General features: G+C 48.9%; 2 protein-coding genes across 11 annotated transcripts; one reads left to right on the top strand and one right to left on the bottom strand.

Moving 5' to 3' along the window:
- Positions 1 to 31,044: 31,044 nt before the first annotated feature.
- Positions 31,045 to 76,072, top strand: BRD7 (bromodomain containing 7). Of its 2 annotated transcripts, none has more exons than XM_070770545.1 (17): positions 31,045 to 31,328; positions 31,771 to 31,979; positions 49,198 to 49,327; positions 49,642 to 49,699; positions 53,368 to 53,512; positions 57,359 to 57,469; positions 64,047 to 64,231; positions 65,243 to 65,366; positions 66,004 to 66,079; positions 68,829 to 68,936; positions 69,320 to 69,455; positions 71,053 to 71,164; positions 72,486 to 72,542; positions 74,478 to 74,589; positions 74,882 to 75,025; positions 75,385 to 75,528; positions 75,839 to 76,072. In XM_070770545.1, the coding sequence occupies exons 1-17, from the start codon at positions 31,280 to 31,282 to the stop codon at positions 75,892 to 75,894; spliced, it is 1,956 nt and encodes a 651-aa protein (XP_070626646.1). In that variant the 5' UTR covers positions 31,045 to 31,279; the 3' UTR covers positions 75,895 to 76,072. The 2 variants fall into 2 exon arrangements, with proteins under 2 accessions (XP_070626646.1, XP_070626645.1); XM_070770544.1 differs by having other exon boundaries at positions 74,475 to 74,589.
- Positions 76,073 to 77,341: 1,269 nt separating this feature from the next.
- ADCY7 (adenylate cyclase 7) lies at positions 77,342 to 141,784 on the bottom strand. Of its 9 annotated transcripts, none has more exons than XM_070770540.1 (27): positions 141,564 to 141,784; positions 120,112 to 120,186; positions 106,024 to 106,455; positions 103,772 to 103,981; positions 102,539 to 102,691; positions 101,666 to 101,815; positions 101,252 to 101,400; positions 99,777 to 99,888; positions 95,990 to 96,117; positions 94,459 to 94,617; positions 94,109 to 94,241; positions 90,815 to 91,006; positions 90,421 to 90,455; positions 89,867 to 89,950; positions 89,590 to 89,662; positions 88,203 to 88,300; positions 87,202 to 87,286; positions 86,704 to 86,829; positions 85,779 to 85,877; positions 84,646 to 84,839; positions 83,682 to 83,772; positions 83,188 to 83,343; positions 82,351 to 82,497; positions 81,462 to 81,566; positions 80,960 to 81,074; positions 80,049 to 80,173; positions 77,342 to 79,867 (listed from the first exon to the last, which is right to left on the bottom strand). In XM_070770540.1, exons 3-27 carry the CDS (start codon positions 106,249 to 106,251, stop codon positions 79,721 to 79,723), a joined length of 3,294 nt encoding a protein of 1,097 aa, XP_070626641.1. In that variant the 5' UTR covers positions 106,252 to 106,455; positions 120,112 to 120,186; positions 141,564 to 141,784; the 3' UTR covers positions 77,342 to 79,720. The 9 variants fall into 9 exon arrangements, with proteins under 9 accessions (XP_070626641.1, XP_019834857.2, XP_070626640.1 ...); XM_019979298.2 differs by lacking the exon at positions 141,564 to 141,784 and adding an exon at positions 140,573 to 140,711; XM_070770539.1 differs by lacking the exon at positions 141,564 to 141,784 and adding an exon at positions 140,041 to 140,145.
- Between the last annotated feature and the right edge of the window lie 859 nt (positions 141,785 to 142,643).

Raw genomic sequence — 142,643 nt, 5'->3', positions numbered from 1 at the left:
CCTCCAAGCCAGGCCCGAGAAAAGTCATCCTTCCACTGCCTGAGTTACTCCCCGGAAACCACAACCTCCCCAGAGGCCAGGGATACAGCGAGGAGTAATTCAGAGGCTGCCTCTGCTCGAAGAAAGTTTACCTCGCGCGAGAGCAACGTGATCAAATAACAGGTTATAATTCAGGAGATCGACATCACCACAGGGGTTCATGAGAAAACAGGCTTTTATAATCCAGGCCAGGGATCCAGAGGCACCCTCTCCAGGGAAGTGGCATTCAAGCTAAACCTCAAGGATGAGTCCAGGTCAGCCAGGGGCGGAGGGAGAAAGGGTTGGAGCAGACAGAAAGCTTATGATAAGCCAGCGGATGAAAGAAAGGGAGTTCAAGGAACTGAGGGCACTCCTGCCCTGGGCTTCTGGGTCTTAAAGGGAGGAGACAGTATGGGACCTGGAGGTTGGATGGGGACCAGTTCTCAGGATGGAGGTGGTCAGGGGGAGCTTCTTGGCTACACCAAGGAGTATCTGTGTTTCCTCTTCATAAAGATGGAGAGCCACAGTGGAGGCCTTTCAGTGGGGAGCAATGTGGCCAAGTTTGCTTCAGAAGAGTGGTTGTAAGGTCACAAGACTGGAGGGGAGAGGTGATGCTGGCAGGGGCCAGGCAGGTGTCAGGAGAGGTAGGGAGAAGTGGAGAGCTTTGGGAAGGATGTACAGAGTACCAACAAGACCCTGTGCCTAAGGAGAGAAGGTTGGCCCCAGTGTCCTCCTTCATTGCCCAAGAGGAGGCAGGTTGGACTTGGGCGATGTTATATTTTGAGTTTCAGTCCAGGTGGAGATGTCTGGTCAGATGCGCAGGTCTGGGGCTCAGGAGACAGGGGGCTAGGCGAGCAGATTTAAGAGGACGTGGCACCTGTAGACCCCAGCATCTCCGCCTGCCCTCCAACCTTTGACTGATGCCTCCTTGGATCCGAGGCCTTCCCAGGTGGCGCAGTGGTAAAGAATCCTCCTGCCAAGGCAGGAAACACAGGTTCAATCCCTGGGTTGGAAAGATCCCTTGGAGTAGGAAATGGCAACCCACTCCAGCATTCTTGCCTGGGAAATCCAATGAATAGAGGAGCCGGGGCGGGGAGGGGAGGTCAGGGGCAGGGGCTACAGTCCATGGGGTCACAAAGAGTCTGATGAGACTGAGTGACTGACCATGCATGCCTTGGATCTGGATTTTCACATTGACTCCTCCACCAGAAAAGTTGAAACCCTGGAGACCCCTTCACACTGTGCCAAGCCCTGGGTCGGGAGGGATCAGAAAGCACCATCAGACCCAGCTCCAGTCCCATCAGATGAGTCTCCTTCAGAAGCCAAAGGGATGACACATGGTGCCCCAGGATGGGTTCCCCTGAAGCAGACCCTGCGACAAGAACGTGAGCGCAAGCAGCTTATCAGGGAAGTGGTCCCAGGACACATCAGTAGGGACTCAGGGAAGTGAGGCAAGAGGAGAAGGCATCCAAGGACAGGCTACCAAGCAGATGACGGCAATGGATGAAAGGGGTTTCATCCCACCTGCACCCAAGGACCTGCCTGAGGGGTCTCCCACCCGAGGGGGATTCATCCACCACTTCCCAGCAGTCCCCCACTGAGGGCTGCTCCTGGGACACTTCAGGCCTGCTTCCATGGGGGCCAGTCACCCTCCCGCATGCAGAGAATGAACTCAGATTGTCACACAGTTCTTTGCAGTGAGAAGCCAGAGGTGGGAGCTATGACCCTCAAAGGCATCTGGGTAAGGCATCCACCAGCAAATCACCAAACTGAGTGAGTGAGTGAGTGAGTGAAAGTCGCTTAGTCGTGTACAACTCTTTGCAATCCCCATGGGCTGTAGCCCTCCAGCCTCCTCAGTCCATGGGAATTCCCAGGCAAGACTACTGGAGTGGTTGCCATTTCCTTCTCCAGGGGGTCTTCACAACCCAAGGATCGAACCTAGGTCTCCCACATTGCAGGCAGATTCTTTGCCACCTGAGCCACCAGGGAAGCAAAAGCTGAGTGAGTTCCCAATAAATGAATGGATTTTCACTATTGGAAAAAAAAAAAACAGAGGGCATTTTCTTCAGACTCCCCAACTGCAAGAAACATCAGACAGCAGGAGAAAAAGCAAGAAATTAACATATTAACAATATGACCCCATTCCCACCCCATCAAGGGCCAGACAGAAGCCAGAATACTGGAGTGGGTTGCCAGACAGAGAAGTGACACATCTGAAAATATGCCAGAAAACACCTCACACCCAGAGAACAAAGAAATGGCACCCTTTAAAATGTGAAGGATTTTTACTTCATTTCTTGCTTGAGGGAAGCAGGTGATGTTTCTTCCAACGAAGACGTGTCTGCTGGGGAAGAACGGGGTCTGGAAGCTGGAGGGGACCCTGGAGGCTGCGAGGTTTCACTGGTTTTTAAGATTTTTTTTTAATGTGGTTCATTTTAAAGTCTTTATTGAATTTATTACAATATTGATTCTGTTTTATGTTTTGGTTTTTTGGCCATGAAGCTCCCTGACCAGGGATCACACCCACACCTCCTGCACTGGGAGGTGAAGCCTTAACCACTGGGCCACCAGGGAAATCCCAGACGTTTCTCTCTTTGTTGACAATTCTCCAATGGTCCCCCAAGCAGACCTTACCAGTGCCACGCCTGCTAGCCCAACTCGCAACCTCTAGCCCCTGTGCCTCTTCCTCTGGCAACCAAAGCCTCGGCCAGAAGTGCAGCGGATTACCATCCCCTAAGGAACAGCCTGAACAAACAGTGGACGGGGAGCTGGTAGGTGGCCCCCCAGGCCCTCGCCCCAATGGGGTAACGCAGAAGCCTGTGCTTCTTGCACTTCCAGCAGTCCCCGTGGTCCCAAGCTCTAGAGGCATGCCCTGGCAGCTGGCTTCCAGCCACCTTCCTTTTCTGTCTCACGTACGGAGGTGTGCTGAAGCCCCTGAAAACCCATTCTCCCCATCTCTTCCCAGCCTCTCCCTCAGTTACATCATGCCAATAGCTTGAAATCAGCCATGGTGGAAACATTTACACCATGGAAATTGGCAGACACTAGAAATAAGGTGTTTTGTTGATTTTTTTTAAGCCAGTTTACCAGCACATCACTGCTCCCCTGTCAGTGTTTCTTGGCATTCAGTTCAGTTCAGTCACTCAGTTGTGTCCGACTCTTTGCGACCCTGTGAACCACAGCATGCCAGGCCTCTCTGTCCATCACCAACTCCCGGAGTTTACCCAAACTCATGTCCATTGAGTTGGTGATGCCATCTAACCATTTCATCCTCTGTTGTCCCCTTCTTCTCCTGCCCCCAATCTTTCCCAGTATCAGGGTGTTTTCAAATGAGTCAGCTCTTCGCATCAGGTGGCCAAAGTATTGGAGTATCAGCTTCAACATCAGTCCTTCCGATGAACACCCAGGACTGATTTCCTTTAGGATGGACTGGTTGGATCTCCTTGCAGTCCAAGGGACTCTCAAGAGTCTTCTCCAACACCACATTTCAAAAGCATCAATTCTTCTGAGCTCAGCTTTCTTTATAGTCCAACTCTCATATCCGTACCTTACCACTGGAAAAACCATAGCCTTGACTAGACGAACCTTTGTTGACAAAGTAACATCTCTGCTTTTTAATATGCTATCTAGGTTGATCATAACTTTCCTTCCAAAGAGTAAGTGTCTCTTAATTTCATGGCTGCAATTCCCAAATAAATTAACTTGTACTCAGACCCTCACTCAGGACCTGCTCCTAGTGAAACAAAAATGAAGACAGCTCCCCTGAGTCAGGGAGACCAAGGATGGTCATCTATGCCACACAGTGTTGTCAACAGAGGTTGCAGGCCCCTTTCCAGTCCTTACATTATGTTCCAGCCTCTTCTGCAGGCCTTCCTTCTCCCTCAACACCAGCACAGCCATATCTGTCCCCAGTTTGTTTCAACAGTACCAGTTCTTCTTCCCTCTCTACATCTAAACCCTTCAACCACTGGGGGACTTCCCTGGTCGTCCAGTGGGTAAGAGTCTGACTTCCAATGCAGGGTACAAGGATTCAGTCCCTGGCCCAGGGACTAAGATCCCACATGCCTGTGGGGCAACTAAGCCCATGTGCTGAAACTAGAGAGAAATTTGTTCCACAATGAAGATCTCACCTGCCACAACTAAGACCTGATGCAGACAAGTAAATAATAAAATTTTAAATAAAATTAAATAAACCTTTCACCATCGGACTTCCTAGTTTATCTCACTGAAGAAGCACGATGTACATTCCTACCTCTGGAGTCTAGGTAGAGTCCTGTGACTTGCTCTGGGCAATAAAATGAGGTGGAACTGATGGTCTATCCAATAGGATCCTAGGTCTTGTGAGAGCATCGCTGTTTCTCATCTTGTGACGCTGCTGTCACCCTGAGGAGGACATTCTGGGCAGCTCAGCTGGTCCCAGTGGAGGAGAAGAGAGAATGGGAACAAGAGGCAACCCAGCTAGCTGCCTCAGATCAGCCCAGCCTGGAGCAGAGCCTTCAAGCCAAACCACAGATGTGCGAGCAATACACACTTCCTGTTGCAGGCTACCAGGTTCCATGGCTGTTTGTTACGATAGGGAACCATCCCCACCCACTCTCATTCCAAGTGGTTCAGGGAGAGTGGACCCCATCTCCCAGCTCCAGAAAGAACGTGTACCAGTCTGTACCTTGGCATCCTGGCCTCAGTTGCTATTTCACAAATGGGCATGTGATCCAAGCCAGGCCAGTGAGGTCCAACCTTGGGGCATTTTCTGGAACTCCTGGAAAAGAGGTACTTGCTTCCCACTGGGACTGCATAGGTGGTGGGATGTCAACCAGTTGCTCTGGGAGCCATCTTGCCAGTACAAAGGAAGGGACTTTTGGAGAACGGAGCCATTGTGTGCTGGTGAATTAGCTCTCCTCCCACAGAGAAAAAGAATAAAGAAAGCAAGCCCTGGTTTGCGGTATTTGCCAATTTCCATGATAGAAATACTCCCACCATGGCCAATTTCATGCTACCAAAGACTTAGCAACACTGCCCAAAATTCCTGAATGTTTTACAGTTGGCTCCAACACACCCCTGGAATGGAACCTATACCATGAAAAACAGAGCCAAGAGATGGAAAGATAGGCAGTATCCTGGTGATATTATTTGAGTTGAGCTCTGGATAGAGCCATGCCTGAAATTCATTAGTACCCTTAGACTATACTCTCATGTGAGCCAACAACTTCCTTTTGTTTTTCAAGCCAGTCTGATCTGGGTTTCTTTTATTTGTAACTGAGAGGAAACTGACTAATACATACTCCCTCCTGCCCCATCATGCTTCCATACTTTGAGAAATAATAATAAATAATTTTAGAATAATAACAGTAACAAAGCAAGATTTAATTGAGCACCAATGATGTGCCAAGCACTTTACAGAAAACTTCTGCCAATAATATTCATATCAATACAGTGAGTCATTTATTTCCCATGACAACACTATGAGCTAAGTACAATTATTAGTCCCATTTGACAGATAAGAAAAGTGAGGCACAAAAGGTGAAGTCATCATCCAAGGGCCCCCAGTTACGTTGAAGAGCCAGGATTCAATCCTCAGGAATGTGGTCCCAGAACCTGTGACTCATTGCTGTACAATACTGTCCCAAGGGGAGCATGGTGGAGTGTGCGCCAGACACAGGAGAAGAGGTCTACCCCAGATGGTTACAACCGCTCATCTGCCCACATTCTCCTTCACTGAAGTAGCCCAGGGGCCTGGCAGGGGCCTGACTCTGCCCCAAGGGGGCAAGTGTGAGTTGACATCCCAGCCCTCGCCACCCTGACACCCCTCCCCCTCCAGCTAGCCTGCACCCCTCAGTCTCCAGGGGTCCTCCACCTCTGGCACCCAGCAACAGGTGCAGCAGGAAGATGAGGCACCAGATGTGCCTGGAGGCAGGAAGCTATGGAAACCCCACTGCCAAGAACAAAAACCAGAGTCCCACACCTGGACATATCACAGGAGAAGGATGGGAAGGAGACAGACAGACAGACAAAGTGGGAACCACACAGGGAGAGAGCAAAGGCAGACAATAAGAAAAAGAGGTTTGCCCTCCCCCTTGCCCACCTGTCAACACATCTAACTCTCTCCTCTCTGGGGCTGAGAACAAGATGGGGAAACAGGAAGATTTTTTTTTTAATGAAGTATACTTGATTTACAATGCTGTGCTACTTTCTTCTGTACAGCTAAGTGACTCAGTTATACATATATGCACTCTTTTTTAAATGTTTTTTTCCATTATGTCCCAGGAGATTGGGTATAGCTCCCTGGGCTATCCAGTAGGACCTTGTTGTTCTAAATATAATAGTTATAACCCCAAATTCCCACTCCCTCCCACTCTCTCCACCTCTCCCGCTTGACAACAATAAGTCTGTTCTAGCCAGGATATGGAAACAACGTAAATCCACCTAAAACAACCTAAATGCGTTGACAGATTAGTGGAGAAAGATGTGGTACGTATATACAATGGAATACTATTCAGCCATAAAAAGAGCAAAATAATGCCATTTGAAGGGGGGACCTTTTAACACCAGCAGGTAAATGTTGGGTGGCTACGTTTCTTTAGTTTCAATTCTCTTCAAGGCTCAGATGCACAGCAAGAGCCTCCAGACAAGTGAGTGAAGACATGCCCATATGGGGGGGTGTTCCTCACTTGACTGCATCCTGGGCAATGGATCCGATGCCCAGGGAGCCCCAGGAACCCCTCTCAGCCAAGGCTCCAGAGGCCACTGAGCCCTGCAAAGGGGCAAAGGAAGGCGTTAGAGGGCCAGTGTGAAGGGAACCTGCCACACACGATCCAACTCTCCCTTCAAGATCTGAACTCTCTTCTGACCCCACAAGTGGCCCAGTCTCTCAAAATAACCAAGTCCTCCTGTGGAGCATGAACTTGAGGTCTTGCTTGTCCCTAACCTGCCATGTGACCGTGGTTAAGCCCTTACCCTCCCAGGATCTCAATCTGCCACCTCTAGAGGGGCTCTGGTGCTCTGGGGGCCTGTGATTCTGCAGACCTTCACCAAACTTCAAAGCCAGTGATGCCCTCACAAGGACACTGCTCAGCATCCCCTGAATGTCCACCCTGCCCCTCCCCTGGAAGCCTCCTGTATGGTCCAGTTTTCAGCCTCCTCCCTGGCCACCTATCACACCTCAGCTGCCCCATTCCCTCAAGGTCTTGCCAAGGACCTGAACTGAAGGGAACTGAGAGAGGAGACAGAAGCTGAGACCAGCCCAGGGCACCACCCCTGCTGGAGAACAGGGCAGCATCGGACTGGCCCGGCCCTTTGGCCTTTGGGCATTTAAGACGGGCTTCCCAGGTGGTGCTAGTGGTAAAGAGCCCACCTGCCAATACAGGAGACCTAAGAGACTCGGGTTCGATCCCTGGATCTGGAAGATCCCCTCGAGGAGGGCACTTAAGACAGTGCAGCCCTTGGAAAGAGAGCTGAAGGCTCCTCCACCACTCTGAGCCCTCTAGAACAGGGCCGATTCCTGAAGGAGAGAGCGTGTGTGGGCGGAATCATAGGTCAGAAAACCCCTCCCCGGGTCCCTGAGAGACAGACCTCGAAACCATCAAGGAGGGCAAATGGGAAGGGAGGCTTCTCGTGGATGATGGGCGTTGGCAGCCAGCGAGGGTGTGCGAATGGACCTGTGTGCGATGGAGCCACGCATCACACAACCATGGCCTGGTGCCAGATGTCAGCCGCGGGCGCAGCCCCCAAGCCCCACTCCCCCAAACCAGAGGTGTCCCTTCCAGAGAAGAAAGAGGAGGGAGCTTCATCATTAATAGCGCTGGCGGCAAGGTAAGGGCACCCGCCCGCTCGGCGCACCCTCGCCCATAATTATGCCAGCCAGGCTTTCATCCCCACGCACACGCAGAAAGTTTATTGTTGTATTTCGGCCTTTTTTCAGTCTCCTCTGCCTTTTATGCAAGGGGAAGGGTGCTGAGGGGTCGAGGCATCCTCCCCCGGCTCCTCTCCCTGCTTCAGTCCTTTTAGAAAAACACCCAAAGCCATAATTTGTCTTAGAATTTCTTTTGAAACAGCTACAAGAAAGACTGACGACTGCTCTTTTCCCTCTGTTTCTGATTCCAGCCATCCCTTTATCTGGCTTTCATTAGAGCCTCGGCCGCGCCTCTTTTGTGGGAGAGACTGGAGGGAGCCGAGGCAGTTTCCCAGCCGCTGTGATGTTGCTAAAGATTAAAAAGGAGCTTTGAAGCTGCACCAGTTCTCTCTGCGCCCCCTCGGTACAGGACCTCAGAAAGACCCAAGCCATCTGGCAAACCTGACATAAAGACAAAATAAAGTGATTGAAACAGTCTCTTCAAAGCCACAATGGCAGATTTGTTGATTTGGGTGTTATCTTTCATGCGAGGCCCTCAGAAGTCACCAGAACACCTAGGTAATCTCGGGCAGGCCTGACTGCTGTGGATGGAGCCTTCCAGGCCGAGGCTCGGAGAGGGGCCACGCCAGGCGGGGCCGAGGGATGGATGGAGGGGCCCGCTGGAGGTGGAACCCGGGAAACTCCACAATCGAATCCAGAGCCGCCCCGGCAACGGTCTCCATTGAGGCCAGCTCAGTCCGACCCCTCCACCCCCACCACCGCCAACCCAGTGTCCCACCTCAGGAGGGGCACCCAACACTGGCCAGATGGAGTCAGGATGGGATGGGAGGCTGATGTGAGGCTGTCCTGAGTGGGAGGGGAGTGGCACAGAGATGAAAGACCGCTGCCCTAATTGCAACCGACAGCCCGTTAGTAACGCCCTGGCAGCTTCCATATCAGAACCTGCTTCTCACGGCTCCCGGCTGGATGAAGCCTGGGCGGATGGCTGGCTGCCAGGGCCCTGGGGAGAGTCTCCGTTGGCGGACAGCACCTGGGACAAGCGAAGATCCTGGAGGAACAGAACCGCAGGCAACGCTGACCTGGTCCTGCATGAACGCCCTGGCTGACACCTGGGGATCTGAGCCTGGCCCTCTCTGAACCTCAGCCAGCCCTTCCACAGAAAGGCTGTCCCGACCCTCATGGGCAGAGTTTCTCTTATCCTTTTTGGGTAGCAGTACCCAGAGCCCAAAGCCTCGGGCTTTCCACTGGCCCAAATGGGGAGCCTGGAGAAGCCGGCACCAGAGCCAGCAATACAAACTTAACAGACACCCTCTTAGTTCCGGGCCAGGAATTTGGAAGATATCATCCCTCATACCCATCCATTACCAATGCAACCTCAGATAAATCATTCCCTTCTCAGTACCTCAGTGGTTCTCGTGACAAAACCTGAGAGTCGGAGTTCACCAGAGATGTTCAGGTGCTGGGAAGAACTGGGTCCCAGGAACATTCCTTACAGGGCCAAGGTGGGGTCAAGAGAAAGCTGAGCAGGCAGTCCTCTAAATCCCTGCTTCTCTGCTTTTATCTGATAAATACATCAGGCTTCAGGTAAAATCTCCAGGCTTGTTCTAAGGCTCTGCGGATAAAAACACACATATAAGTTAAAAACTGCAGATCTAGAGGGTCCTGGCTCCTTCCTTCTGATCTCCCTGAAACTGTGATTCTAACTGGATCCTAATGAGCTCAACTAAGAGCTGAACTTCATTCTACCCAGTTTTAGCAAAATGACGAATTTCACAGTGTGACCACTTATCAACAGCCAAAGAATCTACTGAAGACCTACTCCGCACTATCACCCAGAAAAATGTAACACCTGCCTGTCCCCAGAAGATGTATCTAAGGTCCGCCTTCAGAAGACGTGATAAACTGCTGCCTGTTTTCTAAACCATGGAGAGAGGGCCACTGGTCTCAGGTCTGGGGGACAACTCACCATCCCCATCTTTCTGCCTCCTCCCTCTGCCCAGTTGGAGGTCTTGGGTCCCAGCTTCTCCTCCACTGCCCTGCCCTTTTCAGAGGGCCCAAGAGGGAATTTCTCATCAAAACTGGCCCCCAATCACCCTTCCTTCCTCCTAGAAGCCCAGCTGGCCCTAGCGCCAGGGTGGGAGGCTCACAGCAGAGACTTCCTGGCATCTCAGCTGTGATGCACCAGCATGAGATTAGATTGTCTGTCCTCTTGAACAAAGGGAGGAAGTCCAGCTCCTGGAAAGGCAGGGCGACAGAAGAGCACAGGTGGGAGGGGGTGGCTGCTCAAAAGCCCCAGACGAGAGTCTTTTAAGTAGACAAAATGTCTCTCCTTTTCTAAACATGCCTCCCTATCTTCTTTGCTGATGAACTCCTACTCATCCTTCAAAACCCATATCCAACATCACTCATTCTTTGAAGCCTTTCTCTCCCTCAGTTCACATGCCACATCATACATACCTATCTTAGGTAGTTCTGAAATTAAATGACAGTAATTTTTCCAAGAAAAGGGTCCATTACTGAAAATCAAAGGATCTCTGTTCAAATCTCAACCCAGCTGTGAGACTTCAGACAGGTCTCTGAGCCCCTCAATTTCTCATTTGTAAAATGGAGAAGGTAAAACATCCTCTAGGGTGGTTTTGAGTATTAAAAAAGGTAATATACATTAAAGAGCCTGAAATAGTGTCCAGTGCATAGAGGCACTCAAGAAAAGTGAGCTTCATTTCACCCCTAGGAGAGGGTGAGCATCTCAAAGGCAGAAACCAGGTCTTCATTCATTCATTCATGTATTGTCATCATCACTGAGCTCTTGTTTGTTAAAGAACAAGCCCTGAGCCAAAAGCTAGGTTCTCCAGCAGGTCACGAGACAGACACTGGCCAGGTGTCATCAGTCTCACGGTCTTCCTGACCCATGTTTCTCCAGCACCCACTTCGGCTGTCACTGTCCCACCCTTCCAAGATGGTTGACTAAGGCCAGGCCTGCAGAGTCCAGAATGGAAGTTGCCTGTCCCCCAGGATTGTCTGTAGACATCTCTCCTACACTAGGTGTCTTTGCAAGACAGAGCCTTGTCTGAACACTTTGGGAAGAGAGAAAGGAAGAAATACCATCACCCCACCCCCCCCCCCCCCCCCCCCCCCCCCCGCCGTCTCGAGGAGCTCCTGTTCCACTGGGAGAGACACTTGCTTCTTCCTGGGGAGTTTTCAGCCTGATGGAAGAGACAAGTACAGAGTACTCAACTTTTAAATCTCTCAGTCTGATGAAAGAGTCACATTCTCCTGATTTGGGGAACTCCTCGTCTGAAAGAAGATGGCAGGTTCTCATTTTCCTGATGGCACAGGTACGTTTCTCCCTGACTGTAGAGCTCCCAAGTCTGATAGAGGGGACACAGGGCTCCTGATCTCAGCCCAGTCTATCCCTGATGGGGATGAGATTGTTCCTGTCACAGGAGGGCACCTCCTCTGGTGGGAGAGGCAGTCTGTGCTCACAGATAGCTTGCGAGTCAGATAAAACAACAGGCATGGAAAAAAGAGATCAATCTAGAGTCCCTTTGAAAGGCTAGCTGTGCAGTGTCTGTTTGTCTGTAGCCTCAGAAGTGATATTCCTGGCTCTGCAGATACATCATCCTAATCCATGGGGCTGGACACAAATGACACAGACTCATCCGCCTCTCAAGCATCCAGCCAAGCCCCCTCACCAGAGGCTCCCAGCCAGAGCTGGCCTGAGGCCACCGTCGCTGGCATCGTATGCCAGTCTTGCCAGGGGAGCCTTTCTCACGATCAGGGACATCTGGGCTGGCCCAGCTCCCAGAGGCCACAGACATGAAAAGCGAGGGGCTCGGCGGAAACACCATCTGCACATCATAAAGCCTCTTGGTGGTTCCCAGAGGCTGCCTCCAGCTGCAGCTGTGCTGCCCGGAAAAGCAGAGGAAGGTACCAAGTGGCCAGGAGGGGGCGGGGGGCGGGGGGTGAAGGATGGCCGAGAGGGGAGCGTTGGGCTGGAGTTCTTCCACCCAGCACCGAGCACACTTTGCAAATGAACGTCACCTGTTTGTCTCCCTGTCACTGCCCAAGACCACAGGTTGTGCTTATCCCCGAAGGTGACCTGGTGACATGAGCAGTGTTCGGTAGTGGTCCTGCAATCAGATTCTAGAGTTGTACAGCCTGGGTTCAAATCAAAGATCCACTCTCTAGGGGAGTGAATGGACTTTGCTGAGCCTGTTTTCATGCCTGTACGTTAAAGATAAAAATCATCACACCCGTCATCGTGGGGTTGCTATAAGAATTGATAGAAGTAATCAGTTAATAGAAGTAATCAGGTAAATAGATATAATTGATAGAAGAGCTGTACACTTAATATTTGGACAAAATTTCATTATAAAAGACGTAATATGTGTCCCGTGCCTGATTTAAAGAGCTACTCAGTCACTATTCGCTTTTATCGTTGTCTTTTCTCGCAGATACTGTCCTGAGGCTCGGTGAGCAGACACCTAAATGGGGCGGAGCTTTGGGGGATAGTTCATTGAACCACCTTCCCCAAGGCCCCGCCTCCATCACCACAGCCACAGCTGATTGGACAAGAGGCGGGACCTGGCCCAGGGGAAGCCATCTATTGGCAGTTGAGCGGAGCCTGTCAGATTCTTCCCGGAGAATTTGAACAGGGAGGGGTCAGTCTGTTAGGTCGTGTAAGTCAATGATTCTCTGAAGAACAGAGGAAGGAGGCAGAGAGAAAAAAAAAAGAGACAGATAATTGAGAAAAGCAGAGGTGAGAGAAACAAAAGTTTCCTCAGAAAGATATTGGGAGTGAGAGCCCCTGGTGTGGGCTTCCCACGTGATTTCCGAGTAGACAAGGCTGTTGGGAATCTCCTGACTTTGGAGCCTCTGAGATGAATCCTGCAAAGAAGCACAAACGTACATACACACATGTGCACATACCACACGTGCACTCCTTTCTGCTTTTTCTTTGCAGTCCCCTCCCACATCTGAACAACTTCCAAAATGGTAAATCCCAAAGGAGACTAAGTTTGTTGAGTGGGTGCAAAAGCTGAGAGACAGAGATGAATCGTTCTGGACAACAGAATTTTTGGAGAGGGCAGAGAGAAGAGGTGGCTGACTGTCGGAGAGAAAATACAGGTGCACAGATCTCATGGGGAATTTCACAAAGTGTCTGCACTGTGGTGTGAGATCTTAATAGCAAAACTTCATTAAAATCACCTCATTTACCATCTCAGTTCTGCTCGCTTCCATGTCAGCTCCATTCTTATAGGTTCTGCCCTCCACGGCTGGCAAGACAGTGGCTGCAACAGCTCCTAGAGCCACAGCAGCCCTTAATCACAGCCAACAGGTGTCTTGGTTTGGGCTCCCCCAGAAACAGACCCTGAGACAAGGATTTGAATATGAGTGGTTTATTGGGAAGCGATCACAGGAAACAGTGGTAGGAGAATGGGGAAGTGAGCCAGGGAAGGAAAAGAAGCCAATAAAGGGTGTGTTACTGAGCCAGTTATCTCCACAGACGGCCAGAGCCTAATCTCACTGGGGAGCTGTGAGAAACAGGGTAGAGTATGCACCCAGAAGGACATTGCAGCATTTATCAACCAGCCCCTATCAGCCATTGGTTGAGGGCTGCTCCAGGGCTGGGCCTAGGACTCCTTACATTTTGCACATGAGGCATGCTACTCTTCTCATCCCAGCCCCAGCCGCTCCCTGGTGACACTGATTCTATTACTCAGGCCTACAGCACAATGGACTCAGGCAGAGTTCCACGAACTGGCAGTTGGAAGTTCAGCCAGTGTTCATGGAAATGACAGATGCCAAGGGGCTCTGGTAGGGGCACAGATAGTAGCTACCCCAGCAAAAGTCTCACTGTTATCGCAAAGGTTCTGACTGGGTCATATGTTAACCTCTGAACCAATCACTGAGGCCAGACAGCTGCTCTATGCTAATTACCTTAGGCACAGGAACAGGGAGATGAGAGGGTAGGAGGCGTGAGAAGGTGGTGAGAAGGTGTTCCTTCTGTATTTCATTGAAATGGGTGAGGGTGGACCACAGCAGATCTCAGAAAATAAGGTGAATGGATGCTAGGTGGCCAGAGAAACAAAAAATGCACGGGACCATTCCTCAAGACTAAATTGGAAGGTAAGAAGGTTGTGTTTGGCTTCTCAAAAGTGATTCTGACCGAGCCTCTGAGCTGGTCACTTGCCCTTATCAAAGGATAAGACATTAATTGAGGAAGACTTCCCTGGTGGTCCAGAGGTTAACATTCCACCTTGCAGGGGACACAGGTTCGATCCCTGGTCAGGGAACTAAGATTCTACATGCCACAGAGCAACTAAGCCCGGTGCCATGACTGGAGGGTCTGTGTGCTGCAACAAAAGATCCCACGTGCTGCAACTAAGACCAGACACAACCAAATAAATAAGAGAAATGTTTAAAAAGCATTAATTGAATACTGATTTGTGCCAGACACTCTGCCAGATTCTGAGGGTGCACACATGAAAAGGTGTTACTCGCGGTCTCTGAGAGCTTCTGGGTAAGGGTAGCAGTCGGGGGTGAGGGGTGGGAAGTTACAGTGACCACTGTTTCAACTACCATCTCTTCATATCTGTGCATGACATGCCCCTGATTGCAGCACACACAGTTTTTATGACCCATTAAGCAAAACTTAAAACCACCAGTTATATTATGTTATACCATGGGTTGTAATTTCTTCCAATTTCAGAAATAGGAAATGTTAAGAAAAAAAAAAGTTCATCTTAGCACTGATGGATTTCAGTAATATTTTTTATAGTTCTTAAAGGGTTTTTCACAGGCATTATCCCATCAGATGCATACTATTAATACAAATCTATCAGGGGTAATATCACTACTATTTCCATCCCATGAAACCATCAGAAAGGTCAAGTGACTTGCCCAAGGTCCTTAAGCCACTAAGTGGTGAAAATAAGACTCTGTCTAGTGGCAGAGCCAGGATATCATCAAGCCTGCCTGGCAAACTTCTTTGACTCCTGGCTCTTCTTTTTATCAAATGTGGAGTGCTCCCACCTCTGGTTCCTTCCTGGTCAAAACTGACAGGAAGCCCAACCAGCAGCACATCACCCACCCACATACCCACACTTGAGATATTTCCATTTCCAGAACCCTTACGCCTTAGAATACCTTCAATTAGAAGTGCTTGGTAACGGTTTATTTGATAATTTCCTCACACATATGCCTAAATGGTCTCAGGTTGAAAACCAGGGTTGGCTTCATGAGCAAGTGGTCCCAGGACAGATGGTCATTCTGCAGGATTGCCACCAGAGGGCAGCTCTGCCTGGCAACAATGGTAAACAGGAGGTTAACCTTAGAGGGCTGCACATGTCTCCCATCCCCGTCTGAGAACAGCAAATAATACTTACTGCCAACCCTTACTAAGCCCAGTTTTGTCCTAAGCACTTTCCATGCATCAACACACTGAATTATCACCTATGAGGTTGCTACATTTATTACCCCATCCTACAGATGAGAAAACTGAGGTTTTGCAGAAGTTAAGTAATGGGGTCAAGGTCATACAACTAGAAAGTGGTAAGCCATGTATCTGTTCTATGAAACCTCAAGCCTCCTGATGTCAGCGGCTGTGTCTTATTCTTGTCTGAGGCCCCCACAGACTCCAACACAATCACTATTTGCTGAATGAAAATCTGTTGAAGTGAGAGTCTTGGGGCTCAGGGGCTGTCACTGCATTCCCCACCCCCCCACCACTAGTCCCTGCCCCTGGAGGAGATCTCTAGGCTCAGTTCAGGCAATACCTCATCTAGGTATGCTGCTTCTTCGATGGCGATTCTTAGCGCTTGTCCAGGCTCTGTTGTGCCAGAATCTCAGGGACCACAAATCACCAGCATAAGAGAGAGTTTTAGATTTGTCAGTGGCTTGGCAGCTCTGAAGTCTCATCCCATAGGTTGCAATCTCTGCCACTTGAACGAGTGGCTGGCTATGCAGTTGAGGGGGCAGGGTTGGAGAGCACATGTAATGTGAATTCATTCAGCAACCATCACTGGGTGTCCACTGTGAACGAATACCAGGTAACTACCTTGAGGGAGATGGAGGCAAGGGTGACACAACCTCCTCACCCCTAATCCCCTCTTGGAAGAAGAAATCAATGACAGCAAGAAGAAAGAACACAGAAGGAAGTCCTGCTCACCTGAAGAAAGAGCCCCAACCCTCCAATCATTGGGGCAACGAAAATGTATTATGCACATGCTAAGTGCCAGCTGCAGGGGACATAGCAGTAAACAAAACCCCTCTTGGCCTCATGAAGCTCTCAGTCTAATGGGGAGACGTAATACATAAATATGTCATTGCAAACGTGATGTATTTAAAGGAAACAGGAAATGCACAGAGTGCTACGAAAGAAACTAAAAGGGACTCGTGTCAGCGGGGTTTAGGGGGTTACCTTTCTGAGAAAGATAAAAAAGAACTGACTGCATGAAAAATGTGGGAACAGCTTTCCAGAATAAGGGAAAAGCAAGTATGAAGGTCATGTATATAGAAGAATGTGACATGTTCAAGACTAAACTTAGGGATATTGGGTGGGAGGTAGGAGGGAGCTTCAAGACGTAGGGGACATACATATATATACCTATGGCTGATTCATGTTGATGTATGGCAGAAAGCAGCACAGTATTGTAAAGCAATTATCCTTCAATTACAAATAAATACATTGTTTTAAAAAGAAAAAAACATTAGGGATATTATGTCTGGAGTGTAATGAGTCAAAATGGATTGTGGCAGAAGACTGGGTCAGAGAGGAGGGCCCAGGGAAAACACTTAGGTTTTATTTTTTTTTTCCTATTATTTTTGGGCTGCACTGAGCAGCATGTGAAACCTTAGTTCCCTGACCAGGGATCAAACTCATGCCCTCTGCAATAGAAGTGCAGAGTCTTAACCTTGGAGCACCAGGGAGTTCCCCACAAAGCTTAGGTTTTATCTGAGTGTGAAGGAAGGCCACCAAAGGGTTGTGAACAGAGGGGAGGTGCAGCCTAAGCTAATCCGTGTTGATCAGGTCACTCCGGCTGTCATGGGGAGAATGGATGGAGAGTGAGGCAGAGTCGAAGCTGGGAAACATGGCAGCTCTCATAAGTTAATGTCAAGGACATATAGATGAGTGGGCTGTTTCCTCCTAATAGGGGATCTGGGGGAAGGCTTTGAGGAGGGGATTTTATCCCAAGTGAAAGCTGAAGAGGCAAGAACAAAGGAAAAGGCTGCATTCCAAGTTTTTTCCTCCTGAGTAAAGGGAAAACTTGTTTTTCCTTTTTCTGCCTCAGAAACGAAAAAGAGATGGGTATTCATCAATCTGTACTTTCCAAATCACCTACACGGAGGTTTAAACAATTATAACAAACCATCAGGGTTCCAAGTGAGAATAACATGTCAAATGACAATGTCAAATTTGGCACAAACAGATCTGGCTGAGCCTCACAAATTTTATCCTGGGGCTGACAGTGTCAGCAATTCCGAGTCTGATCCCCAGCTGCCTCTGAAAGACAAGATCACAGGAGAGAAAGGGGCAGAGAAAGCCTCCCTGGTTGCATTTCCCTGAGCAAACAGGCACGTTTGCCTCTGGGGTGAGCAGGGCAGTGTCGACAAAACCAATCAGAACATGATTAGCCAGAAAGAGTCTGTCAGCTCTTCACTGGTGACCAGTCTCATGAGGGCCAAGAGTTCACATTTTGTGAAACCTGTTGGTTTCACTAAACATCTTATGTTTCGGTTCAACTAGGTATTGCCTGCCAGCCGAGTCTGCACAGCAGCGTGCCTCCAGACCTCATCCCTCTCAGGACAGGCACCAGCCCTCCCTGACGTCCATGTCCGCCTCTCACTGGGCCCTCACAATGGCAGTCCCCTCAAGGCAGGTGCAGAAGCTGAGTTTAGAGACTATTTCATTTTTGCTTCTAATGAATGGCTTTGCCTATCCAGCACCCATTCTCTAATCCTGTGATAACAGCATCCTAATTTTTCTTGGGGACCTCAACTTAGGCCACGTGGATTAGGTGGTACAGGCCTCCCATCCAAATCCTAGGGGTGAACTTATGATCTAGATTTGACCACCACCATCAGGGCCACCTCCTGCCCCTTCATAGTGATTGGTTCAGAGTAGGCACGTGATGTAAATCTGTTCAATCAGAAAAACCCATGACTTTTTGCTGGACCCCTGGAGAAAGGAGCACTCTCTTTTCTCTGAATTGGGATCTATGAAGATGTCAGCCTGGAGCTGCTGGATGGAGGTCATTAGAGTCTGTCTGAGAACATGACCAGAGCAGAGGAAACAGCCCAAAGACAGAGAAAGCCTCTTACCTTGTGACATCATTTGAGCTTCTGAATGGAGCCATGCTTAAAGCTTAACCTTATTAGGGGTGGGTTTCTGACACCAATAAAGAGCATTCTGACTCTCAGGTGAAGGTTAAGGAATACAAGGATAAGGACTAGACCCTCTGATTTCTAGCCCAGGGGTTCTCACCCTGTATGATTTTCCAAGTAACTTTATCCAACCACATATCCAAACCTAACTAATCTGTATGGCTTTACAATTTACTAAAGATGGATATTTTTAAAACAAAAACATCTGATCACAGCATTGTTTAATCTAACTGGATCACAGAGCCATGGAAGGGCCCCTGGAGATCATATCATTGAGTGGTTTTCAAAGATTTTTTAGCAACTTCTTATTTCAAATGAAATATTAAGCAGGGCTCCTGTGTACAGGAAATAAAGCAGTATCTTGTTACTGCAAGTGTATTTTATCTTTTAAGTTAAAAGTGTTAACATTTAACATTTACTTTTTAATAATCAGTGACCTAAATTTCAATGTGTTTGTTTCTAAGATATAAAAATTGGTTAAATAGGAAATCAATGGAGAAAAATCAATGAAACAAAAAGCTCATTCTTTGAAAAGATCAATAAAACCAATAAGCCTCTAGTCAGGCTAGTAAAAAGAGAAAAAACACAAATTACTAATATCAGAAATGAAAGCGGGGCATCATTACAGCTCCTACAGACATTAAAAGGATAATAAAGGGATACTATGAACAACTCTATGCCCACAAACTTGAAAGTCTAGATAAAATGCACCAATTCCTTAAAAGACACAATTTTGCCAAACTCACAAAAGAAGAAATAGACCATCTGAATAGGTCCATATCTATTAAAGACATTGAATCAATCATTAAAACCTTCCAAAAGAGAAAACATCAGGCCCAAATAGGTTCACTGGCCAAATCTACCAGACATTTAAAGGAAGAAATTACACAAAATCTCTGTAACCTCTTTTAGAGGATAGAACAGAGGGACGACCCCCTAACTCATTCTATAAGGCCAGCATTATTCTAATAACTAACACCAGTCAAAGACATTGCCAGAAAAGAAAACTACACACCAATCTCTCTCATGAACATAGATATAAAAATCCCAATAAAATATTAGTAAATATAATCCAATAATAAATAAAAAAATTATACTCTACAACCAAGCGGGATTTATCCCAGGGACACAAGACTGATTCAATCTTCAAAAAGTACTTAACATAGGGGACTTCCTGGTGGGCCAATGGTTAAGACTTTGCCTTCCAATGCAAGGGGTGTGGGTTTGATCTCTGGTCAGTGAGCTAAGATCCCACATGCCTCTTAGCCAAAAAAAAAACAAAAACAAAACATAGAACAGAAGCAATACTGTAACAAAGTCAATAAAGACTTCAAAAATGGTCCACATAAAAAAATTTTTTTAAATCACTTAACATAATCCATCAAATCAACAGGCTAAAGAAGAAAAATAACATGATCACATCAACAGACAGAAAAAAAAGCATTTGACAAAATCCAACACCCATTCATGATTTTTAAAATCTCAGTAGGGATTCCCCAGTGGTCCAGCGGTTAAGGGGCTTCCCCTGTGGCTCAGTTGGTAAAGAGTCTAACTGCAGTGCTGGCGACCTGGGTTTGATCCCTGGGTTGGGAAGATCCCCTGGAGAAGGAAAAGGCTACCCACTCCAGTATTCTGGCCTGGAGAATTCCATGGACTGTATTGTCCATGGGGTCACAGAGTCGGACATGACTGAGCGACTTTCACTTTCACTTTCCAGTGGTTAAGAATCTACCTGTCAATGCAGGGGACATGGGTTTGATTCCTGGTTGGAGAAGATCCCACGTGCCACAGAGCAACTAAGCCTGTGCACCATAACTACTGAGCTCACAGGCCGCAACTACTCAAGCCTGCTCGCCTAGAGCCCGTGCTCTGCAGCAAGAGAAGCCACCATAATGAGGAGCCTGCGCACTGCAGCTAGAGAGCAGCCCCCACTTGCCACAGCTAGAGAAAGCCCACGCACAGCAATGAAGACTCAGTGCAGCCGAAAAATAATAATAAATCAGTAAATTCAAAAATAAATATGTAAAAATTTTAAACTCTCAGTAAACTAGGAACAAAGGGGAACTTCCTCATCTTGATAAAAACTATCTACCAAAAAATCTACCAAAAAAATCTATGCTAATAGCATACCTAATGGTGAGACACTCGGAGCTTTCCCTCTAAGAACAGGTACAAAGCAAGATGTCTCGTCTCAACACTCCTTTTCAACATTGTATTGGAAGTTATAACCAATGCAATAAGACAAGACAAGAAAATACAGATTTGGAAGAAAGAAACTGTCTTTATTTACAGATTACATGATCATCTGGGTAGAAAATCTGAAAGGACTGAAAAAAAAGCTGGAACTAATAAATGATCATAGCAAGGTTGCAGGAAGCAAGGTCAATATACAAAAGTCAATCCTTTTCCTATACACTAGTAATGAACAAGTAGAATCTGAAATTAAAAACACAAGACCATTTATATTAGCATTTCCCCCAAATGAACTACTTACACATAAATCTAAAAATATATGTACAATATCTATACAAGGAAAACTAAAAAACTCTGATGAAAGGAATCAAAAAAGAACTAAATAAATGGAAATATATTTCATATTCACAGATAGGAAGATTCACTATTGTCAAGATGTCAGTTGTTCCCAAAATTGATGTATAGATTCAATGCAATTCCAATCAAAATTGCAACAAATTATTTTATGGATATTGACAAGCTGATTCTAGAGCTTATATGAAGAGGCAAAAAACCCAAAGTAGTCAACACAATGCTAAAGAAGAACAAAATTGGAAGACTGAACAACTCAACTTCAAGACTTACCATAAAGCTACAGTAATCAAGACAGTGGGCTTCCCAGTGGCTCAGCAGTAAAGAATCCACCTGCAATGCAGGAGACACAAGATGATCCCCTGGAGGAGGGCATGGCAACCCCCTGCAGCATTCTTGCCAGGAAAATCCCATGGACAGAGAAGACTAGCAGGCTACAGTCCATAGGGTCACAAATAGTCAGACAGGACTGAAGCCACTGAACATGCATGCATGCAGTCAAATCAGTGTGATGTTGATGAAAGTACAGACAAATAGATCAATGGAACTGATAACACAGAAATAGATCCACATAGGTATAATCACTGACAGGAGGAAAGGCAGTAAAACGGAGAAAATGGTCCTTGGACTTCCCTGGCGGTCCAGTGGTTAAGATGCTGTGCTTCCTATGCAGGCAGAACCAATCCCTGGTCAGGGAACTAAGATCCCACAGGCCACACAGCACGCCCCCTCCCCCCAAAAAAAGCCCTAGAACAATTGAACAATCACATGTTTGTTCTGTGAAAAAAAGGAATCAGGACACAGACTTTACACCCTTTGCAAAAATTGATTTTGTGTTTTCTATTTGATCAAGGGTTCTGGGTTTGTCATGGCAGAAGTGTTAGTCACTGAGTCGTGGGCCATTCAGTCTCATTGTTTGAAACCCCATGGACTGTAGCTGACCAGGCTCCTCTGTCCATGAATTCTCCAGGCAGGAATACTGGAAAGGGTTGCTGTTCCCTTCTCCAGGGGATCTTCCCAACCCAGGGCTCAAAACCATGTCTCCCACATTGTAGGCGGATTCTTTACCATCTGAGCCATGAGGGAAGCCCTGTCATGGCAGAATCTGAGTCCAAATGACTTTGGGGTTGTCAGCAATGAGCACCATGGCTTGGACTCATGGCACTCGAGCAGCTCTGGAGCCACGAGGACAGAGGCAGCCCAGGCTCTCTGCAGGGACAGATGCCACCTGCCACCTCTCCTTTGTTCACTCAGAGGCGGGTGCCTGGGGCAACTCCCTGTGACCGTGAACAACTCTGGGAGTTGCACTGTCAACAGCCTGCCACAGCGAATCACTTCAGGCCACTGCATCCCCAAAGATCTGCCCACCGACCCCGCCTCGGCCCCCTCTGGGCCTCTCCCAGCAGCATGAACAAGCTGATGCCAGGTAAGCCTGTCCCTGCTGCCAAACGGGAGCATCTGCTGCAGCTCCTGGGGCTCTGGACTTGGGAAATGCCACCTCCCTCCCCTTCCTACAGGGACAGAGTACAGGGCACGCTCAGAGCATCCAGGAGAGCGGGCCCTTTCCCACCCCTGACACTGTGCAAGAAGCTTTTTCACACCTCACTTACCCTGACCCTCCTGCCCACCACACAGACAGCACAGGCCTGTTTCTACCCATTCCTCAGAGGAGAAAACTGAGGTTGAGACAAATGAAGAGAAGTGTAGCCCAAGGACTACTGGTTGTGGGAGTTCCTCGCCCTACCTCACTGCTGCATGAGGGGGGCTTTGGGAAGCACACTAGGGCAGAGGTGGGGGTCATGGGAGCCCCCGATGTTCAGGGCTTTCAGTGTAACTTGGACCAGGGGGTCGGCTCGCAGGAAGCCCTTTTCATCTGTCAGCTGTAAGGGAATTCCTATAAAGGGTCAGCATTGGCTCTCCCAGAACTGCCCCAACCAGGGGAGGCCACACTACCCCAGGGTGTCAGCTGTCCTACCTCAGGTATCCAGGATGTCAGCTGTGTCCCTCTCCACAGGAGTGCCAAGCCTGGAAGGCCCCGCTGTGGTGGGAGCCTGGCGCACCTCAGGGTGATGAGTCTGCTCAGGGCCTGGCCTGCCCCGGCCTCCCCACCGCAGAGAGGCCACGGCCTGAGAGAGCGGGCAGAGGCCGGTTCCTGGGAATGCCACACCCCCCAGTGGCCAGCCTTCCCCGGTGCTCTCTCCTCCTCCTCCGAGACTCTCCCAGAGGGGGCCACCCGTTACCTCCAGTCCTAAACCAAAGGAGACCCTCAAGGGAGGAGCGGGGAAGAGAATCATCATCAAAAACATTCCTTCATCCCAAACACTATTGCTTCAGGGCCCGCGCTTAGCCCGCCCCGCACTGTGTGAGGTGCGGGGGACAGAGTGCAAGGCAGACAGGCCCAGGCCCTACCCTCAAGGAGCTGGGAGTCCCGTGAGGAGAGCGAGGGAATGTGCACACACGTGGGTAACAGATACATGACTGCACAGAGAGAAGCCTAGCCAGGTGCGGCCGAGAAGTCAGAGGTGCCACTGTGGGTCTCCTTCCAGAAGCTTCTCTGAGGCAGTCACGCTGGAAACCAGGCCGACATAAGGGCAGGAGCCAGGTCAGGAGCTGAGGGGAGAGTGTGCTAGGCACAGGGAAGGGCAGAGGCTATGGTCCTAGGCAGAAGGAAGCCAGGCATGTCAGAACCAGGGAGGAGGCTGGTGTGGCAGGACCATGGCAATGTTGGGCGGGGAGCGGGGGTTAGGGAATGGAGCTGGAAAGAGAGCAAGGCCAGGTCAGACCCTGAAAGCCAAGGTAAGGGTGTGGCTCTGACTCTGAGGGAGGTGGAGAGACATGAGACAGTTTTGAGCAGGGGAGTGACATTATCTGAATCTCATTTTTAAAGGATCATCAATTCAGTTCACTTCAGTTCAATTGCTCAGTCATGTCCAACTCTTGTGACCCCATGGACTGCAGCACACTAGGCTTCCCTGTCCATCACCAGTTCCCGGACCTTATTCAAACTTATGTCCATTGAGTCGGTGATATCATCCAACCATCTCATCCTCTGTCGTCCCCTTCTCCTTCTGCCTTCAATCTTTCCCAGCATCAGGGTCTTTTCCAATGAGTCAGTTCTTTGCATTAGGTGGCCAAAGTATTGGTGTTTCAGCTTCAGCATCAGTCCTTCTGATGAACATTCAGGATTGATTTCCTTTAGGATGGACTGGTTTGATCTCCTTGCTGTCCAAGGGACTCTCAAAAGTCTTCTCCAACACCCAGTTCAAAAATATCAATTCTTCGGCACTCAGCTTTCTTTATGGTCCAACTCTCACATCCATACACGACTACTGGAAAAACCATAGCTTTGACTAGATGGACCTTTGTTGGCAAAGTAATGTCTCTGCTTTTTAATATGCTAAGTTGGTCATAACTTTTCTTCCAAGGAGCAAGCGTCTTTAAATTTCATGGCTGCAGTCACCATCTTCAGTGATTTTGGAGCCCCCCAAAATAAAGTCTGTCACTGTTTTCATTGTTTCCCCATCTATTTGCCATGAAATAATGGGACTGGATGCCATGATCTTAGTTTTCTGGGATATTTTATACTCAGTCATAAAAAGGAACAAAATTGTGACATTTACAGAAACCAAGAGGCTGTCATACAGAGTGAAGTGAGTCAGAAAAACAAATATCACATATAAACATATATATATATATATATATATGAAAATGGTATAAAATGGTTTAGATGATCTTATTTGCAACTAAGAAATAAAGACACAGATGTATAGGAAAAAACATATGGACACCAAGATGGGAAAGGGAAGATGGGATGAATTGGGAGATTGGGATTTACATATATGCACCATTGATACTATGTATAAAATAGATAACTATAGCTACTGTATAGCTCAGGAAACTCTACTCAATGCTCTGTGGTGAACTAAACAGGAAGGAAAGCCAAAAGAGAGGGGCCATAAATAAACATATAGCTCATTCACTTTGCTGTACAACAGAAACTAACACAATATTGTAAAGCAGCTGGACTCCAACAAAAATTAATAAATAAATAAAGGATCATAGAACATTTTAAAGTTAATACTAGCAGCTGACATGTATTGAGCACTTACTCTATTCCAGGTCTTATTCTTGGTGTTTTTTCACCCCGACTCCCACCCAATAGCTATGGGACATAGGTGCCTCCTGTCTGGTTCTGATGCTGCTCCTGTAAGACACACACACTATATCCTCATCTGGGTGTTGCAGGGAAGACACTGAGGAAGGATATGGATGGGTGATGGGTGCACAGCCCATGCTCAACAAGTGTCACAGCCATTATTCATGCCCAAAGCATCAAGGGCTGTGTGTTCTCAGGATCTGGTGAAGTGTATCAGGCAGATCCACCGTGGAAAGAGAAGCCACCCATCCTGCCTCCATGATGGAGCTGCAGCAAACCAGGCTGCAAGCGAGGTGACAGAGGCCCACAGATGTAGTAAGGTACTGTGTGGGACTAAGCAAGGTACAGAGACAGCCTTGTCCTCTCCCAAGATCGTCCACCTCCTCTGCCACCAAGAAGGATGCACGAGAGAGAAGCTCCCTGTCCTTATAAGGGACAACTGGCGACTGCCAAGAGGCCTCCCCTTAGGTCAGAACCACGATGCTACACAAATCCCGACATTCGGCCAAGAGAGAGCTGGGCCATTAAGCTGAGCAGTCATTTTTTACTGGTCCAGTTCCCCTGGCTCCATAAACAGTAAAACTATTTCCTTTCTTTAACTTACCTTCTGGGGCTTCCCTGGAGCTCCAGTGGTTAGGAATCCAGCTGTCAGTACAGGGGACACAGGTTCGATCCCTGGTCTGGGAGGATCTCGCATGCTGCTGGACAACCAACTAGAGCTGGAAGTCGAGAGCCTGCAAGCTGCAACTACTGGAGCCCATGAGCCTAGAGCCTGTGCTCTGTAACAAGAGTAGCCCCCCAGTGAGGACCACAGCTCGAGTGCAGCCCCCACTCACGGCAACTAGAGAAAGCCCACACCCAGCAATGAAGACCCAGCATGGCCAAACAATAAATAAATCAATGACTTACTTTCTGACCCTCTTCAAGGCACAAACATCCATTTCTACACGTTTATGTGAGCACATAGATCCTCTTCTGGAATTTGCTTTTATCTAACGCTATTCCAAACAGGAAGGAAGGGACTTCGGAAATTATCTGACCCCCCTTTATGAAGAGCACTGTGACCTGATGGTTAGAATGTGGGGTTTGGAGGTAGGCAGACAAAGATTCAGATCCCAGGCAGGCAAGCTGTGTAATCATAGATAAACCACTTGACTTCTCCACGCCTCAGTTTCCTCACCTGTGGGACAGAGATAAGAGTGTTCCTCTTGGGACTTCCCTGACAGTCTAGTGGCTAAGGCTCCATGCTTCTAATGCTGGGGGTGCAGGTTCAATCCCTGGTCAGGGAACTAAGATTCCACACGTCCCATGGCACTGTCAAAAAATAAAAAATCAATATTTAAAAAAAAGACCTGTCTCAATAAAATTAAATAGAGTGCTCCTCTCACCTGGCTAGAAGAGGATAAAAGGGGATAGGCAGCGTAGGGAACATTCCAGCCAAGTCCTATTTCCAGGCAATTGCTCAATTTCTGTCATTTTGTTCCTTTTGATTGAGATATGTAGTAGGCTCAGAAAGTTTCCCTGTTTGGGATGATATTTGTATGAGCTTTTTATTGCTATACACCAAGCTGCCCTAAAATTTCGTGGTTCATGTAAACATACATTAATTACCTCACAGTTTCTGTGGGTCAGGAGTCTAAGCACAGCTTCCCTGGGTCTTCTGCCTTGGAGTCTCTCCAAGGCTGAGTCAGGGAGTGAGCCAGGGCTGAGGTCTCATCTGAATGTTCTGCTGAGGAAGGATTCACTCTGGAGCTCAGCGACTTGTTGGCAGGACCGATGCCTCATGGGCTGCAGGACTGATGGCCCCAGTGCTTGCTGGGTGTTGGCTGGAGGTTTCCCTTCATTCCTTGCATGTAGCCTCTTCAACTGTGCAGCTTGCTTCACCAAAGCATGCAAGCCAAGAAGACAACAGAGTTGGCTAATAAGATAAAAGACCCAATCTTCTGGGACTGAATCACAGAGGTGACATATTATCACTTTGCCCGCATTCTACAGTCAGAAGTCAGTCTCTGGGCCAGTCCACACTCACTTGGAGCATGTGACGACCAGGAGGCAGTCTTTAGCTCAGACAGACTGTAAAATGGTTTAGTTCAACTAGAATTTTCTGGTGACTTTTCTGTGCCAGGTACTGTCCTTGAGCTGGGAATAAAAAAGTAGATGAGCTGGGGTTTCTGTCTCCCAGGAATCTTTCTCTTCGAGGTATTTTCTGCTTTGAGTTCTTACCCATTTTTCCCTGCTGTGAAGACTTTTGGACCTAGGTAAGATCTCTGTTGAGGGAAGGAAGGAAATTACAAGCTCCCTAATGAAGATGAGGTAACCAGACCTATTTCCTCCATCAAAGGGTGCTCAGAGGGAAGACACATGAAGCAAGGGTGAGCTGGTTCTGAGGGGCATTTGCAGAGTAGTGGTCACTGTGTCGGGTTCTGTGGACAAAGGTGCTGTGCTCCCCTGGGCCAAACCCTGCCTAGTGGAGCACACTGGGTGATGGGGAGAAGGCAGGTAAGCTCACAGGTTCAGCCTGGAGGGAGCCCAGATCCACTCCACAGTGAAGGCCAGATCCATAGGTGGAGTTGGCATAGCAGTCCTCCTTAAAACAAAAAGAGTTACAGCTTTGAAAAGGTTGAAAGCTGCATCAAAGCTTTGCATCCAGTCCCATCACTTCATGGCAAATAAATGGGGAAACAGTGGAAACAGTGACAGACTTTATTTTCTTGGGCTCCAAAATCACTGCCAGTGGTGACTGCGGTCATGAAATTAAAGATGCTTGCTCCTTGGAAGAAAAGCTATAACAAATCTAGACAACATATTAGAAAGCAGAGACATTACTTTGCCGACAAAGGTCTGTCGAGTCAAAGCTACGGTTTTTCCAGTAGTTGTGTATGGATGTGATCATAAGAATTGATGCTTTTGAACTATGGTGCTGGAGAAGACTCTTGAGAGTCCCTTGGACTGCAAGGAGATCAAATCAGGCAATCCTAAAGGAAATCAGTCTGGAATATTCATTGGAAGGACTGATGCCAAAGCTGAAGCTCCAATACTTTGGCCACCTGATGCAAAGAACTGACTCATTTGAAAAGACCCTGATGCTGGGAAAGATTGAGGGCAGGAAGAGATGGGGACAACAGAGAATGAGATGGTTGGATGGCATCACCAACTCAATAGACATGAGTTCAAGCGGGCTCCAGGGATTGGTGATGGTCAGGGAAGCGTGCTGCAGTCCATAGGGTTGCAAAGAGTCGAATATGACTGAGTGACTGAGCTGAACTGAACTGAAGCTTTACTCTACACCAGGGGGCATTGGTGGCTTGATTTCAGAGCAGCAGAGGTTCCTTTCTTCAACACAACCCCTTTCCTCCACTCTGAACTCTGCCTCAGAGATGCCAGAGTGGATTGTTACAAGGAGGTAAAAGATACAAACCTTTATCCTTTGTAAAAAATCAGTTCCCCTCCTCTAAAGCAACTTCAGCTTCCCTGGCTAACCACTGGACTCTGTTGGGGACAGCCAGTCACAGACTCTAACTCCTCTTGGCCATAGGGATGCACTTGGCATCCAAGCTGGATCCATCTCCCAATCCTTTGCCTATAAAACATGTGAACCAAGCCAAGCCAATCAGAGACCTTCTCTGGAATTTTTTCCTGGATGATGCTGACAGGGAAGAGACCTTTTTCCCAATCGGTCAGGATACAGCTGCTGGAAACTATGTTTTCAGTCATGTAAGAAAAGAAAATGGAGCCCAACACAGAAGGATGAGACAAAGAAAGAGAGTATCAAATCCCTGGCTCCTGTCTTTCTTCGGGGAAGCTTTACTCCTCCCTTCCTGGACATGTGACCCACTAATCTTTTTATTCACCTGAAAAAATTCAAACTGGGTTTCTATCATTCTCTGACCACAGGACCCTAAATTACAAGTCTACCACTTAACCGTTGCAGTTCAAGTAAAAGCTACACATCTTCCTGGGAGAAGTGATCCAGAGGTCCAAACTCTTAAGTATAAATGACTGATGTCAGTTCCTTTCTTGTGAGTATAGGTTTATCTGGAGACACACAGTGCACTGTAAGCCTAAACGTAGAGACAGTCAAGACCACTTTCATCATATTCACGAGTAAAAAGAGCTTATGATTCAGATTCAGAAAACCTGGATTTGAAGCCTGGCCCTACCAGTAAGTGGCAACTTACTTCATTTCTCTGGGCATCCATTTCCTCATCTATAAAATGGGAATATATTTCTCCCTTTCTACCTTACAAGGTTATCATGTCAAAAAATATCAACATTATTTTGTCTCTCTTCAGCCATCATCCCTGGGTGTGGTCTCTTAAACACGTCTTAACATTCAGGTAAGTGCTAATGAGCAAAACTGTGAATAACTCCTCACCAGTAGGGTTCAGCATCTAAGGATAAAGTCAAGGAGAAGCAGGGCTTAAAGGAGGAAAGAGGAGTGGACCTCCATTAACAGAGCAGTAGTGTTAGTCTGGACCTCTGCTTCGTGGGGATCCAGATTATTTTCATCATTTTTTCAATCTGATTTCTAAATTTTATTTCTTTTCATTTCAAAAAATAATAAATATACAAGTGAGAAATTTTTCAAAAAAATAGAGAAGCATAAAACTAAACCAATCAACTCCACTCTCAGTCCTAGTCTCCTGAGATAACCACTGTTAACAGTTCTTGTGTATCTGTCACAGCCTTTTTATCCAGATCAGATCAGATCAGTCGCTTAGTCGTGTCCGACTCTTTGCGACCCCATGAATCACAGCACGCCAGGCCTCCCTGTCTATCACAAACTCCCGGAGTTCACTCAGACTCACGTCCATCGAGTCAGTGATGCCATCCAGCCATCTCATCTTCTGTTGTCCGCTTCTCCTCTTGCCCCCAATCCCTCCCAGTATCAGAGTCTTTTCCAATGAGTCAACTCTTTGCATGAGGTGGCCAAAGTACTGGAGTTTCAGCTTTAGCATCATTCCTTCCAAAGAAATCCCAGGGCTGATTTCCTTCAGAATGGACTGCTTGGATTTCCTTGCAGTCCATGGGACTCTCAAGAGTCTTCTCCAACACCACAGTTCAAAGGCATCAATTCTTCGGCGCTCAGCTTTCTTCACAGTCCAACTCTCACATCCATACATGACCACTGGAAAAACCATAGCCTTGACTAGACGGATCTTTGTTGGCAAAGTAATGTCTCTGCTTTTGAATATGCTATCTAGGTTGGTCATAACTTTCCTTCCAAGGAGTAAGCATCTTTTAATTTCATGGCTGCAGTCACCATCTACAGTGATTTTGGAGCCCAGAAAAATAAAGTCTAACACTGTTTCCACTGTTTCCCCATCTATTTCCCATGAAGTGATGGGACCGGATGCCATGATCTTTGTTTTCTGAATGTTGAGCTTTAAGCCAACTTTTTCACTCTCCACTTTCACTTTCATCAAGAGGCTTTTGAGTTCCTCTTCACTTTCTGCCATAAGGGTGGTGTCATCTGCATATCTGAGGTTATTGATATTTCTCCCGGCAATCTTGATTCCAGCTTGTGTTTCTTCCAGTCCAGCGTTTCTCATGATGTACTCTGCATAAAAGTTAAATAAGCAGGGTGACAATATACAGCCTTGACAGACTCCTTTTCCTATTTGGAACCAGTCTGTTGTTCCATGTCCAGTTCTAACTGTTGCTTCCTGACCTGCATACAGATTTCTCAAGAGGCAGATCAGGTGGTCTGGTATTCCCGTCTCCTTCAGAATTTTCCACAGTTTATTGTGATCCACACAGTCAAAGGCTCTGGCATAGTCAATAAAGCAGAAATAGATGCTTTTCTGGAATTCTCTTGCTTTTTCCATGATCCAGCGGATGTTGGCAATTTGATCTCTGGTTCTTCTGCCTTTTCTAAAACCAGCTTGAATATCAGGAAGGGAGGCAGACAGAAAAACGGAAATCTCAGAATGTGGACCCCGCCCTTGCCCCACCCACGAGCCGGACTCCGCCCCCCGAGACTCCGCCCCCCAGGCCTCAGGCTGCAGTGCCACCTCCAGCCGCGAGGGGCCGCCACTCCCAGCCGACCACTCTCTGCGCGCGCGGCAGGCCCTCTCTCCCGCTTCCGCGCCGGCCGCTCGCCAACCTGCCGCCGCTCTCCGGCTCCGGCTGGGTCTCGCGCGCTCGGGCGCGGCTGGGTGTATTCGTAAGGGGCCTCGCGCCGCTGGGCGCACGCCGTCCCCCTGCCTCGCGGCGCGGGGTCTCGCGGGCCCCGCTCCCGCCCTCCGCTCGCCTGGCCCGGACCGGAAGCGGCGCCGCACGGCCTGGGCCTGGCGCGGGGGGCGGGCACCGGGGCCCGATCGGACATGGGCAAGAAGCACAAGAAGCACAAGTCGGACAAACACCTCTACGAGGGTGAGGAGTGGGCCACGGTGGGGGGCGGCGAGCCCACGGCCGCTCGGTGGAGTTTTCGTGCCTTCGAGACAACTCTCAAGCTTCCGAGGCGGGCCGGGGGTCGCACCTCCCGCGGGCAGGCCTGGACCCGCGAAGGGGGCGCGGCCCGCCTGAGCCGCGCCAGATCACCCAGGCGGCGGCGGCGTTCGAACTCGGGACCTCCGGCCGGGGCGGGTCTCCGGTTGGGAGGTGTGAGGCGGGCCCGAGAGGCCCGGGAGCGTTCGGGGCGTCCACTTGGCGAGTGTCCGTCATTCAACAGGTGCGCCGAGGGGCGCCCACTGCGTGCCATTGGCCACCTCTGCCTGTGCGCCTCAGACTGACTCTCCCTACCCAGTTTTACTCTGCGTTTTGGATACTACCCGGCGAGGCTCTCCTTTAATCGAGACTCTTTCTTTCGTTTAAGAGTATGTAGAGAAGCCCCTGAAGCTGGTCCTCAAAGTGGGAGGGAACGAAGTTACCGAGCTCTCCACGGGCAGCTCTGGGCACGACTCCAGCCTCTTTGAAGACAAAAACGATCATGACAAACACAAAGAGAGAAAGCGGAAAAAGAGAAAGAAAGGAGAGAAGCAGATTCCAGGGGAAGAAAAGGGGAGAAAACGGAGACGTGTAAAGGTAAAAGGTCGTTGCGTTGCTTCAGCTTTTAAGATGGTACCACTTTTCTGAGCGTTGCCGCCTCCCCCTGCCAACCTCACTTTGTTTTTTCTTTGTATCAAATGAGACGCTGAAATGCCCATAAAATCGGGCTGACTTTGAGGAAGAGCAGGGCAGCATAGAAACATGAGTCATCTATGAGTTTCAACAACTCTTTAATTATGCTCTTAGTTGTACTCACACATCAGGTGAGTGAACAGCTAAGTCCTCATTTTCAGGAGCTGCTTCAAAGAGTCGTTTTTCCATCTAGGAAAGGTGAAAGTCGTGCTCTAGCAAAGCTCAGTGTTCGAGGTTTTGGGAAAACAGTCATTTCAAAAGTAAATGTGTTGTCACAGAGCACCAGATTTGAGCCCCCTGCGTCATACAGCAAATTCCCACTGGCTGTCCAGTTTTACATGTGATGTAAATGTTTCAGTGCTGCTGTCTTAATTCACCCCACCCTCTCCTTCCCCCTATGGGAGCTGGGAGGGAGGTTCAAGAGGGAAGGGATGTATGTATACCTGTGGCTGATTGGTGTTGATAAGGGGCAGAAACCAACAGAATATTGTAAAGCAATTAACCTCCAATTAAAAATAATTTTTTTAAAAAAAGTAAATGGGTCTATTGGGATTCAGATTTTGTTCTGAAATACTGTAATGCCAAATACATAATGAACGACTCTCATCTTTTAAGACAAAATCTGAGTCTTGAAGAGATAATTTGATCAGAAACCTTCAAGGGATATGACAGCAGTAACAAAAATAAGCATTTTCTTAACCATCTGCAGTTCCTAGAAAGGAAAAAAGAAAGCGGCTGCCATCTCTGTTTGTCATCTGGGTAAAATAGTAATAATAAACTTTCCTTCCAAGGATGATCACATATGTACCTGGAATTGTCCTAGACTACCTCTGCACTTCCCAGATTTAAACCTGTCACCAAGTGACTTATTGAATCATTTACTGGAACTTGAAGCTAAATTTCCATAGGCTCATTTTTATAATTTTTTTATATTTATATATACAACAGAAATGTTCTAGACCATGTAATTAAACACATTGGTAAGTCCCTAAATCTTAGTCTCTTTTTGGAATTTCCTATATGTCTTTCTGCCCCAGTGTTTACTGCCTTTGTCTAGACTGACACTTGGAGAAGGCAATGGCACCCCACTCCAGTACTCTTGCCTGGAAAATCCCATGGATAGAGAAGCCTGGTGGGCTTCCGTCTGTGGGGTCACACAGAGTCGGACACGACTGAAGTGACTTAGCAGCAGCAACAGACTATGACAATACATAGAACTGTCAAATGTTTTTTCCCTAAATTGTAAAAGCCACATACGCATATGATTTTTTTTAATTCAAATAATATAGAAGTGAACAAGAAGGATGAGAGAAAAAGTTTTCCTCACTCAGGTATCTCATTTAGTCTTTCTCTCCAGAAATAACCAGTTTTGTTGTGGGGGGATTGTTTTTTAATTATTTATTATTACAGGATAAAGTAATTTATGAGCATAGTTTTAAAAAGTCAAGAGTACTATTAATACATTTAAACATAAAAGCAGACTCCTGTTCCATCCTTCCCAAACTTTTTAGTTTTTTCTTTGGATATTTATCTCCATTTCTAAATGTTGGTTTATTTTGCTGTTTACTGATTTCATTTGTACATCTTTTATTGACATCATGTTACAGAAGATGAGAATTTAAATTCATGTCCTTATGTAGCTCCATGCCCCCACTTTCCCTTCCTGCATTCTCCCACTGTAGATACATCTCAGTTCTTAGTAAATTCAGTGTTCAGTGTTCATTTCTAATTATTGTTTATTGGAGACAAGTGTAATATACAAATACAGGTCTGCTATTGACCAGTTGGCTAATTGCTTTCATTTGGTTGTTATGTACTAATTCTTCAAACTCTTAACAGATTTGTAAAAGCCACCTAGCTTCTGTTTTTCATGTGGGCAAACACGTCCCCCCCTTTTTTTTCTTTTTGAAACATCCGTCTTGCATCCATCCATCTCTGTCACTACCTGCTCTAATCTGGATTAGTTGATTAGACCTCCTGGGACTCCTTTGCCTGCTTTTGAATCCCATATCTTTCTCTTGATTTACGCCTTCGTTGTGGTGGACTCTTAACTCTACACACCCCCTAAGAAAGCATTCATAGGAGGTAGATTTTTGTTAAGTTCTTACATGTTTGAAAAATCTTATTGTACTCTCATATACTCTCCTCATAGAGATTAATGGTTTGACTCAGCATGGAACTCCAAATTGGAAGTTATTTTCTGCCAGAATTTTGAAAGCATTGCTTGTTGTTTTCTTGCTTCCAGATTTGCTGCTGAGAAGTCTGTTTCCTTCTGATTCTTAGTCCTTTAAACATGGCTAGTATGTGCTCTCTGGAAACGTTTAGAATCTTTCCATTGTCTTCAGTGCTCTGTTACTTTCAGTTCCGAGATGTTTGCTTGAAGTGTTTCTATGATAATTTCCTTTCCTCCATTCTCTCTTTGCTCTTTCCAGAGCCCCTGCTATTAGATGTTGGACCCTCAACTGGTTCTCTAATTTTCTTGTGTTGTTTTTTTTTTTTTTTTCTCCTCTGCTTTTTTGTGTTCTTCTTTCAAAGAAAGTTCCTGAACTTTGTCCTCTGGCTCTGGTCTTGGATTTTATTTCAGATCTCGTATTTTGAGTTTCCGAGAACTTTTTCATATTCTGTAACCATCCTTGTTTTAATAGCATCCTGTTCTTTTTACATGTAGTATCTTTTTTTCTCTGAGATATAAATTGATGGGGTTTTTTTTAAAAATATTTTTCTTTTAAGTTTTCTTTTTCTCCTTGCATTGTCTCTATTTTCCCCTCAAGTTTCTTCAGTTTATTCCATCTTTTCTTTTAGCGTCAGAAGCATCATTTAATTATCTGTTAGGCCTTTGTAATAGATTTTTTATTTAAATATGAAGCACAGAAAGGCGGATTATATGCTTTGTGCCTAGACAAAGTTTGTCAGCTGAGAGACTTCACTGTGGGCATGACTAACGGACCTGATCACTTCCATCAGGAACCACCCAACTTTTACCCTTTCCCAGGTTTCTGGGGTTAGAACTTTTCTCACAGGTGTCTCCTTCCTTGCAGGCAGGAGGTATCTTGTTTTCTCTGCTCTGGAGACTCCTCCACTTGCCTTTCATTTCCCAAATGTGTTGACATCTTTTATCCTCTGTGGTCTTCTCTGCTCTTTCTTCCCACCATCATCTCATTTAACTGGAAGTTGAGGTAACTCCTTTTAACCACTCCTGGTTTTAGTTCTGGCAGTTACTACTGTTACGCCAGCTACTATACTTTTCATTTCTTGTTTTATCAACTATCTCATCTTTGTATTAAATACACTGAATTTGATTATATTGCTGTACCATATTTTATTTTATATAACTTTTAAATGTTACAGGTAATGCTGCAGTGAATCTCACCGTTCACATCTCTTTATATCCTTTTATAAGGATATCTTCAAGATAGGTTCCTGCAAGTCTCTTCCTCTGCCCTTTCTTGACTGTGGCTTTGAGTGTCATCAGCCACCTATGTATTTTTATTTCATTGCAAACTAAGATGCTTTTGCTTCCACCATTCATTTGGACATAATACCCTGCAGAGTAGGGCAGTAGGTTAATGATTTCCACTGTGAACTTGAAAGTCTCTCAGTCCTGTCCGACTCTTTGCAACCCCGTGGACTATACAGTCCGTGGATTCTCCAGGCCAGAATACTGGAGTGGGCAGCTTTTCCCTTCTCCAGGGGATCTTTCCAACCCAAGGATTGAACCCAGGTCTCCCGCACTGCAGGCGGATTCTTTACCAGCTGAGCCACAAGGGAAGCCCAAGAATATTGGAGTGGTAGCCTATCCCTTCTCCAGGGGATCTTCCTGACCCAGGAATGGAACCAGGGTCTCTTGCACTGCAGGCGGATGCTTTACCAACTGAGCTGTGAGGGAAGCACTGTGTAAAAGGTAAAGTGAAAACTCAAAGAAGTGAAGTGAATTTGCCCAGGTCCTGCTTTCCCAGGACTCAGGGAGAACCAGGAGACATTTCTGGGGTGTCACTGATTCTGTAGAGGCTTTTTGGGTTATCCCTTTTTTTCAAACTGGACTGGGGAAGGGGACGGGACACTTCAGAAGAACACCTCTCTCCAAGCTGTGCTCTGGATCTCCAGGGAGTTTTAGTAACAACAGCTACCCCTGGTCTTTTCTTGGGGAAGGTCAGCTTTGTGACCCCTGTGGGTCTGAAAGGGGCTAGAGTATATGTGGTTCTGAGGAACTGGTGGCTCTTCTGTCAGTTCCAGTAGCAGGAAGGAGGAAGGGCACAAGAAAAGAATAAAACATGCCCTTTTCTTTTCTTTTCTTTTTGAGGATAATTGTTTTATAATACTGTGTTCGTTTCTGCCATACATCAACAAGAATCAGCCACCTAGGTGCATGTGTGCTCAGTCGTTTCTGACTCTTTGTGAGCCCATGGACTGTAGCCTGCCAGACTCTTCTGTCCATGGGATTTCCCAGGCATGGATACTGGAGTGGGTTGCCATTTCCTTCTCCAGGGGATCTTCCCAACGCAGGGATCAAACCCACAGGTATACATACGTGCCCTCTCTTCTGAACCCCCTTCCATCTCCCTCGCCATTCCACCCCTCTAGGTTGTCACAGAGCACTGAATTGAGCTTCCTGTGTCACACAGCAAATTTCTACTTGCTCTCTGTTTTACCTGTGGTAATGTAGATGTTTCCTTACTATTCTCCAGTTCGCCCCACCCTCTCCTTCCCTCACTGTCCTCGAGTCTGCTCCGTATGTCTGCCTCTCCATTGCTGTCCTGCAGGTGGGTTCATCAGTGCCATCTTTCTAGATTGCATTTGCGTTCATTAATATATGAAATTTGTCTTTTTCTGACTTCCTTCACTCTGTATAATAGTCTCTAGGCTCATCCACCTCATTAGGACTGACTCAGATCCTTTTTTTTAATGGTTGAGTGATATTTCATTGTGTATATATATACACCACAATTTCTGTATTCATTCATCTGTTGATGGACATCTAAGCTGCTTCTATATCCTCGCTTTTGTAAAAAGTGCTGCAGTGAACATTGGGATACATGGGTCTCTTAATTATGATTTTCTCAGGGTGTATGCCCAGTAGTGGGATTGCTGAGTCACATGGTAGTTCCGTTCCTGGTTTTCTAAGGGAGTTTCCACACTGTTCTCCATAGTGGCTGTATCGATTTACATTCTCACCGACAGTGCAAGAAAGTTCCCTTTTCTCCATATCTTCTCTAGAATTTCTTGTTTGTAGATTTTTTAATGATGGCCAGTCTGACCAGTTCGTGGTGATACCTCACTGTAGTTTTTATTTGCATTTCTCTAAATATGCAAATGAGCGATGTTGAGCATCTTTTCATCTGTTCGTTGGCCATTTGTGTGTCTTCTTTGGAGAAATGTCTGTTTATATTGTCTCCCCATTTTTTGATTGGATTGTCTGTTTTTCTGATATTGAGCTGCATGAGCTGCTTATATATTTTGGAGGTTAATCCTTTGTCAGTTCCATTTGCTGTTATTTTTCTTCCATTCTGAGGGTTGTCTTTTAATCTTGTTTATTGTTTCCTTTGCTGTGCAAAAGCTTTTAACTTTAATTAAGTCCCACTTGTTTACTTGCGTTTTTATTTCCATTACTCTAGGAGGTAGGTCAAAGAGGATCTTGCTGTGATGTATGTCAAAGAATGTACTGCCCAGGTTTTCCTCTAAGAGCTTTATAGTTTCTGGCCATACATTTAAATCTTTAATCCATTTTGAATTTTTTTTGTGTGTGGTTAAAGTGTTAAAGAGAGGTCAAGTTTTCCCAGCACCACTTATTAAAAAGGCTGTCTTTTCTCTGCTGTATCTCCTTGCCTTCTTCCAAGATAAGTGCCCATAGGTGTGTAGTTTATCTCTGGGCTTTCCATCTTGTTCCATTGGTCTATATTTCTATTTTTGTGCCAGTACAATACTGTTTTAATGTATCTTTGTAGTATAATCTGAAGTCAGGAAAGTTGATTCCTCCAGCTCCATTCTTCTTTTTCAAGATTCCTTTGGCTATTCAGGGTCTTTTTGATTCCCATACAGATTGTGATTTTTTTTTGTTCTAGTTCTGTGAAAAATACCATTGGTAGTTTTATAGGGATTGCGTTGAATCTGTTGTTTACTTTGAGTAGTATAGTCATTTTCACCATATTGATTCTTCTAATCCAGTAACATGGTATATCTCTCCATATGTTTGTGTCTTCTTTGATTCCTTTCATCAGTGTCTTATACTTTTCTGCATACAGGTCTTTTGTCTCTTTAGGTAAATTTATCCCTAGATATTTTATTCTTTTTGTTGCAGTGGTGAATGGGCTTGTTTCCTTAATTTCTCTTTCTGGTTTTTCATTTTTAGTGTATGGGAATGCAAGGGATGTGCCTTTTCTTTTTTAAAGTGTTTTTCTAAAAGGCATTCATAACTTCTGCTTGTATTTCATCATTTAGCCACTCTATCTGGTAAATGAAGGTGCAGGAAGGTTGGGAAATGTGTTTTAGTTAGGGGCATTATATCTTAATAAAAATCAAGACTCTTTTACTTAGAAAAATACGAAGATAAAGTTTTAGGGAAGCACAGATGTTTACAACACAAAACCCTGTAATTTTTCAAAGATGTCTTAAAATTTAGTAATGTCCTTTTGAGTAGGAAGGCACTGATTATAGTAGATAAAATGCCCAACAGATGGGATCAATAGTTTTCTTCCTATAAAGCAATAGTCTTTAATACCACCCACTGCGTTTGATTACTAAGAACTACATATACACTTTACAAATGATAACTGGTACTTTAAAAAGCAACTGTTACATTCTAGATTGTGTGCTTAGTGCTTTATGTATGTTTTCTCACTTTACTCTTCACCATAATCCTATAAGTCTGGTATTATCATCTCTCTCTTTGTTAAAGTTGTGGTAAAATACACACAGTATAAAATTTACCATCTTCTTCATTTTTAAGTGTCTGGTAGTGTTAAGAATACGCACATTGTTGTACCACCAATTTCTGGAACTTTTTCATACCCATGAAACAACTCCCCATTTCCGCCTCCTCCTCGCCCCTGGTAACCACCATTCTGCTTTATATCTCTCTGAATTTCACTGCTCTACATACCTCATATAAGTGGAATACAGTATACAGTAACACAATATTTGTCTTCTTGTGACTGACTTCTTTCACTTAAGGTTTATTCATGTTGTGGCATGTGTTAAGAGTTTCCTTCCTTTTTGAGGCTGAATAGTAACAATGGCACCCCACTCCAGTACTCTTGCCTGGAAAATCCCATGGACTGCAGCCTACCAGGCTCCTCCGTCCATGGGGTCGCTAAGAGTCAGACACGACTGAGTGACTTCACTTTCGCTTTTCACTTTCATTCATTGGAGAAGGAAATGGCCACTCACTCCATTGTTCTTGCCTGGTGAATCCTAGGGATGGGGGAGCCTGGTGGGCTGCAGTCTATGGGGTCGCACAGAGTTGGACACGACTGAAGCAACTTAGCAGCAGCAGCAGCAGTATTGCATTGTGTGGATATATTACATTTTGTTTATCCATTCATCCATCAATGGATATTTGGTTTGTGTCTACCTTTTAGCTATTATATATAATGTTGTTATGAACATGGGTATACATGTATCTCTTTGAGATCCTGCACTCTGTTCTTTTGGATGTATATCCAGAAGGAGAATTGCTGGATCAAATCATTGCCTCTTTTAAATAGATGAGAAAACTGAGGCTCAGAGAAGTTAAGTAACTGCTCAAGGACACAGGGCTAGCACAAGAATTCAAAATGCTGCTCTTAAAAGAGCTCTTTAGTCTAAAAGAGTTGTTGAAATGGACCCCAACCCTCAATCCCTTTATAGTATATGGAAGCATAAATCAGTGCCCTGACAGAGGCAGAATTCTAGTTCTGAGAGTCCTAGATTCCTTGGCACTGAGGGGAATCACAGAAGACTGCTCAGAAAGTAGCATTTGAGCTTTTATTTAGAGATCAGAGTGTAGTCATGTTACACTACAGTCGATTTAGGGTCAGCTGTATATTCTGAGCTATTATGTAGTACAGTAGAAATATTCTTTTCATATCATACAATTAAGTATAAGGGATCGTATGTATAAAAAGCCATGAGTATTATACTTCATGGGCTTCTTCAGGTATTTTCAAAGATAATCTGACAACCCAGTTTTCATTTATATGCTGACTTGAGAAGCTGACCCCTGAACAGAATGTTGCATTACTGTGAAGGTAAGGAAGCTTACACACCCAGTAGAGAGTTAAGAACAGAAGCATGATAGTGGGCAAATGTGAGTGTGTCTATAAGGGACATAAGTAGTTCTTTTTTAAAGCACAGAATCCATGAAGAGAAGTATAGGATAAGATCCAAAAGATGGTTGAGATGTCAGAGTATGGAGTTTGAACTTGAATATGTAAGCAGTGGAGAGTCAAAAACTTACTGAGTGAAAGATAAAAAGTTGAGCCTTAGTAATGATAATCTGTTAACAATATCAGCAGATATTGAAGAGAATAGTGAGCGTAAGGAGACTTTTTCATTGAAATAGCTCAGGTGAGAAGTCTGTATTCTTTTATTGGAACTCAAACCTGTTCTTCAGAAAAGCATAATCTAACCCAAATTCTATCTTGACTGCTTTGCAAGTCAGCGTCAGGTGTAGATATTCAAAGAATTTAGGCTAGTCCTGTTATTAAGGATGTTATCAGAATAAAATGACAAGTGTTTTTCTTTAATTTTTTTAAAATTACGAGCATTAGCAAGGAGAGATAAGAAAGCCTTCCTCTGTAAACAATGCAAAGAAATAGAGGAAGACACTAGAATGAAAAAGACTAGAGATCTCTTTGAGGAAACTGTAGATACTAAGGGAACAATTCATGCAAAGATGGGCACAGTAAAGGTTAGGAACAGTATGGACCTAATAGAAACAGAAGATAGATACTAAGAAAAGGTAGCAAGAATACACAGAAGAACTATATAAAAAAGATGTTAATGACCCAGATAACCATGATGATGTGATCATTCACCTAGAGCCAGAAATCTTGGAGTGCAAAGTCAAGTGGGCCTTAGGAAGCATCACTACGAACAAAGCTAGTGGAGGTGATGGAATTCCAGCCGAACTATTTTCAAATCCTAAAAGATGATGCTGTTAAAGTGCTACACTTAATATGCCAACAAATTTGGAAAACTCTGCAGTGGCCACAGGACTGGGAAAGGTCAGTTTTCATTCCAATCCCAAAGAAGGGCAATGCCAAAGAATGTTCAAACTACCACACAGTTGCACTCATTTCACATGCTAGCAAAGTAGTGCTCAAAATTCTCCAAGCTAGTCTTCAACAGTACATGACCAAGAACTTCCAGATGTTCAAGCTGGATTTAGAAAAGGCAGAGGGACCAGAGATCAAATTGCCAACATCTGTTGGATCATAGAAAAAGCAAGATATTCTAGAAGAACATCTGCTTCATTGACTATGCTAAAGTCTTTGACTGTGTGGATCACAACAAACTGTGGAAAATTCTTCAAGAGATGGGAATACCGGATTACCTTACCTGCCTCCTGTGAAACCTGTATACACGTCAAGAAGCAACAATTAGAACCACACATGGAACAATGGACTGGTTCCAAATTGGGAAAGGAGTACATCGAGGTTGTGTATTGTTACCCTGCTTATTTAACTTATATTCGGAGCACATTATGTGAAATGCCAGACTGGATGAAACACAAGTTGGAATCAAGATTGCTGGGAGAAATACCAATAACCTCATATGTGAAGTTGATACCATCCTTATGGCAGAAAGCGAAGAACTAAAGAGCCTCTTGATGAAGGTGAAAGAGGAGAGTGAAAAAGTTGGCTTAAAACTCAACATTCAAAAAACTAAGATCATGGCATCCGTTCCCATCACTTCATGGCAAATAGATGGGGAAATAATGGAAACAGTGAGAGACTTTATTTTCTTGGGCTCCAAAATCACTGCGGATGGTGACTGAAGCCCTGAAATTAAAAGACACTTGCTCCTTGGAAGAAAAGCTGTGACAGCATATTAAAAAGCAGAGATTACTTTGCCGACAAAGGTCCATCTAGTCAAAAGCTATGTTTTTTCCAGTAGTCATGTATGGATGTGAGAATTGGACCGTAAAGAAGGCTGAGTGCAGAAGAATTGATGCTTTTGAACTGTGGTGTTGGAGAAGACTTGAGAGTCCCTTGGACTGCAGGGACATCAAAAAAGATCAAACAAGTCAATCCTAAAGGAAATCAATCCTGAATATTTATTGGAAGGACTGATGCTAAAGCTGAAGCTCCAGTATTTTGGCCACCTGATGTGTAGAGCCAACTCATTAGAAAAGACACTGATGCTGGGAAAGACTGAGGGCAGGAGGAGAAGAGGAGACAGGGGACAAGATGGTTAGATGGTATCACCAAGTCAATGGACATGAGCTTGAGCAAGCTTCAGGAGATGGTGAAGGACAGGGAAGCCTGGTGTGCTGTAGTCCATGGGGTCATGAAGAGTCAGAGCGACTGAACAACAAAAACAACAAGCATTCATAGGATATTATTCACAAGCTAGAGTTAAGTAAAACTTATTTTTTATTGATGTAACAGTTTATAACACCAGTTTCATGGGTCCAGATACATGTATACCCATGTTCATAGCAACATTATTTATAATAGCCAAAAGGTAGACACAAACCAAATATCCATTGATGGATGAAAGGATAAACAAAATGTGATATATCTGCACAATGCAATGCTGCTGCTATATTTTGTCTTTTGTGTACACTATAGCACCACCAAAATTTACTTCCCATCCATCAGAATAATTGATTCATTTTATCCCTTTCACCCTCCTCCACATTCCCCTCTGGTGACCATTGCTGTATGCTTTGTGTCTGTGTGTTTGGGTTTTTTGGTTTGGTTTGTTCATTTATTTTGTTTTCTTTTTTGTTTTTTATGTTCTACATATGGGTGAAATCATAACAGTATTTGGCTTTCTCCGTCAGACTTATTTCACTTTAGCATAATGCCCTCAAGATCTATGGATGTTGATGCATATAACAAGATTTCATCTTTCTTTTATGCCTGAGTAATATTTCATTTCAATGTGGTATTTTCTTTCCATTCATCCATTGATAAGCACTCAGTTTGTTTCCATATTTTGGCTATTATAAATAATGCTGCAGTGAACATAGGCTTATATACATCTTTTTGAATTAATGTAAGTAAAACTTAATGGAAATTTAAACTTATTCCTATACAGTAAATTTCCGTTCTGTTAAAGTCCTGTACTGGGTCCCAGGAGGCATACATATTCGTAAAAACTGACTTTTGAGTGTTTATGCTCAGCATTGTTCTGAGTTCTTTACTATTTAAATACTTCATAGCTTTATGGGGTAGGTACTGTTAGTATCTCATTTTGTTGCTGAATTAACTGTAAAGTAGCTTATTACTCAAGAGGAGAAATGAATGACGGTAATTGTTGAAGAAAGTGGAAATTCTGTCAAAACACAATTCATTGACTTCTTTTGTGTGAATCTGCCACACCCAGGATCTCAAGGCTTTTATAGCTTATTCCAGTCAGCAGAAAATCCTCCCCACTTTACCCCGCTTGGCTGTTCTCTCCTGAGGTGATCCTCTTAGTCACATAGGATCTACCAAGAGAAAAGGAGGACTCTTGACTTAGGACATAAGAGCAGTATTGGCCCTCTGATAGAAGGATTTTTTGTTTGTTTCTTCAGCAAATATCTGCCAAAAACCTGTTATGTATAATACTAGACTCAAATAATAAAGATAAAATACAGTTCCTACTCTATAGGACCTCAGAGTTAGGCTGGGGAATCAGACACAAAAAGATAAACTTCATGGCCTGGTAAATTCTAACAGAGGTGTGATTGAAGTGTTCTGGGAGTACAGAGGATGGTGTTCCTCGTTCTGCCTTGGGGACTAGGGAAAGCATCTAAGGGCTAAACTGTGGGACAGATGCTGTTTTCAGTGTAGGGCCGAAGATGAAGTATAGCTTCAAAGTGATTTTTTTCCGTTGAATTATAAGGTCAACTGTTAAAGCAAAGTTCTGAAATTGTTTTGCAGTTTGCACTGGAAGCAGTATTCGAATACAGGTTTCCCTGGTGGATCAGACAGTAAGGAATCTGTCTTCAATGCAGGAGGCCCAGGTTTGCTCCCTGGGTGGGGAAGATCCCCTGGAGAAGGGAATGGCTGCCTACTCCAGTCTTTCCTGGAGAATTCCATGGACAGAGGAGCCTGGTGGGCTGTAGTCCACGGGGTCAAAAAGAATCGGACACGACTGAGCGATTAACATCAATACCTATGTATGTTGTTGTTGTTGTGAAAGTCACTCAGTCATGTGTGACTCTTTGTGACCCCATGAACTGTTAACTCGCCAGGCTCCCCTGTCCATGGAATTCTCCAGGCAGTAATACTGGAGTGGGTTGCCATTCTCTTCTCCAGGGGATCTTCCTGACCCAGGGATTGAACCTGAGTCTCCTGCATTGCAGGCATATTGTTTATCATCTGAACCACCAAGAAAGCCCAGGTATCTATCTATACATCTTCTGAAAAGTAACCAATCTGAAGGATAATACCTAGAACTTCAGCTGGTGATTCTCATGCTTTCTTGTTCCTTCTTCATGCTATCTCTTAATGATTGATTAATTCTACAAATATTATGTATTCGGCATTATTGAGATTGGGGGTAGAGAGCTGAATAACACTTGAACCCCTCCCTCCTCACCAGGAACTCCAGTGAAACAGGCAAGCGTGTCTATCTGTAACATAGTATAATGAGCTAGTAGTAATAATATGAGCAAAGATTTACTTCATTCAATTAAAAAAAGTTTTACAAATTAATAAAATAATTTACCATTGAGTCATGGGTAAATAGGAATCCAGTTTGATATAAGTGCAGTGTGTTTGTAGTTACAGAAATAGCCGCTATTTCTCTATTCTGCCTCATACACACAGAATATTTACTCTCCCTGGAATTCTGTTTTCATCTCCACCCTGACTCCCACCCCCAACCTGGCTGAATTCTCTCCTTCAGGTCTCAGCTCAAATGCTACTTCCTCATAGAAGTCTTCCCACACTTCTCCAGTTCTAAATTAAACTCATCCAGCAGTTATTCTCTCCTTGAAATCTGTTTGCATTTTTTTTTTACCAAGTTGTTTAAAGTCTGCCTCATTTTACACTGTCAGCTTCCTAAGGGCAGGGCTGTGTTTGTTTATCCACCAGTGTGTGTCTGCAGAGTAAAATGCCATTTATTTATTGAATGCGTGAATAAATATTTACCATGTGCTAGGCACTGTGCTAAAAATTCACATATACTTATTAATCCTCAAAACAAGCTTCTAAGGTACATATTGTATATATTATTGTGTCTATTTTAAGAATGAGGAAATTAGGCCCCTGCTCTACCTTATGTAGTTACTCCATGACCTCATAGCTAATAAGTGTCAAAGCCAGAATTTGAACCCATTTTATAAACTGTAATTATAAACCCTCCTACCTGAAGTTAAATGGCTTTAGTATTTCTGTTAAGTTTTCTCTGTGTAATTAGCAAAATACTCTGTATTAACCAAAACTTCTGGTTTTACATATCTTACTCTCAGTAAGTGACGTTAACAATTGGATTCTGTAGTATTTTGGAATCATGAAAAAGAAAATTGGAAGGTAGGAATCATCAGAGTGTTAAGTGGAAAAAGAACTGTAGGGATCAAAGCCTCTTGTTTTATAGGTGAGACTGAGACTGAAACAGTAGAAGAACTTGTTCAAGTTTACATTCTAGTAAATTAGAAGCTAGATCTCCTAATTTCTAGTCTGGCAATAACATGTTACAATATCTCCTTTCACTTTAGGGTAGTTTCCAAGTGTATGTTATTTATATTCTTTTTCTCTTTTGGACTCTAGCCCGGAAGGCTATATTCTCTTGCCATACCAAATAGTAAAGTGCTTACTGTAGATCAGGCTAACTAGATGAAGTTACCAGATAGGGGCAGTTCAGAAACATAATACCTTCCTTTGGTACTTTTTCAGCTTTTCTGTTTCATGGTCATTTCACCATCTCATAAACTCTATAAGATAAATAAAAATCAACAGTTGAATCTCTATCTTGCAGCTGATAAAGAGGCCTAGTGAAAGTCAATGAGTGCCTAAGAAGGTCAGAGTGTGTTGAAGCTAGAGCAAGAACTTGAGCCTCTAGACCATGTGTCAGCAAACTAGAGCCAACACCACTTGATTTTGTACATAAAGTTTTATTAGAGCACAGCCACACCCATTATGTTGTCTGTGGCTGCTTTCTTGCTGTACTGGCAAAGGTTAATATTAATAGTTGTCACTGACATGGACCACAGAGCCTAAATTTTATGTTACCTGGCTGTTCACCAAAAAAGTTTGCCAATCCCTACTCTAGACTTTTTGCACTATGGCCTTAGTTCTTTCTACCTAGGAGAGTGCTTAATTGCCTTTCAAGCTGTCCTTTATCCACTGTTTACATTTAACAGGAAGAGATCTTGTCTCTGAGGTCTTTTTCCATTGAACAGATGTTCAAAACCTGCCAATCTACAAAAGATTAATGCCAGTTTTTCTGGAGAAAATATACAAAACTTCCCTGAGTCAAAAATTACTGCTCCAGAATATGTCATAGGGCCATAAAAAAAGACACCAGTCAACTTAATGGAAACTGACCTCAAGTCCCCAGTAAGTACAATTTATAACATTGTTCTCTGGCGCTTCAGCCAGATATTTTCTGTATTAGATGCTTTGGACTATAGAACGTGGAGCTCTGTATCACTGGTGCTCCAAGTGTGATCCCTGCATGGGCAACACCCACATAGCCTAGAAACTTGTTAGTAATGCAGATTCACAGACTCTCCACTAGACCTACTGGATCAGTAATTCTGGGGACAGGACCCAATCACTAGTGTTCTGACAAGACTTTCAAATGATTCTGATGCACGCTGATGCTTGAGAACCTTCATGAGACCTTCAGAATTTGCATTTCTAGTAATTTCCCAGATAATGCTGATGTTGCTAGTCTGGGAACCATACTTTGAGAACCACCACTCTGCATCCTAGAATAAGAGATTAGGACGTAGACCAAGAAAATAAGATCCTATTGAGAATCTTGATTCTCAGGAGTGTAAAATAGATGGTTTGGGGCAATTTTACTCTAAAATTTAATTTTTAAGATGCAAAAAACAGGATTTTTTTTTAAACTATTACCTGGATGCCAACCATTCAGCTTTAGCAAAACATAACATTTTGCTTTTTGCTTGGTTTTATGTTTTTTTAAAGATATCAGAGTACAGACACCAATGAAGCTTTTTGTGTATCCTCCCAGAATCCATTCCTCTTTCTCATTCTCTAAAGAGAACCATGAATTTGGTGTGTATCGTGTAAACTTGTTTTATATTTTTACTACTTCTGTGTATATTTGTAAAGTACACTTTGAATATTTTCAAAACTTACATAGCTGATCTTGTAACAATTCTCAACTTTTTCCTCTAGAAATTGTTTCTAAACATAATACATGCTGATACAGTGTAACTTTAGCCTATTAATTTTACCTGCTGTGTAAATATGCCATAATTTATTAATGTATTTCCTTTTAGTAGCATTTTCCTTTTAGTAAGTTGTTCCTAATTTTTTACTATTTCAGAGTGCTGAAGTAAATATTCTTGTGCATGTCTTCATATACAGTTGTGAAAGGAAGTTTCTCCAGGGTACCTGCCCAGGAGTAGAATAACTGAGAAGTAGGGTAAAAGGTTGTTGTGGGTTTTCCCTGGTGGGTCGTTGGTAAAAAAATCCACCTGCCAGTGCAGGAGACGCAGGTTCAGTCCCAGCTTTGGGAAGATCCCCTGGAGAAGGAAATGGCAACCCACTCCAGTATTATTGCCTAGGAAATCCCCATGGACAGAGGAGCCTGGTGGGCTGCAGGCCATGGGGTTACACAGAGTCGGATACAACTAAAGCGATTTAGCACACACAAATGCACTGCAAGGTATGAGAGCCCTATTTCTCCACATTTTTTTCAAAACTTGAAATTTTCTGACATTTTAATTTTTACCACTCATAGAAATGTGAAGTACCTTCCAGTTTTTAAATTCATAATTCCCAGAGTTCCAGGAGTCTTGAAGCTAGTTTTCATGTTTCTTAACATTTCTAGGTGTGTTTTCTGGGGCTTACCTGTAATTTCCTTTACCCATTTTCTGTTGGGTTATTTGCCTTTTTACATGAATTTGTAGACGCTCTTTATGTAATCTTTGCTAATATTTTGATTTATTTGTGTTTCTCAGTCAGTAGCTAGTCTTTTAGTTTTATAGATAAAATCTTTCCCTATTCTTAAGTCATAAAGATTCTTTTACTTTATGTCAAGTTTTAAAATTAAGTCTTTAATGTATCTACAATTTATTTTTGCATGGGGTATAAGGTAGAGCTCTAATCTCATCGAGATAACCAGTTGTCCTAGCACTGCCCGTTTGTAGTTGATTTGTCGCGCCGCTCCGATCTGTCAGGACTTGTCTGTGTGCACAGGTCTGTCTCTGGTCTCTGTTTCATAGATTTGTTTGTCCCTGTGTCAGACCTACATTGTCTTGTCACTTTATACAAACTGATAGCACACGTTTTATTGTGACCTTTTTCAAAACTGTTCTGATAATTCACTCTTCAAGATAAATTATGACTGGCTTGTCAAATTTCATGGAAAATCCTGTCTTACAATTTTGATAGGCTTTGCATTTTATTTATAGATTACTTTGGAGCGAACTGACTATCTTTCAGTTCATGAACATGGTATATCTCCTTTATTCAGGTCTTTCACAATGGCCTTTCAATAATGTTTCATAATTTTTCCTAAAAGGTAATTGGTCATCTTTTATTAGATTTACTCCTGGTGTGTTATTTTGCTTTTATGAATAGTATTATTTTTCTGATTATTTAATTCTAGCATATAGAAGCACTTTCCCCCATTTATGAACATGGTGTTCTCTTATTTCCCAGTAGATGGCAGTAAAATTTCATTATTAATAATCTTCAGTGGCATCTTATTTTTTTCCACTGAAATTAAATGATTTATTTTAAAGGAATAAATTCTGAAATATTTGTAAATTATCTCCTTTTGTTCCATTTAGGAGGATAAAAGAAAACGAGATCGTGACCATGTGGATATTGAGGCAGAAAAAGACCTACAGTGTCAGGCCCCTGTACGATTAGACTTGCCTCCTGAGAAGCCTCTCGCAAGCTCTTTAGCCAAACAAGAAGGTTGGAATAACTCTGAATTAACTGTCCTGAATGAGGAAGCTGAAATTATTTTAAGGATGTTAGCCAGGGAAAGTTAAAAGTTTAAAAGCTGTTAAATTAAAATTTGTTTACATTTTCTTATATTACTGCTTAAGAACTTTAAGTTAATTTCTGTTTCAAACTTCTTGTTCTCACTTCAGCATATTTGAAAAATAAATGGAATTTCTGTATGAGATAATTTAATGATGGATATGAGATAAGTCATGTATAGAAAATAAGCTAAACAATACTCTCTAGATCTTCTCTTTTAAAACGCTCTTTTTTCTTTGCTTTAGAAGTAGAACAGACACCTCTTCAAGAAGCTTTGAATCAACTGATGAGACAACTGCAGAGGTGAATTTTTTTTCTAGCATTTTTGTAACTTGGAAATTGAAATGGGAAATAGAGGATCCAAACCACTTCTTTTCATTATTATTTCAAGTCACATCTTGTGGCCTGTATCCAAACGTACTTGATTTTAAAGTGGATGATAAATATTTTGCCTGGCAATAGAAGTACTCCAAGAGGCTGACTTTTAGATGTTCTCATTTGGGTTGTTTTAACTGGCAGCTTGAAGAGTGTTACATAATCCTCTTAATGGCAGATTTTTCCTTAATCTAAAGTAACTTCTGATGTTACAGCTTTAAACCAGGATTAAACAATACAGGTATTTCCATTTGCTAATAGATCAAAACACTTTGTATATGTCTGTGCTGCTTATCACTGCTGTGAGTGTTCAGTAATTACCAAGTTTGGGAGAAGAAACAAAATACCATAAATAAGATTTGTACCCTCTCTTAAGTGCAGAAATTTGTTGTAAAAATTATAGTATCTTGATAAAACCAATGTGAAGTTCTTAAAAGAGAAAAAAATAACTTGATCCTTGTTAAAATATTTTGATACCTCAGTTCACTCAGAATTTAAAGTTTTAGCCCAAAGACATCTACATTATTAGCAGAGGATTCATGGATATAGGGCATCCATTCATATTGTGAGATTTCTTCTGACTGTGTTGGACTTATATGTCAACCCCAGAACTTATCATAAATATTTTTTAAAATAAAGCTATCTGTATTCAACACCTATTCAGTGAAAATCAGAAATCAGTGACCTCTCTTCCTTTTTGGTGTTAAAGAACAGTTGAGAAATTTACATCTCAAGTCTTTACACTTGAATAAGTCATTCATTGCTTGTCCCAAAGGAGTGAACAGGTTAAGTATTGAGCATTCCAACTCAATTAGAATTTTTGACTATAAAGTGTTCGGCTACCTTTTAATTTTGTTTCTTGCGATATAAGACCAGAATATAAGTTAATGGTGTCTCCGTAAGAGAAATCTACTTATCAGAGTCTCTCTCAGTCTGAGAATGTTCACATTGCTCAGAACATTATGGAAATTAGAACTTTAGAGCCATATTTTTTTTGAATAGCTGTAGTGATTCTTGATCCTTGAGGCTCAGCGCAAATACTGGAAAAGAATGTAATTGACCAGGTTTAGTAATAGCATCTTTGGTCAAACCAAGTCAGACTCTATATTAAAATGACTAATTTTAGGAAGTCTAGATAATTTGCTCTGAAGAGGTCCACCAGAGATGCTTTGTGGTGTTATTCAAGTAACTTCTATGGACAGTATGCATTTGGATCTGTAAGTTCCAAAGTGGAACTTTTTGCTTATTCTCAATATTTTTTACTCTTACAGCTAGGTGTCCTGCTGGGAAGAACCAAGACAGATACACACACACCTGAGTTCAGATTCTAACTCTGTATTTTATCAGATTTATGACCTAAAACAAATAATATGACCTCTGAGCCTCAGTATCCTCATCTCTTAAGTAAGAATACCAGCTCCTTGATGGCTTTTGTGAGCATTGCTACTGCTGCTGCTAAGTCACTTCAGTCGTGTCCGATTATGTGCAAACCCATAGACGGCAGCCCACCAGGCTCCCCCATCCCTGGGATTCTCCAGGCAAGAACACTGGAGTGGGTTGCCATTTCCTTCTCCAGTGCATGAAAGTAAAAAGTGAAAGTGCAGTTGTTCATTCGTGTCCGACTCAGCGACCCCATGGACTGCAGCCCACCAGGCTCCTCCGTCCATGGGATTTTCCAGGCAAGAGTACTGGAGTGGGGTGACATTGCCTTCTCCCTTTGTGAGCATTAGATATAAAAATACATCAATTCCCTACCACTGTGCCTGGCATGTGGTAAATTTATTTTTTAAATTGCTGCCATTATTATGGCTTTTTAAGCATTTTTAATGCTGTGGTTATTTGGAGTAAGAAAGCTTTGATATGCCAAATTTCCAGAGGAAAATAACAGTCTAATGAACTAATCATATAGAGCAGTGGTTTTCAACTCTGTCTGTCCTGTAAGTTTGTAAGTACCAAAATTCAAGCCTAGAAAAATCAGTGCCTGGACCACTCTTCCTCCCCCAAGAGATTCGCGTGTAGTGAGTCTAGGGTTAGCCTCCCACCGCACCAGAATTCTTTTTAAAGCTCCTCTCATGATTCTCATGCACAGCCAGAGTTAAGAACCTATGATAATACTCCATTGTGTATATGTACCACAGCTTTCTTATCCATTCATCTGCTGATGGGCATCTAGGTTGCTTCCATGTCCTGGCTATTATAAACAGTGCTGTGATGAACACTGGGGTACACGTGTCTCTTTCCCTTCTGGTTTCCTCAGTGTGTATGCCCAGCAGTGGGATTGCTGGATCATAAGGCAGTTCTATTTCCAGTTTTTTAAGGAATCTACACACTGTTCTCCATAGTGGCTGTACTAGTTTGCATTCCCACCAACAGTGTAAGAGAGTTCCCTTTTCTCCACACCCTCTGAATCAGTTCTAATGAGATGGATGAAACTGGAACCTATTATACAGAGTAAAGTAAGCCAGAAAGAAAAACACCAGTACAGTATACTAATGCATATATATGGAATTTAGAAAGATGGTAACAATAACCCTGTGTACGAGACAGCAAAAGAGACACTGCTGTATAGATCAGTCTTATGGACTCTGTGGGAGAGGGAGAGGGTAGGGAGATTTGGGAGAATGGCATTGAAACATGTATAGTATCATGTATGAGGCGAGTCGCCAGTCCAGGTTCGATGCACGGTACTGGATGCTTGGGGCTGGTGTACTGGGACGACCCAGAGGGAGGGTGTGGGGAGGGTGGAGGGAGGAGGGTTCAGGATGGGGAACACAGGTATACCTGTGGCGGATTCATTTCGACATTTGGCAAAACTAATACAATATTGTAAAGTTTAAAAAAAAAAAAAAAAAAGAACCTATGATAGAAAGCACTGGGTCTCAAGTTTGGAGGTATTATGATAACCTTTTTAATGTCCGTTTTTTGAGCAGTCCCCTACACACACGATAGAAGTTATACCCATTAATTTAAGAAAATGTATATGGTTGTCCTTTGGTATCCACAGGGGATTGATTCCAGGAGCCCCCGTGGGTACCAGAATCCAAGGATGCTCAAGTCCCTTACATAAAATGGCAGCAGTCCAGTGAACAGTCAGCTCTCATATCCACGTTTGGGAAGCTCACAGATACAGAGGGCCAGCTGTACTCATGAGTATGCAACAGCTCTGTGACCCACCAAGAGTCCAAGCCCAGCTAGAAACCAGTGTGGAAGACTGCAGATGTGTATTTTAGTTACTATTTCTGCTTTTTCTCTATGGTTAATAAAAAATACATAGTATTAATCTCCCAGAGTACAAGACATTTTTTAGTTAGTCTAGATTTCTTATTTTGTTTCATCTTTCCCTGTGTTGGAGATGTTGCAAATTAATTAAGCTGCATATTTTAAAAGATTCTGTCTTAAGGGTACAATTTATATGTAAAGCATCTGAACCTTATTAAATAGTTATTAGTCTTTAAAATCATTACTTCAGTTTTTAGTGAAAAACATATTAGCCTGCTACAAATTCTACATCTGAAGGATTTCCTCTGACTTAATACTCCTTGACCGGTAATTTTGTTTGTAGTAGAAATAAAATTGCTTTTTTCCTGTCTTCACAGAAAAGACCCAAGTGCTTTCTTTTCATTTCCTGTGACTGATTTTATTGCCCCCGGCTACTCCATGATCATTAAACACCCAATGGATTTTAGTACCATGAAAGAAAAGATCAAGAACAATGATTACCAGTCCATAGAAGAACTGAAGGTAACTTGTTATTTATGTTGTATTGGAGAATAGACTGAGCTATGCTACAGTATCTATTCAATTAAGAGCCAAACTTTTGGATCCTGGGTATGCGAAGTCTTTGTAGAAATCTGCATGTCTGGTATTCAGAATCATTCTCAAGTTTATTTTAATATCCAAAAATCTGTATTTTTTTTGTCTTAGAAAACATGTTTGAGCTTGGTGATAGAAAACCAGACAAAATAAGTCATCTGCTGTCTTTATTATTTTGTGGGTTTTGGTAAAATTTTGAAATTCATGTGTTCTATGAAATATTTTCTCATCCTTTAAAATGAAAATGTTTGATTTTAAATTTCAGATGAATACAGGTAAAATTGATAGTTTTTTAATTGAAGTATAGTTGATTTACAATGTTGTATTGGTTTCAGGTGTACCACAAAGTGATTTGGCTATATATTTTTTTCTTGATTATTTTCCATTATAGATTTTTACAAAATATTGAACAAAGTCAGTATTTTAATGGAATTTGATTTAGAGTAGTCTTTTTTTCTGTTTCTGGACATGTAAAATAGAGAATAAATTGGCTTGTCGAGAAATACCAAGCAGAAGTTTAATTGCATTTTCTAGTTTGATGAAAGTGAGTTGCTCCCTGAATTCACTTTGGCTATATTTTTTTTAGCATATTTTCTTCAACATTCAGCAATAAGAAATTTTAAACTTACAAGTAAAGAACCTACAAGCCATGAAGATGATACACATGCCTAGTGTTATAGTTGACGTTTTTCTGTCTTTAAATGGCAATGCACTCCAGTGTTCTTGCCTGGAGAATCCCAGGGACGGGGGAGCCTGGTGGGCTGCCGTCTGTGGGGTCACACAGAGTCGGACACGACTGAAGTGACTTAGCAGCAGCAGCAGATGCTGGTTTCAGAGTTAAGCTTTTCATTTTAATCATCCTAAGAAAAGGAGCCGTGTGTTTTCTGTTTTAATTTGCTCTGTACCAAACCACCACAAACTAAAGTGTTTAAACAGTGTGTCTACTCTACCTTTGTTTTTTTTTTCTGAATGAATATTGTAGTGTTTTCATCTGACCCACGGACTAGACCCTAATCATTTATAGAAGGAAAATAAGACAGTAAATGTTATCTTTACTTGGTCTCTTTTTTTTTTTTCATGCACGTTGATTAGCTGAATTTTATGAATAATACTAGCATTTAGTTCTGTCTTTACTATCAGTTTGACTGTATATTTCACTCTGAAAAACCTGAATTATATTCTCTTGTACTCAGAGAAACAGAAATGTTTCTCAACTTTTCATCTGGTGAAAATTAAGCTAAAACTGTTTATTTCAGCATGTTTCTGATCTTATTATTGCTTAATGGAAAATTTTTCAGTTTTTTTTCCTTTCTGTGAATAACTTTCCTTTGATCTTTCCCTTACGATGACAAGAGAGAGTAGAAGTATGCCCACTGAGTGTTTTTGAGCAGATGGTCAAGATTTATCATAATTAAAATGAACAAGTATTGTTAACTTTGGAGTTTTCTGTAGAGCTATATTTTTTTCTCAGGAAAATTCAGTAGCCCCATGTAAAGTTTAATTAGCTTATCCAGCTCATTAAACTGTTTGAGGTTGGTTGTTTTTTTTTTTTTTTTTAAATATTTGGAAGTATACAGAAAGGTCATTCAACTTTATGAAAGAACAATTGCCATTACACAAAAATCCAGTAAAGTCTGCTAAGTCACTTCAGTCGTGTCTGACTCTGTAGACGGCAGCCCACCAGGCTCCTCTGTCCCTGGGATTCTCCAGGCAAGAACACTGGAGTGGGTTGCCATTTCCTTCTCCAATGCATGAAAGAGAAAAGTGAAATCGAAGTCGCTCAGTCGTGTCTGACTCTTAGCGACCCCATGGACTGCAGCCCACCAGGCTCCTCCGCCCATGGATTTTCCAGGCAAGAGTACTGGAGTGGGGTGCCATTGCCTTCTCCAACCTAGCACATGACAGTTAAGATTCATGGAATAATAGGGCTTCCTGGAGCTTCAGTGGTAAAGAACCTGCCTGCCAGTGGAAGAGTGAAAGTGAAAGTCACTCAGTCGTGTCTGACTCTTTGCGACTCCATGGACTATACAGTCCATGCAGTTCTCCAGGCCAGACTACTGGAGTGGGTAGCCTTTCCCTTTTCCAGATGATCTTCCCAACCCAGGGATCAGATAGGAGATGCAGGTTCAATCCCTGACCCAGGAAGATCCCACATGGCATAGAGCATCTGAGCCTGTGCACCATAACTGTTGAGCCTGTGCTCTGTAAGGAGAAGCCACAACACTGGGAGGTCCACGTTTCACAACTAGAGGGTAGCCCATGCTCTCCGCACCTGGAGGAAAGCCCATGCAGCAACAAGGATCCAGCACAGCCAAAAATGTTACTAAAGAAATACGTAATTTTTAAAAGATTCATGAAGTAATGGGTCAGACCTGTAATCTGTAGAATGATCCAGTACTTTTTCCAGGTATAGGACCAGTGATCATTTAGTGTGGTAGTCATCTAGTTTGTCTCCCCTCATTTGCCTCTCCTTCCCCAAATATATATTTAATAATTTTAATGGAATGGAAGCTTTTCAGAATATCTATACCAAAGGTTCTGAACCTGGGGTCCTTTGGGTAGCCATGGATGAGCCTTTAGAGGGATCAAGAATTTTATAAAATTACATACAGGGAAATTTTGTGTTCACCTTTGTATTACATGTGTGCGCTTGAGGAGTGGATCCATAGCTTTCCTCAGATTCCTAGAGATGATGACCTAACAAAATCCTAACTGATTTAGAGACTTGGCCAAGAACTAAGGATCCACATATACTTCGTCTGCTTTAAATTTAATACCAAATTTATTGTGACACTTGACTCAGTCTTCTCATGTACTTTTAAATAATATTCAGTCTACCTGTTTTCATTACATTAAATGTTCTAAGCTGTCATCACTAGTTATTAAATAGCGGGGCTTAAATGTTTTAAATTCAGAGGAGATTGAGGGTCAGGTTCTTTTTTGTTGAGTTTTTATCATTTTTATTTAGTAAGGCCTTGGCATAATCACTCTCACATTTATACAATGTAAAAATTACTTAACCATGAAAATATGCAGTGGAATTGAGTTCCCTAGCACATGTGCATACTTTGAAATTTAAACCAAAAGTACAGTTTTGATAGTTTGCCTACTCTGGTTACATGTTGTAAGTCTTTGAAGTTGTATGGTTTATTTCAGGTTGGCATGACTTTGCAACATTCTGCAAATTATAATAGTATCCAAACACTTAAAAGAATATTAGTGTAAATGTTTTGCCATTTGCTCAGTTATTTTGACTCTGGTAGGAAATATTATTAAGATAATTTACAATTGTCCCAGTTTTCAGTCAAGATCCAAAATAAAATATTTAATTCATCAATGGATAATTAAGATGTTTGTTTTTAAACTAAGGATTTTTTTAATTAAATGAAATACTCAGTAATTATTAAATGTAAAATAGAAGTATTTTCTAATTTTCTTTGTGTGCAATAATATTATACTGAAGAAACCCATTTTAAAATTTTATCCCCGAATCTAAAGTTTATGCAGTTACTATAGAATGTTTAAGAATTTGTAAAGGAATGTAGTAGGATGTTTAAATTAATTTAGCAGTATTTGTTTTGTTAGTTTTAAAACTTAATAAATTGCTATTAATGTTGTTTAGTAAACAGAAAGATGGTGTTTTTTTACTGGTTTGTTTTTGTTTGTTTGATGGTTGTTGTTTTGAGTTTTTTGAGGACCTGCATAATTTTAGACCAGGACAGGAGGGTACTTTGTTTTGTCTTAATGCATTCCTCCCTAATATTTTCTCTGCAGGATAACTTCAAACTAATGTGTACTAACGCTATGATTTACAACAAACCAGAGACGATTTATTATAAAGCTGCGAAAAAGCTGTTGCACTCAGGGATGAAAATTCTTAGCCAGGTAAAGGAAATTCTTTGTCATAAATAATAATTATTATAAAATTTATATTCCTTTGATTTTGGTCATAGTGATACAGATCCAGTACAGTTCAGGTTTTATTTTATAGACAGGTTATATTAAAGTAGGAAATATTAAATGAAAAAAAACTTTAACATAGAGAAGAAAATTACAGCAGGAAGATTCTCATTGGAATTGATACAAATAAATATTGGCATTCACTTGTAATTATTTATTTGGAAGCTGTTGAGTTGGTATTCATCAGATAGACTTATATTGACTGTGAAACAGATATCATCTTGAATTCCAGGACAGGATAGATTACATGAGTTATGAAATCTTTTGGAAGGATAGTACCTTATTTCCCTTTGCAGGGGTGGAAGCTAATGTTCTGGTGAAGCACAGGATCTCCTTCAGGTAGAAAGAAAGGAAATAGACAAATGAGGAATCACTCCTCTAATTGTCTGAAAGCCACCTCCCCACAGGAGCAGATTCTCCCAAGAACAAGAAGCGATACATAGTAAGGTGTGTGAAGTGGGAGAAATGTATGTAGAGGACACATCATTATCATCATCAAGCTTCATGAGGAAGCTTACACAATAACTTATTCAAAACAAAGATGCCGTAGATAGTGGCAAAGAGTGACAGGAGTCTCATTGCAGAGCCGTGGCTGATGAAATTGAGTGATCACTTGCATCTACTGGAAGAGGAAGAGAACTCACCAGATGAATCACGTCTTGTGAGGTTTTTCTCACAGCTCTGAATAGATGGAAAATTAACTGAGACAAACCGTATCTTGGCAGGAAGTCAGAAGACTGGGTTCCAGTTTTACCTCTTTTCCACTAACGTGTGGACCTTGGGCCTCTGTGTTCTTATCTGTAGAGAAGAAGGTCTCCAAGATAATTGCTAGCATTAATATGCTGATTTTAGATAAGAGCCAGAGTAGGGAGTATACCAAGAAGAACAAGATAGAATGATTTTGCAAAAAAGAAAAAGAAATGGGTATGAGGAAGAGAAAGAAATCAGAATCAAGAGCTCAGGCTGAAATTGAGGGGAGTTGGAGGATAGTAGGAACAAGTCGTGCGCAGGTGCACGTGGTTTTCCAGTTTTTGTGGTGGTCATCTGTGTCACAATTGCAGTCATCTCACACGCTAGTAAAGTAATGCTCAAAATTCTCCAAGCCAGGCTTCAGCAATACGTGAACCATGAACTTCCAGATGTTCAAGCTGGTTTTAGAGAAGGCAGAGGAACCAGAGATCAAATTGCCAACATCTGCTGGATCATGGAAAAAGCAAGAGAGTTCCAGAAAAACATCTATTTCTGCTTTATTGACTATGCCAAAGCCTTTGACTGTGTGGATCACAATAAACTGTGGAAAATTGTGAAAGAGATGGGAATACCAGACCACCTGACCTGCCTCTTGAGAAATCTGTATGCAGGTCAGGAAGCAACAATTAGAACTGGACATGGAACAACAGACTGGTTCCAAATAGGAAAAGGAGTACGTCAAGGCTGTATATTGTCATCCTGTTTATTTAACTTATATGCAGAGTACATCATGAGAAACTCTGGACTGGAAGAAACACAAGCTGGAATCAAGATTGCTGGGAGAAATATCAATAACCTCAGATATGCCGATGACACCACCCTTATGGCAGAAAGTGAAGAGGAACTCAAAAGCCTCTTGATGAAAGTGAAAGTGGAGAGTGAAAAAGTTGGCTTAAAGCTCAGCATTCAGAAAACGAAGATCATGGCATCTGGTCCCATCACTTCATGGGAAATAGATGGGGAAACAGTGGCAGACTTCATTTTTCTGGGCTCCAAAATCACTGTAGATGGTGACTGCAGCCATGAAATTAAAAGACACTTCTTGGAAGGAAAGTTATGACCAACCTAGATAGCATATTCAAAAGCAGAGACATTACTTTGCCAACAAAGGTCCGTCTAGTCAAGGCTATGGTTTTTCCTGTGGTCATGTATGGATGTGAGAGTTGGACTGTGAAGAAGGCTGAGCACTGAAGAATTGATGCTTTTGAACTGTGGTGTTGGAGAAGACTCTTGAGAGTCCCATGGACTGCAAGGAGATCCAACCAGTCCATTCTGAAGGAGATGAGCCCTGGGATTTCTTTGGAAGGAATGATGCTAAAGCTGAAACTCCAGTACTTTGGCCACCTCATGCGAAGAGTTGACTCATTGGAAAAGACTCTGATGCTGGGAGGGATTGGGGGCAAGAGAAGGGGACGACAGAGGATGAGATGGCTGGATGGCATCACTGACTCGATGGACTTGAGTCCGAGTGAACTCCGGGAGTTGGTGATGAACCGGGAGGCCTGGCGTGCTGCGATTCGTGGGGTCGCAAAGAGTCGGACACAACTGAGCGACTGATCTGATCTGATCTGATCTGTGTCACAGTTTTATGCTTAAAGAATTGCCTTGAGGTGCAGATGTCTTGGTGTCTGTGTGCTTGGCTCTGAAAGTTTCTTGGATCCACTTAACTGAGGAAAGAAAAACATTTAGATTGATGATCATTCTTGCGCTCCTAATATTTAGACAACATCAATTTCCACTCTTTCCTAAAGACTTGGGAAGCTGTAATGTAAGCCAGTTACCCATCTTTGGCAAAATATGCAGAGGAAAGGGGAATATAAAGTGTTTATCCCATCCTTTGCAGAAATACTCAGAATCCAAGACCAAGCCATATTCAAATTATTTTAACCTGCAGATATTTATTTTTGTATTTGAAGTAAAGGTACACCCCAAAAATGCCATGTTTTCTCCAGAATCTGCACATTTAATTTTTAGAATAAGGTTTGATTTGCAAACATAATATATCCAGTAAATTTTTCAACTTTGATTTACCACTGTTTTCTCATCTTTAAATAATACAGTTAATACAAGATGCAAATGATTCCAGAAGCGCTTGCATTTTATTGAGGGTGGGGTGTCTGGAAGCACAAAAAAAAACCTCTGTCCACTTTCCCCTTTCTCTCTCTGTTGTCTTCCTTTCCTTCAGATCTCTTCCTGTTGAGGAGCCCTACCCATCCTGTGTTATAGCTTCCTGTTGACTATTCTCTCCACCCTAGATGGGAGAGATTCTTACAACAGTGATTTTTAAATGTTTAAATTTAGACCTTCTGAGTTACTCTTTTTAATAGCACATCTCCCAAGAGAGCCTAGCACACCCTTCCATGAATGGTGTCTTTTGAAAAATAACTGGTTTTTAATTCAGTGTAAAAGTTGTAGAGCAGTCATTCATCATTTTTTTCAGTTATACACAAATAGTGACTGTTAGTAGATGTGTTATTTTTATAAAGAGTGGACATATGAAGAATAACTGTTTTGACCTCCTGAATAAATACTAAATGCTGTATTATATTTATAGTGACCTTGGGTCAGACTAATCAGATTTCAAGTCCTGGCTGTGCTATTGAGACACTTGTGTGACCTTAGGCAGGCCATGTGACCTTTCTCAACCGTTTTACCATCATATAAAATGGCGTAACAGTAGTACTTACCTCACAGAATTACACCCTATGAGTGACAGCTCAGTAGGTACAGGTTCGATACCTGTACTGATAGGTTATAGGTACACTGTTAGCCCCTTCTCCAGGCGATTTTCCCAACCCAGGAATCAAACGTATAGGTATAACACAGTATAGGTGTAGGTAGAACACGTACAGGTTTAGGCTAACACAGTAGGTGTTAGCCATTAATAATAAATGGCAAAGAATCAACCCTTTAGTCATTTGTAAAATGGAGAATTGATAAACAGTATGCTGATGTGGAGACTTTTGGGTTACCGAAAAAGAAAGACATTGCTTTTAAAGTTCAGTTCAGTCCCTCAGTCATGTCCAACTCTTTGCGACCCCATGAACCACAGCACGCCAGGCCTCCCTGCCCATCACCAACTCCCAGAGTTCACCCAAACCCATGTCCATCGAGTCGGTGATGCCATCCAACCATCTCATCCTCTGTCGTCCCCTTCTTCTCCTGCCCCCAGTCCCTCCCAGCATCAGGGTCTCTTCAAATGAGTCAGCTCTTCGCATCAGGTGGCCAAAGTATTGGAGTTTCAGCTTCAGCATTCAGCTTTTAAAGTAAAATTAATTAAACTCAACTTTTTTCCATGACTTGTGTTGAAATTTAGAAAATTCCTTTAATTGAATTATTTTAATTTGATGCATTGTTTTTTCTAAGTTTGAAAATATTCCTAATGTAGGTTCTGCTTTATAAAATTCTAGAATGGAAGTTAAAAGGTTACTGAGAACTTTGTGATCCAAGCCCATTCATTTAACCAACACTTATTGAGTACCTTCTATATGCCAGCCTCTGTTTCAGGTACTAGAAGTAGATGAGTAAAAAATGACTTAAGTGACATACACAAGAGGAAACACAAATGGCCACTAAATGCATATAGAAATAATCAAACTAATATTTTTAAGTACATATTAAAATAAGACCTGTTTTTAAAAATCGGTTGTTTTTTTTTTTTTTGATCACACCCCTAAGTTCCAGGGATTGAACCTGAGCCACCTACGGTAGAAGTTCCAGGTCTTAACCACTAGACTGCCAGGAAAAGTCCAGTATTTTTTTTTTTTAATGGTACTAATCAGTTTGCCAGGGAGTCAGAGAAAATGTCAAACACTGGTGGAATGTTCAAACACTAAAAATTGTTAAAACTTTTCTGGGAAGCAGTTTAACAGTAAACATCAAAAGCCTGAAAAAATATTCATTCCCTTTGACCTAGTATTTTTACTCACGTGTTGGTCACTCAGTCATGGCCAACTCTTTGCGACCCCATGGACTGTAGCCCATCTGGCTTATCTGTCCGTAGGATTCTCCAGGCAAGAATAGTGGAGTGGGTTGCCATTCCCTTCTCCAGGGGATTTTCCCAACCCAGGGATTGAACCCTGGTCTCGTGCCTTGTAGCAGATTGTTTACCACTGAGCCACCAGGAAAGCTGTTTTACTCCTCTGATTTATTCTAAAGAGACAGGGATTCCTAGAGATTTTTATTTTTAATAGCAGAAACTTGAAAATAAGTTAAATGTTCAGTAGGGGGTCATTAATTAAACCATGGGACACACAGGGGATAAAATACTATACAGTTACTTAAAATATTTTAGAGAATATTTAATGAAACAGAGGGGAGATATAGTTTATTAACTGAAAGAAAATTTGCTTATTCAGTATAATTCTGATTTGCTAATATGTGTGATGCTTAGAAAAATACTACAATGTTAAATCTGTTAACACTTTTCCTCTCTAGATAATAAATTAACAAGGTTCTTATTTTCTCCTTTACCCATGTCTTTGTCTACAATAAAATTTATTACTTAAATAGTTTTGACATCATTTTAAAAATTATGGTGATTTAGTCACTAAGTTGTGACTGACTCTTGCAACCCCATGGACTGTAACCTGACAGGCTCCTCTGTCTATGGGATTCTGCAGGCAAGAATACTGGAGTGGGTTGCCATTTTCTTCTCCAGGGGATCTTCCCCACCCAGAAATCAAACCCAGGTCTCCTGCGCTGCAGGCAGCTTCTTTACTGACTGAGCTATGAGGGAAGTGCACTCTCTCTCTGCAGCAGCATTTGTATGTTATATATGTATTTATATATATATCATATATGTTTTAATATAATTAAAAACTATAGTGCAGTAAAATTAGCAGGGTCCATTTCCTGAGGCTGTCACAATCTGCACTGCTAACACAGCAGAGTATGATGAGAAAAGGCCCCATCATGAGATCCAAGAGGCCTGCTCTTAGTCAGTGGTTCTGAGACCTTAGTTGAGTCATTTAGCATTTCTGGGCTACATTGTTCTTATCTGAATGACCTCTGGTCCTTTCCAGTTCTAGTTTCTGTTACTCTGTAGAAGTCTTCCCTACTGTTGCTATGTAGGAGACTACACTCCATATTTTGTCCATTGACAACACAGAATTAAAAGGCAGAGTAGTTGCTAGGAACAAGTCTGCCTCTTTAACATTTGTCCAGAAACCACAGACCGTAAGGGATGCAATGGAAAATTCACATGTTTCACAGAATAGAAACAATACTTCTTTGGTTAGAACATTATGCGTTCTTAAAAAGAAACTCTGCTAGCAGCCTTTTCTCTTTGAGGCGTGTTTTCACACAGAAAAATGCCAGTCCTCAGTGACCATCCCAGGATGCCAAAATGTAAGAGATCTTCCCATATTCACATGCTCGTTTTAAATATCTAATAATTCATAAATCTCAGAAGATGAACTGTTTTATTAAATATGAAATTTTCACACACTATTCTACTAAACTTTATATTTACTACTGCTAAGAAGGTTTAGTCTTTATTCACACATTCTCTCCTGTGAACTTTTTGACGATGCAGTAAAGTTGCAGAGCATTCTCTTATGTTGGAAATTATCTGAATTAAGGAATAGACTTTATTGTCCTGGTTCCTAACTATTCTGCTTGGTAGGATTACATTTAATTGTTTTTCTTCCCTAATTAATGACAGGATAAGTGTAAACTCTTATGGGGGAAAATGCGTTACTTTACAAATGAATGGCAAATATACAATAAGAATACTGCTGAATATTTTTAGGAGAGAATTCAGAGCCTGAAGCAGAGCATAGACTTCATGGCAGACTTGCAGAAAAGTCGGAAGCAGAGAGACAGGACAGACACCTCACAGAGTGGGGAGGACAGCGGTTCCTGGCCAAGAGAGAGGGACGATGCTGGAGACGCTGAGGCACAGGGCTTCAAGAGCCCCAATAAGGAAAATAAAAAGTAAAGAATCTTTGGAATATTACGGTTAAGCTGTCTTTTCCACGCCAGTAAGGGGAGAAAATACAATTCAGGGGCCTGCCTTGGGTCCATGGTTGGTTGGGTTTTGTCAAAGTCCATTTTGATGATCTGACACCCCTTTTCTCATACAAAGCACAGTTTGTCATTGTCGAAACACAATTCAGAAAATAGTTCTGAATGTCTATTCTGTAGGGAAGTCGTTTTAAAACCAGTAAATAGTCTCGAGGGACTCATGCTGACAGTGAGTTTATATTAATGGAGCTATTTAAGAAAAAGTTGTATATTCATTACCTCATTCCACAAAGGAGTCGAGCCCGTACTTAAGCCTAAGCACAGTTAAAGCTGCCTTCTAAACAGATGGGCTGTCTCTGAGATGTGTGCATGTTTTCCACCCGGCGTCAGCTGGTAGGAGCAGTGTGAACCACGGTCCTTCCAGCCATCAGCTGATGTGGCCTGACTCAGTTGCGTAATGTGTCCATCCCGCTCAGCTGCTGCCTCCCTGCCCTGACTCCCAGCACCTCGCTGTCAGCTCTGGGAGAGGGGTTTAGTTAGCAGGTTGGGACTTCTGCTGTTACAGCACGACGTGAACTTGTGACAGGTTTTTCTTATATTTCTAAGATTTATACATTGTAATATATGTTTATTTTAAATTTTAAAAGTTGGACTTCAGTGTACCAAATTGTAAAACAAATTGTGCACCCCTCTGCTTTTAAAATATATTTGAGATATGGTTCATTTTTATGAATATACTAAGAAAAATGTGTAGGACAAATAATACTGAACACCGGGAGGGAGCTGACCGACTACTTGGCTTGCCTTAGTGTTTGTGTGTCATTGGGGCCCATTACCAGGTCATTAGGGAACAAAGTTTTAATTGGTGTCAGTAGCACACATTTCTCCACTTTGGTTGTATTCATATTTAGAATTACATTTTAATGTTTTCATCTTCTCCTCTTCTTTTTTTTTTTACTTAGTATTAATGTGTGTTTTCAGGAAAGACAAAGATGTGCTGGAAGATAAATTTAAAAGCAATAATTTAGAAAGAGAGCAGGAGCAGATTGACCGCATCGTTAAGGAATCTGGAGGAAAGCTGACCAGGAGGCTTGTTAATAGTCAGGTGATGGAGCTTTTCCTTTCTTTTCATTACCTACTGATTCGGGTTGTCTGAAACTTTTAGTTTTTAAGTTGCTTGTGTACTTTTAATCCATATCTGCCATAGAGCTCTTCAGGATAGCGCTCACAGAAGAAAAAGTAGTAATATACCTGTTTTTAAAGTACATAATTCATATTATCCTCTGTTACTGGCTAGAAGGGTTTGGGGTTTTTTTAAGGGACATTAATGTGTTCAAATGTTGGAAAATGAACCACATACTTCTAAGATGAAAAGAAAACATACATGGTCTTTTGAAGTCATGTTGTTTAGCACCTTGGTTCTAAAACCAAATGAATTAATCCATGGGTTTAGGTAAGTCACTTCCCTTTCCTGGTTTTCAGTATACTTTTTTAAAACAGTTTAAACAGAACTTGGTGGCCTTAAGCACCCACGCAGCTCTTTTAAAATTCTGAGATTTTCTAACCTTTATTTCTTTAACCCATCAGCACCTGTATACATATGTGAAAGTTGATATGAGTATGATGATAGCCACGTGTAATATTAGTTTGACTAAACTAAGGTGAGGTTTTCTGGTGAGCAACATACATATGTATCATATATAGAACAGTTCATGCCATTTGAATACTTTGGGTCTTTGCAGTGTGAATTTGAAAGGAGAAAACCAGATGGAACAACAACATTGGGACTTCTCCATCCTGTGGATCCTGTTGTAGGAGGTGGGTTCACAGAATTAGACCGCACATGGACTTGATGCTAATGTGGCAAAGAGCAGTCCCCTGGTGAACATTTTAGAGGAGCAAGTCTGAATGTTGATAAACCCAACTATCATCATCTATAAAGAATTTGTCTGGGTATCCTGTACTTCATACTAACAGCCAGCCTACTTTATTTCATCCCAAACTAAGTACTACAAAATCAAGTTTTCTTTAAAACATAAAGTGCCTAGGACGTCCCTGGCAGTCCAGTGGCTAAGCCTTTGCTTCTAATGCAGGGGGTGCGGGTCTATTCCCTGGGCGGGGAGCTAAGATCACACATGCCTTGCAGCCAGAAAACCAAAACGTAAAACAGAAGCAGTGTTGTACACATTCAATAAAGACTTTAAAAATGTGGTCCACCTGAAAAAAGACTTAAATATATCTAAATACCTGTACGATCATACCCACCATTAACAAACCCAAAATATTAGGCAGTCATTTCTAGCCCTGAGACACTGGCACTTCTTGAGATACCTCAAAAAGACTCGGGCAATATCTCAAAACCTTCAGACTATGGCATAATAAAATTTAACAGACTTTTTAGGGAATAAAATGAATATATATGCCATGTAGTAGTACCTTAATGGTAGTGAAATAATATATAGTAAATGACATGATATCTTTCACCATGGTTGATAGAAAGATTATAAAGGTTAGGAATCACTGTTCTAGAACATCAGTCATACTTTTATTTTTTCAAATGATATTTTAATGGAAATAGAGGGAATATTTTGAAATTTGAGGTAAGAATGGGAAATATGTATCATTTATCTTGAAGGGAATCATGTTGTGATAAGCATGAGAATGTTTATAAATAACGTCCTACTACCATTAGGAGGGAGATAATTGGGGATACAGAAATGAATAATGACAAGATTCCAGGAAATAGCTTCCAATATTTATTACTTACAATGAGGAAGGCACTGTCTTAGGAGCTGGAGGTGGAGCTAGGTGTAAAAGGGAACGAAACAGGAACAGACAAGTCCTTTCCCTTACATTCTGTGCAGTGGGGAAAGAATAACAAAAAGAATCAAGAGGTAGCCTGTCCACCATGAATCAGTACATCAGGGGAACAGAGCAGTAGAGTAGTAACAGTGTCTGGAGGTCAAAGACTGCTTCCTTAAGAGATGTTTAGGTTGATCCCAAAGTGGTGAGTAAGGGACTGGGGAATAACAAGTAAAAAAAAACCTTGAAACAGAGAAGAGCTTGATGCCAGCCTGTCGATGTTTCCTTTTAGCACTGCAGCGCACTCTTGAAATGCTGAAGCAGGAGAACATTAATAGGCTCCTTGACTTAGAAGGAAAGGAACTGGTGCTGTGATTTCAAAACAAAACTCTTACTTTTTTATTTATTTATTTATTTTGAAAAAAAAAAAAAAAATCCTGTGAGGCCCTGCAGCCATTCCAGGTTGATGCAGAGGTACAGTCCATAGACCGGGCCTTGCTGCTCAGCCGGAGGAGCCGCCCCCGCCGTGGCTGTGGCCCTGCGACACCGCTGCCCACACCCCACTGCTGCTGCCGCCACTACCTACAACTTGCTCTTTTCGCTCTGGCCCCATTTTTTACTTTTATGTGAACTTCTCATAGTAGAATTTTTTAGGGTCTTGGGTCATAGAAAATGCCACAGGATTGAGAACATTGCTCTTTCTGATTTATCAGTGATGAAAATTTGGTGATAAGAGATGCAGCTAAGTTGATTTAGGTGAAACCTTTCTAAAAGGCACAAAGGTCTGCCCCTTTCTTTGTACCTGGGGTTCTAGTCTCTGCTCTTGGTCTGGTTTTCGGGGTTTCCAGCTCCTGTAGACATTTTCAGATGCGGCCAACACTGACTTGATCCTCACACTCAACAGCTGCCTCCCCAGGAGGCCAGTTTACTGGTTTAAGGTGGAAGATACCCCTGTTCGCGTCTCAGCTTCATCCTCCTGGTTGGAGGTACTAGTACCAATAAGACACCAGATGCTTACCAAGGAAGGAAGATTTTGTTCAGAGGTTTGGAGTTTCTCACAAGTGCTTCTACTTTGTCACATTGATCACATGTGGAAGTAGACTCTATTCCAGGGTGGTCTTGTTACAGAAACCAGAGCTCTTCAGAAGAAAACAGTCTTTTCTGTTGGATTTTGTTAGAGACCACATTCTCTCCTGACACCGTCCTTCTCTGTTCTTATGCTTATGTCACAGATTTCCAACATCATTACAGGGGTTCATGCCTGGTTTACAGGCTTTTCGTCTTTAAAGGCTGTTCGTCTCTGCAGTACAAGTCTGCCTCTTGTAGAGATTAATTTATCCTGAATGTATTATGAATTCTTGTCTTTAATCAGGGATTTCCCCTTCTTTTACTTGACCTTTTCTCCTGATTTACTTCCATCATCTTAACACTGAAAGGTCCGACTTTTAAATGTTTTTTAAAGTGAAGTGCAACATGATTATAAAGAATACGAGGATACTGCAGAGTATGATGAAAAGGACCAGATTTGGATCCTGGCTACATTCCTGCCTTTCTCAGCTCAGATTTTTTTTGTTAAAAATGGGTAAAAAAAAAAAAAAAAAAAAAAAAATATATATATATATATATATATATATATATGGATATAGTAAGGGCTGCCCGGAGTCAGGTGGATGTCGTGAAGCAGTGTGTCCACAGGCACTCTGCAGAGCACCATGGGGTCACTGCCACATGAGCCATCTCCACCATGCTCACTCTTATGTTTTAGAACCAGGTTATTGTCCTGTGAGACTGGGGATGACAACTGGAAGACTTCAGTCTGGAGTGAATACTTTGCAGGGGTTCAAAGAAGATAAAAGGAACAAAGTAACTCCAGGTAAGGCTCCCATGTGGTAGTAAAGTTTTTTCTCTTCTCATTTTCAAGGAGTTGAGGAAAAGAAGCATAATTACCATTACTTTAACTCTATTTGTGGTATTTTTGCAACATTAATTAGATATTTTAAAGAAGAAACTGAAAAATCAGTATTAATATTCAGAATGAGTTTTCTTTCTTGTTTTTCCCCTCCCCATTGTGAGAAAAGATTCACTAGAGTTGTGACTTATAAGTATGTATTTTTGAGAAAATAATTTACCTTGGATTTGTTTGCCAGTCAGTGAAGTAGCAAAGTTAGAAGGGAATAATCTTTAATAATTAGAAAAATAGATTGACATACAAGTTAAAGAATAGTATTGTGTTTCTGCCTGTGTTTTCATCAACAGTGTTATACTTGAGTTACGGACCCTACAGTTCTTATGCACCACATTATGACTCCACGTTTGCAAATATCAGCAAGGACGATTCTGATTTAATCTATTCAACCTATGGGGAAGACCCTGATCTCCCCAGTGATTTCAGGTGAGTCATCAATTCATTGGTACTCTGAGAGCTGCATTGTCCTAAAACACTGATGCACATAAGGGATCTGTTGCTAGACCTACAGAGTTATTCAAATGGTAAGAAATGTGTTCAGTAATTTTTTAATTGACAATTAACAGACCCTTAGTTATCATCATTCTTTAATGGAAAGTAAATATTTTAAAGAAAGCATGTGTCTTCCTAATATTTTCTGGTGTTGGCATCTGCAGTATTTTTCAAAAATATGTTTTTGAAGCTGTTTGGTACTTCCGCTTACTAAAATTCAGGAGCTTGTCGCTTCAGAATGTTGGGGTGCCACCTGCTTCATTGTAACATGTGTGTGCATCAGTGAGCTGTTCCAGATTCGATCGCTGTGGGGGATCAAATCAGAGTCAGAGCCAGCGCACATTTTCCCCAAGATAGGAGGTAGGACCTGGTTTGATCCAAAGCCGACCCCCATCCAAGCCTGTTTGACCCATCAGGCCCCAGTAGACTGGCAGTTCCACTCCACCAGCCCTCATCACATGTTTCTGTGAGAAGCTAACTGTGTGCTCTTGTTTAGGATGCTGGGTACTTTGCATGGCATCAGCATAATGAGATACCGTCCTGATTTACTGGCATTCTGGCTTGGGTTGGGCTTAGCTTGCGTTATTCCTTCTTGGCAGTGGAATTTTGTAAACTTTCATTATGTGTAAGACTGTAACCCAGTAGATTAAGCAGTTTCCTGGTTCTCTGAAAAGAGGGAATTGTTCACGTTTGTATACATATGGTGGTAGTGGTGGCAGTGTTTTTACAAGTCAGTGACTGTGGTTTCAGATCAAGCCGTTTGTATCCTTTAGACCTCTTCTCACCAGCTTGAATAAATCCTTTCTCGACTATTCATTCATCCATGCATTCCACATAAAGGTATTGCTGGTGCCGTACTTTCCAGGCATCAGCCTAAGTAGGATTTCTTGACTCACTAAAATGGGGTGTGAGAGAACTAAGTCATGGAGAATTCCAGGGTTTTAGATGAAGCATAGAAGATGACATTGCTGTTACTAAGAGGGAAGATTTTAGATGGACTACTTCAGGAGGAAGATCCAGCAATTCAATTTTGGACATTATGAGGCTATTTGACCTCCAAATGGAGCTGCCAAAGAGTGTAGCCCAACCCGGAGGTGTAACTTTGAGAGTGTTTTAGTACATACAAGAGCCCTGAGGCAAATACGATCAGGAAGGGGGAGCCTGGTAGGCTGCCGTCTCACACAGAGTCGGACACGACTGAAGCAACTTAGCTTAGGGAAGGAGTGAAGAGAGAGAAGCAAAGAATTCCACTGACTGAGCCCTCATCCCCACCATCACCGAGATCTTATTTTTCTTTGAACTTTCCCCCAGAAGCATTTCCTTTTCATGGTGTTCTTGATATTGCTTAATTCTCTCATGATGATAAATCCATCACTGGTAAATATGTAAGTATAATTGTGTTCTGTCTTGATGGAAAGTTTCACATCGTGGGTGTAAGTTAAAGGCATCTAATTAAACAGTTGGCTGTAATAGGAAGAACACCAGTGGAGATCATTTATATGAAAGTGACTTTCCCAACACTCTTTTCCAGCATCCATGAGTTTTTGGCCACATGCCAAGATTATCCATATGTTATGGCAGATAGTTTACTGGATGTTTTAACAAAAGGAGGACATTCTAGAACCCTGCAGGAGTCAGAGACGGTAAGAATGCTGCTAAAGAACAGGGTGATTTATCATTGGTTCTCCAGTGTTAGTCATCAGTGTTATGAAACCATGGGATTAACCAGTGTGGCAGCTGAACTCCATTCCACTGAAAAGACAGCCCAGCCCGGGTGGAGTCCATGGGTGGAGGACAATGAACGGAAACAAGTAACTCGGCTACCAGGATCTGTGAGGGCCAGATGATTGTCTTTATCTCCTCATCTTGGAAATGTAGAAATCAAAACTTGGGGTTATAACCCAGAAGTCAGCTTGTGTTACGTACCCGAACAAAAAAAGGAAGTCTGGGCTCACCGGCTTGACACTGAGTTGACTAAAATGATAGGGAATGTCCTTTTCCTTATGTAGTAATAATACAGTGGTGGAGCCTCAAGTAAAAAAGTAAAAAGCTTCCTCATTGCTGTCTTTTGTTAACACTTGTAAATTAGCTCCAGTTCAGTTGGACATAGTTCATAATCCAGGGTAATTCAGAGACGTGACTCAAAGATGAGAACCAGAAAATGTTCGTTCAGTGGAGAGGAGAGCTAATCTCCAGAATGTCCGTGTCACCATGGTTAGAGGATCCCTGCATCTTCTGGGGGTTATGACTCTTCCTGGTGGCTCGGCCTGCAGCTGCTGTGCACTCTGCCTTCACTGTACCTGTGCCTGCTGGTCCTTGGGCGGCCTGTCAGCACAGCTGAGTCAGTGCCTGAAGTTCAGTGAGAACTGCTGTACGGTCTTGTATCTTAGCACAAAACTGCCTTCTTTACATCACCTAAAAAACATTCAGCTTTACATCAGTTCAGAAATATTTTTACTGTATACTTCCCATCAATTAATCTGAATTAATTAAAGGTCTTGAACTAAAATTGCTTTTTTTTTTTTTAATTGCTTATCTTTCATTTGGTTGATACAGCAGTATATTTCAAATTTAAAATGTCTCTGCCCTTTGATCCAGCAGTTCCTCTTCTCAGAATTTATACTAGAAAATAAGACAGAAGTTATATGTAAGGAATACAGTTTTTATAATTTTTTAAAATAGAAATCAGTTAAATAAATCACAGTATAACCTTTCAAGATAAAAGATCATCATTGATTTTTGCACATGATATATGTGTTTATATACGCATTATCTCTGAAGACTAGGGTTATGGGAAGTTTTCACCTTCTCTATAGCATTTGAATATTTTATACACATCTGCTGCTGTTTGAGAATATTGCCTCTTCATGTAGAATACACTAGGAGTTCTCCTGTCTTCTGTTTGTCAGAGATTTTAGCCACCTGATGTTTTCTTTAATAAAGTGTTTTTCTTTATCCTTATAGTCATCTCCTGAAGATGAAGGCCAGACTAGGATACTTGACACAGCAAAAGAAATGGAGGTAATTATATTTCGTTTCTTTACAAGAAATATTTAAATGGCAAATAAGATAAAAAGCCTAAATGATAAAGCTATTATTTTAAAAGCAAAATATTTATTATCTCCTGAAATCAAAGAACTGTTTTTGCCCGTGGAGAAGGTCGCAGCAGTGAGTGGGGTAGACAAGCATGTGAACGAGGGAGCTGCAGCCGGTTACTGTACAGTGTATGTGTCCATGTTGTGGGAACACAGGCTGGAGGAGCCAGCTGCTTTGGACGGTTGGTGAGGCCCTCACAGAGAGGCTTCCAGATGAACTGGAAAGTCTGGAAAGATGAACAAGGTTCTCCCAGCACAGGGCCAGGTGTATGAAGAGGGTAGAACTCCATGTGTAATGACATAATCTGAGCAGGCGGGGCTGAAGAGCACCCAGCAAGTGAGTGACCACAGGGTGCCAGGAGAGAGGAGCAGCAGATGACAAGTTGTATATGCAGTGCTAAGAAGTTGAGATTTTTCTCCTCAGAGACTGCTATGATTAGATGTGGAAGAGAAAGGGGTGCTGGAGGGAGCGGACCGGTGAAAAGCTATGGGACTTAAGCTAGTTGTTTTTTGCTTAGATAACAATGTAATGGAAGAGAATGAAGATGTACAATAAAGAAAAATACAGTAGAAGTAAAATTGATAGGGCCTGATGCACAAGGTAGATACTAGCATTGTTAGCTCACCTCAGATGTACAGGGAAAGGAGCAGCCTTCGTCAGGGAAAGAAAGGTCTGGTTTCAGGGCTGGTGAGTGTGGTTTGGGACATCACTGGAGGTGTGTTGATCTAGAGGTCATTAGTGTCACGGTAGAATTATTGTAGGTATTAAGTGAATGGGATTGTCCAGGCAGAACACAGAACACATAAGGAAAAGGCCAAAAACCCTCGGAAAGACCAATGGTTGAGGTAGGAGAAGCATGGCAGAGTCATGCAGGAAAGAGTCCCGCAGTGTCAGGTGCTGCATGAAGCCCTCTAGGACGTGTCATTTGTAACCTTAATCAGAGTAATTTCAGTAAAATGGTGGCGACAAGATAAAGACGCCATGAGTTACATGACTTAGATCACAGAGTTGTAAGCCTTTTACAGGAAAGAAAACTTGAAGATGGGAGATCAAGTAAAGATAGATGCAAATGTGGATGGTACTTAAAAAGTCATGTCATTTTCCAAGAAAGATGAGCCAGGCAAGGTCATGTACATGGTGAACAGGTAAGAATGAAGGAAAGCTGGAGAATGGGAAGGAAAGCTGGGTGAGAAGTGTTTTGAGTCAAGTTGTAAGGGCCCAGCTGAGGTGGCAGACCCGAGTATGTACTGATAGGGTTTTCTCCACCACACTTAGCCCACGTGTCTGAGCTCAGACTGCAATACCAGAGTGTAAATGGAACCATTAACTTTGGGTTACTCATTGTCACCGTTGATCATTTCCTAAAAACCAGTGTTGGGGTTATGGAAATTCTGAGTCTTGAGACTCCAGAAATAAAACTACCCATTTTAGGATTTTGTTTCTCCCATGCAGTAGTAACAGCTTGACTTTGAGGCCCGGAGGAGAACCCAGGAAGTATCTCACGTTCGAGTTCTACCATGAGGGAGTGCCAGTGTATGGACTAAAACATTGCCTGTGAACCTCAGAAACTGCAGCACCATCACAGTCACCAAAAGGGCAGTGACAAGGCTTTCATCATTAGAGTGGCGATGAAGCAAATAACAGAGTGTATAAAACACACCATTCCATTACCAAGAAGTGTGAGCTTAGGGACACTTGCGCCAGGATTTAGGAGTGGCATTTTAAAGGTTTTTATGGCATCAGAATTATAACTCTAAATAAGTGAAATAACTTGGCTTATAAACACAAGCTGTCTTACTAACTTCTCATTCTAGCACTGTCAGGGCTTAGCAAGCTCAGATAATTTTTTTTTTAAAGCAGGTTACAGAAGTTGAACTAACAGGATGTTTGGACTCCAATAATCAAGACAAGCTTACAGCACTGAAAGCAGTAACAAACTTCGGAGCTCCGGTTGAAGTTTTTGACTCTGAAGGTGAGTGTCTCCAGAGGATTTGAAGGAAACACTTCCTGACACAGGCAGGCAAGATGTAATGTCAAAGTAGCACAGGTTAGCATAGCCATTCATTGCAGGAACATGGTGACTGGCCAAGCTCAGTGAACATTAAAGCCTGTCTGTGGTGTTGATTTCATTTAGGGGGGATTACTCCTTTGAGGAGAGAGGACTAAGCAATAATGGCAAAACCCCAGAGCACAGTATTCAATTTATTGCACAGGATCAGATACAAGAGGTCCATGATGTCCTTAATAAGTTATTTTTCTTACAGAAGCTGAAGTGTTCCAGAGGAAACTTGATGAGACCACCAAACTGCTCAGAGAGCTCCAGGAAGCCCAGAATGAGCGTCTGAGCACCAGACCCCCTCCCAACATGATCTGTCTCTTGGGTCCGTCATACAGAGAAATGCATCTTGGTATGTGGTACCTCTTAGAATCTGAGCCACCAGGGCAGCCCAGGAATACTGCAGTGGGTAGTCTATCCCTTCTCCAGAGGATCTTCCGAACCCAGGAATGGAAGCGGGCTCTCCTGCATTGCAGGCAGGTTCTTTACCGTCTAAGCTACCAGGGAAGCCCCTGGTTGGAGAAGCAAGCTGCTTAAAGGGAGCATTTCTTGAGTAGTGATACCACTCTAAAGTAACACTGAAGGGAACACCATGGACAGTTCATTTTCTGTATTCATGTTTATTGGGCTTTTTTTTTTTTTTTCAGTTACCTAAAGGAAGCACATTTCAGTACCTTGAACTCTCTTTCTGTTGTTTTTTTTTTCCCCTAGCTGAACAAGTGACCAATAACCTTAAGGAACTTGCACAGCAAGTAACTCCAGGTGATGTTGTAAGCACATACGGAGTCCGAAAAGCGATGGGGATTTCCGTCCCCTCCCCGGTCATTGCAAACAACCTTGTGGATTTAACGGCAGGTGCGTGCCTGTGTCTCTGGGAGAGTGGAGGGCTAGGGGACACCAGTCCTCTGCCTCCAGCAACATCTGAAAGCTGTTGTCTCTGATGCTAACGTGTGAACTAGTCGAGTTTTCTTTCCATCTTGTCTAAGGAATAAAGACCTCACACATTTGTGGGGAAAAAAAACTATAGTGATACACCTGCCTAGTCTTTAACCTTGAACATAGTGAAGAAGGGCCGTCAACAGTTACTCTGTTTTACTGTCACATCCCCTGTTTAATTAAAAGGAAAAAAGGTGCTAAATAAAGCCTTTTTTTTTTTTTCTTTCAGATTTTGAAGAACCTAGAAAGACTGATGTTACTGAGTGTGAACCTGATGGGATTTGAATCTATCTGGTATTTGATTATATATTATGTATATATTTTTTTCATTACTTGGAAATGCTTTTCAGAAGATATTAAATATTTGTAAATTGTGTTTTTAATTAAAAACTTTGGAACAGTTAATTTTAATGTTCCAGAGATTGAACTTCTATTAGGTAATAAAGCTGAACCTGGACCATGAGCTGTATTGTACATATCAGCTGAGTTACCCCTTCACCCTTCCCTGGGGCTGAATCGGAGGAGGAAGTGATAGAGAAAAGCTTGGAGAATAAAACAGCCTTTTTGCTGACCATCCATTAAAAAGTTGCCCAAATCATTGAAATCCCTCATTTTCCCATATTTGCCTTTCTTCTCCTTAAGGAAATTATAACCAAATGGTTCCTGACTTCCAGATTTCACTTCGAGGATTTATTCAAAAAGTGGCCTTGTGAGGAAGGAATGATGTGGACCTATTGGAACGCCGAGCAGAGAGTGGATGGGTGGGCCTGGGCAGAGTTCCTGCGGAGGAGGGATCGTGCTCCTGCGGAGGAGGGATAGTGCTGCTTCCTTAGGTTTCACGGGCAGGACCACGACTGAGAGCTCTTCTTTAAAATTACCATCCAGTGAGATTCCCGTTGTTACACCATGAAAACAAATGCAACTTTAGAATTTACTAGCGTGTCCCCCACATACGTGTTGAGGACGATGTCCTTATGTGGGAGGACCAGGGCTTCCCACCACAAAAGCAAAACAAAAACCATGTCAGGAGTTTCATAGCACTAACTTGTCTGGTGTTCCTTTTTGGTTTATTTTTGCCATTTGTAGAGGGGTTTTCCCAGTATAATAAAAGGACAAGCCAAATAGGAATCAAACTCAATTGTCCGTGAATATGTAAGGAAATCACCAAGCTTAAGGAAAGTTGATGTTGCTATTTACTGTTTTTCAACAGGTCACCTATGACTCTGCCATGCCCCCTTAACTGAGACTTATCTACTTTATCTGAAAGGCAACGGTTAAGTTCCTGAGCAGTTTAACTATTTAAGTAGGAAATGATACGTGGTCCTTTTCTATGACCAGGCACTAGAGGTAACCTAGTTCAGGGAACAAATCAAGTTTCAGACCCTACTCAGACTGTACGGAGCCCTTGTGTAAAACACCCAGGCTGGAAGCTGTTTTATTATTTTCTTGACTTTGAAAACTAACATTTAACAAGTAGGGTGAAGGAAAATTGAATCTCTCAAGAGAGTTAAGATGACCTAATCTTTCAAAAACATACTTGAAAGCATATGCCAGAGGAATTAAAGAATCCATTCAAATATGTATTTATCAATATTTATCAAGTCTTTTTAGAGTTTGTCTCTCGAATATAATTCAGGCAGCAACCAACTCTTAAAACTTTCAATCTATTTAGCTAAATAGTTCCCAAAGACCAAGAAAAGATTTAAATTCAAAACACTCCAGGACAGTCAGGTTTTCCAGATTGCTGATTTAATCTATGAAAAGCTAAACAAAAGAGAAACACTGGTACTTTATAAAAATGAAATATAACATTTTGAAACAAATGTTACAGATCTATAAATATTCAGTATATAGAATAACCCCTAGTCGTTTCATGTACTGTCTCAAAGCATACCTCTATACATGTACACAATGTATACAGTGGTTAATGATCTTTTCTGTTAGGAGATTTTCTTAAGGAAACCAGAAAACTTCACTAGCATCAGTGAGGCCACCTTCGTAGAGATATGAAGCCTGTCCCTGACCCATAGAGAAGGTCAGTGTTAGGAAAAATACTTGTCTTGTCATAAAGCAAAATGACACCTGTGAACAAATGACTTGGTAATTGGAAAATGAATTTATAAAAAGTAAGTGATTTTTATGGTCAGTTATAATACACTATGATCTGAATGTCAGAAATTCAAAACTTAATATTATTCTCATCTGAGCACAGTGAAAGAAAAATACATACATGGTAACCAATTACTTTTTAAACTCCCAATTGGGATTTCTCTGCTGGAGGCAAACAGTAATTTGTATGTTGCAAGAGTAGAAGCACGTCCACCTCAGAGAGGCCCAGCACACCGATGTGTCTACACTGGACCAGTGGCAACCTTCGTGATCTCCGGGGAAAGCCCAGTCACTCCTGATTTCAAGGCTATAGATTCCAGTGTAGTACTTAGATGAAGAATTGGTGTGTGAGAAAGGCAATTTAAGTAAGGTTTATCTCCCTTAGCAGCGTTTTCACCATGAAATCCCTTTAGGACAGCAAGCTCTCCTGATTCATTCCTCTTGTTCCAGTCTCACGGGGTGCCTCAGAGCTGCCACCAGCCCACCCAACCCCCAGCACCCAGCACCGGCCAGCAGCAGGTGCGGCTCCCGTCCCCTCCCTGCCTTGGCTGGGGTGCCGGCTCACTCCACCGCCCCCGTCCCAGGCAAACTCGGCTGCTCAGTCACCTGTCTGCAAGCCCGTGTCATCTTTTGAAGCCTCATGAATGCAAGACTTTCCGTATAATTTCAGGGGAGTTCATGGATGTCTTCTGGCTAGAATGCCTGCTATACAGTGAAGTTCAGCTGTATTAGAAACCCTGGAGATACTCTGGTTATAATGCAGTGAAGGCAGTTCAGAAAAGGGAATGGGCAGTTTGGTCTTGCCTCATGTTAAAACACAGATTGACTTCTTTGGATTCTTTTGGAGCTGAGGTGCTATAAGACACCACACCTCACAAACCTGGCTTTTTCACTTGCCTGGATTCAGTCAGCTCAGAACATCCAAGCGCTTGTTTGTGAGAGGCCTGGCTTCCCAGATCCGGGAACCTCTGCACATGCCAATGCTGAGTAGGTCCTCCTCAGAGCTAGCTGTGATGACTGAAGGGGAGAACTGCAGCCCGTCAGGTTCTCTCAGACGCCACCCCTTTCCAGTATAAAGCTAAAACAGACTGCAAGGTTGCAGGGGGCGCTCGGGAATGCATGAGGAGTCAAGGAAGGGCTGAGAGCTTACACCTTATTTTCTAAGGCTTTTCACTTATTAAACTTAATTCTGGCTTAAAAGTTGTCTGATTTAAGCCAAGGCTCTGCCACTCACTGCCTTGCTGTGGCGAGCCACGCTCCTTGGAGCTCCATCCCACGGCTGAGCTGACCCCGTGAGCTCACGTGGGGCAGTGGTCCCACTTGCGTGTCCGTGGTCACCAAGGAAGAGGCTACACCGGAGGGAAGAGAATTTATCTAGCGTCTCAGAAGCCATTTAGAGGGTGACACCTCAATAATGTATCCATGTTTAAACAGACACATGCCAAAGAGGAAAAGAAGTAAGTGTCCACTGTGGGGCTTTCTCCCTATTGTTTGAACCCATGTGTAGATGTAAAACAATCTTTCAACTCCATTTACCAGAATACCTATATGAGAAGTGTGCGCTCTTACAGCTGGTGTGCTGGGGGGAAAGGAATCCCACCCATCCTGGACGAGAAAAGACACGCTCCGCACGTGGAGCTCACAGGCCGTGGGCGGCAGGGTGGGGGGTCTCCAGGTCACGCCCCAAGGCCTCCTCCACAGCACCTGGGGGATGAGTGCACGGCCCACAGATGAGCTGTTCCCTGCTGGGCTGGAGGCTGCCCTGCAGACTCGGACAGCACAGAGGTTCTGGCTGCCTGTGTGGAAGGCCGGGTGATCGCCCCAAGCTGACAGGTCCCCTAGTGCAAGTCCAAGGAGGCCACGCACGCACAGCCACCTGCTCAGGTGGGGATGACCAATCCCTTGGACTGCCTTTGTGCCTGGTGTGGGGCTGGGCCTTCCGCCTGGCTTGCTTCAGAGAAGGAAATGGGTCTCCAGCATGTCTGGCACCTACCGAAAGCCCTCAGTTCAGCCCCAGGCCTTGGAACTTGGCGGTGTCCGTACAGACAAAGTAAGTCCTCAGTTCACCTTTGCCTTTGACGTCAATCAGCCCGCGGCACTCACAGGAATACCCTAGTCCCTGGAGGATGGTACATGTCTCTTCAGTAACCTGAAAAGGAAAGAAGCCTAAGTCCTCAGAGGAGGAAGACCTGCTGTGGGAGGGACAAAGAGAAATTGGCCGACAGGGTCTGGTTTCCCTCCAGAATTTGGTGGCTAGAATCCCCTGGCAGACCGAAAGCCCAGGCTCCCTCACCTCCACTGGGCACAGGTTTCCCCAGGTGAGCTTTTACCTGGATTTTTCCAAGTTCTCCAGTGCTCTCCATTCGACTGGCAACATTGACCGTGTTTCCCCAGATGTCGTACTGAGGTTTTCGTGCCCCAATCACTCCAGCAATCACAGGCCCATGGTTTATGCCTAAAGATATTTGCAGTTGGCAGATCATAGAGACAGAGCCTCCAGCTATAGGGCTACAGAATCCACCCAGCTACCACAGAAAGCATTGGCAAAACCACTAAAATGAAGGTAGGGACGGTGCTTCCTGCATCTGGGACAGGAGATGGCACTTGAGATGCGAGGGGAGGGCTCCCCGGCAGTTCCTTTTCAGACTTGACGATGTGGAGCCTGAGTCCAGTGTTAACACTTCCTGTATCTGCTGTGTGTGTGTTACTCACTCAGTCGCATCTGACTCTTTGTGACCCCATGGACTGTAGCCCGCCAGGCTCCTCTGTCCATGGGATTCTCCAGGCAAGAACACTAGAGTGGGTTGCCATTTCCTTCTCTAAGGGATCTTCCCGACCCAGGGATCAAACCCAGGTCTCCTGCATTGCAGGCGGATGCTTTACTGTATCTGTATCTGCTAATCACCTCTTAAACAGTAAATGGGCTTTAGCACTGACTGTATTAGCTATCAGGGACCACTTAGGTTAATAATTTTGCTTTGTTTTCAGGATATTTAAGGTCACCTGTTCACAACTGTGGATTCCCCGTGGCAATATATATTCCTGGTTACTTAAAGCCTTCAAAGAAAAGTAGTACACAAGGAAAGAATAATTGCCCAGTCATTGGGTTGTAAAATCAGAGAGGGATTTCTAAAGTTTTTCTAAACAGATGGCAACATACACCCAACTGAGTGGGGTTGCCAGGAGGCAGGGCTGCACAGTCCCACCCTGAGCCCCGGCGCAGTCCCTCCCAGGGCCTCACCGACTCGGAGGCGAAAGGAGTTGAAGGAGTGCCGATTGATGCCGTCCAGCTTGCTCATCAGGGCGGTGCTGAACTCTACCATGATGCCGATGTGGGCGTGCTGCCGCTCCAGGTCCTGCGGGACAGAGCGCTGTACGCGGGGCCGTGGGCAGCGTTGCCCTGTCTTCCTGCCTCCAGAGCACCCTGACCCGAAGAGCACTGTGTGCCAGCCTGGGTGTGAAAGCCACGGGGGGCCGCTGCCAGGCAGAGCGGTACCAACCGAGCCTCCTCCACAGGGCGTCCAGGACCCGAGCACCCACTTAGACTCCCCTCCTGGCGAGGGGCCCCCTGTCCCGACCCCTCCACCAGATCCTCTGTCGGGCTGAGCCATGAGCTCCTCTGCCCCTCCCTCAAAGGAGGGAGTGTGGAGAGGCGCCCCTTCAAGCACAGTGTCGGGCTGGGACTGTGCTCACTTCCCCGTCCTTTGGGGCTGCGGCGTGAGACCAGAAGAGTGGCTGAGTACCTGGTTCTCAGGCCCCGAGGGGACGCTGAGCCCCGCAGCGGCCATGTACGTGCTGCCGATGGTCTTGATCTTCTCCACACCACTGAACTTAGGCTTTAACAGCAGCTGCAGGACAAAGGGAAGCAGGGCCGTACGAGAGGGCTGCAGCCTGGGCTGGTCCCCGGTCCTGAGAAGGGGTAGGGTCCTCTCCCACCACCACTTCTAAACGCAAACATTTCTCCCGCTGGGCCTTTGCCCTCTGAGTTCACACCTCCGTACAGGTGGGGACAGCCTCTGGGTTCTCTCCCTGCTCCTTTGTTCCCTGACGTTCCTGATCTTTTTCATTCTCATCTGGTCTCATTCCTGTGTGCTTAGTTGCTCAGTCGTGTCCGACTCCCTGCAACCCCACAGACTGTAGCCCGCCAGGCTCCTCTGTCCCTGGGGATTCTCCAGGCAAGAATAATGGAGTGGGCTGCCATGCCCACCAGGGGATCTTCCCAACACAGGGATCAAACCCAGGTCTCCAGCACTGCAGGCAGATTCTTTACTGTCTGAGCCACCAGGGAAGCCCAGTCTAATTCCTACTAAGATGCAAACACCCCACTACTCAACAGAGTCTACACAGGCATGCGGATTATTTGCAGCTAAGACTTAAGCCCAAACTGAGTGACTAACTCTGCAACAGACTGCCAGCACAGGCTAAGCAAGAAATCCAACAACTCTACAACCTAGATCTAAGCAAGCTGCCAATCACAGAGAAGATAACACATTACATGCTGAAGAGACAGAAAAGGCAAATGTGTGTGTACCTTTCATAATTTGTGTCATGTGTGTTCCCCCCAAGGGAGCCGCAGTGCACGTGTTTAACCTGGGCCCGCCCCGCCCTCTCCAGGCTGCGTGGAAACCCTACCTCGTCAAAGTCGGCGATGATCTCGTTGAGCAGGCGCAGGCACTCCAGCCCTTCCTTGTTGACGTCGCACTCTGTGTAGAAGACTTTAAAGTCCGGCACCGACGCAAACATGACACACACGCAGTCGTAGGACTGATGGTACCAGTCCTGGATTGGGGGAGGGGGAGACACAGGACCCATGGCCGCCCGGCCTCCTGGGAGCAGGGCAGCGGGCAGCCTGCGGCGCCGATCCCTCCTCATGCTCCAGGAGCAGCTGTTGGCGGGGGCGGGAGGGGCTGAGCAGGTTCTCCACCTGACTGCCATGAGACTCAACTGGGGACCATTACAAAACAGGAGGCTCTAAATCAGTTTGTTGAGGAGGGTGGGACTCGGGTTGGTTTGGGGCTCCTTTAGGTCCCCTGTGTCTGCACAGCTGGGCTTGAGAACCCCCGGGTATAAATGCTAACAGTCAGGAGGCCTGGGTTCTCTGCTCGCTGGGCCTGAGTTTCCATAGACAGGAAACTCTGCTGCACAGAACTGGTAGAAATGCAAGTTTTCATCAGCAGATGGTCCGGATTACAAATACCTGGACGTGTGCTCCTTGCAACGATTCTGCCAGCCAAGTACTATCAGCCCCACTTAATATATGTGAAAACCAAGGCTCAGGGCAGTGAGACCTGAACGCAGGTCTCTTGACTCCGAAGCTTGTTTTCTTACAGCTAATGCCACACAGTCTCCTGGGAGCATCGGTGAGGCCAGTGCCACAGGGACCAAGTACAGAAAGCACCCTCCCTCCAGGAACCACACCCGTGCCTCGGGGCTCCCTGCCCAGAGTGACTAGTCCCTTCTTGTCCCCACCTCATTTAACTTGTCACCGATGAAGTGGGCGGCCACGTGCGCGGGCAGGACATTCTCTAGAAGAAGGCGGTTCACATTCTCCATTGTTTCAAACTCCTCGTGTTCCTTCTTGAACTTCTTCTTCCACAGACAGTCCAGGCGGCAATAATAGTCAATCTGTGGACAGGGGGATATCTGAGTCCTGGCCGCAGTGAGCGAGGGCAGAGCACACTCGTAACCCCAGGGGCCACGGAGCCTCCGTGTGCCTCTGGCTGACATTGCCAACTCAAGAGCCACCCTGAGGTGGCCTTGAAACCCCCGTCAGCCGAGACTTGCAATCCTCAAGTGACCCACACGATTAAATGTCACTCAAGTCCTGATGACTTAGGACCCCTGACCCCAGGAGCAGAACGTCCTGAAAGGACTACGTCTTATGTGCGGCTCCAAGTCCAAGGCCGCCCTCACCCCACCCACCCCCAGCCTCTCTCCAAGCAGAGGGGCCTCCCGGGCTGCACCTGTCTGGAGAGCATGATGAGGGTGGTGTAGAACAAGACCAGGTAGAAATTGGTCATCGTCTTCAGATGCCATGAACAGGATGAGGAGCTGCTGGACACGAGGAGGAAAGGCAGACGTCACCCCCACTTCCCCCGGAAGCACCCCAAACGCGGGCCCAGACCCAGTGCTCGCCCCTGGGAAAGTGAGCCAGCTGGAGGGGTGCTGCCCTCAGAGCTCACGTGCGCATGGCTGGCAAACAAGACGCTTCAGGCTGTAAAGCAAAGACGGAGGTACAGTGGAGGCTGACAGGAGGTGACATCGGAGCTGACACCTGGTCACAGGGAAGGGTCGTGGCAAAGTCAAGGAAAGCACTGCAGGCTGGTAGGGGGGCACCCAAAGGCAGCCCACGCTCCTCAAGCTGAGCGGGGCTTGCAGAAGGGGTCACAGGTGCAAGCCAGGCCCATGGGAACAGGCCTTGTTCTGGGTCCCCGGTTCCTGCCTTTTAGCTCAAGGCAGCCAGGTCTCTCTCCTTGGCCCACTTGAGCCCCCAGCCCCAGAATCAGGCACACACCAGCCCCTCCATGTGTCTGGGAACAGACCAGAGACGACCGCTCTCTGCAAAACTCTGAGACCCAGGACACGGCTCAGAGCCAGGCGCTGGGCTGAGGGCTGCAGCCTCCACCTCCCACCCCAGACTGGCCTAGAGACAGGAAGACCAGGTGGCCTCTGGGGACCGGGGACACACCCCCTGCCGATGAGTCACATTCAGTCCTGAGTGCTGCAGACCCAGGGCCACGGCTTCCCCTTCTGTAAAGTGGGAACCACGCCACCTGCCAGTCCAGCCCACAAGCTGTCCGGGAGGGGACCGTGGATGCAAAAGCAGCAGAGTTTGAAATGGCACTGAGACCAAGCAAAGGGCGCTGCAGTGGGCCACAGTCAGGACGGGCAGCAGGCAGGGGGCCGGCAGTGAGGGATGGGGCTCACCTGAGGGTGCCATTGGTCCCGGTGAGGTTGCCCAGGCTGTGGCCACAGCAGTCCCACTGCCAGCTCGGGTAGACGTTGAAGAGGACCAGGTAGGCCACCAAGGCCACGGTCAGCAGCACGACCTTCAGCTCCAGGCTCATCCGCAGGAAGACAGAGCAAGCGATGAAGGCCAGGATGCAGCTGCAGGTGTAGTACTGGGGAGACAGGGACGCCGGTCAGCCCACCACCTCCCGTCACCAAGAGGCACCTCCCGGACCAGAGGTCGCCAAAAGGAGGGACACCTTTAGCCACAGGGGACTCCATGAAGAACCAGCGTGTCTTCAGCCTCTCTCTCCTGCCTCCCTTAACAAGGAGCAGGCAATGGAACCTAAAACGTTCTATAATATGTTGTTTTTAGCATAAGTTTACTTCCACTTACAGCCAATGAACTCACTTAAAAGGAAAAAAAATGTAGTGAATGAAAATGCCCCTGCCATGTGGCCGTGACAAGTCTTGAGTTCTGCCAGGAGCTGGTCCCTCCCGAAGTGCATCTCCGCCCTTGTCAGTCTCCTCCTCAAGATCCTGCTGTGGCTCCCCAGCGCCCCCAGCATAAAGATCAACCTCCTCACCCTGGCCCTTGTGCTCTGCCCAGAGCTGGATCTAACCTACCTCTGGCTTCATCTCCCAACCGCCCCCCACCTCCTCCCTGTGACACAACCACTGAAACCTCTGTGCCCACCACCTGCCTCGGCTGCTTCTCTCTGTCCCACCTCCTACCTCCCTGCCGACCCATGACCTTTCTGCCCTTCAGAGACCAGCTCAAATCCCCCACAACCCGCCTCAAGTCCCTCCTTCTGTCCAGGCAGGCACTCCAGGCACGGCTTCTGGTGTCAGCCCACCTGGGCCCAGCCCTGGCTCTGCTGCCTCTGAGGCAAACCCGTCCCCCTCCCCACGCCACACCCCCAACCATGAAGGGAGATCATGACGGGTGGGCGTGGAGGGGGACAACCTTCTCGCCCTGGATGCAGGTGCCAGCACCCGCCTTGCACTCTCGCCTCTCCTGGGAGAGCCCACGGGCTCCGGAGCTCAGCACGCTCTGAGTGTGCGGGGGAAATCCGAGTGTGGGCACGGGGCACACGGAGGGACACACTCACCGGGAGGAGGTAGCACGGGCTCATCTCCCAGCCGCTCACAGCCCTCAGGCCCGTCTCGTTCCCAGCAGTCAGCCCCCGGTCCCGGAAGGGCATCAGGGGCTATGGACAAGACAAGGGCCCTGTGAGAGGTGGTCTGGGGGCGACCCAGGGTCTGCTCAGGCCAAGCAGGGCTGGGGGCAGAGGGCAGGGCCCGGGGCTCCACGGCACAGTGAGCATCTCCTGCCGGGCGCGGCTCTAAGCCCAGCCCAGGGGCACGGCACCCCGACCTCTTCCCACCGCAGCCACAGCTCCACTGCAGCGGAAGGCATGTGGATCCTGCCCCAGGGCCCCCAGGGCTGACTCGGAGAGAAGCTGGGAGCAGCGTTTTCGTGAGTCCGCTTCTCCCCAGGGGATGCTGAGGGAGGCGGTCACAGAGTCCCGAGTGCAGGGGACAGGGAGGTTGGGAGGAGATGCTGACTCTAGATGTGGGAGCAGGCAGGACCAGCCAGGACAAGTGCCATCTGAGCACGAAGCATGTGAGCCCAGCCCGCCAAGTGGGACCCGCATGGCCCCCAGCGCGTGCCCAGGGCAGCTCAACCCCAGTGAGGAGACAGGTCTCAGAGAGGCTGAGACAGGACCTCCTCAGGGGCTGGAGAAAGACCGGGACGTCAAGGACACTGTGGTGGCCGGGTGAGCGCTGTGGGGGCCCCGAGTCCTCGTGTGACCAATGCAGGCTGAGGAGCTCGGAGCCGCCACGGGGGCTGCCACAGGCCCGGCCCACCAGGCTGTGGATTATGGCCATATCAGATGCTGCTTTTAGGCAACAGGATTATGGGATTCTAGAACCTAGAAGTTCCCAGGGTCGAAGACTGGCTCCCTCCTCCTGGAAGTATGCTCAGCCCGAGGAGTCCTGGCCAGGCCCACCAGCCCCAGCCTCGGCACCCACCAGGTTGACGACAGCAATGACGAGCAGGCTGCCGATGGTCAGGATGGCCAGGGACACCCGCAGCAGGGGCTGCGTCTCCACGCTCTCGGCAATGGCTCGGAGCTTCCCCAGGGCCGGGCAGCACCTCTGTGGAATCACAGTGTCGTCACCGAGCACCCACAGCACTCAGGGGGCCCACAGCCCAAAGGCACAGCAGAGTGAGAGCTTCTGAGAGCTCTGAGCGGGGATCAGGGTGCTGTGCCTGTGTCCAGCCCAGAGCTCAGGACACATGTGAGCAGGCAGAAGGGACATCCCCACCCTTGCGGCTGGGACAGCCATGGCCACTTGGGGACCACTAGCACCTACGAAAGAGGATCCTGGGAGGAGCCTCCAGGGCACTCAGCACTGTCCTCCAGGCTGGGGGTGCAGAGCTCGTGGGGAGGGGCTGGGGCTCGGGTCACGACCATCCTGACACCTGCTGGGGCCCGGCCAGCGCTCAGTCAGGGGCTTCCTGCTCACCAAGAACACATCGGCGAAGCACAAGCCTAGTACCAGCCCAAGCACACAGGCCACCAGCCCAAAGGACACGCCCAGAGTCTTCATACTGGAGAAGAAGGAAAAACGTAAGTTTGAGGGGACCTTCTTCTCAGGGCATGTTCCCCACCCCCAGCACCTCAGCCAAAGGGGGACTCTGCATACTGTGGTCTGGCTGCCCCACAAAACAACACACAAGCCCAGGATCAACATCACGCCCCTTCCCCATTTCTGGGCCCAGTACACAAGAAATAAGTGGTTACACAGCCTTTACACTCCTGTCCAGCAAGCACATAAGCACATCTAAACGTGCTCCTTATTTCGTCTTTCTTAAGCATATCCTGAACCACAGTCCTAGCGGAGCCTTTGGCCTAAGCACCCTTCAGGAGGCCACGAAGGAGCTGACTTTACTCTCTCCCATGACCTCAGCCCCTTGTCCCTCTCCACCCCCTCCTCTGCCCCCCCTCATCAATAGGGCCTCCACCTCCACCCCAGAGCCTCAATTTCCCACACCTAAGAGGGAGATGGTGGCAGTTACGATTTTAGGAGTTGGCCCTTCTACAACTCCAAACACCCAGGGCAACTAAAATGCCTCCAGGGCCACACAGATAACCGGTGACTGTAGCGGTGGGAGGCATGTGGGAGCAGGGAGGCCTGTGATGTGAGACAGCACGCACCTTCAATTAAAATGAAAAACTGCCATGGCTGATTCATGTCAGTGTATGGCAAAAACCACCATCATATTGTAAAGTAATTAGCCTCCAATTAAAATAAATAAATAATTTTTTTTTTTAAATTAAAAACTGAACATTGGCAACTCCAGGTATGGGGACCACTGCACCCAGGCTGGTTTCTGCAGCTCGGAGGTCTAAAGTGACTAGAGTTACTCACGGCCAGCCCCTTCTCCCAGGCTGGGATCTGTGGGTCCCCAGCCCTCCTCACCTGACCCTGGTGGGCCTGACCATCCGGCCCGGCCCCCGACTGACCTGTACAACAGCAAGACGTGGATGAGCAGGATGCAGACGAAGACGAGGCTGGCACAAGCGAAGTAGTAGCGGACCCGGGGGATGGGCGCCAGGCGGTACTGGGGGCAACAGAGACTGTGAGGGGTGGTCGGGCAGCCGAGGCCCCACCCACAGAGCCACTTGCCCTGACCCCTTCCCAGCTCCACCCTGGCTCTGGTTAATCATCTTTTTTAAAAAACACCCTTTCACCGCCTCCTTGACTTCACCGTGATGCTGTTACATCATCCTGAACAAACCTCATTTGTTTCCGTTTTGCAGACTGTCTTTTATATTCAGAGGAAACCCCTTCCCCTCCCCCACCCAGCTCGGGTCTCTATCTTTATTTCCCTGAAAATCCCGTAGCCCAAGTGAGCTGCGGGGTTACAGTGATGGGGGCTACCAGTGGGTCTGATGTCACCCCAAACTGAGCAGTACAGCCAGGCCTGAGCTCCGAGCCCATGGGTGGGGGGCCCTGTGCTGCCTGCCCCGTCTGGGTCTCCCAGCAGCAGGAGGCCACCAGACGGCTCTCCTGGTGACCGCGCCTGCCTTCGGGCCCCAAGCTCCCCATGCAGGGAGACCCCAACTCAGGGAGCCCCTGGAGGATGATATGGGCACTACGGGCTGGGCCACCCTCTCAGGCCACACCCGACGCCAAGACGCTCCAAACCTCAGTCTGCGAAAAGGGTACTAGCACCCATCTCGGCCAGCAGGTGAGGGTGAGATGACCACGCGTGGGCCTTGGACGCTGCCAGAACCCATAGGCCCTCAATAAATAAGTGAATGGCGACTTCCCTTGTGGTCCAGTGGCTAAGACTCTGTCCTCCCAACGCAGGGGACCGGGGTTCAATCCTTGGTCAGGGAACTAGATCCCACGTGCCACAACTAAAGATCTTGCATGCCTCAACAAAAAACTGAAGATGCTTCATTTCACAACTAAGAATGGCACAGCCAAATTTGGAAAAAAAAAAAAAAAAACGGTCACTAGCGGGACACAGCGTGGTTTTACGGCAGCTAGATGGGGGGACCAGTTGGGCCCCATCAAACCAATACTAAGTTTGGGGCTTTTTCCTAAAAAGGTCAACACTGTCTGCCACTGTGTGCCCTGGCACCATCAGCTGAGGCCTGGCATACAGGGAGCAAAGCCTCCCAAACCCCAGCAGGCGAACCACTCCCGGGACACGGCAGGCAGAGCGGCGAGGCCAACAGAGACCCCAAAGGGCCTGGTGGGCTCCCGACCCCACCCTGGTGGCAGCTGGAATGATTCCCCAGCATCCGCCCCGAGCAGACCTTCCGGGGGTGTTGGCTGCCCCTGTCCCCTGCTCCCAGACCTTGGAGCTCCCCCTTCCTGGGGCTGCTCAGAGGTCCTCACCTCTCGCTCGAAGCCCTTCTCCAGGAAGATGGACCCAAAGGTGGAGAAGTCATCAGACTTGGAGCAGCAGGGTCTGTGGGGCGGAGACACAGCAGGAAGAGGTGAAGCCTGGGGGAGTTGGGGCGGGGTGACAGGGGCCACCCTCAGAGGAGAGGGGGGGTGGGGGCGGAGCACAGGGCCCACCCTCAGGTGGCCGCCCTGTGGACACAGCCCGTGGACACGAGGCACAAGGAAGATGGTCCCTGCTTGAGGGAGGCGGGGGTCTCAAGAGCCTCACCTGGTAGAGCTGAGCCCCTCGATGGCTGACAGCATCTCATCATCGTATGAGTCGTCCTCTGACCGCCCCTTGGGGGATGCGCTTCTGGAATCAGACACCCACAGCGGCATCAGCCTGGGGATCTACAACCACTCACCCACAGGCAGGGGTGTGGATGAGATGACTCACCCAAAGTGGGGTTCCCAGGTGCCCACAGGAGGTCCCAGAGCCTCATGCAGGATGGAGGAGGGTCAGGCTGGACCCACTAAGGCCCAGAGAGGGCAAGTGAAAGCCCAGCATCACACAGCATTACCCAGCAGCAGCCCAGCAAGAAGCAGAGGGCCGATCCTGGCCCAAAGTCTGTTTCACTAAATCCCGAGTATCCCTCACACCAACCCCAACAACCCCACCACAGGGTGAGTATACAGCAGGCACTCAAACACTGTGAAGTTCTGGTTCCTAGAAACACTCTGACCCAAACCAAGGCGAAATCCACAGTCAAGGCTGAGCCTTGTGGAGCTGCCATTCAGGACAGAGGCCAGTCAGGCCAGGAAAGCAGGGGCCAGGGCACAAACCTGTCAGGGGTCCGATGGCGCCTCAGGGGAACAGCCTGGAAGGGAAAGGAAGAGAAGCTTATTCTCGAGGACATGAGCCTGGTGCAGGTCTTGGGACTGGGTCTATCATCTTGGGTACCCTCGGATGCATGGACCGTCCAGGCTGCAGGCACCTGGGACTGAAGCTGAACTTGGTCTGGGGAATCAGGAGGCCAGGGACATCCCCAGCCCCCTGGAGCATTCTCCAAATGCCCTCACTTCCCCAAGGGCCCCAGGAGGGAAGGAGGGAGGGCAGAGCCCAGAACCATCCTGCACATGCAGAGAGTGAGGCTCAAGACGGAAAGACCCCTTAGCATCTGACCCCCTGCCCTTTCCCGGGGCCCCGGCTCCCAGCTCCCTGGGAAGAGGGTCCTACCTTGGGCCTCCGCCCATGGGACACAAGGGTCTCACTGCTGCTCACGCTCTCGCGTTGGTTGAGGTGCGCGAAGGGGCGAGCCGCCCCCCAGGACTCCAGGTAGCGCGTCATGCGCACGGACGCCCGCATCTTCAGGGTCGCGTCCCCCTTGTTCTTGGAGTTGTGCTGGCTGGGCTGGGGCGGCTGCTGGCTCTGAGGGCAGACACAGACACAGCCTTGTCCCATCCCTCACTCCCTTCTCAGCCCAGGAAGGGGCCCCCACCCACACCCTGCTCCCTGAGAAAGGGGATGCTGCCCAGAGCGCTGGTCCATCTGGAGAAAAGAGAAAATGACAAAGCAAACTGCTGGGGCTACAGCCCCTCGGGGACTGGTGGAAGCCCAGTGCACTCACCAGCTGGGCTCCAAGGAGGCCCCAGCTCGGGGACCTCTCCCTGCCCCATCCACAACCATGCACAGCCCCTCAGACCCAGTTCCACCTCCCCAGGGCAAGAAGTGGGTTAAGGTCCCAAGACCAAAGGCCCCGCTTGGCCCGTGAAAGTCCATTGGCCCCTCCCAGTGGAGGTACCCCGGGCAGATGGTGCCCAGGGAAGCCACAGGCATCCTGCCTTGCCCACCCTCATGTGGCCGGCACATGTCGTCCCCTGGCAGCAGCGGGAGGAAGGGGAGTGCTGGCCGGCAGCCTGGAGCGACAGCCAACCCAGGGCTGAACCCACACCCCCATGGGGCAGCACTCCAGGGAGTTCCACTCGTACAGCCCTCAGACCACAGCATGGGTCCACCATCCGCCACGTGCCCTCTGTGCCCGTGCCAGGGATGTGGTAGCTCAGCCAGGCCCCAAGCGAGGGGCCCACCTTCCCCCCACCTGGAACAACCACCCACCTGGGACCATCCAAAAGGCCACCAGGGACAAGCTTGAGCCATCTTGAGTCCTCCCCCCGACCGACGCTCCTGCCCTCCAGGAGTCCCGGTCTGCAGGGGTTCCCACAAACACCCACATGGACCGGCACCTACAGCCACAAACGCTTGTCAAGCCACAAGCAGCAACTTTCCTGGAAGCTTCTTGCCTCCTTCTGGGATAGAAACATTCTTAACCCCTGAGCCACATCTGTCTGCCGGCCAGAGGAAATAGCACGGGATTCTGTCCTTGTGAGGAAAGTCCCAGGGTCCGGAAAGCGAGCGTTGCCCGGCAGGGAGAGACCTGCCCTGGAAGTCAGGTGGCTGGGGGGTGGTCACATTTCTCTGCCTCCCCCTTCACTGTCAGCAGCCCTGCCGACAGGGCACTCAGCTCTTCAAGTTCAAGGTCACTGGCACGTTCTCACTTTCTCTCTTAGGACAGGGAAGCCAGATACTGTCCCTAAAAGTTCAGTGTGTACTGAAGATCCATCAGTTCTGAGTAAAAATGCACCTGTTCACAAGCAGGGCCCAGGGAGAGCTCACAGGCCCCCCTTCCAGCCACCTCTGGACACTCATCCACGGGGGGACCTCACACACCTAAGCCCACAGAAGCCAGAGCTGGCAACTGGCCTCCCCTCCATGACGGGTGATGAGCCCGAGCATCCGTGTGGTGTGCGCTGCAGTCACGAAAAGAGACGCGGGTGGTCTCTGAGCACAGAAGAGGTCTCCGAGCTACACTGCAAGGTTCGCACTGGTGGTGGGGAGGCGGGAGGAGGGGGCGCTACTCGGAGGGCAGAGTTCTTCCGTCTACTTACCCACATAGACAACTCTGGGGGGAACACACTCACCACACTGGCCCCCTCTAGAGGGGACATGCCAGCTCTAGACAGGGATGCGTGGAAAACTGTCTACAACACGCCCCTCAGGCTTTCTGAATTTTTGACTATATGAATGAGTAAAATTAAACAAAGAAGGGGAAGTTAGGGTTGCCAGGTAAATTACAGGAAGCCCAGTTAACCCTGCATGAGACACTCGTACTAAAACCTCCCTCATTCATCTGGAACGCGACTCAGACTGGGCGTCCGTGGTTGTACCTGCTGAGGGGTGGGTTTTGGGGCCATGCCTACCACCGCCTTGGGCTCAAGGGCTCTGCTTCATTCATTCACCTGCTGTCTGGGCCCCAGCTCCATACCAGGTGCTGTTCGAGGACTGGGGGCTGCAGCGCAGAGCAGAGGGACCCCCGCCCAAGCCTGCCCACATGGAGCTCACACTGACAATAAACAATAAAAAGGATAAACAGGAGCACCTGGGACAGAGGGAAGAGGGCTCTGGGCAGAGGGAGCAGCAGTGACCTGGGTCCTGCCATGGAAAGAGCCTGGCATGGAGGGACGGGAGGCTGGCACAGGGCGGGGGAGGAAGTGCTGCGGTCCGAGTGGGCGGGGCCCGGCGGGTGGGCGGGGCTCTGGAAGTGGGGGGGCGTGGAAGTGGGGGTCGTGGGAGTGGGCGGGGCCCAGAGCGGCAGGGTGAGGGGCTGGGTGAGGGGTCGGGTGAGGGGCCGGGAGCAGCCCCAGGATACCCAGGCGGGGTTCCCCCACCGAGGGTGCCCTGGGAACGCTGGCAGGATGAAGCCGAGGGGGTGAGGAGAAGTTCAGAGACTGGCCCTCAGCCCCCCTGGAGACTGGCAGCCAGGTCAGCCCTGAGGACAGCCAAGGCCAGAGTGAGAGGGAGCCGAGAGAGCCGGCCCGGCCGACATTCTTGAGCGAGCACCAAGGATGACTCACCGAGGGCGGCCAGACGAGCGGGCCTCCCGCGGGCGGGAAAGAATGGCCCTTGCAGGCGCGGGTGGGCTGGGGGCAGGACCCGGGCCGGGCGCCTGGAAGGAGCCCCACAGCCCCACACCCTGCCCCGCCACGGGGTCCAGAGAGAAAGAGGGGCCCACAGAGAACAGAGGCACCGGCGGGGCAGGCGGACACGGCGGGGCAGACACACGGAGACTCCTGCCTAGCGGCCCGTTGGCCGACCCCTGCTTCCCCTGACTCCCATCCAAGGCGTGTTTTTAAAATGTGCCTTGAAAATCTGGAAGATTAGTGACAACCTCGTGGAAAACAAACTAATAAATGTCACTAGAGTTCGTTCGAGAACGTTGACCATGCACCCAGCTCATGGTGAAAGTTTCGGTCAGACTGGCTTTTTCTCCTCCTGAGGTAGGCACTGCTGCCATTCCCATTTCACAGAAAAGAACACTGAGGCCCAGAGAAGATGTCACCTGGGGCCTAAAACATACCTGGTGACGGGACGCTCACTCTTCCCGCCTCTCTCTCTGAGGGCACCATTCCCCAGGTGCGGACCCTGGCTCCTGCGTGGTACCCACCCCCATGCTGCCGCAGCGGAGTCTCGTACCCGGGGGTCGATGACCAGGTAGGTGCGGATGTTCATCTCTTTGAGGTAAGGGTCCCGCTGCTGCCCGTGCCCGTCCTCCACCTCATACGCCTTGTCCAGGTGCTTCAGCGTCGCCTCTGTGATGTGCACCCGGCTGGGGGAGACCAGAGTCACACAGCAGCAGTGCCCCCAGAGAGGGTGGGAGGACCCGCCCGGGGGTGCACAGCAGGGCCGAGCAGACCGGAGCCCAGGCGAGCGCCCCCCACTTCAGGGCCACGGACTCCCTGTCTGAGCCCATGCTGACCCCCCACCACGGCAGCCCACAGTCAGCCCCGTGACCTCTGACCCGCCCGCCGGCAGCAGAGCCTCACCCAGGGACTCCGGCCGCCTCCATCCTGTTGGCCAGGGACACATCGTGGGACCACACGTCGTACTGCCACTTGCGCAGCCCGATGACGCCGCACAGCACGTTCCCCGAGTGGATGCCCACGCGCATGCTGATGTCCACGCCTGTGGCCTCCCGCACCTGCCTGGGGCAGAGGCCAGCCACCCCACCTCAGCCAGGGCTCCCAAGGGGCCCTAAGCCCTAGGACAGGCTCCAGGTCCTTGTACAGGGTATGAGGAGCATGTGGGGACAGGGCAGGCCCAGCTCACAGGAGACAAGTTTCTCAGCCTGAAGGGCTGCCTCCTCCCATCCCCAGGAGTGTGCAAATGGATGTGGTCACCCTCAAGTTCAAGGCTACTAAAAAGAGGAAGAATTCCAATTGTCACCGGTCACCATGGTTTGTGGGGAAGGCCTTAAGAGTCTATCACTGGGTGTTCCCCTGCCCGGCAGCCCCAGCTGGGGTCTGCAGAAGGAGCCAGGCACCTCCCAAACCCAGCAGAAACAAAGAACATGGGGACAGCCTTGGGGGGCCTTACACACCCCCACCTCTAGGAAATGGGAGCACTGAGGATTGAAGGAGTACTCAGTACAAGGTGCCCCAACTTAGGCTTCCCTGGGGCACAAGGCACCCCCAACAGGAAAGGGCCCTCTGGGGTCCCTCTGACAAGTAGGAGAGGGTCCAGGGAGCAGCCAGTGCCATGTGCCCCCTAAAGGGCTGGAGAGACGGACCAAGCCTGCTGGGGTCAGAGCCAGAGGGAGCAGAGGCCCCCGCACAACATCCACATTCTCCAGGGAGGGAAGTGACCCCCGAGAGCGCAGCGCCAGCCTGAGATAACTCAGGCGGTGATGCAGAGCCAGACTGTGACCTGGACCCCTGACTCCCGGGCGGCGATTTGTCTGGTAAGTTTTCAGGAGGAAGACAAGCTGGAGCTGGGTTTGCACAGGAGCTGTGCACTTGCCAGGCAGTGCAGCCACACCCTGCTCTGTCCTGAACACTGGCTGGGGTGGCCAGGCCCGCCTGGCCCTCCACCACCCGCCTGACCACAGACCACAGCTGCCCTGGGCTCCAGGGAACCTCATGGGGAGCTAAATGTTGGTGGAAAGGAGCCGTGAGATGCTGGGGGTCTCCCTGCAGCTAAGGGCTAGTTCCCCAACTCCCAGTGTCTTCACAGGGGGAGCAGGAAGCAGATGGAGGCCTGGAGTCAGACCCTATGTTAACCAGCTCCTCTGCCACTGCAAAGGCTCAGTCTCCAAAGAAACAGAGTCCCCTGCCCGTCCTCAGGATGACCCTGAGCTCTGAGCTCCGGAGGCTCTCTGCTACTCGGAGTCCCAGTGGGGCCCAGAGGGAGGGATGTAAACACACTGCTGAGTGGTCCAGGTAAGCCTTCTGCACCCTTTCAGCCTCAACTTCTCATCTGGAAAGTGGGGACAATGTGTTCCCCACCATGCCTTGGGGAGCAGGAAGGGTCCGTCGTGGGGACAAGCCCCCGGGCCCTGGACCTGCCTGTGTTACCTACTTGATGGCCTCACACATGTCCAGCCCCATCTTCACACAGTTACGGGCGTGGTTGGGCAGGGACACAGGCAAGCCGGACACGCAGTAGTAGCAGTCGCCCAGGATCTTAATCCGCATGCACTCGTTGGCCTGCAAGTCAAGGGAGAGGCCTGGTCCACAGATGGCCCAAGGGCCAGGGAGCAGGCCTGTCAGCCACCTCCCCACACCCTCCAGAGTCAGCCAGGCTCTTTTCCGGCCAGAGGCTTTTTCCCCTGGGGCACCAAACACCAGCAGCTGCTTCTGGGCCTGGCAAAAGGACTGGGGACACAGGAGCTCTGTAGGAGGAACCCTAAGCAGGTGTCAAGGATGAAACCAAGTGTTATGAAGGGCGGCCACCTGAGTGCCTCTAGGGAGCCACTACCTTTGGTTTCATTCACCCATGCACTGAGCTTCTACTGAGACCCCTGCCCTGCCCCAGACACTGGGACCCAGCAGTGAGCAAAACAGAAAACAACCCTGCGGCCAGAGGCAGGGCTGGACACTAAACTAGATAAATAAAATCGATAGACACCCATGATGATAAGTGCTATGGAGAAAAACGAGGGGGGAAAAATGAGGAATGAGAAGGAAGAAGAAGCTTCCTGAGGCCAGAGAAGGCCTCCCAGTGAAAGTAATTTCGAGAAAAGTCCTAAAGGAGCCAATGGAGCAAGCCCTGTAGGGAGCTGGAGGAAGAGCATCCCCGGCAGAGGGAAGCAGACTGTGCAAAGGCCCTGAGGCCATGAAGCTGTTGGAGACACAGCACAGCAGTCTGTGCAGATGAAGTGGGGGAGTGAAAACAGAGAGGCAATAGGAGCCATAAGCTTCAGGGTCAGTCAGTCAGGTCAGTTCAGTTGCTCAGTTGTGTTTGACTCTTTGCAACCCCATGAATTGCAGCACGCCAGGCCTCCCTGTCCATCACCAACTCCTGGAGTTCACTCAAACTCACGTCCATCGAGTCGGTGATGCCGTCTAGCCATCTCATCCTTTGTCATCCCCTTCTCCTCCTGCCCCTAATCCCTCCCAGCATCAGTCTTTTCCAATGAGTCAACTCTTCGCATGAGGTGGCCAAAGTACTGGCGTTTCAGCTTTAGCATCATTCCCTCCAATGAACACCCAGGGCTGATCTCCTTTAGAATGGACTGGTTGGATCTCCTTGCAGTCCAAGGGACTCTCAAGAGTCTTCTCCAACACCACAGTTCAGAAGCATCAATTCTTCCGCACTCAGCTTTCTTCATAGGTGTCAAAAGTAACCAAGGAGACAGCTAAGCTGCCAGGGACACAGGGTTTGGGGAGTGGGCAGAGAGCAGAGAGCAAAGATGGCCGTGGGGAGAGAAGGTGGAGTCATGGAGGAGAATGTTCTTGGAGGGGAAGGGGAGGCCAGGCAGGCTGTCTGAGGTCCCATCCGAGGTGACGCTACAGCCACTTGACCCCCATAAGCCCTGGGTAAAGGGGGCCACACACACCAAGGCCTGGGGGTGGGGGCTGGGAGAACAGGAAGGAGCTGCCCCCTGGGCTGCATGCTCCACGCTGCACCCCCACTGCATGCTTTATTTACAGAGACCCCACCAGGAAGCCCTGCCCTGGCTCCCTCCTGCAGGGTCCCAAAGAGCTGGTTCCCAGAACCAGGATACCCTCTGTCTCCAGACCCAGTGCCCCCTCCCTGGCACGCCCCCAAGGGGTACCCTGGGGGTACCCTCCCCTGGGGTACCCTACCTGCCATGCCTTTATGAGCAGTCCCAAGCCCGCCCTCCAAGGACCCTTCTGCGTGTGCCTGCTGCTTCCCACTGGGCCGCCCAGTCTGGCACACGCTGAGCTCTGCACAGCCTAAGCAGCCAGGTGAGGACACTGCTTTCCTAGAAAGCAGAAGCTTGTCAAGGGCTGGGACACCCGGGCACCGGCTCAGGGCGCAGCCACCCTTATCTCCTCCAAGGCCAGGTGCAGGATCCCAGTCTGGATCCAACTCTACTGTCAGGAGGCCACACTCCCCCGGCTGCTCCTCCCACTGCCTCTGACATTTAGCACTGGAGGAGCTGGGTCAGTGCGCTGGGGGCGGAAGTGGCTGAGCCCAGAGGCAACGCAGAAACCCCTGGGAGCAGGCCCTGTCTCTCGCCAGGAGGTTACCGTTCTGGGATCTGGTGGCTTGGGGACAAGAGGCTGGAGCCAGCCCTGCCTGCTGCATTTGCCCAGGGACTGGACGCTCTGGCCTGAAGACTGGCCCCTGCCACGGCCTCCCTCTTCTCATCTGTACAGTGGGGCTCCCTCATGGGCCTGCCACGGAGGGCAGACTGTGCCCAAGAAGCCAAGGGCAAGGCCTTGGCTTTCTGGCAGGGAAAGAGCCAGCTATGGCCTCCAACCTCTGGGAAACCCCACCTGCTGGTTCAGGGAAAATCATGAAAGAAGGAAGCTCCTGAAGAAAGGCTTCCAGCTAGACAGGACCTCAGAGTCATTCATTCAACAGGACCCAGGGAAACAGTTCTCCAGAGCACCCCTGGCCAGTGGTGTCCAACTGTAGCTTGATTACCTCCTGTGATGGGAAGCTCATCCTCCGAGATGGAACCCGCTGCCCACTCCTGGTGAGGCAGTCTCTCCCAAGAATGAGCAGCTCTTCCTAGTGTGGGGCCAGAACTTGCCTCCCATCAAACTCTAAACCACTGATTCTCTGCCCATGGAGTCACCCAGGAGGCTCTTAAAAACTCCCAAGGGTGTGGGCATGGGTATTGGTGTTTCATTTAAACTTTCCAGGTGATTCAAACAAGTGGCCAGAATGGAGAGCCACTGCCCTAAATCTTACACTTGAGTCTCTACTCAGTGGCCACCACTTCCAGGAAGCCTTCCTGACCACCTGAGGCTGGGCGAGGCACTCCCCAGTCCCACCCTCTGTGCCCCTCTTCCAACCAGGCAACATGCAGACTGGGAGCTACTTGAGGGCAGCCTGAGGCCCCATGTGAGCCCAGGGCTGACCCTCAGCTGATCTTAGACCATGTGCTAAATTAATGAAGAACTGAGGCTCCTTCACAACCCCTCTTGCCCAGACACACACACCGGGAGCTGTGTGTGTGAAGACAAAACAGTGAGGTCCCGGCTCAGCCCTGTTCAGTCTTCAGACCCCTCCTGCCTTGTCTATATCCTGGAGACTCCCCTTGCCCAACACTCTCCAGGTTTGGCACCTGCTAAGGGTCCTCAGGGGTCCTCCAGTCAAGGCCCACTCCTCACCTCAGTTGTCAAGTCCCTGCATGTCTGACCCTGTGACCATGAGCCCCCATGAACACACTCTGTCCCACTGACACGGAGCCGCTTTCCACATGTGGGCACACAGAGCTCTCTTTCTACTCTAGGCTTTTGCACATTTGGTTCCCTCTGCCCATAACACTGTTCCCCTTCCTCTTAGACTTTAATGTGCAGGCTCTTCACCCGGAATACTGTCAAAAGGCAGATTCTGGGTAAGGCCTGGCATTCCCCAGTGAGGCTCCCAAGTGTGGCAGAGGCTACCAACCTCGTGTAGTGAGAACAGAGCCACCTGCCCCCCAGGCAGCCTTCCTCTGAGCTCAGGAAGCCCAGTGCCTTCCCCAGCATGCACTGACACACTCTGGACAGGGTCCTGGCTCAGCCTCCACTCCAACCGTGGGGAAGCATTTGCTGACTGGATGCTGAAATTCAACCCAGGCCTCCCTGTGTCTGTCTCCAAACAGCACTGGACACAGGACACCCCGTAGGTGCAGCAGGAGGTGTTCCTGACTTTGCTACTGGAAGAACGGAAGCAGCACGCTCACCTTGGCGATCTGGTCAAACTTGCCGAAGAGCTCATTCAGCACCACCACCAGCTCTTTGGGGGAGCAGTCACTGGCCAGTCGCGTGAAGCCCACGATGTCAGCGTAGAGGATGCTGGGGGTGGGGTGGGAGAAGGGTCAGGACCAAAACCCCCGAATATCTGCCAGCCCTGCACTCAGTCACCCCTGCAAGCCCTCCACCTCCACAGGGATGGGAGAGAAGCTCCTGCTCATAAAGACAAATTAAAGTTCCAGAAGCTTTACACCAGAGCCAAATGGAGCAAGCCCCAGTCTGCAAGGCCCTCTGGAACCCCTGGCCCCTTTAGAGCCCTTACCATAGATGACTCAACTATACTCTCATGGGTGGATTCTTGGGCCCCTGGGAACTTCTCAACCTCCCCACACCTGATTTCACCAGATGTCGGAACTAAAGCCTTGGTAAGATGCAACAACTCTTGAGAGTCCCTTGGAGAGCAAGGAGATTAAACTAGTCAGTCCTAAAGGAAATCGACACTAAATAGTCATTGGAAGGACTGATGCTGAAGCTGAAGCTTCAGTACTTTGGTCACCTGATGCAAAGAGCTGACTCATTGGAAAAGACCCTGATGCTGGGAAAGACTGAGGGCAGGAGGAGAAGGGGATGACAGAGGATGAGATGGTTGGACGGCATTGCTGACTCAATGGACGTGAGTTTGAACAAGCTCCGGAAGATAGTGAAGGACAGGTAAGCCTGGAGTACTGCAGTCCATGGAGTCTCAAAGAGTCAGACACGACTGAGCGACTGAACAACAACAAAGAAGTGGCTGGATGCTCCCTCCAGGCGAGCTCCACACCCAGTGCCCTCACACCTCTCATCTTCACACTGCCCCTGTAGAACCCCCATTCTGCGGATGAGCAAACTGAGGCCCAGGGAGGTGCAGATGCGCTGGGAAGCCAGAGCTGCATTTGGCACCAGATCTCCCGGCTCCCGAGACTGTGGTTCTGGACCATCTGCAGCCCAGACAGCAGCCATGGGCAGCCTCAGGGGTAAGGCTGAGCTACAGGCAGAGGGCCGGAGCGGAGCTCACGGCACCCGCATCTACACTTCACTCAGGGCAGCGCCATCGAGTAAGATTCTGCAGGCCCTTCAAGTCTGTCAAAATCAGTGTCACGACTGGGGGGCCACTAAGTCACCTGGGGCGGGGGGGGACTTCGCCTCCTTTTGGGGGGATCCTGTGCCCTGTGGAGAATCACCTGCAAATGACCCTTTCCTTCCCTGCAGTCACGACCGTGCACAGTTTGACCATTTTAGCAGGAAGAGGATTTCCTCCAGTACTCATGTAATCCAACCTCACTCTCTGGGGGAGCAAGCAGGGAGACTGAGGTCTGGGGCCTGGATTTACCTCTCCCCAGTCTGGGGGAGTCTCCTGGGCCCCCAGGTAGGAGGGTAGGGGGCTTCCCAGGAGACACTGGGGCACACGGGGCCGCTGGCCACCCACCTGACATTCTGGTGCCTCTTGACGTAGAGGTTGTGGAAGTTGTTGTCGGGCAGGTAACGGCGGTCCCCGCGCTCCTTGAGCCGCTCGATGATGGCCAGCTTCATGCCCATGGAGATGTGGGCAGGCAGCACAGACAGCAGCAGGTTCTCCTGGCATGCGGGCATGGGCGGGGCGGCGTCAGGCCCCCGTCCTCTCCGCACCCTGTGCTCCCCCCCAGCAGCTGGTGCACGTCCTGCACCAACCCGCGGGCACACACCTCCCGTGGCCCAGCAGCCCCCCAGGGGATGCCGGCACAGGTGTCCGGTCAGGCGCCCTGTGTACACACTTATCATCAGAGAAAGGACACAGGGCATGGGGCCTGGGAGATGGCAGGGGGACGAGGGGCGGCGGCTCCAGGGGGCGGCGGGTCCCCACCTGCTGGCGCTTCTCGATGCGCAGCTTACGCCGAATCTGGATGCACTTCACTGTGTAGGTGAAGAGGTCGTGGGAGGCGTCCTGCATGTGGTGCTTGTGGAAGGCGCCTGTGAGGTTCCCGCACACGAAGACCACCGCAGTGGCCAGCAGCTGCAGGTGGGCCACAGCAGGCTCAGCATCAGGCCTGGCCCATGCCCCCAGGACACCGGTCCCCTTGGCGGGCTGGTGCTGGTACCCTCTCCCCAGTCCCTGGCCTCCAAGGGGGTGCAGGCAGGGAAACTGAGGAAGTGAGTCGCTGTGACCGCAGGACGGGACTCAAGCCTGTGTCTGCATCCTCCAGGCACCCCCTAGCATGGAGGGCTTAGGACCCAGAGCGGCTAAAACCGAGGCAGGAGCATGTCTCCTCACAGAGCCCAGTGGGGCACCAAGGACAGCCATGGAAGGCACGGCGCCTGGTTGGCTGCCCAGAGCTCTGGCCCTCGCCTCCCAGACCAAACACACAACTGACCATCCACACTGACCGTTCATAATCCCTCAACATGAAGGCAGGACAGGGTGTTGAACCTGTCCAGTGGGGCTCCAACACGAGCAGGGGAAACCTCTGAACAGGGTCTCACCCAGCAGAGTGCACTGGACCCAGGAAGGACCCCGAAGGTCAGGGCTGGAGGGAGAGGCTGAACCCTGGGGTACCCCAGGCCGGCAAAGCAAAGACTGCAGGGCGGGGCACCTGCCAACTGGGATAAAGCCTGGCCTGGAGTCCACCTGTCAGCCAACCTCTGTCTCCAAGGCCTCCAACTCGCCCACACCAGCCTCAGCTGCCCTCAGCCCGAAGCACAGCTCCCCCCGGGGCTTAGCCGGCCCCGCGCCCCTCACCTTCAGCCCCACAGGGCTGGTGAAGTCTTCCTGGTGCATTGCGAGCACCAGGAGGTGGGAGATGCTGGAGACGAGTCCGGCCGTGACGGCGCCCCACATGCTGAAGGGCAGCAGCGTGTACACCACGAAGACCACGAACAGGAAGAAGGGCACCTGCACACAGCATGTCATGACGTGGCTGCCCCGCCACCCCTGCCCAGCTGCGCCCGGCTAGTGGGGCCCCAGAAGCCTGAACGCTGAGTCATCAGCGGCCCATCCAGGACCCTGGTGCCCTCTGCTCTCAGGCTGGCCCCTTCCCCCACCTTGTGTGGTGAGAAGCAGCAGCAGACACATGCGAGAACAGGAAAAAGTCAAAAATCTACCCAGCCAGCATCATGTCCTACAAGCTGATTCAGGGTCTGGGGCCAAGGCTGAACCTACCCAGCCTGAGCCTCCACTGCGCTTGGGGGCCAGGGAGCCCTTGCCTGGTGCCGGCTGCCCCCAGCTCTTCCTCTGAAAAAATGGTAACCACTGGAAGGCTGGGCAGGGTCCGTTCACCTGCCCCATCCAGCGGTGCGGGCCCACCCACCCCATCCACTCTCAGAGCTGGCCTGCCTGCTTGCACCCTTCGGGGAGCACTGCCCATCCCCACGCTTTCATGCATGGCTTCCATGACCCCAGCCCCGATGGTCAGATTGGGGCCAACCCCTGATGACAATGACCATCCAAGCTAGGCACATGACCCAGGCCAGCCAGTGTGACTCAAGCTGGCTGAGAAAGGGCTCCTTCTTTCAGCCGGCCGGGGCAGGCTGGTGGACAGCAGCCTGGAGGCGCTGCAGCCATCTGTGTGCTGAGCTGGGGATGGCCTGACAGGAAAGCAGAGCTGGAAGGAAACAGGATCTGGCCAGCCTGCTGAAACCCCAGACTGACCCCGGGCCTTTCCTGCCACCTGAGCCAGTTCGGGCCTCTTTGCCTCTTTGATTGGGGATGTATCATTTCCAGAAATGCCATGGCTAGACATTCAGGTGGACCCTCCTCCCATCTCACCCCCACTTCATCAGTGCAAAGCGGAGAGAACAAGACCAGCCCAGGGCCCATTCTCAGTCACAGAACCACAGCCCAGAAAGAGGGGAGGGCCTGTGGCCGGTACACACAATACTGATCAGCCTCCAAGACGGACCTGAGGCCCAGGGAGTGCAGGAGCTGCCGAGCGCACCCAACCCCCATGGGCACCAGGGTCCCCCACCCTCTCACCTGCCCCAAGACACAGGTGTCCTTCCTCGGCGAGTCGAAATCAAACACCAACACGTAGCCCAGCGTCACAAGGCAGGCCCAGATGAGCAGCGCGGAAATCCTGAGCCCCCGCCGGTCGAGGCACTCAACGTACACCAGAGCGTAGAGGAGCACAAACACGGCGAACGTGAAGAACGCCGTCCCCAGGACGGCCCGGTGTCTGGAGGGGTCCTGGGTGGGGCAGACACGCACAGAAATGCCACAGCTATCCAGCAGGGTGTCACTTCCTCCAGGAAAGGTCACCAGCAGCTCCCTCCTCGTGGGCGGTGCCCTTCCTCCCTCTACACATCAGGCTCTGTGTCCCCTCAGGCTTGGCACCCTTGCCTCGGCTGGGGCTGCCTGTACCACCACCTTTCCCCAGTTGCCCTAAGCACCCTCCCCGGCCCGGCCCTGGGATGGTCTCACTCCCCACTCCCTTCCCCACAGCGACCCTCGCAGGGGCCCCAGGGCCTCTGTGCACACCTGCAGGTCACAGGTATAAGCACACAGAAGCAAAGCTGAGGACAGCCTCGGGGGGAGGGGCCACCGCTCCTAACTCTTAAAAGAGGAAAGGCTCTTTAGGGGGAAATGGTGACCAGGGGCATCCGAGACAGGGGAGGTGTGAAGGAGAGGCGCAGACGTGCACCCTGCGGGGAGGAGGGTAACAGGGCAGACCATGCACAGCGGGCCGGCACCTGGTTCCCCCAGGGGCCCCTAAGCAAGATGAGCACAGAGACTGATCTGGGGGCAGGCCCACAGCGGTACTCCGTAACCAGCTGCCAAGTGACCAAACGTCCCTGAGTTTACAGGCACAGAGACACAGACAGCACTGATGGAGCACCTACTGGGCGCTGGCCACCTTACCTTATTCAGACTGCTCTGTTAATACCCTGTAGTCTTTGATGTTTTCTCCTAGAACCTTACTGTCCTATACAGCAACCACTAGTCATTTGTGGCTATTCAAAATTAAATTTCCACTAATTTAAAAGTAAATAAAAAAAAAAGTAAATTTAAGGGACCTCCCTGGTTGTCCAGTGGCTAAGACTCTGCACTTCCACTGCAGGGAGTGCAGGTTCAATCCCTGGTTGGGGCACTAAGATCCCACATGCCACAACCAAAGCACAAAAATAAATAAAAATGAAACAAAATAGAAAATTCAGTTATTTAGACATATTAGCCCTATTTCAAGTGCTTAACAGCCACACACAGGTCATGGCTGTGGTGTCCACCTGGACAGTTGTGCTGAGAAGGACTCTGAGACCATGGCCAGGCTCCCTGAGCACAAGTGCTGGGATTGATTCATGAGGTCTGCCTTGGTACCAGAAGTGGGAGCAGGGACACACTGGCCCTCCCTGACCTAGACCTTCAGCAGAATCAAAGTCCACTGTGGAGAAAAGTGATGGCCATTTATTTGCTCAAATTAATGTACCATCTAAAACCACCCCAGACCTAAAAATTTTTAAAAATGTGTCTTCCTCCAGCCTAAATCACTGCATATGATGATTGCAGCCATGAAATTAAAAGATACTTACTCCTTGGAAGGAAAGTTATGACCAGCCTAGACAGCATATTAAAAAGCAGAGACATTACTTTGTCTAGTCATCTAGTCAAGGCTATGGTTTTTCCAGTAGTCATGTATGGATCTGAGAGTTGGACTATAAAGAAATCTGAGTGCCAAAGAATTGATGCTTTTGAACTGTGGTGTTGCAGAAGACTCTTGAGAGCCCCTTGGACTGCAAGGAGATCCAATCAGTCCATCCTAAAGGAGATCAGTCCTGGGTGTTCATTGGAAGGACTGACGTTGAAGCTGAAACTCCAGTACTTTGGCCACCTGATATGGCTGACTCATTTGACTCATTTAATTTGGCTGACTCATTTGAAAAGACCCTGATACTGGGAAAGATTGAGAGCGGGAGGAGAAGGGGACGACAGAGGATGAGATGGTTGGATGGCATCATCGACTCAATGGACATGGGTTTGGGTAAACTCCAGAAGCTGGTGATGGACAGGGAGGCCTGGTGGGCTGCAGTTCATGGGGTCACAAAGAGTTGGACATGACTGAGTGACTGAACTGAACTGAACCCAGCCTAAATATGCTCCATAACACTTTACAGATGCAGAAACTCAGGCTTAAAGAAGATAATGACATGCCCAAGGCCTCACAAGTACAGAGCATCAGAGCTGAGACCTGGACCCCAGGGAAGCCCCAGCAGCCACGGGCTGCCCCCACTCACCCCGTAGCTGAAGGTGATGACGATGAGCGTGGTGCAGGCAGCGATGGCCACCAACAGGAGCATGAGCAGGAGTGGCCCGTGCTGGCTGGTGAGGCGGTACTTCTCGTAGAGCGCATCCTGGTCGGGGCCCTCCTCGCCCTCGTTGAGGAAGTAGCGCCCCTTGGCTGGCATCCTCCACCTTGGCACACCCAGTGGTCCACGCAGGAAACCCCACGGCCTGGGGAGCATTTGTCTGCCAACACCCACGGCTGCACACCTAGGCCTCTGGCCTCTCCCAGCCTGGCAGGTGGGGCTGGGAAGGTACCCCCTTGGCTGGCAGCTCCATGGGTACACAGGGCCCGCACTGCTCCTGCTGCCAAGCCTGGCTACTGCACGGCCAGCATCCGCCTCTGCATTCAGGTCCAAGTGAATGGCCACTCAGGGTCCTCAGCTCTGCAGAGACACAAGAAGACCGAGATTTGACCTGGACTGGGAAGGCTGGGCATCGGGGGAGAGCGAGGTCAGGACTCACACCCAGGTGTGACTACCAACCTTAGCCCAAACCTAACTTTCAGGTCTTGTTTAAAGCCTGGCCCACCCCAAGGTCATAAAGCTAGTTTCCTGTATTTCTTAAAACTGCGCTGTCCAACACAGTAGCCACTAGCCACACATCACTGTCAAAAATTAAATTTAAGTTGATTAAAAGTGAAATTAGGACTTCCGTGGTGATCCACTGGTAAAGAATCCACCTGCCAATGCAGGGGACTCAGGTTCAGTCCTTGGTCTGGGAAGTTTCCATGCGCCATGGAGCAGCCAAGCCCATGAACCACAACCACTGAGCCTGTGCTCTGTGGCCCTGGAGTCACAGCTGCTGAGCCCAGGCACCGCAGCTACTGAGCCTGTGCTCTGGAGCCCTGGAGACACAACTGCTGAGCCCAGGCACCGCAGCCACTGAGCCTGTGCTCTACAGCCCGGGAGACACAACTGCTGAGCCCACACTGAGCCTGTGCTCTGGAGCCCTGGAATCACAACTGCTGAGCCCAGGCACCGCAGCCACTGAGCCTGTGCTCTACAGCCCGGGAGACACAACTGCTGAGCCCACACTGAGCCTGTGCTCTGGAGCCCTAGAGACACAACTGCTGAGCCCAGGCACCGCAGCCACTGAGCCTGTGCTCTGGAGCCCTGGAGACACAACTGCTGAGCCCAGGCACCGCAGCCACTGAGCCTGTGCTCTGGAGCCCTGGAGACACAACTGCTGAGCCCAGGCACCGCAGCCACTGAGCTTGTGCTCTAGAGCCCGGGAGACACAACTGCTGAGCCCGCACTGAGCCTGTGCTCTAGAGCCCGAGAGACACAACTGCTGAGCCCAGGCACTGCAGCTACTGACGTGGTGCATCTAGAGCCCGTGCTCTGCAATGAGAAGCCCACATACTGCAACGAAGAGTAATCCCCTCGCCCCAACTAGAGAAAGCCCACGTGCAGCAACGAAGACCCGATGCAGTGAAAATTAAATAAATTAAAAATTTTTTTAATGAAATGAAAAATTCAGTCCCATATAGAGGCCAACTGGAGAAGGTAAATGGCAACAGGAGGTCGCAATCAGCCAAATCTATGAAGCGGGGTAGTCACAACAGCAGTGGTACCCAGGTGAGATCCCGGAGGATGTGCTAAAACACACATCGCTGGGCTGCAGTCCCAGTGCTGTTTCAGCAGGACTAGATGGGGTCTGAGAAGAAATGGGCATTTCTTACATGTTCCCAGGAGATGTTGAAGCTGCTGGTGCATACTTTGAAAACTACTGATCTACAGGACAAATAGCCCACTATTAACCAGTCAGTGACATAAGAGAAAGTGGGGATGTTACACGATAAAATAAATTTTAAAATCTTACAAAAAACAAAAAAAGGTGTTACTTGCTCAGTCATGTCTGACACTTTGTGACCCCGTGGACCTGCCAGGCTCTTCTGTCCACGGAATTCTCCAGGCAAGAATACTGGAGTGGGTTGCCATTCCCTTTTCCAGGGAATCTTCCCAACCCAGGGATTAAACCTGCTTACCCTGAAGGCAGATTCTTTACTGATTAAGCCACCAAAGAAACCCAAAAGTCTTACAAACCCAATATTATGGACATTATCTAGACCTTGATTTTAAAAACACTCCAACTACAGGGACTCCCCTGGTGGCCCAGGGGCCAAGACTGCACACTCCCAGTGCAGGGGTCCAGGTGTGTTCCCTGGTCAGGGAACAAGATCCCATGTGCTGCAGCTAAAACCTGACACAGCCAAATGAATAAAATTTTTAAAAAATGCGCAACTACAAAAAGTTGTTTTGAAACAAGTGGTGAAATCTAAATGGGAACTGGGACTTCCCTAGTGGTCCAGTGGTTAAGAATCCCCCCGCCAAGGCAGGGGACACGGGTTCGATGCCTAGTCTGGGAATATCCCACATGCCACAGAGCAACTAAGCCCAAGCACCACAACTACTGAGCCTGAGAGCCCTAGAGCCCCTGCTCCACAGCAAGAGGAGCCACTGCGATGAGAAGCCTGCGCACTGCAACTGGAGAGTAGCTTCTGCTCGTCGCAGCTAGAGAGAGCCCATGCAGCAAGGAAGACGCAGCGCCCGAATAAATACATGTGAACTGAAGGTGGGACTAGGCTAGTAAATTACACTTAATTTTTTGAGCATAATAATAGCATGAGAGGAGGGGATGGCAACCCACTCCAATATTCTTGCCTGGAGAATCCCCGTGGACAGAGGAGCCTGGTGGGCTATAGTCCATGGGTCACAAAGAGTCAAACACAACTGAACGACTAAGAACAACAACACAATTGCATGATGATTACATAAACATTTTTAAAGTTAAACAAAAGTCAGTCCCTCAGTCATACCACCGGTTATCACGTAGGCCAGTGCAGATCTGGAGCCCCTCTATCATCCAGAAACTCCTCCTGGAAAGCACTGCTCTCGCAGTTTGACCGCATGTAGGCCTCTGTTCCATCTCACGGAATTTTGGGGTACAGTATGACGGGGGGGGGGGCCAAGCTCCTTTTTCTGAATGGGCATCTGATTACTCCACTGGCCTTAAGTGAAGCCACATTCTTCCCTCAAAAGTGTCAGTGGAGCCACGTTTGTCCTGGGTCAGGTGGCCACACGCGTGAAGTCTGTCTGCAGGATTTCTTCTGCTCCAGCGGTTCTTGTGTGAAGACCTCACTCACTCGGTTACTGGAGCTTTTCAGTGAGTCTTAGACCCGAACACCAGCTTCACTCAGAGCATCCCCCTTGCATTAATATTAAGTTTCCACCTAAGATTGAATTTTTCTAAAAGGACCCTTTGACAAGCTAGCAAGTTCCACTTCGTAGAAAAGAAAACTGAACCTCAGAGAAGAACACAGTGGACCCTTAGTGACACTGAGAGCAGACCCCAGGCTTGCAACGCTCAGCCCAGAGGGCCTCCCTCTTTCTCCAGCACCATTCATGTATTTACTCATTAGTTTATCCCCAAAAGGCTTGCTAATCATGCCTATGGCACACCAGGCCCACTGTATCTCCCGTGTGCCAGGCTGGCTTTCTCTCCCCTAGGGCTCCCAGTCTCCAGGGAGAGAAAGTTACCCAAAAATGTGCAATCCCTAGATGCAGCCATTGGAGCCTGGGGCGGCTGCCACGCTCTCAACAGGAATCTTGGGTCAAGGGAGCAGACCGGGAGTCCAGGCCCCCAACATCATCCTGGCCTGCCTCAGGGACAGGAGCCAGGACAAGGCGGGTGGCAGAGGGCAGGGAGGCAGTCAGACGTGGGAAGGCTCAGGGCAGTCACAAGGGCTGCAGATGGCCACTGGTGGAAGCCGCAAAGGAACGTCAGTCCAGGGACTCCAAAGACAGAACAGCAGGGCACCCAGAATCTCAGCGTCTAAGTGAAGACCCCCAGTGAGCGTCAGCTGCCTTGAGTAACCCAGGGCAACCTTAAATCAGGACCCACCTGAGGCATCATTCCATCTGGGAGCTCCTGTTCCTCAAATCCTGGGTACAAAACAGAAAAACCACATACTTGGAGGCAGAGGAAGGGGCTCTTTACCAGAGGTCCAGGCCCCTGTGTTCCTCCTGGGCCCAGGCAGGTGTCCACAAGCCTTGGCAACCACCTCTTTAACCCAGGCAACCCTGAGGGGGTTGAGCCAGGGCTGCCAAAGTGTTCAAAGTGCCTGAACAAGCTACAAATCTGATTTCTACAAGAAATACCGGTCTTCAAATGTTGATAGCTAATTTTTAAAATTTGAGTGGTATCAATAGCCAAAAGTGACTAAACAACAAAACAACCAAAGCATGGAAACAACCTACATATGTATCAACAGATGAATAAAGAAGACGCTGTACACACACGATGGATACTACTCAGCCACGGAAAAGAATGGAATAACGTCATCTGCAGCAACACAGACGCAACTGGAGATAGAGATGATTACACTGAGTGAAGTCAGACGGAGGAAGACAAATGCCATATGATGTCACTCACATGTGGAATCTAAAATATGACACAAACGAACGTACCTACCAAACAGACTCAGAACACGGAGAACACGCCTGTGGTTGCCCAGGAGGCCGCGGGGGGGGGGGGGGGGGGTGGGTGGGGAGGGGACTGGGAGTTTGGGGTTACTAGATACAAACTATCGTATTTAGAATGAATAAACAACAAGGTCCTACTGGATAGCGCAGGGAGCTGTATCTCCTGGGATAAACCATAATAGAAAAGAATATTTTATAAAAGAATGTCTATATGTGTATAATTGAGTCACTCTGCTGTACAACAGAGGTTGGCTCAACACTGTAAATCAAGTACAGTTCAGTAAAAAAAAATTCTAAAATTCATGTAGCACAGCCCACTCGTTTGCCACCTCTAAATCAACACTCACTAGTCTTTGTTCCAGCAGAGGCATGTTTGAGTACTAACCAGCCCCGTGCCGAAGGAGTCACAAAGCAAGACGAGGGGCCTGCCCTGAGAAGCCCCCTCTCCAGGGCACCTGAAACAGCTTAACACCGCCACACCAGGTGCCTGCACGCACATTCCCACTCTCACCCTCATAACCTGGCAGGCGAAACCGAACCCAGGGAGGTTGAGCGGCTTGCCTAAAATCACACAGCTGGAGCTGGTGGGCAGAAGGGCTGGGACTCAAGCCCGGGTCTGCCAGCTCCCAAACCAGGACCCCTTGGCCCAGCCTCATGGTTTCAGTCAACAGGGAAAGGCTTCCCTACAGAGCTCCTTCCAGAAGCAGCAGCTCCCAAGGACTGAACCAGTTGCCAAAACTATTCACAACACTGACTGTCTCTGTGGCCGGGTGCCAACCCCAGGGCACCAGGACTGCCAGGTTAAGAAACCCAAACTCCAAGGGGCCAAGGCAACTCTCCACCGCTGCTCCATCCCCCCGGCGCAGCCCCAGAACAGACTGTGGGTGGCCACGATGCACACAAGTGCACCCCCACCCACATGTGTGTGTACTCATACATACACACACACACACACACCCCATGGGGCCTTTCACCCCCAATGCCAACCTGCCCTTCCAGGCACACAAAGCCTGGCTGAGCCAGGCAGGGAGAGAGAGGGATTAGCTGAAAGAGTCCTCGGAAACTCAGGCCTGGTAAACACTTCTCTTGGGGATCTATTTAGGCCACCTCCTGGGCAACGGCAGGCGGGCGAGAAGGCGGACAATGGGCAGCATGGGCATGGGGACTCGATCCACCCAGGGACGCCATCCAGCTTCTGGAACAAACAGAGCAGTGCAAGGCCAGGCTGGGAGGAAGGGCTATGGTACTACCTCCCACAGACAAGCCAGCACCAATGGGTATCTCCATAGGCCATGCATGCATGCTAAGTCGCTTAAGTTGTGTCCGACTCTTTGTGACCCCATGGACTGTAGCCTGCCAGGCTCTTCTGTCCATGGGATTCTCCAGGCAAGAATACTGGAGTGGGTTGCCATGCCCTCCTCCAGGGGCTCCACAGGCCAGCTTCTCCCCAAAATGAGACCCAGAGGCCTCTCAGTCGGGGCAGGTTTCAAGGCCCTTCTTTTGCCAGTGCCAGCTCAGTTGGCAACTCGGGGGCCCCTCTGAGCCCCTGGATGAACTCCTGCCGTTCTGCAACCTCAGCTCACAGGCCTTGTGACGGGAAGTTCATCCCCTCTCAGGGCGGTTTCTCCAGCACCGGGCGCTGCTCTGGCTGTAAGTCTGACCCTAGGTCAAGCCAGGCCCAGCCCACCCGCCTCCGCACTCCCTCACCCCCATCCCCCAGGTCCTGTGTGAACTCCACGGACATCCAGTGCAGAGACCTTGAGGCCCCGTTACCTGGAGGGGCTGGAGTCCCAGGCTTCCCTCGCTGTCCCTCCCACCTCACAGCAACGCTGTTGGGGGAGCGGCCCCTTCTCAAAAAGGAGGGGGACTCCCCAAGGGTCCAGTGGGAAGGCTTTCCCGCTTCTGCTAGGTACGGTCCTCTCCCGCTCCCCCAGCCCCTAGTTTGGGGGACACATGACCCAGGTCTGGCTTATCAGCACAGTCTCTCCCAAGCCCCAGCGACTGGTTTAAGGATGGCGTGTGCATGCGTACTAAGTCATTTCAGTCACGTCTGACTCTGTGTGACCCCATGGACTGCTCCAGGCTGCTCTGTCCATGGGATTCTCCAGGCATGAATACTGGAGTGGGTTGCCATGCCCCCCTCCAAGGGATCTCCCCAACCCAGGGACCAAACCTGCGTCTCTTACGTCTCCTGCATTGGCAGGTGGGTTCTTTACCACTAGTGCCACCTGGGATGGACGTGGGACCAGACCCAGTGAGAGTCCTCGTTGGGACTTCTGCTGGCCCATGAGGGAAAGATGCTCTCTTTGCCAGTGGCCTGGAGCCGGCAGCCAAGGGAGCCACACAGTGACAGATGTGACAAGGAAGCCCACATGGAGAGCTGGAGAGAGAGCCCTGAATATAGCCCCGGGGCCCCCAGATCCAGCTCTGTCAGAGGCTCAAGCAACCCCAAGATGTTGACTCACAAGGGACAATCAATGCCCCCCCACGGCTGAGGCCAGAGTGAGCTTCCGGCACTTGCAACCAAGAGTCCCAAGGTCTGTGCTAGGCCTCCTGCCCCAGTGTGCTGTGTCCGGAAAGCCCTCATGACCCCTTGAGGATCCAAGTCAAGGAAAGTTGGTTCAGAGGTGGGAGTAGGCCCCTGAGACACAACCAGTCCTGGCTGAGACCTCCTCTGGGGAACCCTCCGCACCCCAACCTAGGTCTTATACCTTGGCCACCAGGTCCCTGACTGACTGGAGCAGCAGGAGGCCCAAGGCTGCAAGAGGCAGGGTGCTCCCTGTATCTTCTCCAGTACCCTCCAGAGACTCCTGTGCAAGAGGAGTTAGGGAGCCCAGGGATGTGCTTAGGCAGAAACTGACAGCCGGGGAATCAAGCTTGCTCCCCCAAGCGGCCCCGGTGGGCTCCGCGCTCCCTGCGTCTCCAGGGCCTGTGACTGAGCGGGAAAGACCATCAGAGAATCTACTGGGCATTCACTGTGTGCTCAGCGCTGTCTGAATCCGCATGCCTGCCCTGTAGGTGAGACTCCCGTGTCTCTTTTATGGATGTGGGAACTGAGCACAGAGACCTTCAGTTACTTGCCTGAGGTCACACAGCTAGTAAAACAGAGCCGGGATTTGAATACAGGCCACCCAGGATCCTGCCCATCTCCCTCACAGTACTAACATCCGCAGAGCCCAGAACATCTCCACATGCCAACCTCTTCCAGCCCTCCCTGTTTGCAAGGCTCCAGAGAGGGTTGGGGGCAAAGTGGACTCAGTCAAAGTACCTCTCTCTGCCTTCCAGGGGCAAGATCAGGCAGCCATGCCAGGGACCGTCCTCATAGCCAGCAAGACCAGGAGGGCCTCCTCCTCCAGGAAGCGCTCTGAGCTACCCTCACACACCGTCTTCTCCCTTCCCTGCAACCAAAACAGGACCGGGGTCTTCCTGTCAAATACTGATGGGCAGGGGTCCACATTCCTCAGCTAGAAGAGCCTGGAAGGAGGGTGCTAGGACCTCAAATTATGACTGCAGGAACTGGCCCTCTGGGTGCTCAGGAAACCCTTCGCCAGCAGAACTGCCTGATCTGGCAGCCCCCTCCCAGCCCTACCACACCCCTAGGGGAGTGCTAGCCCACCCCAGCTTTCACAGACACAGACAGGATACCCACTTCCTCACCCAAGCAGCACTGGCAGGAACCCAGCCCAGCTTCCTCTGGCCCTGCCCTAGCAGGCCCCGTTGCTGCACAGGGCCTGGTGGCCCCAGAAAGGGGAAGTGGGGCCTTGGGGTGTGAAGCGGGGCAGGCAGGCAAGCCTAAGGAGAGGAGAGGCCCCACTTGGGCCTCTTGGGCCAGTCCCTGCGCCCACGCTCTGCCCACGTGACCATACTGCAGCAGGCAGGAGCCCCCCAGCCCAGTGCCCCCCAGCGTAGCGCCGGGTGACTGGCAGACTTTCTGATCACGTTAATGTCACCTCCCTCAGGAGACCCAGAGCTCTGAGAGGGGAAGCCAGTAGCTGCTCTGCCGGCCTAGCACAAAGAGGCACCTGGGAACCTTCTCCAAGCCATAGCTTGTGCGGGAGCCCAGCCTCACTCTGCCTACCCTTTTCTCCCGGCACTTGTCCCTGTCGAGTTCTTCCAAGATGCCTCTCAAACATCCCCACTCTGCCTCACCAAACTGATGTGGGATTTAAGTCCATGTCCTGCAGCTGGGCCCTGGCGGGTGCTTGAGAGACAGACAAACGGATGAGCCAAACTGAGCCCGGCAGAAAGCTGGAGAAAGCAGGCAGGGCGGCTTCGTAGGGGTTGGCACTAAGGCATAAGATGGTGAGACCAGGCAAAAAGGCCTCCCGCAGAACAGGCAGCACCTGCTACGCCACACCTTCCCCAGGTGATCTGTGCCCGGCGGGGAGGAGGCCTGGGTTCGAGTCCCAGCTCTGTGCCTTTGGCCATGTGAGTGGCAGAGGCTCTCAGGCTCCACGCCTGTGTTCTCACCAGTAAGCTGATGGCCAAGGTAGGGGGAGAGTGAGGCACGGGTCCTCGTGGCCAACAGGCCAAGTTTGCGAGGACAATACAGCACATGTGCCCAGAAGCACTCAGTTCCTAGAGCTGAGAAAGCCCAGCCATTAATCCCCACAAGAGAGACCGAGGTGCACAGGGGGCAGAGTCCCTAACAACCCTCTCCCTGACCTCCCCACCTCCGAGGGACAGCCTGCAGTGCCACCAGGCAGCGGCAGAAGCCAAAATCCCCCAACAGCATAAGTCCCCAGCCAGCCCTGCTCCCCAAGACCCCCAGGCTGACTCCAACCCAGCCTCCAGGGAGCGCAGGTGGCCACTCAGTCCTGGGGTCCAGACACTTGTGTCCCAGCCCCCTGGCTCTGCCAACATGCTCTGCAACCCTTACCCGATCTGGGCCATGGTTCTCCCTCTTGCAAAGGAAGTACTTTAAGTCAGATCTCAGAGGCCCAACAAGAAGTGCTGTCACCAGGCCCCAGAGGGCTAATCCTAGGGGTGGGGTAGGGAATTGTTCTTTGTTCCTGAAATCTGCCCTTCTGCTTCTCCTCCGGATTAGACATGACCTAGTCAATCCCTGAAACACAAACACCCCCGGGGTTCCAGCCGCCTGGGATAATAAATCTGCTCTGCCATCTCCTGCGCCAATTCTAACAAGGGTTAGGGACCGCCTGTAAAGAGTCCATCTATTCATTCACTCATCTTGACAGAGATCTGCACTCAGGGCTTCAGCAGATGTGCACCAACACCTTCTGTGTGCCAGCACCCAGGCCAGAGGCCAGGAGCAGACTCGGCTCCAGGCCCAAGTTTTCAGAAGGCAGAGACTTCAGTACCCGCTCCCCCTAGGTGTGCAAAGGGCCCTGCGCACAGCGGGTGTTCAGGCAGCAGTGTTGATTGACTGACTGCTCAACCAGGCTCTCATATCAGAAAGAACAGCTACATTTTCCCCGCACTCTTGCCTGAAATTCCACCATTAGTGATTCACTCCTTTAAGCCCTGCCTTTACTAGGCTCCCCCTTTAGACTAAAACACGTTCACGCCCATGTTTCATTCCTGTTCCCTTTCCCCTTGACAAGGAAGAACAGAAAGGGGAAGTCCAGCTGGCCTTCAGAGACCTCCTGTGGTGCTAGTCCTGCCCAAGAAGTCAGAACACTGGGCTTCCCATGACCCACCCAGTGGGTCCACTGGTAATGGTGGGTTTAACCCAGAGCAGCCACTGTCCTGCAGACGGCAAGAAAGATTTAGATTTAAGTCTTAACTCCCGCACTGCTAGTTGCCTGTTTAAAAAGTTAGCAAAACCCAGAGGAGGGAGAGAAAGCTTGAATCATAATTTATACTAGGATGATTTCCAAAGGGCAAGAAACCATGAAAGAATTCTCAAATAAGGCTGCAGTGACTAAGTCCTTTCTAACCCAACATGAAACCTAAAAGCATAATGAAAAGACTGATAAATTCATTACAATTAAAAAATTTTTTCTACATAGTAAAAGCAATCAAAAGCAAAATCAAAAGATGAACAGAAGATTATGGAGACATTTGTGATTTTTATTCCAAGGAGCTAATCTCCCTCATATGTAAAGAGTTCCTACAAATCAAAAAGAACAATAACTTAACAGAAAAATGGGAGGAGAGTATGAATAGAAAGTTCACAGAAGGACAATCCAAATCTCTCAAACATTTGGAAAGAAACTGGCTTCACCCATAATAGCAGAAATGAAAATTAAAAATACTGTGGAAAACCATTTTTATATATCTACTTGGCAAAGACCAAAGCATTTCACAAATCTGTGTTGGCCAGACTGGGGGGAAACAGACACTCACCCTGGCAGGCTTTAGATTCAGCACAGCCTCTGGGGTGGGCATTCTGGTCATACCTCACTGAGTCACTAACGTACACACACACCTTTTGACCTGGCAAACCTACAGCAAGTAATTTATCCTACAAACACTTTAACATGTGTGCAATTTGAGTTACACACAAGATTACTCATTGCAGCATTATTTGTAAGTACGAAAGACTGAAAACAATGTGTGTATCAGTCTGGAGAAGGTATTGTCTGGTTGCTGCTGCTGCTGCTAAGTCACCTCAGTCGTGTCCGACTCTGTGCAACCCCATAGATGGCAGCCTACCAGGCTCCCCTGTCCCTGGGATTCTCCAGGCAAGAACACTGGAGTGGGTTGCCATTTCCTTCTCCAATGTGTGAAAGTGAAAAGTGAAAGTCAAGTCTCTCAGTTGTGTCCGACTCTTAGCGACCCCATGGACTGCAGCCTACCAGGCTCCTCCGTCTATGGGATTTTCCAGGCAAGAGTACTGGAGTGGGGTGCCATTGCCTTCTCTGAGTAGAATCCCATGCAGCTGTCAAAAAGATACAGCAGCTTGAGCCATACTATGGCTGGGTATCCTGTGAAAAATCCACATGGGGAAGGTCACGCCTGGAATGGATTAGGACGGAACCAGGACACAGAAACACCAAAATTGCTACTTTAACAGAGTGACAAATTTTCTCATTTTCAGTTTCTATTTCTATGGTTATAATATAGTTTGTGTAATTTTTAAAGTTTTCAATAGAAAAAAACAAGATCTATCATATACATAGTGCCTATCATTAACAATACTGCACTGAATACTTAATTTTCAACATGGTAGATTTTGTGTGTTCTTAGCATAATAATAATAATGATAAATTAAAAGCAGGGAGGAAACTTTGGGCTGTGAGGGACAGGCGTACAACAAAGACTGCAGTGATGGTTTCATGGGTGTATACATATCTCCAAACTTATCAAGTAGTACACAATTAAAATGCACAGCTTTTTGTATGTCACTCATACCTCAATAAAGAGGTTTTTCATAAATACATAAAGTAAAAAATCAAGAAGAAACTCAAAGGGCACTATAAAGCGATTGATAACTGAAGTGACACTCTAAATATATTAACATAGACGTGTTCCTGGCATGTCAGAGTGGGTGTATATGTGTGTGCACACAGATATATAAATACGTATGTGAATACCCCAAACATAAATATATGTGTTAATCGCTCAGTCGTGTCCTACTCTTTGCGACCCCATGGGGTGTTGCCTACCAGGCTCCTCTGTCCATGTGATTTTCCAAACATAAATAGAGTGTATAAATCAAAGAGCTTCCCAGGTGGCTCAGTGGTAAAGAATCTACCTGCCAAAGCAGAAGACAGAGAGATGCAGGTTCAATCCCTGGGTCAGGAAGATCCCCTGGAATAGGAAATGGCCACCCCCACCAGTATTCTTCCTTGGGAAATCCCATGGACAGAGGAGCCTGGCTGGTACATTTCATGAAGTTTCAAAGAAGTGGATACAACTGAGGGACTGAGAATACACACACACAAACAAAATAAGAAAAACAGAAAAGTGAACCCCAGGTTCGTCACATCTAAGTTGCACGACCCTGAAAAAGTTACCTATCCTTTTTGAGCTGCAGTTTCCTCATTTGAAAAAAAAAAAAATGGGGGAATAATGTTCTAACGCCCAGCACTTTGAGGGGATTCAGTGGAGGCGATGCAGGCAGAGTGTGGGGGCTGCACCTGGCACAGCATGCCCAAGTCAAGAGGACAGCTCTATTAGGGCGGCAGAAAGGGCCTCGAGGGCTAGAGGCAGCCCAGATGCGGTCACAGGCCACAGCACTGAAGAGGTCAGCATTGAAGAGGTCAGAGAGCTCTCTCCGGAAGTGGCGTGGCCTCTGGAGTGGACAGAGCAGCGCCAGCCCCTCTGGGCTGCTTTCTGAGGCTTGAGCAGGGTCATCCTCGCAGAGGCTGACTCTCTAAGCGGTGCCTTGCTGGGCTCAAGAGAGCATCTGTCCACTGGGTCAAGGAAGGTGGGCCTGAGCCAGAGGGAGCCTCCAGGCAGCATCGGGTCCTCACCCCCAAGGCCTCTAGGGCTGCGGAGAGGAGAGAAAGCACAATACCCCTCCCTCAAGGCATGCTCTGCACACCCCGAACCCGACGGGGAGACAGAGGGCAGGCAACCAGCCCGCAGGCGTCCTTGACCCATCAGCCTCTGAGCACCTGCTGCAAACAGGTGAAGTCCTTGCCTCCTGACCCCCACGGTGGGTTGCGGGTGCTCGCACTCTACTTTCAGCCAGGGGAACCAACTCTGCGATCTCAAGCTACTTGTCCAAAGCCTCCTAGCTGGGATGTGAACTCAGAACTGCCCACTCCAAGGCCCAGGCTCCGTCCGAACCCCACAGCGGCATCTCCTGATGTGTGCTCTGTCCAACCGCAAGGCCATGAAAAGCACACACACACAGCCGTGCACACAGAGCCGCACATGAGGGGGCCACATACACCCCAGTCTCTAGTCACAGGCAGCACAGGCCTTACCATTCTCTTCCTCTTTCTCTCAAGATATCCAAGACTTAGTTGCTCAGTCATGTCTGACTCTTGCGATCCCATGGACTGTAGCCCAACAGGCTCCTCTGCCCATGGGATTTCCCAGGCAGGAATACTGGAGTGGGTTGCCATGCCCTTCTCCAGGGCATCTTCCCGACCCAGGGATCAAACTTGGGTCTCCCACATTGCAGGCAGACTCTTTGCCAACTGAGCCACCAGGGAAGATCCAAAATCTGCTTGCAATGTGGGAGACCCAGTTTCGATCCCAGTATGCTTGCCTGGAGAATTCCATGAACAGAGGAGCTCGGTGGGCTACAGTCGATGGGGTCCCAAAGAGTCTGACATGACTGAGCAACCACCACTTTCACTTTCAAAGATAGGCTGTACACATTAGCGAATTAAAGATTCTGAGAAGTCCTGTAAGAAAGCAAAGCTGCTGAATTAATAAACACGAGTAAACACTTGTCAGTCTTCTTGGTTCATGAGGCTCTTTTCTCATTAGATCTCTAATGAATCCTCTTTGGGAAATGCTGACTCCAGCATCTCAACTCAGGGACCTTCCCCCAAGAAGCATCATGAACAGCATGTCTGCCCCTTTCCTGACAGCCTGGGAGCTCCCTGAAGCTGGGGCCCAACTCCTCCACCACCACCTGACCCTGGGCTGGGTTGGATGGGCGGGCACACGGGGACCAGCCCTGAGTCTCACCTTCAGGGTAGGGTGCGGGGAAGACGGGAGGAGACCCTGCGCTCAGGCAGTCTTCAGCTGGAGAAACAATCCGCCCTGGGGAAGAGAAAGTGGAAGAGAACACTAAGCAACCAGGAGAGACCCTCCTGTCCTGCTTCCTGCCTCTCCCATGCCTTGCTTCGAAGTGCTCCCTGCCTCAGTCTCCCCACCTGCTGCAAGCAAAGCAGTGCAGGGGACAGAGACCTAAAGAGCTCTGCCTCTAAGCCCTCTCTGGGCCTGATTCCTCCCAGGGCAGGAAAGGCCCCCAGGGCCTGCGAGGTCCCTCCTTGCTCAGGCGACTAGAGAAGTTCGCTGCAGAGAGGTGAGCGGGACAGGCAGATGGACAGGCATCCCCACACAGAACTCAGCAGGCCCTACGGGGCTCACGGCCTCCCCTTGCACCCATGGAGCCCAGCGAGGCATTGTTGCTGAGTCCGGCTCCCGAAGCCACTGCCCAGAGACCCCCACCACAGAACCCAGCCCTCATCCAAGGGGCCGAGACCCCCCTTCCTCAAGGCTTCCTGAGAACAGTGTGAGGTCAAGGGGGCACATCAGTGGGGAGAAGGGGGAGGGCTGCCTGGTGAAGGCCTAGCCCGGAGCCCGGAAGAGCCCTTCTGCAAGGGAAGCAGCCCCAGCCGACCTCCCTCACACCCCCTGAAACCACAGCCTGGCTTCCGGAGCCGCAAATACAGGGGCTCAGGCACCCCTCCCCATGGCTCTCCCCCGAGCCCAAGTGCCCCCATTCCTAGCCCACCCCTTCCCTTCACAGACTGGTCTTCCAGAGCCAGCCTCCCCTGGGCACAGGCAGTCGCCGTGATGGAGCCTAGGTCCACGGCAGCCACATGCTCCCCCAAACCCAAGCCTCCCCTGGGATCTTCCCCAAGGCCTCCCCTCACCTGTCTGCCATCCCACGGTCAATGAGCTCCGTCCTACTCACCCCTGCCCAACACACTCCTCCAGTGCTTCCTGAGGCCCTCTTTGTGGCTGTGAGATTTGACTTTTTTCAGTTCCCCAAACAAGCCCCACCCTTCTGTCTCCAGGCTCAGGCAGCCTAAGAGCGCTGCCTACCTCTCCAGCCCCAGCTCCCTCCGCCTGGCAAACTCCTACACGTCCTGCAGAGCCAGGCTGAGCGGCCACCTCCTCCAGAAGGGCTGCCCAACCTGGACTCAGAGCCTGCGCGTCCCACCACAGCACAGGAATCCTGGCCTGCCACCGCCTCTCCCAAGGCCGGTGTCTGGCCACACACTGCCCCGCTCTCAGGACCCAACACCGCCTGGCACACCGGGGACCCTCACCCCCCAAACTCACAAACTGAGTCAAAAACAGCCTGCCCTGGACTGCGGAGCCTGGGCCCCGAGCCTGGTGTTGCTAGTCCTGTCTGCATGAGCTTTGGCGGGTCACCTGCCTCTCAGGTCTCCCAATTCTCACCTGAGCGATGGGAACAAACACATTCCCTGGCTCCCCGGGCTGTTCTGGCAGTGAAATGACCTAATGGCTACGAAAACTCCTTATAATATCCAGAAACTTCTCACGGGGAAGGGGGCTGACCTTGCGGTGCTGTTTCTACCCCAGCCCAAGGCCCCTGAGCTGCCATCCAACGGGTGCTCACCAGGCTCCTGCCCACAGCAGGTACCAGGTGAGGTGCTGGGGCTACAACAAACAAGATGGGTGCAGGGTCCCTGCGAGGCCCTGCTGCGGGGAGGGGAGAGACTAGACGCGGGCCACGTAAGCCCCTCGAGGCGAAGAAATGCCAGGGTGGGCGAGGGCCCAGCTTCAGGCCAAGCAATTGTAAACCCAGGAAAGCCTAGTGGTTGAGAGGCACAAGCTCTGAGACCAAACGAGCAAGAACCCCCAGCTCCACATCAGAGAGGCTGGGTGACCTGAGGCACATTAATTGACCTCTCTGGGCCTCGGTTTCCTCATTTGCAGGATGGACGTGTGATGGTACCTAAGGCTCAGGGGCCTGACCCAGAGGCTGGCACCCAGGGAGTGCCGTTATGTGGGGCCACCCCAGCCGGCTCCACACAGGAGGGGTGGGCCGGAGAAACTGATGTCACTCCCACTCCATCATCTCCAGCCCAGAAGAGAGAGAGGTGGGCTTTGCGGGGCAGGAACATAGCTGAGGACCAGGGTGCCTGAGACAAAGCCCTCACACCAAAACCTCACTTGCCATCAGCCCCCAAAAGGCAGTTTTTCTCTTCTCTCACTCCCCTGCCAGAAAGCGGACTGGCAGAGAGATCCCAGGGTGCCAGCCCCTGTCCCAGGCCTGAGTGGGAGGCGCCGAGGCATCCCGTCCCCAGGGAACCTGGGCAGCGGCTCCAGGGAGTCTGGGTGTTTCAAAACAAGACGCTTCCCCATTAGGCCAGGGCCCCATTAAAGTAATGCCTCCAGCCAACTTCAAAGGGCTCCTCCTCCCAGAGCCAGATGGGGGCTTGAAGGAGATGCCTGAGGAGTAGGGCTCGGGGAGCAGGGATGGGCAGACCTGGGGGTTCCCTGGCCCGCACGGCAGGGAGGTGGATGGGAGGCAGAGTCAATCTGACTACTGCAGAGATGGGGAGACTGAGGCAGAAAGAGGGGCTGGCCACCCCAAACCCACAGCTCCCTGCTGAGTGCACCCAGGGGAAACGTGCCTCCAGCACAGCTCTGACCGGGAAAGCACACCAGCGTCTGGGCCTGTTTCCCCACCTGTGTAGGGAGGGGGCCGCACCCCAGGATCCTGGCCCTCTCCCCGCTCGGCCAACCAGTGACAGCAGGAGCCCCGGACCCAAGTCGGCTGCACCTGAGGTGGTGAACTAAGCCACTTTCAAGGGCAAGGAGGCTCGGATCCTGAAGACAGAGGCCTTCACCCAGTACTCTGGGTCCCGAAGATGGGGGGTGGCACCACTGCCTGCATCTCCCCTGGGGGCCTCCTGATGCCTGAAAGCCAGGCCCGCTATGCTGCTCGCCACCCACAAGTGGCACGCATTCCCCCACATCACAGGCACCCCCACCATCACCCCCCCAGCCCAGCTCAGCAGACAGATCTAGAGGTGGGGCAAGGATGGGGGGTGGGGACAGGCGAAAGCCAGGAGAAGGGGTTTGAACGCAAACGGGACAGGAGGAATTGATCCATCTGTGTGTTAGGGGAATGCAGGAACCCCACAGGCCTCGTTTCCAGGCTCAAGGTCAGCCGTCCCAGCCGCTCTTCACCCAGGGTGGGCTCAGTCTAGCCCCTAGCACAGCACTCTGTTCAGAAAACACCGATGAAGCAAGACCATCAAAGAGATCAGCACACGGAGGTGGCCCTGGCCCTCGTGGGGAGAAGGGTCACCAGAGAGGAGGCTTTCAGCCGTCTTTCGGTGAAAAGGTGACTTTTCACAAAGCGGGCTCACTCAGCCCGCCCCGCCCCATCCTGAGGCCCTGTCGTGCTAGAGGTGCAGTGGGTGGGGATGTGGGCAAAGGGGCGCCTGGGGAGCAGAGATGCTGCAGCCCCGCAGGCCCACGCCAGGCATTGAGCAAGGCCCCGGCCGTGACAGAGCCCCTTGCGAAATCCGTGGGCCATGGCAGGTTGAGCCGGATGTCGATGGCTGTCAGGTGGGCACCGGGCCACCCTCTTTGGAAGGTGATGGCAGGAGGAGCCACAGGTGGGCGAGTGAAGACTCCACAAGTGAGCCTGGGCTGGGAGGGCAGGGGCAGAGCTGCTGGGCCCCTCGGGCAAAGGAAGGGGGCTTGCCACTGCCAGAAACACGGGAGGCCTCAGTTTGCTGGTCTCGGATGCCTGGGAAGCATTTTTCAGGCCTTAAGTTTACCAGCAACCTGCCTGGGTGCTGCCATTTTACAGGGGAGAAAACTGAGAAACCCAGAGACTGTGACTACCCCAAGGGCTACAGGGAGGCCCCTCAGCAATACCCTTCAGCCGGCCCTGCCCAGCCTCCCCTCCCCTCCCAGGTTCCCTTCTCCAAGGATGCCCACCCTCCCACCCAAGGCAGGACGGGGGAGAGAGCCCCAAACACAGCTGCACGACAGTAACGACAAACACTTCCGCGGGGGCGGCGGCTTCTCCGTGCTGGCCATGCCATGCACACTCCTTCCTTTATTCTAGAACTACCCAGCACGCTGGGTACCATGCGTGACCCATTTCACAGATGCAAGAAACTAGCTCAATCCCCTGCTCATCTTGCACACTGCCAGGAGACGGCGGAGGGGGCACTGAACCCAGGCCTTAATCCAGCTCTGCCTGGAGGCAGGGGGCTGGACCTGATGGCCTCCAGAAGACCCTGCTTCTCTGGTTGCTGTTCCCATACCAAGGCCTGACTCACTGAGCCAAACTACCTCCCAGCTCTTGGCTACTGCGGTCTTTTAAAGGAAAAGAAATGCCGTTGGCACTTCCCACTCATCCCTAAGACCCGACCCCACCAAAGGCTGGACGTGGCCACACTGACTCAGAGACCCTGCCTGGGGTGACCCCTCTGCCAGCTTCCTGAGAGACCCGGAACTTTCCCGGCTGACTTAAGCACTGACCTCAGCCTAGGCAATAAGACATGGATAGCTGCCTTTAGCTCAGTGTAAACGTGCCCACGGCAGGAGGAGAGAGGTGAGGGACAGGCCACGGGCCACCACTTGATGACCCAGCAGTGCTGGGATGGCAAGTCATAGAAAATGCCAAGGGCTGGGTCATGCACCTCCCCACGGAGGCAGGACGCCAGCGCGTGTCCAAGAACGCAGGCCCCACTGGGGTGAGAGCCCTGACTCAGCCCTGGCTACCCCGAGGTGGGGGCAGACAAGACCCTCCACCAGGAAAGCTCGGCCCCAGGGCCCTCCAAAGCCACCCAAAGCCCGTTCGGCCGCACTCCCCCAACCAGCCCCTCCAAAGACGAGGCGCAGCATCCCGACCCCACGCCAGGCCTCAAACATGGCGGCTCGCCCTGAGAGGCAGCGCACACCAATGGATGCCCCAAGGACTGGCTGGCTCCCTGTGCGGCCCAGGACAAGACCTCGGGCTTCCCCTCCACAAACGGGGGGCAGACAACACTACCACACCAGGAGGTGGGGGTTGGAAGGGGTGGGTAGGCAGGGAACGGGCTAAAGCAGTAATTACAAACTGTAAAGGGACGCACATCCCCAAAGTAACATCAAGTCGGGCCTCTGTCTCCTCTGAAAAAGCACCTTTGGCTTTTTGGAAGCCCCATTTTTGCCCCTCACCCCCACTGTACCAGCCCCCATCCCCAAAGGGCCCACAGGAAGCCTGCCTGTCCCCAGACCTACTCCTGGCAAAGAGGCCCCACGACTGCCCTTCACCCCCTACCTCACCCCTGGGGAAATGGTCGCCAGCAAACAGACTCTTGTTTTCAATGAATTACCCCTGGAGACTCCCCCATGAAGTTCACGCCTTCCCCGGGAGGGCAGAGGCTTCACAACCTGAGAGTCCTCCTCCCCCACACCAGGAGCCACAGGAAAACTCCAGGAAGCCAGGGCCCATCTGGAGGGGGGAGGCCCGCAGCCGGGCCAGAAACCAGGCGCTCAGATGAGCCTTCCAGACTCCGCACCCGCTGGACGCCCACACTTCCTGCGGAGCCAACCCCACTACACTTCCTCTTAAGTCTCCCCGTTTCATTTCTGTGTCTTCTTTAGCCCTGTCCAAGCCAAAAATACATGCATGAAGTCACAGGTCCTATTTACAGATTTTTTTTTTTTCCTTTTCTGAAACACATTAAAACGAATACCTACATTTTAAGCACATTCATCCACATGGCTAAAACCAGCTGAGAAGCAGGGCCCACTACCCTGAGAAACGGTGGTCTAGTCACCCCTCACATCATCCACTCCCGTGTCTGTGGTGGAGAGAGCTGGTGACAGGCCACGGTCACACAGCCATTGCAGGCAAAGCCAGTCTGGGCTGCGGCCATCCATCTAGGCCTTGGGGCCAGGGGGGTCTGTCTCTTGGAGGTCCAGCCCTGGCCTCAGCTTTCTCTCCCCCTCCCTATCCCCTCCCTTAGGGGCCGGCCAGGGCCCGCTGTCCTAACCCTCATGTGATGACATGGACAAGAGCCGCTTGCTTTGCCCTGTGTCTGTGTTTGGATGAACAGGCAGAAAGATCCAGAAGGACCCACTCCCCATGGTCCATATTGCTAGTCCCAGAGCTTTGGGCTGAGAGGACTTGGAGGTAAAGAGAGACTGTTCCATCCATTTTCTTCAGGCATCTTGTTCTTTGTCTCTTAGGCATGCATCACTTTCAGAGTGTGGTTTTGGTGTATTTCTTTTTAATCTAACAAAATAAATTTAATTGTTCTTCCCCCGCTCACTTTTACTTTCACTGAGAAAAGTAAAGTGTACTTGTAAATGTGCAGCTACAACCTTGAAGAGAAATGTGGACACCTGAGAGTCTGTGGGTCACGGCAGTCTAGGTGGACCGAGCCAAATGACCACCACCACAGTCGTAACAGCAGCTTCTTGTCAGGCTGAGACAAGTCAGTGACCTTGTCCAGGAGGCCCCACACCTGGCCATCCAAAGCCTCCCCTACCGCCAGTCCAGATCACGTCCACCCTCGCCCTGGCCAGGCCTGCCTGGTGGGGAGGGGTGCTGCCCAGGGGCCCCAGGCTTCTAGGACAGATGGCGCCCCATCCCCTCTGCCCTCTTTACCTGGCTTTCCTCCAGGGCCCCCCAACAGCTGGGCCAGGGTCAGGGCCCGCTCAGAGGTGACCGTCGCCTGCCCCTCCTTGGCCAGCGTCCAGACTCACACACGTGAAGGCTCCTTCCACCGGCTACCTAATGAGAATGACTCACATCTGGACCCACAACTTCCTGCTCTGGCGGCGGGAGCAGCAGAAAGGCTAACGTTGAGCCCTCAGCTCAGCGCCTCTCGGGGCATGCAGGCGGGGGCCCCTCTCCCAGCTACAGCAAGAGCCCTCGACAGGAGTGGGGGGAGCCGTCAGGCCAGGCTCCCGGCTCCAATGACCTCATGGAAATTGGAAGCTTCAAACTGGAACAATTTTCATAAAGTAAAAATAAAACAAGAACCCAAAGCCTGCATTAGAAGCCCGGTGACGCTGGCTGGAGGCAGGGGGTGAGCAGCGCCTTAACGAGCAATTAAGAGGCAACAGAAGCCTTCCAGGGAGCCTCTTCCTGGCTCCACCTTTCACACAGGGCCCTGAGCCTCAGTTTCTCCACCCACACAGCGAGGGGGCCTCATCCGTCTCTGAGAGGTCAAAGTCTCCAGCCTGGCTTGCCGCCTCTCCATCTCACAGCTGCCCCCTGCTCCATGCTGGGGCCAGACCAGGGGCCGAGGTTAAGGCCCCGGGTTGAAATCCCTATTCCAAAGAGCCCCCAGAGAACCCCAGCACCCCTGCGTCCCTGGAAGCCACTCATCGAGCTCCAGTTTCCCTTTCCAATGTCAGGCCTCAGCTTCCCTTCTGGAATGGTGGGGTGCTCAGCGGTGAGGCAGGAGATAGGAAGGGAGCAGGGCGCAGAGACGCAGCTCCTGGTCCACAGGGCATCCCCTGAACATGTGACACGGGGACCTGGGGTCATTTTCTACCTTGTATCCTGACAGTAAGCCCTATTGTTCAGTAACAAAGAAGGGTGAGCTAAATCGCGTTAGCCGTATCTGACTCTTTGCAACCCCATGGACGGCAGCCCGCCAGGTTCCCCTGTCCAAGGGATTCTCCAGGCAAGAATACTGGAGTGGGCTGCCATTTCCTCCTCCAGACACGAGAACGGAGCCCAGTTTCCCCAGCCTCGCCCTCCCCAGGTCTCCCCTCCAGCTCCTTCCTCAGAGGAGGCACTCTTCCCTGCCGGCCTGCTGCACCCTGAGCCCCAGTCACTGGGCACTTGGCACCCCACCCCTCACACCAACTGTGAGGTCCCAGCAGGCAGGACCTGGGGTCAGCATTTAAACACTGACTGTGTGCTGGGCACCATGCCCAGCCTCAGGAGGAGGTCCTGCTATCATGCCCATTCTGTAGAGAGAAAACTGAGACTCAGAGAGGTTACTCACTCGCGCAAGCACACACAGCTAAAACAAAAAAAGAAACAACGGGAAGAGCCAGAACTGAAACTCAGGTCTGTCTGACTCTATAGCTGGTGCTTTCAATCACTCACATCATGACCCTCCCCAGGTGCAAAGAATGGCTTCCCTGGAGTCAGGCTGCTCCTGCTGGAGAAACTCCCCCCAGGGAGGGGCAGCTGTGGGCTTCCTCAGCCTCAGGCCAGGAAGGCTGGCTTTCCTTCACTCAAGGTGCCAGGCGCACAGCACAACCAGCCCCTCCCCTCTCACTCCGCAACACCCCCTCTCCTCCCTGTGGGCAAGACCCGTCTCGGGTGCTGGGGACACAAGCATGACTTGGACACACCCCCTGCCAGGCAAGCTCCAGGCTAAGATGTGCCCACCGATGACATGGCACAAAGATCTGGGAGGGGCATCCTTGAAGGCAAGATACGTGGTCCAGAGCTCAAGGGAGAGAGACCTCACCCACCTAGAGGAGGAAGAGGCCCACGAGAGGGTATCTCAGGCCAGGGAGATGGCCTAGTCAGTGCCTGGCTGCTGCGTGGGAGCCACCAGTCCCCACACAAGAGAGTGGCAAGGCCGTGAAATGGTGGGCAAGATGGAATAAAACTGCAACGAAAACAAGGCAGGCATGGTTGGCAGTCGGCCAAGAGACAAATAACACTGAACACTGAGCAAATAGTTTGGCCCCAGTTGACAAACCCAGATGTCAAGCCCTTCCCCCTAGGGAAGAAACCCCACAGCACCCCAGGCAGATGTCTGGGAGGGAATGCGGACACGGAAACCATCCATACGAGAGTTGCCACACCCCAGAGGAGCCCTGAGAAGGGTCCAAGCAATCAGGCTGGTGATTCACTCTCATGACAGTCCTTTGTCCCATGAATATGGGATGAAGAGGCCGAGAGCTCTGCAGTCAGAGGCCCCATCGAGGGACCTTGGCCCATCATAAAGTCAGGGTGATGTCATCCAACACCTTGGGAGGCTGTGAGGGTTAAGTGAGAAATGTGTGTAAGGTACACGGTAAGTGCTCAATTATAGCCGAAGACAAGGAGGGCCAGACAGAAGGTGTTCTCTAGATCCTGGCTCTATTGCATGCCTGCCCTGGTCAGAGACCTTCCATGGCTTCTTGGTGTCTCCTGAGTCAAATCCTGGCTCCTCCGCTTGACCCACCACCATGCCTGGCCCAAGTCATCTCTGCAGCCTGATCTCCCGTGACCCCACGATCCAGCTGCCTCACCTTGCTGTGCCCTGGCTCAGGCCTTCCTGCCACTTGGGATGGTTAAAATGCTACTCATCCTGCCAAGACAAGGACAAATGCCACCTTTCCGGAAGCAATGTCCCATCGTCACCTCCTCTGGACCACAGGGCTCTCCTTAGAGGATACACACTGCCCTACTCCTTCCGCAGCTTCCACGTCCAGTAACAGCTCCCTGTTCCTACGGGTAGTCAGCCCTTCAGGGGTGGGCTTCTGGTCAGTGCCCACTGGGGAATGGGCAGGAATGCTGGCTGTGAGCAAGAGGCCTCAGTTCTCACTACAGGACTGCTAGAGTGTCCTCATGACATGCTGGCTGGCTTCCCCTAGAGTGACTCAAAGAGTGACCCCTAAAGTGGCAGGTGACTTAAAATGCTCAATTCTGGGACTTTTGTAGGAACTCAATGAAAAAAAAAAAGATGCTCTCATTTCACTAGGCTGGGAGAATAAGAGCTGGAAGCTGCTGGGGCCACGGCGGTAGGCAGCCCCAGTGACCCTTGCCTCCTGGTGTCCACGCCCTTGTATGGCGCCCTCCCACATTACCTGGGTGACCAACAAAATACCATAGACATCACATGCTTGTCTTCTGAAGTTATGAAAGATACTGTGGCTTCCACCTTGCTCCCCCTTGGATTACTCACGCTAGGGGAAGCCAGCCAGCTGCCCATGAGGGCACTCGAGCAGTCCTGTGGTGAGAACTGAGGCCTCCTGCCCACAGCCAGCATCGACCCGCCACCCACACGTCTGAGCCACCTCAGAAGCGCATCCTCCAGCCCCTGTCAAGACTGGACTGATGCACTGGCACTGCAGCATCCCTACCTGATCAGGAGTGACGGGGGGAGGGGTGACCTCTTCTCTTCCAGCAGCATCCCCCCACCACCACCACCAAGCACCAGGCACTCAAGAGGGCTTTGTACATTTCTGCCAAACTGATCTGCCCCCAGAGTCTTCTAACAAGAATGCAGAGCAGAAAAACAGAACCCACTCTCTGTGCAGACAGCAGCACTCACTCGGCCTGGGAGGACAGAGCAGTCTGGCCCAGTACTGGCATCACGTCTCCTGGCTGCCCCTCCTTCAGGCCCTCAGCTCTTCCATGCGCTGGGCCAGGGGGACCAAAGTGAGATCCTCAAGGAGACAGCCTCGCTGAGGCAGGCACAAGCTTGTGGTCCCGTCACTCACCCTCCTCCCAGATGGACTTTTCACACTGCTGGGTTGGGGCCCAAGGGGGTTGCATTCCAGTGCAGCGAATCACCTCCCGCGCCTCTGCCTTCATCTCTTCTCGGTTGACTGCAGACTCAGAGATGTGCTAAGATCCCTTCCCTGCTCAGGCGGGAAACGTATGGAGATGCTCTGGCTCACTCCTTCACTTATATCCTCCAAGTTACAAGATGGAACAAGGGCCTTCACTCCTAATCAGTGGTGGTCCTAAGGGGTGACTTGGGGTGAGCTACCAAACCACTCCAAAAAAAACACATGTGCTAAGAAGTAAACAGCATCTTTGCTCCCAAAGTCGGCTCCCTTAGCCACTGTCCCGCCTGTGTAGAGATCTAAACAGCTGCTCCTTGTCCCAGTTCCAATGCCAGACAAGGAAAGATGAACAACCCTGCATCCTGTTGGTGGCACAGCCTACCAGGAGGCAGGGGGCTGGCTCCCATGACCACCCCCTGGCCCCAGCCTCTGCCAGGCCTCCGGGACAGGACTTTGGACAAGGAAAGGGGTAAGCCCGGTCACAGTGTGTTGAGCAACTGCAGAGAATCCTAAAAGAACAGATGTGAAAGCAACTGCCCTGCCAACCAAAAGTCCTTACTTCCTTTGAAAAACTTGGCAGCTGGGCTACACCCGCAGCCGCCTGTCCTTCCCCACACTCCGCCCGGTGTGAACCACTGAGGGACAGGGAGAAAGACCACGTCCCTCCCTACAGATCCTGGGGAGGAAGTTATGGAGATGCCACAAGGTGAAAACACACCCGTGTGCAGAGTTCCACCTTTCATTTAACAGTATCACAGATGCACATACACGGGTGTGTGTGTGTATATATATATTCCACACAAGAAAGTCTGAAAGGATATACTCCAAATCTTAGGAGTTATCATCAGGTGATAAAATTCAGCATAGTTTTAATTTCACACTTTTCTTGTTTATGCCTGTTTTCCAATTTTTTCTAATAAAAGTACACTACCTGAGTAATTAAAAGATTAATGGGGAAAAGCAACTACTATGGAAAAAAAGCAGGAATGAGGAAAAACAGCGGCCTGAGTCTGGAAGTTCTCCACTCACTCAGCACCACTTGTAACCAGGTGAAAATGAAAGGTTTTTATAATAATGAAAAATACTACTATCTCAAAGCCACTTAAGATTACAAGAAGAGATTGTCCCAGACAATGCAAGCCTCCCAACAGAAGTTTGCAACCCCCTCTCCAAAGTGCTCTTGTGGTGGCCGCAGGGCGGGGTGGGCGTGTGCTGTGCATCAGTCCTTTCGGACTCTTTGCGACCCCATGGACTGTAGCCCGCCAGGTTCCTCCATCCATGGGATTCTCCAGGCAAGAACATTGGAGTGGGTTGCCATTTCCTTCTCCAGGGGTGGGGGTAGTCGAAGCTAAAGTAGATCAAGGCTAGAGACACAACTACCAATTTATAGGAGGTTTGGTGGATAAAGAATGTGTTGATCATTATAGAGAGCTCAAAAAAGCAGAACATCTGGCACAAGAGAGACAATGAATGAATATCAAAACTACGGATTAAAGAAGACTGGAGAAAGATATCAACCCATTAAAGATATCCCATTATGTAGACGTCATTTGAATTCTGATTTTAAAAACTAAAATATTTTTTAAATTTTATTTTTGACCTGTATGTAACAATTGGAAATCTGAACATAATACATTGGCTGGATAGCTATAATTTTAAAGAATATTGCTAAGTTTTAGATGTGGAGATAATACTTTTTTTTTTCTTTTTTTTAATTCCTTCTCTTTTAGGAATATAAACAAGAATACTTTCTCAGTATTGCAGGTTCAGTTCCAGATCACTGCAATAAACAAATATGTCAACAAGGTGAGTCACACAAATTTTTTGGTTTCCCAGTGCATATAAATGTCATGTTTACACTAGACTGTAGTCTGTTAAGTGTGGAACAGCATTATATCTAAAAAACGTACATACCTTAATTTTAAAATACGTTATTGCTAAAAAATGCAAACCATCATCTGACAAGACAAGGTGGCCACAAGCCTTCAATTTGTTTTTTAAAAAAAAAGAAAGAAAAACACACACACAGAATTTACCTACAAAGCACAATAAAAAGAGGCATGGCTGTACTACCATTCCCACAGATGAAGTGACGTGAGGTCTGGAAGGGGGAAGTGCGTGGGAGCAGAGGTGGCTCTAGGGTGGCCCGGGCTGGAAGCCGTGACATCTGGGGGCTAAGTGTGTGTGGGCAGGCATGCTGCTCTGTCTTCCTTCGTGGGCGTCTAGTTTCTCCATAACGCAATGCTGAAACAGTCACTGGCAGGGCTCTGGCATCGGCTCTCCCATCTGAGTCGCTCAATGCTGGTATCATTTCCAGCCCCTCCCTACAGACGAAAAATGTCCCCCCACCCCCAGGGAGTCTCAAAGCTGGAAGCACAGAAGCAGTCTCAGCCTGGCTCCCTGGAAGGGGTGGGGGAGAGCTTGCTACCCTGTCCCCCAAATCACAAGGATGCACTCCTAGCCTGACCCCCGAGCATGGGCACAGACGACCCCAGGCCCCTCTGCAGAAGCAGAACAGGCTGTGGGGTTGCAGGCGCCACCAACCTTGGACCAGCCCGGAGCGCAGGCCACCTTCTCCTTCGCCTCCACCCGCCTCCCCCACAGGAGCTTAAAGGCTTCCAGTACCAGCCTGGACGGCGGCACCTTAACCCCTCTCCTGGCAAAGCCCTCCAGTGGGCACCCCTCCCTGTCTCATCCTCTGACCACAAAGCAGTTTATGGAAGAGGGAGTTGCTCTCGGCGCCCAAGACCTCCACGCCCCCAGACACAGCCCTACCGCAAACCTGCATCCAGCCTTCAAGGTGAGAAGTGGACCTGTCTTAATTCACCCTACAGAAAAGAATCCCAAGTGTGTACAAAGACAGCTATGGGCTCCTTAGCGCAGAGATCTAACTGCAGAACTACTGGAGAAAATCTAAGTGTCCAGCAAGAGCAGGGCTGAGAAAATCAGTCAGGGTTCCTGGTGTACAAAACGCTGGGATGAGCCCAATACGTGTCTGGGAAACCTAACACCTCTACTCCCAAAGCCTGGGAGTAAGCGGGACAGAATAAGAAATGTGATATTCATTTTTTTTCTTCTTGTCACACATTAAAAAAAAAAAAAAAAAAAAACAAGAAATCATCTGGAAAGATTACACCAAGGCAGTAATGGGTTACATTAATGAGCACAGATTCTGGTTTATCTCCCCCACTTAACTGCTTAGGTTTTCTGCTTTTTAATAATAAATGAGAATTATTTCTGTAATTAACATAAAATCCAAGCCATCTGAAAATAAGAAATGAGCTGATCCTCTCCTCCTCCCCAGGAACGCAGCTCAGGGTCTTGGCCCAGGAGGCAGAAGCTGCCTGGCTGTGTGGGACTCCCCACGGTCACCCTGCCTCTCTGAGCCTCAGTTTCCCCGTCTGTCAGACACCAAACCCACCAGGCAAGCCCCTCCCGCCTGGCCATGGGGCCTGTCCCCTCCTCTGTGAGACTGGGGACAATAAGGCACACCCACAAGGCCACAGGAACAACACCTGCCCAGCCTCCCTGCCCCACTCCCTGTGGGCCAGTGCCCTCACTCCCAGCCTTTGCTCATTCCTCTGCCTCTTGGGGACCAGGGGCATCAGAGGCCAAACGTGGAGTGAAACGGTAAGAGAAAAAGAAAGTGAAGTGGCTCAGTCCTGTCCAACTCTTTGCGACCCCATGGACTGTAGCCCGCCAGGCTCCTCTGTCCATGGGATTCTCTTAAGCAAGAGTACTAGAGGGGGTTGCCATTTCCTTCTCCAGATGATCTTCCTGACTCAGGGATTGAACCCGGGTCTCCTGCATTGTAGGCAGATGCTTTACCATCTGAGCTGCCAGGGAAGTCCTACGACCATATCCCCAGACCCCCACCTGATGTGCCAGCCTCCAATCCTTCATGGAGGCAGTACAGCCCCATTTTACAGAGGAAGACCCAGAGACTCAGAGAAGAGAAATAATCACCCACCTACATACACCAAGCCAAGACGAAGACTGCATCCTGGGGGCCCTTCTGAGAGTTCTTCATGGGGTATCAGCAAACCACCCTGTACCACTTCTGCAGAGCCAGGAGCACTGCTGAGGCTGCAGGCAGCATGGAGGGGAGATAGGAACTTGGCAGGACAGAGCAGGCGGGAGCTACACACCTTCGGGCTCCTGCTCCGCCTGCCTGCAGCCCCCGGCCTCTCCCCACACACCTGGCAGGTGCTCAAGTGCAGGCTGGGCCAAGGAGGTGCACCCACTTCAAGGGGGAGTGGGTGGGAGTGGGGAGAGCCCCAGCCTACGGACCTGGCGCCCTGGGATCAGATGTACACTGACACTCCCCTCAGACAGCAAACTCAGATCCCCCAGAGGCCAGAGCAGACATCAACCAGTGAGGCAGGCTGGCTGTCTGGGCACCAGGGCAAACTGGAAGCTCTGTGTGAGGATGCTCTGCTGCCAAGCTTCACCCAGCAGCTGTCACAAAGGAGTGTGGCCAATGCTGCAAGCCTTCTGAGTTATCAAAGGAAATCAGAAATCTGGTTTTTACAGAAACAGACTCACAGACCTGGAAAACAAATTTACAATTCCCAAAGAGAAGAGGGGGTGGGTAAATTAGGGGTATCAGATTAACGGGGGGCTTCCCTAGTGTTCCAGTCGGTAAAAGAATCTGCCTGCAATGCAGGAGATCACCTGCAATTCAGGAGACTTGGGTTCAATCCCTGAGTCAGGAAGATCCTCTGGAGAAGGAAATGGCAACCCATTCCAGGAGTCTTGCCTGGAGAATCCCTTGGACTGAGGAGCCTGGCGGGCTGCAGTCCTTGGGGTTGCAAAGAGTTGGACATGAATTAGCAACTTCATTTTTTTGTTTGTTTTAGGATTAACAGATACACACTGCTACATATAAAATAGATAAGGATTTTCTGCATAGCATGGGGAACTATATTCAATACCTAGTAATTATAATGGAAAAGAATCTGAAAAATAAATACATATTAAAATTTATATATGTAACTACAAATATGTTACATATATAACTGAAAAAAAAAAAGAAATCTGGGTTTTTACATAAAATCTCATGGTTTCAGATGCTGGCAATTAATCCAAAATAAATTTCAAGCAGTTCTCCTATAGGTTCTCTGGACTAAATGCTGTGTGGCCCTGACGACTTAATCTCTCTGGGATTCAACTGTCATCTGTAAAGTGGAAAAATAGCCCAAGGTATTGTAACAAGGAAATAAGATACACTTTGTCCATATTAATGATAATAAAAAGCAACAGTAACAACAGCAGCTAAATTCAATGAGTGCCAGGCACTAAGTAACATGAGTTAACCATAGGCATTCTTTTAACTTTGTATTTTGAAATAGTTTCAAACTTTCAGAAAAGTTATATGAAAACTACAAAGAACTCTCCTATACTTTAATTCAGATTTGCCTATTTGTATCATTTATTTATCACTTTTATTATCTGTCTATACATATGTTTCTCTTTAATATTTGAGAGTGGGCTGCTTATACAGTGAGCTTCTAAATACTTCAGTGCATATTTCCTAAGAACAAGGCCCTATATTTGGTCCTTAATATTAATTTGTTCACTTAATATTAATATACTTTAATCTATAAGTGTGAGTCGCTCAGTCATGTGTCTTTGCAACCCCGTGGACTGTAGCCCACCAGGCTCCTCTGTCCATGGAATTCTCTAGGCAAAATTACTGGAATGAGTTGCCATTTCCTTCTCCAGGGGATCTTCCTGACCCAGGGATCGAACTCAGGTCTCCTGCACTGTAGGCAGCTTCTTTACAGTCTGAGTCTAATCTACAGTCCATATCTAATTTCATCAGCTGTCCTAATAACATTCTTTATGTAATTTGTTTCAGCACAGATTCATATATTGCATTTGGGTGTCATGTCACTTTGGTCTCTTTTAATCAGGAGCTGTTCCTGACTTTTGAGATAAGTATTCTTATTCCATCTCCTTTTTATTGATAAGAAACAAGCTCAGAGAGGTTGAAGCACCTGCCCAAAGTCACACAGCTAGGAAATGTTAAGCTTGGACTCAAGCCCGAGAGATGCCCTCCAGAGTCTGTGTTCTTGTCCTCCAGGCATAAAAGCTTGCGAATACTAGCCTTTGTTGTTAATCACTGAAAACAGTGCCTCTCTCTGCAAACAGGTAGATGGCTGCTCATAGCCACCTCACTCAGCAGGTGGTCATTAACTGAAGGGGTGGCCTCCTGTGCACACACTGGCTGGACCTCCCACTGCCAGCTCCCCACACTTGGCAATGGCCCTGGCCAAATGCCCACCCTAACCTGAGAGGCCCCATTTAGCTCCCTCTATACAAGCTGGGCAGTGGAGAGCTGGGAGGACCACGGCTCCTGCCTTTCTATTTCCCCTCTTAAAGTGACAGTCAAGGTTCAAATGCCCATGTCCAAAAATCTAAGGAAAACAAACACGCAAGGGGCAGAGCCTGAAATCAAAAGGGCCCCCAGCCATGCCCCTGGCCCACGCCATCCCTGGGGTCACTTGTCCAAGAGGGGATTGAGCATGTCCTAACATACATGAGAGAGTTGACTGGAGACAAGTGTTTATAGGAAGAAGGAGGGGCAAGGGCTGGAGGTGGGAGTGGAGTTTTCACCGCAAGGAGCAGAGAGGACTCAGGACTCCAGGGCATCACGCAGCCTGTGTTACATGCAGAGAGGAGCAGGAGGCTGTGGGCTGATCACGCTCAGGAAATGAAACTCAGCTTCCTCAGTGAGGACCGCCAGAGATGTGGACTCATCCATTCTTCTCTGGCCAAAGCCCCTGCCCCAATTCCAACCCAGACCAGGCGGCATCAGCTTAGGAAACCACCCTCTTTGATTCCCAGATGGGTGTGGCTCAGGGCTGGAAACTGCCACCAACCTTGCCTCCATCACCTCTGGCTCCCGTCCACCCGCCAGCCAGGCCCCATCAGACAGCTCTTCAACAGTCAGTTGTGAGCCACAAATACCAGCAGACTCGCAGCAGGAGAGGTGATGCTGCCAACAAGAGGCTTTGCAATAGATCCAAGTGTCGTCTACTGCCTGAGTTCTAGGCCACTCGAGAGGCTAATTTGTGCTGAAATATCTCAAAATCCTGGCACCTTCCTTTTGCACATCCTATTAAATTTGGAAGTTTACAGACCTCACCTGCAAGCCCAATTCAAAGTTTCAGAAGCTAGAATAGCTCTTGAAACACTTCCAGAACAAACAAGAGAGTTTTGCTTTTCTTCTTCATTGTAGACAATGTTGAAAATACAGAAAGCATGAATAAATAAGAAAAGGATCTATTAACAGAGCCCCCCCCCCCCCCGAAAAGATATCGCAATGAAGACGCCTCCATCTACCCTAGACAGATGGCCTGCCTACTCTGTGAGCCTCTCTCTACAGGGGTGTTTGGGACTAAACCGTAAGCACTGTCACCGCTCTTAGCCAGCAGGCTTCCGACTGCAGGGACCACGTCTAACTCGCTGTTCTGCCTCCTGCCCAGGCAGGCCATTCAAGGCTCCCTTGTTGGAGTTGCCATGGAGGCTATGTAAGTCTTTACCCCCCCATTTGCAGTTCCTTTGAGCCCAGTTACAAAAGAAGGGGTTCCAAAAGGTAGGGTCAGTAGCAAAACCCCAGAGCATCCCCCAGTGAGGGGTAGGAACAGGAAGAAGGAAGAGTTGGGCAGGTAGGTGGACAGGCAATATGTTTCACTCTTGAGGGGGATTTAACGGGCCCGCTTGAGACTGCCTAGGGGGTGGGATCAGGCTCCTAATGGGCACCGAGACTCCACCAGAACCAGGCCAAAACTGGACAGGAAGACCAGAAGGCCAGGCCCTAGTCCCCACTCCAGGCCTAACTTGCTACAAGCCCTTTGAAGACTTCAGCTTTCCCACTCGTAAACGGTGTTGATCATTCCTGTCCTAACTCACAGGATCAAATGGTACAAGGAACATGCCACAGCTCTGTAAGCCATCTGGCCTCAGAAATTAGAACTCTCTCGCCTCTTCTTGCCTTCCTCCATAAAAGGCCCAAGAACAACCATGCTTATAAGCCCGAGGGCATCAAGGGCTGAGGAAGATCTAGCCACTGAGGACCCTAAACATTCAGCACAGTGGGAGGCAGATCCAAAAGGCCCCCTGTAGACCCAGCTTGCCACTCCAATGAGGCCTCTTCACTCCACCAGGGATCTGCCCTGAGAGTTCCAGGTCCACAGTGGGACACGCTCCCCTCTCCTAGGAGGGCACCTGGCCACGTGGAAAAGCAGTGACTGAATGCCAGAGGCCCTCCTCTCAGGGCCCAGAGCCCCAGCTTGTCAAGTCCCCTCAGCTTCACAGCTGCTCATTCATTCATGCATGTTTCTGTTGAACATCATCCTGGACCAGGTGTGAGGCTTCAGCAAGCCATGAGGGCCCTGAACCTAAGGCCAGTCCAGATCTGGGCATTCCAGACACAGCCCAACCTCTAAGGGCACCTGTGGCTCTCACCTTAAAGGCTCTACTTGTAATGAAACGGCCCCAACTCTCATTTTCCAGCTTTGGCTCTTGGCTGCAGAAAGAACAAGTGTTCTTGGCCTTTGGGAAAGGGGATCAAAGATATAAACCAGGAGAGAGAACAACTAGAGCCCACACTGAGAAAGCCTCCAGCATTTCACTCCCAACCAGGGATGGTTAGCTTCCCTTTCACGTGAAAGATTAGGTTTCTGTCTTGCCAGCTCTCCATCTACACACAGCCCTGGCCCCCCACAGGCAAGGGGGTCCTGCTCACTGCTGGCTGTAGCTGGACGGCTTCTAGCCAGCCCTTAGTCTTGTCCTTACCTGAGTTTTCTGAGTTATTTCTTACTTTAAACAGAGTACATTGGTCTTCCAGGGGCCCCTGCCTTTTCAGAGCCTAGGAAACCCGACAAACCAGCCCCTCTTTACCATCATAACCCAATGGGCATCTCAACAGAGCGGTCGGAGGGTGCCGGACCCGGGGAGCACAGAGCCACGCCCCTCAGTGAGGTCTCAGTCTGTCATCCGGAGAGTGGAGTTGGGCCCAGTTCCTGCGCTGGGGTCCTGTCTGGGCCAGGGTCTTCCCCGAAGTACCTGACGGAGGGGGACATCTGAGAAGACCCTACCCAAGCTCGGGCTGGAGAAAGAGCAAGACCTGGGTGGGGGCGGCTCCGAGGGCAAGTTGCTGGCCGGGGTGTGGGGGTCGCGCCTCTCCCGGCTCCTGAGACGGGGAAAAGGCAGGCCGAGCGCGGGGCCGGGCTGCAGCCGCCCCGGCCCACACCCACCCCTCCGTCTGGGTGCGGCCCCGGCGGGCGGGAGGCGAGGAAGCCGCAGACGCGCCCCCCACGCCCACGCCCCGCCGCGCTGGGGTCCGAGGACCCGACTGGCGGCCGCGCGCCCCCTCGGCCCGGCCGGCCGCGCCTCTCCCCGCCGGCGCCGGCGCGCGCTCACCTGCCGGCCCGCTCCGCTCCGCGCGGCTCCCGCTCCGGCCGCTCCGCCGCCCGAGTGGCCGCGCCGCCGCGGGCCGGATCGCGCGATGCGGGCGGGGGCGGCGGAGCGGCCGCAGGCGCCCCCCGCTGGCCGCCCGGCCCAGCCCCGAGCCCGCGACCTCGCGGCCGGGAGGGAGCGCCGCGTGCCGCCGCCCTGCTCGGTTTCCCCCAGAAAGGCTGAAAACGCGGACACCCCACGGCCGGCGCCCGCCTGCCCACGCGGATGTGGGAGCCAGCGGCCAGGCGCCCTGGGAACGTGGGCAGGAAATAAAACCTTCTCCAAACTCATTTCTTCCTCAAAGTCACGCACGTGTCTGGACGCGCCAGGTGCAGCCTCACCCGCCCGGAGGGAAACACTTTCTAGCAAACTCTTTCAGCTGTTTCTGCTCCGATTTCCCACCCCACCCCCACTAGCAACGCCCGTTTCTAGAAGGATCCATAGACTGTGGTCTGGTACCCTCCTGCCAAGATGAGGGAAATGAGTCGCAACCTACTGTTTCATTCGGGCCTTCAACTCCTAGGGGGTCTGGAGGTCCGATCCACCCCAACCGCGAGTCTGGCCTTGATTGACTTTCTTCTCTGGCACCAGGAAGACCAAGCCTGCCTCAGAAAGTAGTTGTCCTCAGAAAGTAGGTGTCGTAACCCTGTCATGACCCCACTCACTGCTGCCGACAACCCAGGGTGGGGCCCCAGAACTGGCAGCAAAAAAAAAAAAAAAAAAAACCGCTGTCCTGTTTCCGAAGCACCAAGGCTGGAAGAGCAAGAAAACCCTCCTCTTGAGTCACGGCTGGGAGGGACAGAAACTGACTGAAGGGGTAATCAAGATGAGGAGGGCATTTAGCTCATAGACCTGCATGAGTTTCTCTCTTCCCACTTGTCCGAAGCGCCCTTATGCCCACCGTGTTAACTGGGGGCTCCCGTTTTGCTGAGAGGAATCAAGTGAGCCCCTGTTATACCCATATCTCAGGTCCAACCTCAGAGGCCAGAGTCCCACAGGAAAGATGCCTGCTGCTGCTAAGTCGCTTTAGTCGTGTCCGACTCTGTGCGACCCCATAGATGGCAGCCCACCAGGCTCCCCGTCCCCGGGATTCTCCAGGCAAGAATACTGGAGTGGGTTGCCATTTCTTTCTCCAACGCATGGAAAGTGAAAAGTGAAAGTGAAGTCGCTCAGTCGTATCCAACTCCTAGTGACCCCACGGACTGCAGCCTACCAGGCTCCTCCATCCATGGGATTTTCCAGGCAAGAGTACTGGAGTGGGGTGCCATTGCCTTCTCTGAGGAAAGATGCCTAGGAGTCTGCAACTGAACGAACCCCCAGGTGATCCTGTGAAAAGCCGGTTGATGAACTGTGGTCTACTTGGGACCGTGTGATGGAATCCTGGAGTCAGGTACCCGGAGGTAACCCCCCGGGGATGAAACCCTGAGCGTGTGTGTCACAGCCTTGACCCCACAGTGGACTTAGAACCCAGCCCAGAGGCCACCTACTTTGGACCTTGAGGAATCAGATGATGGGACACTGGAAGGTGATGTCCATTTCAGGTGGCAGGTGGGAAGATCCCAGCGGAGCCTTCTGTCTGTCAGCAGCAAGCCTTGCCTCGTTCCCCAGAGACAGGCCGGGCACCGCCTCAGGCTCCCACAGCCTCTGGGTCTCCAGAAGGTGGCCCCTGGCCTTCTGGGCTGGAGCCCTGACAGGTCACTGCTGCTTCCCCAGGGCTCACAGGGGAAGGTCTTCCTAGTGGCTGGGACTTCCTCCACAGGAAATGGGAAGCCAGGGCAGGCAGACCTAATCCTCAGCAGAACCAGCTCAGGCTCCATGCCCGCCACCTCCTGCAGCCCCTCCCCCCCGCCACCACTCAGGAAGTGAGAGGACCCACCTGTGTGCTCCAAGGCCTCAAGAACAGTGAGTGCCTCTGCCCTGGGGCAGTGTGTTCCCTAGAGAGAGAGAGGCGGGGCCCTAGGCATCCGATGACCCAGCTGGGGCTTATGTTCAGCAATCTCTCTGCAGTCCTTCAGCTGGAAGCCTTCAGCCCCTCATGGTGTGTGTGGCGGGGCGGGGGGAGGGGGGGGGCGGTCAGGGCAGGGAGCGATTCTACGACCTCCCACCTTTGCATGTGTGCATGTGTGTGTCATCTTTATGCAACTCTATGACCAATTCTCTTGACAGCAAACAGAAAAGCAGAGCTGGAGAAAGTGAGTTAACCATGACGCCTGCCTCAGTGCTCACCAAGAACTGCCAGGATAGTTCCATCACCCCATCAGTGCTGTGGTCACCTCAGTGGCTGCCTTCTTGCATCCTAAGTCCTTGGTCAGTGATTCTCAAACTGTGGCCAGCATGAGAATCACCCAGAAGCCTGGTGAAAACGCACACTGCCGGGCCCAACTTTGAATTTCAGATGCAGCAGTTCTGGTGTGGCCACCAAGAGTTTTACCTTCTACCCAGCTCCTGGGTGGGGCTTCTCTGGAGGCTCAGCAGTGAAGAATCCCCTCAGAAAGAAGGAGATGAGGGTTCCATCCCTGGCTCAGGAAGGTCTCCTGGAGAAGGAAATGGCAACCCACTCTAGTATT

The sequence above is a fragment of the Bos indicus genome, chromosome 18 (genome assembly GCF_029378745.1).
Source record: "Bos indicus isolate NIAB-ARS_2022 breed Sahiwal x Tharparkar chromosome 18, NIAB-ARS_B.indTharparkar_mat_pri_1.0, whole genome shotgun sequence".
NCBI classification, from domain to species: domain Eukaryota; kingdom Metazoa; phylum Chordata; class Mammalia; order Artiodactyla; family Bovidae; genus Bos; species Bos indicus.
The sequence above is the reverse complement of the archived record's forward strand: the minus strand, read 5'-3'. Positions and strand labels throughout refer to the sequence as shown.

Excerpts from the sequence above, each read along its gene's own strand:
- BRD7 (XM_070770544.1), top strand. The coding sequence starts at position 31,280 with ATGGGCAAGAAGCACAAGAAGCACAAGTCGGACAAACACCTCTACGAG. Across the intron at positions 31,980-49,197 it reads GAAAACGGAGACGTGTAAAG|GAGGATAAAAGAAAACGAGA; the intron begins GTAAAAGGTCGT and ends TGTTCCATTTAG. Across the intron at positions 72,543-74,474 it reads ACACAGCAAAAGAAATGGAG|CAGGTTACAGAAGTTGAACT; the intron begins GTAATTATATTT and ends TTTTTTTTAAAG.
- ADCY7 (XM_070770540.1), bottom strand. The coding sequence starts at position 106,251 with ATGCTCCCCAGGCCGTGGGGTTTCCTGCGTGGACCACTGGGTGTGCCA. Across the intron at positions 87,287-88,202 it reads CACGTCTTGCTGTTGTACAG|TATGAAGACTCTGGGCGTGT; the intron begins GTCAGTCGGGGG and ends CTTCTTCTCCAG. Across the intron at positions 83,773-84,645 it reads GGGACCAATGGCACCCTCAG|CAGCTCCTCATCCTGTTCAT; the intron begins GTGAGCCCCATC and ends CCTCGTGTCCAG.